Source organism: Eleginops maclovinus, chromosome 12, assembly GCF_036324505.1.
Source record: "Eleginops maclovinus isolate JMC-PN-2008 ecotype Puerto Natales chromosome 12, JC_Emac_rtc_rv5, whole genome shotgun sequence".
Lineage (NCBI taxonomy): Eukaryota > Metazoa > Chordata > Actinopteri > Perciformes > Eleginopidae > Eleginops > Eleginops maclovinus.
This window is the reverse complement of record NC_086360.1, coordinates 19,561,771-19,700,412: the sequence shown is the minus strand read 5'-3', so window position 1 is coordinate 19,700,412 and position 138,642 is coordinate 19,561,771. Positions and strand designations below refer to the sequence as shown.

Genomic DNA, 138,642 nt, shown 5'->3' with positions numbered 1-138,642 from the left:
ACGTTTTGTTAATGAATGCCCCCTTTTTGCCAGCTCTTGCTCATCATCCTGTTTTTACAACACACCTTTTTTCTCATGTTAAGTTTTCAAGTGCCAAAACCACATTATCTTCCTTTTGGTATTCACTGTATATGCAGAGGGTGGTGACAGTACAGACCAAATTTAACAATAAAACATAATGTAACATAAAGACACACAGAAACCCTTTTGTGTTTAAACAGGACATGAGGAAATGTAACATGGTTCTATCGATCATTTGGTCTGAAGGCTCTGTCCCCATAAGACTGTAGACTATTATTCCCAAGACAGCAGACAGCAACATTCACAATGGCACAGTCACAAAAAATAATGACAGACAAAACTGCACACTCTTTTTTTAAAGTGTCAATGACTGCAGGGATCAGGAAGTGAGCCCTGATGCATTTTCACAGTTTACAGAGTGCATGTTTAAACACTGCAGGGTATGTATTGAGTGTAAACACACAATTATAATGCTTCAGACAATCACATGTTCAGCACTTACATTTTGATTAGTTCAACTCAAATAATCAGCTGCTTTTTAGAGCGGTTCCTCTTCATTTACAATAGAATTTGTCAAGTATTTGTATTTGCGGGGTTATTGAGTCTGTAATGACTCTTAAAGATTATCAATCAAGATTAAGAAAGTGGTTCCTTCACAAAAAAATCTAGCTAGTGCTATATAAAGCACAACATTGTTTGTAATCATGTATGCATCCTTACTTACTAACTCCATGTATTTACCTTTTATTTTTCATCCATCATTCAGGCATCAGAATTGTTATGTCTGTTGCTTGTTGACAAAATGCTGGACAGAATATTCCGACCATGTTTGTTTTTTATGTGCAAATAAAATTTTAATGAAGCCCCAGAATCTGAGTGACTGAGATTTCTGTGTTTGCATGAGCGGCGGGGGATATTCTGAAAATCACCTCATATCTTTCTTAAAGAGGGTTTCTAAACACTCAGATTAACTCTTTGCTCCTTGTCTGATGGAAACACAAATACATATCAAACAATTGTCAAATACCAGAAAAATGTCACACTAATGCATTCTCACAGTGTTTTTCAGCCTCACTCTGCAGCTTATTGTCACTGTGCTGAACATTTTCCCACACTTCAGGTGCACATTTCTTGATGCGAGTCAGTGTACCCTTTGAAGAGCCGATTTTGTTTGACATTCATTTAGAAATTGTGTTACATTAAACCCCTGCTGTGGAGTTCACGGACCTGATTTCATGAATACATTTTTTCTTAACGCAGTAAACAGGCATTACAGAAAATTTAGTTTGAGCAGGAATATTATCACTCTCCCAGACAAACATGATATGAGTTCATTAGCTTGTTTCTTATAACCCCAAGTCATGTGTGTGTTTATCTCTCTCTCTCTCTCCCTCTCATTCTCTCTCTCTCTCTCTCTCTCTCTCTCTCTCTCTCTCTCTCTCTCTCTCTCTCTCTCTCTCTTTGCTGTATGTATTTGTACATCAACTACAACAGCTCTTGAAACAGGACACTTCTTTGTGTGTGCACAAGGGGCTGCTGTTACCACACATTACAACTCAGACTCTCAAAGTCTCTATAATGGTGTTTCCTCACTGTTGTGTCCAAAGTCATGAGTTTCAATGCAAATCAGCATTAGAAAAGTGTGAACAATGAGTATGACAATGACAACAGAAGTACAGGTGTCCTCTTTTATCATCCTACTTCGTGTTTTTCTTCTTCCTGTCTGTTGACACCTCTTCAGCAGCATCCCTACACACCAGGAGGTGTTAACTGTTTATCTACACACTCCCTCTGCTGCCTGAGAGTGTGTGGACGGATGCTGTGAGTCAACATCACACTTAATTCATCACATAATTATGATTTTAACAAGCAGCTGATGGGGACCCGAAATCCTCATTACTCAGCTTCCTGTTATTTCCCGTTAGTGCTGATGAATGAACGGTTGATTTTGATCAAGGAAATTGTATTTCATCATCATGGTCAGCAGCGTGTTATGTGGCTGATGCCATCTTTATACTATTGGATAATATACTTTTCAATTAGATTAGATTTGTGTTTAAATATTTTTCTAACAGCTATACTCTGAAAACCACATTTTTTCTTTTAAATGTATTTTTAGAAGTCAAAGAGCCCCCACATTGAGCAAGGTAAATATAGCTTAACCTATATAGCCTACAGTATTCATATTTTTGAATATTTATTTTAAATAAAATATATAGCCAATTAATGAAAGAAAAACATTACAACGAACTCATTTAGGTATACAATAAATACTATAGCTTAACATGCCTGGTGGGTATACTGTATGTTTATGATAGGCTTATATGTGTGCTTATGGACGCCTACGCATCTGAGAGGGGAGAAACAGACACAAGCAGAGGGAGAGAGGGAGGGGGGAGAGAGAGGGAGAGAGGCTGCATGAAGTGGGGTTTAGTTGGCGCTCAAATGGGTTATTGCGCACACAGCAGGCTGTGCTATAACGAGAGGCGACTCCAACTACGACCCGAGTGAGGGCGTCCTGTTTCCGCGCCTCATACACACATTAGGGGGTTTACACCGCTGCGGAAAAACTTGCATATATTTTATTTTCTCCTTTAATTGAAGACATAAGTGATACTCGGTATGTTGATCGTCTCTGAGGCTGCGTGAACGGCGGGTTTCTCATCTGAGAGCAGTTTAATGTGCTCTTTATTTCAGAGGATTACTCCTTTCCCCACTAACGATGGGTAAGTCTATTTTCACATTTACTACTGCTATGTTCAATTACACTTGCAGATTTGAACAGTTACTAAACTGGATTTTAGACATTTAAAGACAAAAGAGGAATCATACTGTTTAATCTACGATTCTTCACATTGAAATATAATTTCCCCTGCACTTGGTTCTCTGTATTTTCACATTTCCTCACCTTTGCTAACATCAGCCTCTTATTAATTCTTCATGAAGCAGGTCTGGTGTCTGAGACATCAGACCTCAAGCTGCTCCTCACTACATGATTTCGTCTTTAAAAAATATATTTCTCTTATTTTCTTATACAATGGTCTTTGAACGCATTTCTAAAACATCCTTTTGATTGCTTGGACCCCACTCTACCCCCAACAGGTTCTGTGATGTTGGACTGGAGGTTATCGTGGCTTCTTCTGCAGGCAGCTGTTTTGCTGCTGCTCAGCAAGGGGGAGAGGATGTGCCCTGCGAGTTGTCGCTGCGAAGGGAAGATTGTTTATTGCGAGTCTGGCATCTTTCAAGGCATCCCAGAAAACATCACCACGGGATGCCAGGGTCTGTCTCTGCGCTATAACAGCCTGTTGGTTCTGTTGCCGTACCAGTTTGCTCACCTCAATCAGCTTATCTGGCTTTATTTGGACCACAACTCCATCAAAGATATAGATGCTTTAGCATTTCATGGTGTGCGCAGGCTCAAAGAACTCATTCTCAGCTCCAACCAGATAAGTCATCTGCACAATAACACATTCAGCGCCATACCAAACCTTCGAAACCTGGACCTATCTTACAATCAGCTGCAGTTTCTGCAGTCAGGACATTTTAATGGTCTGCGCAAGCTACAAAATCTCCACCTTCGATCTAATGGCCTGAAACAGATCATCACTCGTACCTTTCTGGAGTGCCGCAGCCTGGAGTTTTTGGACTTGGGTTACAATCGTTTGCGGAGCCTCATCCGCACAACCTTTTTAGGGCTGTTTAAGTTGAAGGAACTTCATTTAGAGCACAATCAATTTTCCAGGATTAATTTCTTCATTTTCCCACGCCTCACTAACCTCCAGGCCCTTTATTTGCAATGGAACCGCATACGATCCATCAATCAAGGTGTGCCTTGGACCTGGCACAAACTACAGAAATTGGACCTGTCGGGGAATGAAATCCAAATGTTGGATCCGGCGGTTTTCCAGTGTATGCCGAACTTACAAATACTCAACCTTGAATCAAACAAGCTCAGCAGTGTGCCTGTGAAAGCCGTGGCAGCGTGGACCTCACTAACAACCGTCAGCCTGGCAGGTAACGCCTGGGACTGCAGTCCGAGCATCTGCCCTCTCATGGGATGGCTCATGAACATCAGAGATGCCAAGGACATCAGTATGATATGCAGCAGTCCCAAATCTGTGCAGGGCGAGAGAGTGGTGGATGTAGTGAAGAATCACTCAACCTGTGCGGACATTTCACATGTTTTCTCAACCACCGCTCTAATCCTTCTGACCTCCACCCAAGTTGTGAACATCACAACTCCTCTGTCTCCCTCTGGTGTTACCGATTTTAGTACGGAGTCACCTGTACAGACGTTATCCACTTCATCTGTTCTACATAGTGAGACTGACAGAAAGACAGCAGAGTCCACAAACATGAGCTCCACATCACCTTTCTCCCCTGAAATCCCTACATCGTCTATCCCAGAGCTACACTTTGAACATATGGCTTTCCATAAAATCATTGCAGGCAGCGTAGCCCTGTTCTTGTCAGTGGCATTGATCCTTCTGGTTATATATGTCTCGTGGAGGCGCTACCCCAACACCATGAGGCAGCTGCAGCAGCACTCAGTCAACCATAAGCGCAGAAAAAAGGCCAATAAGCAGGAACAGGACCTTAACTCTCAATTGCAAGAGTACTATCTGAGCTACCATTCAAACTCAGAGACAATGGACTCTCTGGTGAATGAGTCAAGGCCATGCACGTGCACCATATCAGGATCCATCGAATGTGAGGTCTGAGCTGCCAAGTCCACCTTACGAGACTAAAAGTGCAATTGCTGTGCAGAGGGGAAAATGCTTTTTCCACTAGATTAAGTGCATTTATCTCTAATTTGAGATGATAGATTCTGCAGCTATGAAGGAAGTACTTGGGGGCGTAGTACAATATCATTATGTGCACATAAAAGGAAGACTTACAGAGGGATATATTTGGAGCTAATTATCACTCTGACTGACACGAGAACAGTGGTGGGGTCAGACAGGTTAGCTGCCTACGATCCAACTCAACGCCTGGAGCTGTGCCACAGTAGAAAGCAGACCTGTAGAAAGACTGACCTTATTCCATGTCAAACTTTATCACAATTGGAAGATACCAACCAACAAAGCCACTTTTTACTTGCTAGTTTATTTTTATTTTTATGTAGCTTGTAAAGCATTTAGGATGTGTCCCTTTGAGTCAAAGTGTGAGTATGTTATTGGGATGATAGTCTTCTGGTTTATTAATTTGGTTGGTACAGTGTTGCACCTTATTCTCACACAATGCTATTCTCCAGCTAAACTACTGTACATTTGGCATACCAGTGCAGCAACTAAAAGCAGCAATACCCGAAGAAGTGGAGGAACAATCATGGAGACATCCCGTCCTGAGATCTTTTGCATGAATTAATTCTCCTCACCTGAGATCCTCCATTCTCTTATTTAATGATAATTTGTATTCGAGGACAAAGTTGCATTTTGGTCATTGTGGTGAATAAACACCAAACAAACTTACTATATTCAAGTCTAATCTCAGGACCTATGTTTTCGAAACTGTAAAAATGTGTCAAGTCCAATGAAGGCCCTGGTTTGTCAAAGATAACTGTTTTGATTTTCATAAAGATTTTGTGTTGATTATTCCTTTCATTATGATTATGCATTGTTTGTGTAAAACATAACGTTGTGGGTACTTGGCATTTTATGTGATAATGACTGTAATTAAAAGAAAAACTTGACAAGTGATGAAAGAAATTATGTGTTGTGAGAATATCGACAACTGGTGCATCACATGGGGGGGAAAAGAACCCCTTCTCTAAATCCATGCATTGTGCTTTTGATGTTATACAATTCATTGGGTTTGCAGCTGCATGCTAGAGGAGCTGACATATTTTCCATCACGTATCTTGCTTTCTGCCTGTCTTCTCTTCTATCCTCTCCTGGCTCGACAGTATTGACAACGGTATTGATTTTATTTGGATTACACATCTCAAACAAAAGGCCATGTCATTCTCTGGGACATAAATGCAGTAAAAAAAAAAGGCTGTTTAATACTCTCGCCTTTCTGGTAAACCTGTGTGATTTTAGTGCAAGTGGTGCCTTAGACAGGGATGCCATTCTTTGTAAAGGAGGCCAAACAATTGTACTGTCCGTGAAAACTGTCCTAAAACTGATTAGAAATCACTCTTTTATATATTCTCAGTCAGTTCTGAAATATTGCTCTTGGGTTGTGAAAGGATTGGGAGAATAGAGGGTGGCTGCTGAGGGACAGTGGGTGTTACGGGTCAAGGCAGTTCTCCTATTACAGAGATATCAACCACTTTAGTATGTCTTTTTCTTGTCCACTCTTTCCTTCTCCCCTTGCTCATTAATTATTTTTTCACCAGTTTGCTCACTGCAGGAGAGTAAATTAACCTGCACCAGGGGGACATATGTCCATGTGTAAAAGCATGAAGGCAGGATTAAGCAGTGCCGGTGCGATGATGTAAAAGTTATGTGAGTCGAATCAAAAGACACTCATCTACTACAGTCATTCCCTCGTTTTCTCAGACATGTTGTGAAGTAAATACATCTGAATCCTCCTTCTATTGATCAACCATTAGCCTGTTTACACATCTGTGCGGAGTATGTTGAAAGTTAGACTGGTCAAAGGTTCTTTAGATAAGGATTTATGATCTCCTATAATTCACTTTCTAAACATGACTCAGGCTTTCTCTCTCCTCTAGGCAGGCATGGAGGCACGCTGCCAACATAATTTATATCCATATATTTAGTTTCCAACACATGCATATATGATGAATTTCCTCTCAGGGCCAATGGGAAAATATGCCAGGGCATACAAAAAATGTAATATGAACAGAACTAATGATTTGTTGATCTAATTTTGGCAGATATTGTAATTAGTGTTTGATTTGTCATATAGTGACTGATGAAAAACAATTCCCCGTGTTTTGAAATGTTTTGGTTTTGTGTGGCTGTGAAAAGATTGCTGATTAGAGAGCTGTGGTCGGTATCTTGCAGATCATTACTGGGGGTATTTGTTCGGATGAAGGATTGTGGGAGTGCACAGTATTGATGTAGTAGCACAATGCAAGAATAGGATTACACTCCATTGACAAAATCTTAAGAAAAAAAAAAAAAAGCCTATAGGCTCCAAGCTATGAAAAATGTGCTTTTGAGTTAATCGAGGTATACTGTTCCATAAGGTACTCCAGCTCATCAAGAGGCCAAAACCAGAATCAGAGATATCTTGCCTGGAAACATCCAGAAATATGGTGTTTTCTCTGCACTTCCTGTAAACACTCACTGTGAAGGGTAACTTCTTAAGCCTTTTGATTGTAGGCATGTAATTTAGATGTACTTGTCATACATGTATTTCTTTTTATCTGGTGACCTGATTTCCATTTGTGAGGTGAGTATGTAATAGTTGGACATTTTGGAAAATAGACTTATTTGCTTTCTTGCTGGATGAGAAGATCAACATTACTCTCATCCAGTCCAGTAAATATAACACTAAAGTCGGCAACTAGTTAGCTTATCTTAGCATACAGAGATGAAACAGCTATCCTGGCTGTGCAACTCAAATCAAAACTTAATATGCTTATTTTAAATCTGCCTTGCGTAAATCTGTACAAAATCCAAATCATAAAAAGGTGAAGGTACAATGTTAATGATGACTTATATACTGGAATATTTTGTAGCCAGGATCCATTACTTCCTCAATTATCTGCTAGTTGCCTGGAAACCGCAATGCTCCTGCAGACTTTGTCTTTATGGTGATTTATTATGCACACTTAGGTGATTGATTAATAGCACACATTTTGTTTTTTAAATAAACGGCACCATTTGATATCTTGGTGAGTAAGGGATAATGTGCAGCGAGGTGGTCATTAATGAAAAAAATCATGGAACCTGACATGCGCAGGGTGGTGACCAATATCTGGAACTGCGACAACAAACGACTTAAATTAAAATGAAATGCAGCTCTGATAAGTTGACTGCAACTGTTTAAGTCTGTTCACATATTCTTACAAGTCCTTAAACAATGTCAGAGCTCATACCTTGTTCCCGTAAGTGTTTACTTCCTGTCTGCTTTCTTCTGTTGATTTCTCTGACGTCCAGTGCTTTGTCTTTTTAAACCTCTTTCCTTTTCTCCCTTGATCGTCCTAAGCAACAGTCATTATCTTGCTAAGCAGCGGTGTGTTTTTGAGTATTAATCTCCCTCTGAAATGTTCAAATTGACCAATCTCAATCCAGTATTCAACTAAGCCAAGTCATAAAATGCCATGGCATCTATTATTTAAGAAACCAAGCAATTCTAAGTCAAATCTGACATTTTCCCATCAATACAAAGATTGATTAATAGTCAGATCAGACTCAAAAGATCAAATAGGGGAGAAGACTTTTTGGGACTATTGCTTGTAATTTAGTTTTTATTGTTGTTTGTTTTGCTGGAAGTCAAGTGTTGCCTTTGTTTAGAGCAAGGCTAGCTATTTCCCCTGGTTTCAAAATGTATGCTAAGCTAACAGCTAAGGCTTTAGATTCCATTTGTGTTGATTAAAGATATCAACCATCTTAGTCTCTGCTAGAAAACAAATAAGCATATTTCCCGAAGTGTTGAACAATTCCTCCAAGCAAAGGTTTTTTGCAAACTATCAGCAAATCAATTGTGCTAATGTGCTGCTAAGTTCAATAAATGCTTATAGCTCCTTTCCATGAGCATATCTCATCATTGCACTCCCTATTGTATTTGTGAATACCAGCCTGGCATTAGCTAGAAGGGATTTCTTCAAGGATGATCGAGCCAGAGAGGTCCAAAGTTAGTGTTCAGCAGACAGAAATATGCCTCCTTCCTACTTTCTTTCTTTCTTTCTTTCTGTCTTTCTTTCTTTTTTCGTAACAACTAGTAGCATCATAATAAGAATTTAAGTATCCAACCTGTAGCACCTTTAAGCTAGATAGTCAAAATAATGAGTTCCGGGCTGTCAAATTCAACTGATTAACGTTGTCTGAAATTGGAGTCAGTGATGTATGAAACTATTCAAATACAGTTGGCACCGTTTGGGAGAAAAGTTGTCCCGTCTCCTGTGCTCCAAAACAGGATTTCTTTGTCACTCCACCTTTTGTGCATGGTATGTCACCTGTAAAATTCATTTGAATGCTAATGCTTTTGTTACGTGTCCCAGTGGACCTTCAGAGGATAAAAAAAATGTCTCCTTGCTGCTTTTTCTGTCAGTCTGAAAGCGTTGTTAGTGGTGAGAAAGCAGAAAGACTTTTAAGTGTGCTGTATAAAGCCACTCCCAGGAAAATAATTTAGTTTAGTCACTTTCCAGTTCATCGCTAACTTGAGACGTAAACGCTCCAAGGATGCTTAATGAGGAATTGCCCTGCATTTTGTAAAGAAAGAGACTTCCACCACTCATGATGCTGATACTCAAGGTTTAGCACCCAAAAAATACATGCCTATACTGTACAATGTCAGTGCCATTATAAGAACCAGAAAAGGAAAGGTTGTATGATTTATATTTTACTTTCTCATCCATATTAAGTGATCCCATTGCAGTTTTGGTTTGCTTAACATCAGGAGATAATTTGAAGCACAAAGCCAGTTAACAGCTTGACCTTTTATAGCTACAATTATACTTCCCTTTGACAAAATGTCTTCCACATGCAGGGCCTTAAATCATTGTTATGTATCTTCTGGCCACATGTTGAGAATGTAGGTATCTTGCTTTACATGCACACTGTATGATGTAACAGCAACACAGTGCTTTCTTTAGAGATGTTTTCGTTATTTCTTTGATTTATTTCCCCTGATTCTTCCTTAGTTCTGTTTCCCACGCGGGGGAAATCTACCAAAAGCCAACAACAATTAAATGTATAAGATTTATAAGCAGCCCTGCTAGTCATGCTGTAGTTTCCTTTGTAATAAAACACCACTATGGTTCCTATGATACAGAGAGTGAGGCAGCATCCGTGGAGGATACACTTTAAAAAGGAAAGTCATTCAGTTCTGTGAAAAGAAATTTCCCCTGCTTGATAACCTCCTACACACACACACACACACACACACACACACACACACACACACACACACACACACACACACACACACACACACACACACACACACACACACACACCCAATCAAATGCACACACACACACACACACACACACACACACACACACACACACACACACACACACACACACACACACACTCAAGCTCTCCTTTTAAAGACAGTCTATCGATTTGACAGCTGCCATGTGACTGAGAGGCAAATGACTTGAGAAACTGAAACAAAAAATAGCAATAATAATTGTTGTGTAATATTTAATCACCGGAAAAAAATCAATATGTCATATTAATTTAATAACTTAGGAAAACAAAATGACATTGTGATAATCAGGCAATTTTCATAATGCTGTCAATTCACCATACAGGAGAACCGTAAACAGTGCCTTTATAAACGGCTGTAATATATTGCTCTTATTAATTTTTTCCTGCATTGGGACTCTTTTTGACAGAAGCCCCTAAGGCTCAATGCTGTGGGCTTCTCTGCTACTGCATGAATGATCGCAGCATTAGAGCAGCCGAGGCATACAGTGCCACGGTGCTCCGAAACACCCTAATAAAGATAAAAATGTACCAAACCCATCTTTATTACCGCAGAGACTCCACAGTGAAAGCTGTTAAAGGGCAGGAAAAAAAGTTACAGTGGAATGAATGAGCACTGCGTTTGCTGTTGGAGGTTTGACTGCCTTTAACAACTTCAACCTTATAGCTGCTGGGATTTTTCCCAACAGGGCACTTTCGGGTTTGTGTGCAGCAGATTCTTATACAGTTGTTTGTAAAGTGGCATTGAGTAATCTGTGGCATTTAATCGACTCCTACTGGCAGCCAAAGAGCTGTGGTAACATCAGCATCAGCATGGCACAGCTGACGGTATTTCATAAATAATAAGAAAGCATTTTTAGTGGGGCTTGTTTGCTAATTAGAGCAAATATCCATCGGCAGAAGTGGATGTATATCACATCTGAAAGAAGAGTCACGACAACGCTGTTTGACATTTTTTGGCTTGAGGATGAAACATATTGGTCATAGCTCCATTCACAATGCATTGCTCATTTTAGCCTGGGGGACAGTGACACTGTGACTTGTTGACACATTTTCAGTTAAACAACGGAACAATTTTGAAGTCCTGTACGTGCGACCCATTCAAAGACCTACTATTGTTGTTAAAGAACTACCTGCTGATTTAAATTGCCGCTTGCGGTTTTCAAGCTTTTTTTCTGTGAGAGCAGAACCCAGTTTAAATATTGATCAGTTTAAAAGCTGAACATAAGAGAGTGCCTGCGAGGGTCTGATAACAGTGATCATCCTCCTTTTTGCTTCAGAACAACAAGCCAGAGTGAGAAAAGTTTCTCCTCTATAATACAATCACTACTCCAAAATTCAATGCTGCATTTACATCCAGTTCAATAGCGCACTAATCAGCTGAAGTAATGATTGCTCTGTAGCTCCCTGGTCCAATCTTTAACTCTTGACATTTATGAATAGGGGTTTGACTATAAAACACCTTCGGCATGGTGGAAACACAGAAGTTAGTTTCCGCAGATCAGCGTGATTACTGCGGCTAGAAAAGCAAACTAATTAATTATCGGCTAGCTGATGAGAATTTCATTGTTGACTTTTGTGCCCCATTTGCTCTCAAAATAATACCATTCATCACTGCTGGGTGTCTAGTGAATGTTTTAATTTGGGTTTAATTAGCATGATTTTTATATTTTTGGGAATTTTGTTGTTTTTGTTCAAAATATATTGCTGCAATATTCATGCCCTCTGATATTAATGCAACCATCATAACGTTTAGATAACTTATGTTGTCATGTGCAATGAGTGTTGTCATAGCAAATTGCCTTGCTTGGTTAAACTAGAAAGATATTTTTAAACATTTTAAACAGATTATAGTTATTTATCTGATTTATTCTAAAATGAATGCACAGCATAAACTACTAACTGACCATGTTTTTAATTTATGCGTTTGTTGTATATGGTTGTATTTTGATATTAATATTTTTTTTAATACTTTTTCTTCTGTACATGACATCTAAAATAAGCATTTGAATTTCAAAACCAGCACAAAAATGAATAAAACATGCTCATATAACACATTCATACATTATCTGCACTCATCAGCATATATTTACAGCAGTATAAAGACTTATTTTTCGGAAACATGAATAAATAATGTTATTGTCAACAATCTCTCAATACTTTCTGACCTCTGCAGCATTTCTGCGGCTCTCCAAGCATGTTGTTTTTGAAAACATTAACCTTCAAAAAAGAGTCAGGAATGTACACTTTATCGTTTTAAAGGGCTTTATAATAAAAGATGACTTGAACCTGACTAAATAGCAAATTTGATATATCACGTCTCAGTGCTCCAGTGAGTGTTTCCGACAGCATGTATGTAAGATCCACTCAAAAATAATCTATGGTGCCCATGTTTATTATGATAAAATAAAACCTAAAATATACAGCTCTTTCTTTAAACATTGCATTAAGTAGGCAAGGCCGCCAGTATTTTACTTAATAAAGCACGCTTGAAAGATCTTAATCTTGATTAAAAAACATGTCTTTCCACAATGTATTTATGCAATCTCATTTCCAAGTGAAAATCATTTAAATACTGCAAGTGGCACATTAATGAGCAAATGGGGAAGTTGTGCATGATAGCCACCATCGTTGCAGTCAATGCACGCTACTAACCAACATAAACGTTTATGCATCCTAACAATGCATCACATCAATTTTAATAAAACTTTAAGAAGCAAAGATGTGTCATAAGATGTGTACCATGATCCCAAAAACTGGTCACATCCAGTCCACAACCTTATCCTCTCAGCTCATCTGCACATTGAGTCATTAAAGCACTCATTAAACGTCTTGATGAGGATTGACCCATGCAACTGCTGGAGCATACAGCACCTTATCACACACACACACACACACACACACACACACACACACACACACACACACACACACACACACACACACACACACACACACACACACACACACACACACACACACACACACACACACACACACACACACACTGGCAATATTGAACTGTGCTACAGAAACAGTGTTTTAACTGCAACATAACAAATGAGACAACATTTGAACTCAAAACCTATTTATTTTGACTCATAACGAAATCCAGGACTTTTTTTTATGTATCCAATGTGTCTGGCTGCCATTACAAATATGAGCTGTAATGTGGAGGAGAATCTATAGCCTGACGTAAATGAGAATAAATATATGGAGCAGTTAAAATGTATCAGTAGACAGCATAAAATATGTCGACTGCTGACTCCTCGGTGTAAATGTATAAATTCACACACTGGTATGAATAAGACATGATTAATAATTGTGTTAAGGGTATGAAGACTTAACATAGATATAGTAAAGCACTGTTATGGTCATGGCATCGTTCAAACTCTAAATCTCCACCATTGTTTTTAACTGTGCAACGGAGAAAAACAGCACAGATTGACTGGTCCTCCTGCCCATCTATTCCTCACTGAACTGTGTGATATTTGGCATCTGTGTTTCTTAAGTGGCGCAAAGCGAGGGTTTTCACTGCATGAAGTTCAGCAAAATCCCAAAAATGAAAGGCAACGGCTATTTCGGTGAGACTTCTTTCTCTTTATCAAGTCAGACAAATCTTTTTTTCCTTCCAGTTCAAATGAGCATCTCAATTCAGAGCAGGCAATCCACCCACACCATCCAGCATCAATATATCTGTATGCTGTGTCTGAGTGTGTTTGTGTGGGAAGCTTTAGACCTTCAGTGTACAGTATATATATGCAAGGTCAGTCCTTGATGTATTCTGGCTCGTCCTTGTTTAGTCCATGTCTTGTAGTTTGATTCCAGTCAAAGTCAGGATCAGGGTAGGGTTAATAATAAGTTAAAGCAGTTTTCTAAAAAAAGATGTATAGTAAAAAAGGCTTAAGTGACACTTATTCATAATGATAAACCCTTTTATAATTATCAACTGCTTGTAGTCGCAAGCAGCTTCACAGAGCTTCTTATTGTCTTATTGTTTTAGTTTTATGTCCCAAGACTTTACTGTTTTGGTAGAGTCTCGCCATGCTTTCCAGCTGCGCCAGAAATCTTTATAAAACAACTCTACACTACCTGCTGTGAACAGAATGAAGCATTAGCCGCTAAAGAGCAATATACTCCCCTCAGGAGTTATAAAGACTTATCAGGGGATTAACAAAGGACTTACATGTGCAATATTTGTCCCTCCCCATCTTGTTTTTGTTGTTTTTTAACCAGAAGCAACAACAAGGGATAAAGATGAATACAACTGAACGTTTCATTAATTAAAAACAGACTTTGAGGGGTTAAAGTAAACTTAATTTCTCTTAAGTAAAACAGAAACTATCCACGCCCTCTATTGTGTCTTTTACATTCCAGTCTACACCTGACATTGGAATCTCTAGCGTTTTCTTGATTGACATCGGCTGCTTATGGTCATCTTGCAGCTTTAAGTTATTAACTATCGTTTTATGATTAACAGAAGTAGTAGCCAAGTGGGAATTCAATTTTTTTTAAATCCAAAACACCTTCTCATTTATCTGGTTATAATGTTACATCGGTTGCTTGTTATCACCTTGAGGCTATATTTTATTAAATATCTGACTAGTTTTATAATGTAGTTTAAATCACAGAGGACTGACAGTGCTGGAAAAAACAAGACTATCTTAAGAAGCTTGGCAAACCACATCCACTATTTAACAGCACAAAGTAAATCAGTTCTCCCACGCAGAAGCCACATGACCAGGTTAATACTTTGAAATAGAGTAGCTATTTTTCCTAAAATTATGAATTAATCCTCTTTGGTTGGGGTTACATCTAAGGTTAGAGCAAGGATTAGCAGTAGTTTGTAAATACACTGCACAGAGCGTCCTCCCAATTGGTGTAATAGCAGGAGTGCCTGTGTATTATGGCTAATTTTGAGAGTGGTTTTGACAGTGTTTTTATTTCTGCTCCAAATTAAATATAACTGCTTGACTACAAAAAAACGCAATTTCACTAATACTGTATGTAGCTGCAGCTGGTACAGAATACCAGCATCAAATGCATGCAAATTGTTTTCCACCAACTATTGTTAGTGTTTTGATGATAATTGCAGTCACTCTATAAATTATTAAGTTGCTTTCAAGCACGGCCGAGCAGGCATGCACACCCATTCATATGAATTTTAACCCTGCGGAAATAATTTACTCAAAATAAATATGTTTATTTTTGTTATTGACTGAGGATACAGACAATAAAGCAGAAGATTGTACCCATTTGCATCACCTTTCCACAACACAGTCTGTGAAGAAGACAGAATATTTCTTTAATTAATTAATGTTTTTAATGGTGAAGTCAGCTTTAAATTACATCATTCTATCATATTTCCCAAATGTGTGGGGAAAAATCCGCTATCGTGGAAGGAGAGCGGGGGAGAGGAGAGATCTGAAGTTATATTTCAGAGAATACAGTTTCTATCCCACTCCTGCAAGCGAGGCTTAGGGGACGGTAGTCTCCATGGACTCTCTCTGTGTGCCAGACTTCACTGGGTTTAGCACAAGAAGCACAACTTATTGGATTATGGGGTCCACCGTTTTTGCTCATGTTGCTGGAGGCTGTGTGTGTGTGTGTGTGTGTGTGTGTGTGTGTGTGTGTGTGTGTGTGTGTGTGTGTGTGTGTGTGTGTGTGTGTGTGTGTGTGTGTGTGTGTGTGTGTGTGTGTGTGTGTGTGTGTGTGTGTGTGTGTGTGTGTGTGTGTGTGTGTGTGTGTGTGTGTGTGTGTGTGTGTGTGTGTGTGTGTGTGTGTGTGTGTGTGTGCGTGTGTGTGTGTGTGTGTGTGTGTGTATGCTGGGGTTTGTGTGGGTGGGCAGCTTGTGAACCAAGGGAGGGATGGAGTAGTAAATACATTTACTTCCATATTTTATAAATGGGATTTCTTATAGAGCCCTGCCTTTTCATGTTTAGAGGTTGGAAGTTTAAGCAGGCCTGAGGACCAGCCTACTGTAAGTGAAGCAGGACCATCAGGGCTTCTTCTGGTTTCATGGGGGTTTTCCTGCACCTGTCTAATTTCAGTCGACAGGAGGTGTTTTGTTTGCTAAGACAGGTTAAGGTTTTGGCACATATTCCTTGTTCAGATGGACTCTCTGCTGATCATAATTGTCTATATGCGGACAGAAACTCACAGGGGAAGTGATTCCCTGGAACAAAAACATTCTGTATGTGTGTCCTTGGTGGCTATTGGATGTAGTAACCCCTCTCACCCTTGTCATATTTCAGCCCAGGTAGTATGGGATGTTGTTTCCTCAGGCTGAAGTTAATCTTTCTTTCTCATTTGTCCTCATCTAATTTTTTTTAATATCCTCTTTGAGTGCTGTAGCTGTGAAAAAAAGTTCAGATCTCTAGCTGCAAAAGTTTCAATTTAATTAATAGAAAATGGATGCATACTGTAGCACAGGCAACCGCTGGGGTTTTGTCCTGCTGTTTTCAACATCATTCAAGCATGTTTTGATGGTTACTGTGCCCTTTCCTTAGTGGGTTACTGACTGAGATGAAGAATCACGGAAGCTGAGAGGAATCCTTACATTTGCCTCTTTATTATTTATTCTGCAGCACAGAACATAGAAAGCACGCAGGGCAGCAGGAGCTGAAATTGTGCTCTGCTCGGCGAGAGGGAATAATCACACCGGATTCACAGCATAACAAGACAACACACATAACTGGATGTAGACTCTTACTCATTACTGCATGGTGTAACTAACACCACCCAGGCAGCAGAGTGTGTGTTTATGATGGGCAGGACATCTGTTTATAACGGCTGATAGTTGTAAAGAGACAAAAAATCAATTTCCCTGTCAGAGTGGACATTTAATTGCAGAGATTCAGAGGGTCATGAATATAAGAACGTGCTGGCTGTATTCCACTCACATAGCTCTTTGAAGCCTGAGTGACTGCCTCCCTCTGCCAGAAGCACCATCTTTGTCCCAGTGGCGTACCACCTTAAAAAAGATGAATATATGTGCTCGACCGGCTACCTGACATTGACACACAGTGACTCACGCTGCCATGCTATTTCAGTAAGGCTGCTGGCAAGCCTAACCTATTTTCTGTAGCCGCTCCCCTCCCTGCGTTGGTCATTTGTTTGCCTCCCCTGCGAGGCTGTTTACTTGTAATTTGGACATCTGTCAAGGTGGTTTGTTTTCTACCCTGCGGAGTGATTAGGCTACCTTTGCCAAATGTGGGAGGATAAATGGGGTTATAGCAAATCTTGGCGGGAACGACGACGTTTGCCTACCTTTCTTTAACCAAGCTTAGTTGGATGATTAAGACAGCTTCGGGTGACAAAAGGCTGCTGTGTCCAGAGGTCACAAATATATTAATTCAGCCTGTTCACATGCTTTCCTGCAGCTTTAATGTTGGTTTTATATCCCAGTAATGTCTGTTTGGTCCCGCCTTGTCCTGTCACGCAGTCTGTTCAGTGCTCCTGTGCCAGAACCTTCTCTTACAACAGAGGGGCAATTAACCACCTGCTGGTTAAAGCAGCTCTACCTCATGGCCTCACACACACCCTGACATTTGCAGGATCACAGCACCATAGATGTGTTGTCAATGATGCAAACTGCATGAAGCTCAGGAACACAGTTTGTACACACACACACACACACACACACACACACACACACACACACACACACACACACACACACACACACACACACACACACACACACACACACACACACACACACACACAGAGTTGAACAAAGTGTTGAAGGGGATGGTGCCGCTTTTAATTTTGCTCTCATCAAAAACGCGCTCTCTGATAATATTCCATCTCGAGCACTGGTAATTTGTTCATCTCGTTAATGAACATTATTGGCAGGATCGCATTAACCCAGCACTTCCTAATGGCAAACGTCATGCTCTGTGCTCACATCACCTACTATACACTCTTCACAAAATCAATATGGAGTAATTTCACCACTCCATTCAACTTCATTTGCAACCTTTTATTTTTGGGTCATAAGACACAGTAGGATTTTGTGCATTAAAACAGATGATATGAAACACCTTGAACACTGTTCTGTAGATGTTTAACTCCAAATCAAAACTCTCCATTTGGGTAAATCATTTATAGCTGATAAGAATCTGTGATACTAGCTATAGGTTGTAATAGCTCAGAGAATTTGTGATTTCTGTGTTAATCACAGGAATTAATGACTCAATACTAGAGCAGTTTGTGGCTCTGTCACCATCTGAGCACTGACGTACAAATCAAAACATTGTGTCATTGTGTTTCTGTTAGAGTGTTTTCAACGGGTGTGGCAGGAGGGTGTGTCGGATAAGGGTTGGAGGAAATACAATTTGTTGGCCCATTCAAACTGAAAGAGGTTTCGCTACTTTTCCACTATGTGTATTATATTACAGCAAGGGTGAAAGTAACTAAGTACATGTACTGTACTTGCACTTTACTTGAGTATTTCTATTTTAAGTTACTTTGTACTTCTAATCCATTACAATTCGAAAGAAAATATTGTACTTTTTACTCACTAAACGTATTTGACAAGATGAGTTACCAGTTACTTTGCAAGTTTATATAATTAATTTAAATATTAAATTGAATAATCAAAGCTTTTTATTATGTATAAATATACCTGGCAGTTTAAACACTTAAAAAAAGATATCTCCACCTACATCAGCTCCAGAATGTAAGTTATGTTCACCTTAAAAGATCATTAATCATAATCCAAGAATAAAATAAAACATATTCTGAAATTGCGTTATCTTCATAATGATTACTTTTAGTTTTAGTACTTTAAGTATATTTTACTGCTTATATAATTGTACTTCCACTTAAGTAATATTGTGAATGCCCGTCTTTGTTCTTCCAACATTGCATTACAATACATCATACAAAAAACCCACATTATATTGACACACAGGAGGCAGCTATATGCATTAGTGCAAGGGTGTCCAAACTTTTTTCACAGAGGGCCACATACAGAAAATTATACGGAGAGCTGGGCCACTTATAGAGGTGAATATTGCCTCATAAGTTAAGTTATAAGTTAGCAAAACAAATCAAATGTAGGTGAATAATGCACGATACTTTCAAATGCTTTAAGAAAAAACTGCCTACATTCCGTCTGTCTTTAGGGTTTCATTTATTTTTTTGGCAGCTCATTCCTTAAAACAGAAGCCTCAGATTGCTTAAAAACAAGAGTAAATATGAAGGTTCAATGTCAAGCTTGCCATAGAAATTAGTTATTGGGATTTCTTTTTTATCAACTAAGATATATATATATATATATATATATATATATAACATATATATTTGAGAAGTACAATATAAGACAAGCAGAAACTTAATTTGTGGGCCATATTGCATAATACTTTTAGAATTTTCTGAGGGCCGATTCTAAATGGCCTGCGGGCCGCATTTGGCCCCCAGGCCGTAGTTTGGACACCCCTGCATTAATGGATTGAGAAAAAGCAGCGCAACAACATATTTGTTGAACTCAACACTGGCTGGTAATCATTCCTCTCTGTCACTCAAACCTGGGATTACAAAACAAACAGTATGTCCCACCACTCTTTTTTATCAGAATTATAATTATTTTTTGTAATTATGTTAAACAAATGAACGCATTTCCAACCAACAAAAATACATTTCCTGGAATAGAACCTTGTTGAGGACGGCTTTAAATGTAACCAACTCCAGGAGTGGCCGAAACATGTACTATGGACAGAGAGGGTGTGGTCTAGTTACTGCTCCTGAGTTTCACCTGAGAGCAAAATAAGCAGACTCCACCAGTACTGAGAGACTGCCAGGCCTTCAAGGATATACTTTTACTTTGGATTATTCATTCTCCTTAAGGTATGTCAGAACTACTTTAGTTTTCTCTATTTCCTCTTCATGGTAGTGTGTACTTAAGTACTTCAGTAAGAAACACCTGATCTTACCTCTGCTTGTTTCAAATTGAGATTTATATTCATTTTAGACCTCACTAGCTCTGCTAACAACCCGAAAGTGGATAAGGTGAGAGCAGTAATTCTTTAACTCATCCCTGTTAAAGATTAAAGATAAACAACTGTGTTAGAAGAGTGGATGACAACCACTCTAGAGACCTTTGCACTTCCTTTTAATTAAATTACAGACAAAGTACAAAGGAAGTAAACAGCCACTGAAAATAATCTTTGAACATTTTATTTACTTCATGTTGCTTTCAGGGTTACTATGGAGCCTGTTTTCTCAAGTGCAAGGCTGACGGTGGCTGTGTTGTTTCTGCTAACAATCAGGCTGGAGACAGGTGAGTCTCGTTTTGTAATGAGTGTTAGATTTCAAGTGAGTAGGTGAGGGAAATACAACATTTGTCGTTAAATGCTCTTTTTTTGCCCGCTTACAGTCAGGAAATCATTCACACTGATCATAAAAAACAGGAACAACATGGTCTCAGACAGAGCTGGGGTTTTTTTCTCTCTGTGACTGACGTATAAACAGACCAGCTGAGATGCTTTGAGCTGATTATCTCACAGTATGTGTGAACTGCATTGTACACATTATTGAGGCGTATACATGTAAATGACTGCTATCTGATACACTGCACAACACTCATAGTTATTCTTTTCATATACATATGCTCCTGTTGCCAAGGTGTGTGCATTTGTAAAGTAAGACACTGAGAGACTTTATTGTCCCCAGTGGATATTACTCTTGGGATTCAATCCCGGCTCTCTAATTTGATACAAGGACAACATAAAAACAAAAGTGAAATGAAATGAAATGAAATGCATGCAGCAGAGTGAAAGTGTTCTTATCAAACATATGCAAAACCAAAAGGAGACGCACAGGATTTGATTTTTTGCAACACTTTGTGTCAAACAGAGCAGATATTGGGGGAAAAAAGGAGAACAACTATTTAAAAATCAATAAATCTGTACACAAACATTTACGTACAATTTAGGAAATACAATAAGGACATGATAGATTACTGTTTAAAGATGTGTACAGTATGTCAGAGGTTAAAGTGGAAGGTCTTTGCAGTTTTAAAAGTGGCTGTATTGTGACTGCACTTAGCTTAGATGTCTTTACACATGTAAAACAGACATACTGTAGACAACAGCATTTTTTCCCAAGGGAGCTTTTGAGAGAAACATTGAAGTGACCAATTTTCAGCATTTCTTTCATCATCAGATGCTTTTATAAATTCCTCTGACATTTTTTGTTTTGTTCAGTGCTTTCAGACAGTAAGCAGACTTTATTAGTGTCAATGGAGAGGCGGATTTGATTTATCGACGCAGTCTATTAACACATTTAGTGAAGGTTGATTGCCTAGATGGGGAAATAGTGAAAGGAAGTTTTCTCCAAAAAGTATGAACAGTGAAATGACAACATTAGAGATTAATTGTATAGATCTGTTGAAACATGTCACCACATATCACAATTAACACTAGAGTGTTTCTATAAATGTCAAGCTATCAGCAACAAATAAAAGCAATGGCCATAAACAGTGAGTCAGCAGGGCGTGTGTCAACCTTGAAGCAGCTTTTAACTGTCCCTTGTCAAGTACATTTTTCTAGTTTGCATCTTCATTCAGTTTTCATCATTGTTTACCCATATATTTCTGACAACTAATGCACATCAAGGGTCTAAAATTAATCCGTAACTCATTTTATTTACAACCTAACAATTTTACTTCTATTCCAGCTCCAAATACTCAGCAGTTTGACTTAAAAGGCCAATTAGTCTCAGATCAGCACCTACTCCACTCACAGACTGTTTATGAGAGCTTGAAAGCCATTAAACTGGGGAAATAAATATTAATGCGATTGATATGGAACTGGGGTTTTGTTTATGTCTTTGGAAAAGTGTAGCAAGGAAGAAGCATACGGTATATCTTAGATAACAATCTGATTATTTTTCTGACCCCTTAGATGTGACCGAGGCGATGCAGGTGACGACCTCGGGGCCGCAAACCATCCAAAAGGCTTTGGGAGAGACAGTCACCCTGGGATGCACCTACACACTCGGCCCCGAAGACACAGGAGAGCTGGACATCGAGTGGTCCAATGTTAGCCCAGACATGACACAGAAAGACCAACTGGTATGTGTGAGTCAGAGGACAGAGTGTTGTTGAATAAAAACCTGTCTGAGAGGTTGGCTAAATTAAAGGAGCGTTCATTAGACATACAAGAGTGTGGGTTATTATGGTTTTCTGCCCTTAGGCTCTGTTAGTGGGAGAACCTGCTTTGAAGACCTGTCATCACTCAACCCAATCTTTGTATCTCAGCTTTTATCATATACAGGGGGCAAGACGATGCGCTACGGAGACCCCAGCGTGTCCGAAAGGCTCAAATTCATAGTGGACCCCAAACAGGGAGACGCTTCCATCTCTCTCTCTAATCTGAAGCTCAAAGACACTGCTACCTACCAGTGTAAAGTCAAGAAAGCACCTGGCGTTGACATGCGAAAAGTCACACTGAATGTGATGGGTGAGGAGGACTTCTTTCTTACCGGTGTTACCTGTTCATGACCCAGCCCTCTCTTTCTTCTTTTAAATATTACTCTCACTCAAGGAATGTAGAGGGAACCGACCAGTTTCTCTTCCTGTCTGCAGTGATCACACCCTTTCTGTGTTGTTATCATCCTTCACACCTTTACCCATACCACAACAAACTAAACCATGCTGCTTATTTTTATTCACTAGTTCCCCCAACATCCCCAAAGTGTTGGGTTGAAGGCCCGGAGGAGAAAGGTGGTCCAGTCTCCCTCCGCTGCAAATCTTCTATGGGATCCATTCCTCTCTCTTACAAATGGAGGAGAGAGAGTGGAGGTGCAATTCCACCCGATGCCACCCAAAGTAAGTTTGACAGACAAAAAGGCTTTTCTATTATACTTTCATGATGTTTTACTTATATAATATGTCTGTACTAAATGCTGTCACTTGCCATTAAGACCTAGAGACTGGAGAACTTTTGATAAAGAACCATACGGAAGGAAACATTGGAAGTTACGTGTGTGAGGTGAAAAATGCAGTGGGCCAAGGGCAGTGTAAATATGCACTGCATGCATACAACCGTAAGTCATCATCAATTTAACTCTCAAGTACTTGGCACTCTTAAATTCAAGATGCTATGTTTTATACTGCATGCTTTAGAATATTTGCTGCAGTTTAAAGTGCAAGTTGTAAAAGAAAATGTACGTCTCTTGAGGAATCACAAAAAAGGGGAACTGCACTTGTTTGATCTTATAGACAGCATGTGTCTAGGTCTGAATACATTGGATTCAATAAGCCATTCAGGTTTTGCAGTTTTTCTTGCAATTTTATCCAGCCAGACTGGGCTTTTTGGGAGGGGGTCTTAAAGAGACATGTGCAAGAAGAAAGAGACTGACAGAGAAAAAATTGTTTTATGTTTTAAATAATGTAAACATGTTCTAAATGAAACCCAAAACACAAATACTTACCTGTATATTAACGTGATATGTCCCCTTTTAAAACACATTACAATATAATTTCTTGACTTCCAGCTACCAATAAGGTGGGTGTCATAGTCGGGGCAGTGATAGGTGCCCTCCTGCTGCTGCTCCTCCTCCTGCTCCTCATCTGGCTCCTGGTCTGCTGCTGCAATAAGCGTCGCTATGAGAAAGAGGTTGAAAATGAAATAAGGTATTGCAGCAGAGCTGGAAACAATTTCAAGCAAGCCTGAAATATTCTCAAAATATTCATTCAATATTTAAAACATCATCTCACGGAGAACTGTGTGACTTGTTTCCTCAGGGAGGACGCCCCGGCCCCAGAGAGCAGACCAACAAGTAGAAACTCCAGTTTACGCTCTGTGATGGCGTACCGCACCCACCCGGGGGTGCAGTACAGCTCTGTGAGGAAACAACTGCCCAGTGTCAGTGAATCGGCCCATGGTGGCGTCTACACAGGGGAGAGTAACGGCAGATCTCAAAATACTGCAGGGGGCCGTGCTTCCCTCAATTACGACCATCGATATGGATACCCTGTGTAACTACCTTCCAAACACATGATAGACTTTTTCATTTTAATATATTTTTTTAAAGAAGTCACTATATAACAAACCGTGCAATACAAAATATTGAGAATTATGGGAGTATTGGTATACTGTATGACTACTGGGGACATTCTTACCTCAGCACTCGGACAAATATAAATGTATAGCTTCATGATGCACTGTAGCACATCATTGCTACTGAAAAGGTTCTCATTGTTACACAGATTTTCTAAAATTGTATGTAAAGTGTATATATCTTAATACTTGTATTTTTATGGGCGCCTTTTTCTATGATGCATAGTAACCAAATCAATTCATTACTTTTTTTTTGTATAAATGTGTACAATAAAACATCTGTTTAAACTAAGATGTGAATTAGGAGAGTACCTTCTGATTAAATAAAACATTTAGTTTTGAACATAAAAATAAGTAATCCGAATGTTAAGTCGTGCAAATACAAATAATTAAGAGGAGTTCATATTTGGGGATGTGTTAAAAATGAAGATGGTGCAAGACTAGGTGTTATAAATTTGACCATGATGCATGAACATGGTCAGGCAAACAATCATTGTCTTTCTGTCAACCTCTGTTTTCATCGCCAGTGAAGTGAAGGATTTTTCCAGGGATTGGTTCTTCAGGGTTACCAAATCTGCTCAATTGTAAACCACAAAATCCATCCAAACATGTGATTTTATTCAAATGGCTCGCTGTCAGATTAATCACAAAATAATCTTGCTATTTCGGACATTTTGGATGTAAATGTGCAAGTTTCTGCAAACTGACATAATTAGTAATCATTACAATCACCTTTTTAATCTTGAAAAGTATCTGTATTTATGATGAAAACTAACCACTTTTAGATAATAAAATGGATATAAATTAAAGTTTGTAAAGAGAAAGAACCAAACCAAAAGTATTTGGAGAGGCAAAGAGGATCAACTCAACTTTAACATTTAAACTGTAAAAAACAAACAAATGAAACATGCTGGTTCAGGATTATCATTTAAAGGAGTCTTTCTAGTATATGGAGAGACCCTCACTAAAATATGGACCAACATCACTGTTTCATCAGACATTACATCATGGAGGAGGTAACGATGTAGAACAGATTGAAGCCACTAATAAAGCAGGAGCACATATACAGTATAGAGTGATGAATGCATCTACATGCTGGCACATTATGAACCCATCTTGTATAATGGCATAATCAGCATTCAGCCAATGATATGAATACTGATCATGGTTTTAACTGTCAACTAATTTTGTTTTCATTTCAGAATAAGACCCTCTGTTACCCAGGAGAACTTCCTTTATCGATTTACAAATCAATCCTCAAAACTGCTTTCAAATAAATAAATCGACTGGATAAGAATAAACAATGTTTAGCCTGATGTCGGCTTTTTTAGTCAGAGTTGGTTAAGCACCATCTGAAGAACAGGTCCCAGAGCTGTAATGGATATATATAAATACAAACTTTTAGCTGCACATGAAACAGAATATTGGGAAACTGGCGGTGAAGTCAACTTTTCCCTCTGATCCTCTTATATGCATTTGCCTGCTGGATTTTCTTTCATTTGCAGCACAAAGCACTGCAAAATTGTATCGTTTGAGTTGTGTGCTTCTCCCCTTTTCACTCACCAGTTATTAGTCGAGTATTTGAGGCAGTGACCTGCAGCTGCCACTCTCAGAATCCAGAGTCAGCATTGTGCCTGCAGACCCACCGCTCATCCTCACTTACTTAGTCCCATCTTCAAAAGATGTATGTTGAATTAATAAGAGCTGCAAGAAGTGGTAAAGGTTGTTGGGCTCTTGGTAATCATTTCTGCCAAGGGCTCTTAAGAAGTCCCATCCCCCTCTGCACCAATTTGTCTAAAGACTAGTAATTTGTTGAGAAGAAATTAAAAAGCATCAAATTATACTTTTAGACACGCTTTCCTCTCTTTCAGATAAGCTTTTTCTTGAAGTCAACCAGCAGCACACACAGCCCAAACATAAACACATACAAACACAGCCTATCAAAACATGTTTGCTATGTCTCTGCATTGTTTGACTTATTTACTTGTTGTCTTCTCATAAAGACAAATTGCCAAGCTGTCTACATTTGTTTATTTATGTCCATGTCAGTATATTTATGTTTGCTCAATTCAAAACCAAGTCAAAAAAGTGCTTATCCAAATGAAGGACCGCTTCTCTGTGTAAAAAACGTATTTTTGTCTGTCTGTCCTTTGATCCCTGCATGAAGGAATACATACACTAATTAATTACAAATACTTGTTTTTCAACCCCCACTTAGAAACCACATTATATTTTCTTTGATTAATAAGTTTCTGAGGCAGAAATTCTCACTTTGTCGGCATAATAATTATTTTCTTTTAAAGCGAAGATCCCACTGTGAACGTTCTTTCACATCTAAATCAAAGAGTTTCTGCATCAGATTGAGCTATTTAATGCTATTGTGCCAAAAGGACTGAATTTGTTCATGAAATTTAGCTTTGTATTGTTCTGTGTGAAATCAACTACTCATTATGAAAATCATTTTTCCAAGTTAAGCTGCTATTCATGAAGACCTTGGTAAGCCATGTAACAGTTTTTTACTTACATTCTTTTGTCCAATTTGGGGTCACACTTTCCGAAGATTACTTTAGCATGTCTGTCTGTTGTGGTCAATACCATTAACATTCATGTAAGATCCATGTGTTTTTTTTTAGCGTGAACATTTTCTTTAAATAAGCTTACCAAATACCAAATCAGAAGTAGGTTTACACATACAAGGATGTTGCTTTGGTATAAGTTGTGCATACAGAGGCACAGAAAGTAGAATGAAAGTAGTACAATTATCAAAGCTGAGATTTGCAACATATCAAAAATAAAGACTATGGACTAACGGAGCAAAAAAGGAGTGCAGTAAAATGTAACAAAATATGACACTACTAAACTATATTCAAAGTGGAGAGTTATGCGGATTTAAAAAAAAAAAAGGTGGATCTTTAGGTCTTATATATGAAGGCTTGCAAACGGGCATGATAGTATTAATACTTATTAATACTATCATGCCCGTTTGCATGATAGTATTATGCAAACGTGAATTGCATGATATAAAACCTTGTCCTCTTGAACATCAGCTCAACAGTCGTACTGAAAAGCTGATACAAATTGTTAAGCTGATTTTTGTGAACATAAACTGCCAGGGCTGGATAGGGGATGGGAAGCGTTTCAATATACACAGCCAGAGGCAACATACAGTCAGATGTAAAGAACATGTGGCTGCTTCTAACCCTATGGGTTGGAGCAGCACTGTGCATTTTTTTTGTAGTTTTTTGTACCCCCTTTGGTGCCTTATTTCGTTGTTTGTGCATTTTATTTTTGTACATTGGGAGCCAAAAGCTATGTATGTTGGATGTTTTGTTGCCCACTGCAGGGAATTTCATGTTGCTGGTACAACTTTGACTGCAGCATATCTGTTACTCTATTGTTGTCAGTTGCAAATAAGTAAAGTAAAGATGATTAATTCACGTTTATACTGTAGGCAGAAATGCACACATCAGAATCACAATCAGGAACAGGTTTATTGCAAAGTAGGGTTACATATGAGGAATTTGCCCTGGTGTGTATATATGAAGAGTGGAAAGCTGTGCAGATATTGAAAGTTGTAACCAAACGAAAACCTCCAAAAATGTATACTGGTTTACAGTAAAAAGAATGTATTTATAATGAAAAACAATTGATTTCATATCCTCTGTTGTATCCATGCAGAACGGAAACATAGTTTTGTAAGATTGATTTTTACTTGGTTTGGTTCTACTTGTAGAGTTTGTGTATGTACAGACATTTATTATTTAAAATTTGAAATGAATGGTTGATTATTAAATAATGAAATTATGGTTTTAAACTAAACATAAACAACACGGCTAATTTTGTGGTGCAGGTGTGTCGCTGTGTTTTGAAGGGGGAAAAAAAGTCATTAGAGTCCTGTTTGCTTTAATGAAATAGGTATGCATGTAAAACAGGCAAACCAAAAACAACTAAATGAAATCTAAACAAAAAAATAATTAAAGTCAATTCTTAGTTCTTCTTGTTTAAGTTAGTGTCCTCCACGGCACAAACTCCGGTGATAAGTTGATGCATTAGAAAGGATCCAGAAGGTGATTCAAAGGTGATTTGCTTTTCTTATCAGGTAAATAGGTGTGTGTGTGTGTGTGTGTGTGTGTGTGTGTGTGTGTGTGTGTGTGTGTGTGTGTGTGTGTGTGTGTGTGTGTGTGTGTGTGTATGCGGTTCTGTGTTTGTAAATATGTGGCCAAGCTCCAGGGATAACCATTTGCATGCATCTGGTGGTCTGCGGATTGGCAGAGCTCTCATGCTGCACTGATGGACATACAGTAAAGTCATGCGATAATAATAATGAGCACGTCTCCTGCTGCCCCGCGTCGATGCAAATACACTGCCACCACTACCTGTGGTCATAATTGATGCAAATATGCTTATATATAAATCACAGTCAAGGGACGCAAACAAATCCAAGGATTTCACCTTGCGTCCCTCAGACATCTTCAGGCCAGGATTAATGCTTGGATTAGCAGAACAAAGGATCCTTCTGCAACGAAAGGTAATGAGTCAACATATTGTGACAACTAGTAGGCACAGAGCGTGTAAGCAGAAACAAGAGCTGCGGTTGAATGTATTTCTTACTTATGAAGAGACTGAGTGAAATGACCCAAAAGTATTCAGTGGCAATCATGACAAGAGTGGTTTGGACTCACTGTAAACGCAGGGAAACGCTGCTTCAGTGCTCCCTTTTTTCTTCCTCTTTGGCAAACAAAGGACAATTTTTAGCAAGTAGAAAGGAGATAATGCCGGCCCACAGTTCCTTGGTGCTGCAACTTTTTAAAACAACATTAGGCAGTCAATAACATATACATTTATGCATAGACACCTAAGTTCAGTCATGTTCTTTTAGCACTGCGGTTGTCTTTTCCTAAGTCCAAAAGGGTTAGAAGAAGACATAGGATGTCATTCCTTGACTATCTGACCGCAGCCCTTAAGTAGGATTCAGTGTGATGAAAAGCCTCAGCCCTCCCGTGGAGGATTTGTTTTGAGTTAAAAATGTATGTTTCTTACCCTAATTGCTATAACCTTCCCACCTCGGCTGCACTTGACTTTGTTTTGCATATTAGATTCACATATATTCGTCACCATGGTAGAATATTTCTCGTAATTGAGCCTATTTGGATATGTTTCGTCATTCAGAAACTAAATATGTGAATCTTTTCCCTAGGCTGCACCGACAAACCATGACTGATTCCATTCTGTGAAAGCAGAAAAGAAAAGCCTCTGGTTTAGGGTATACTTTTTTGCCTTCTTGACATCTCTTCCAACAAACCAGAAAGATAATAAAAACACTTGAGAAGCCTACCCAGACACCTGAGTGTCACATAGACGAGTACATTTTCCCCATTAAGATTTCCGGTGCAGATGTATTTGCAGTAACATTGTCATTATGTATCAGGTGAATAAAGTTGCCCTCTGGGTAATAATAGGTCTTTTGGCTACCACAACCATCTTCTTTAATGTCTACATCTTCCTGATGAGTATATGGAACTACCGGCAGAAAAAGAAGTGGAGTCCCTCTGAAACCATCATTCTGGCTCTGTCCGTGGCTGACGTGGTGTACCAGCTGATCTGCTACTTCTGGATGACCATGGATGAGTTGGACAGTAAGTGCCGCATCGACGAGATGTCTTACACCGTCATGCTGCTGTTAATCTACAGCCTCAAGTTCACCATCATGTGGGACACCAGCTTCCTCACTTTTTACTACAGCACCAAGCTGGTGAACACGCCCAACCACTGCTACACACAGATCCAGGACGCCATCCTCAAACATGTGACCTTAGCTGTTTGTCTCATCCCTCTGTGTGGCTTGGGCACCTGCATGCCGATGCTCTTGGTGTTTAAACCTGACAACCACACCACTGCTGACAAAGACTGTGGGGTTTTGATGCCAACCAACCATCTTGGCAAGGTCTACGAAGCCATGTATCTAATTCTCTCTGATGTGCTGCCCGGGTTGCTGATGGTGAAATGCTGCTTTTCCATCTCCTTCCACCTGGCCAACCATCTACGCCAGATGAAAGCCAGCACCAACGGAGCCCACAGGCCAAAGCTGGGCTCTCAGATGAGGGTGATCAAGATGGCTTTATCTCTAGTGGCTGTCTTCATCCTCTTCCTCGTCATCGATCTGTATGTCAACTATGAAATATCGGAGAACCATGAGAACATCCTCGGGCTCACGTTCTTCTTCACGTCCATCTACACAACTGTCGCTGCAATGGTCCTGATCTATGGGAAGAAGACTTTCTGGAAAGCTCTGATACATGAATTCAACGTTTTCCTGGATGCATTTCCGTGTTTGTCTTGTCTGAAGGTGCCTGAGCAAAAAGCTAAACCCAGCACTCCTGAAAAAGTAAAAACCTGAGACACACATTTGCTTCTCACAGGAAGTCTTTGTGCTGAATAAATTTGTCATTGTGTGAACTCATTAAAAACTCATTAAAAAATAACTTATCTTTTGTGTGTTTAGCAGTTTCAGTAATGACCAGTGTCCTGCTTTAAAAATATGAATTACAATTAAAGATATGTCACTGTGTTAAGCCAGTTATTTATTCAAATGACGCACAGATCACAGAGGCAAAGTCACCAGCTTTCAATCCAAATCACAACAGACTGCACCTATGAATATTAATATTTCAGTAGAACAAATAATAGTGGGTAAAATAGATCCCCAAGGATGGTTCCCTGGACTTGATGTAACTCAGGGCCCATCTAAAAATGTTAAAAAATACATGCAGTGCTACAGAGTACAGAGTATATTAATAAAACAGGAAAGTACACACATTCTGAATTCTCTATATATTTTTTTCACCACAGAGGTTTCACCTCAGCTGGGTTGCGGGTAGTTTAGGCTGGACAACAGGAGCATTTATGTGGAAAAATACTTATTATTGCCACCTTCTAATGTGAATCACTGGTCCTGAACAGAAATGTTCATGCCTGTGCTCGACAGCTCCCAGGTGTGATTGTGTCTAACTGTGTGTGTGGTCCTGAAAAGTGCAATCATGCCCAGCACATCTACCCTGTGTAAATATGGGTTTTAAAAAACATCAGCAGACCTCTTTGCATTGCTCCATTAGCTCACACCCCCTGGCATCCCCCAGTGAGGTTCAAAGCAGAGATACAATAGTGCAGCTAATCCCACATGCATAGGATCAGGATCCCTCCTGCAGCTAAATGGACAAAGTAAGAAAGGGCATATCTTCCTTTGATGCGAAGAGAGTTAAGTTGTTGCAAGGACTTGGCTTCGTGTCTTCCTCTTGGCATGGTTGGCATGATCAGGGCAAAAACAGCTCAATATGATACAATACTGGCCAATATGGATGCAATACTCCTTAATGTTATAGAATTTATTCTCTATCTTTTGTATTTATTGAGAAGTCACAGTAATGAAAGTCTCATAACAATAATATGTATTACAAGTTAAAGTCCTGCATTTATCTATTTAAAGTGTAAAAGTAAAGGCACTCATTCTTTATATTTTCCCCCCGAATGGCCAACATATAATCGCACAATATATGACATGATTTAATTGTTGCACTCGGGTATAAGCATCATTACTGTTGTAGCAGAGGGTGAGCTCATTCACTTTAACTTTATAGTAAGGAAGTTCAGTGTTCTGGTTCCGATCCTACGGGTCGGCCCCCTTTAAAGGGTCACAAGATAAATCTCATGGGGTCCTGACATGATTAATAACTTCGTGTTAATTCCATCTGAACTCTTTGGGCCTCCAATTTTTTTTTTTTTGTAACAATCTATTATTGGTTTAGCCCTCCCTGTTACATTCTTTATGGATGAGACACCACAGATGAAAAATCGGCTGGAATATTGTGTTGATACCGCGCAAGGCTTCCCCACCTACTCACCAAGGCCATTCACATATGCAATAAGGATGTAGAAAAATACAGTCACATAGCGAAATGAAAGAAAATGAGCTAAGATTGTTATTTCATATATCTGAGACAATTAGAGAAGAAATATGGCTACAGCTGCATGATGCTTAGACATGGCTTTATTATTGATTATCACTGGCTTGATATTTTGCTATATTTTGTATTTTATATATATGTTTTGTTTCTTAATTTCTGGCAACAATAACATGTACTTCCAGATCTGAATATGTACAGACACTTTCAGACATTTTCATATACTTTTTTTAATACCTTAATAGAGACAAATGCAGCGGAGTAACCACTTCACAAACATGATACCAGAAAGCCTTTCCAAAGGGAGTATTCTCAGTACATCCTAGTATTCATCCAGGCCAGGGTTGTCTATCTTGCAGTATATATAAATGTTTCAACCAATTTCGTGTTGGTTGTTCCTTGCACTGCCCACTCTAGCTGCCAAAATACACTGAATACATGACAGCTCAAAATCATACCCAATCCACGTAACCACTTCATCCTTCGCTTCTCTCCAAAAGTGTTGTTCTCTTGCACGTTTCCAAAAGACAAGCATGTCTTTCATTTATGTATCGCATTAAGAGCTCTTAGATAAAGCCTTCCTCTCAAAAAGGAATAAAGAATATTGAAAATATTCATCACGTTTTGTTTTAATTTACATTTTAAATCTGAAAAGTCACTATAGCTGTAACTGATTTCCGGACTATAAGCCGCTACTTTTTGCACAAGCTTTGAACCCTGCAGCTTATAGTCCGGTGCGGCTAATGTATGAACAAAACAGGATTTTCCCCTAATTTTAGCTTGTGCGGCTAATATTCAGGTGTGCCTTGTAGTCCGGAAAATACAGTAGATGTCTGTAAAAGACACATTTTCATGTCTGGACCCAAAATATGTTTTTTCTGTCTTTTCTATTTTGCCCAAAAAAAGTTTCCAGAAGCAGTTTTATTGTGAAGGTGATGGAAACTGTGTGTGACTTCAGACTCAAAAACAACTCAAAGTTAGAAACAGATGCATCATTGGTGTATTGTCAGCTGGGTGGAAGCTGGTAAAACGTCTGCAGTGTACATGAAAGGATCGAAAAGATTTAGATGGATGTTCTCTGATTCAATACAGCATGAAGCTGTAAACATGTTTAAAGTATGCAAATTGTTTCCATGGAGATGCTCCTGTGCATTCAGCCAAACCTGGCAGCTGCAACGCTGCTCTTCTTGCATGGGTGAACATCACTTCAAATGGTTACAGCTCCCGAGACTTGCTGGAAGAGTGATACCCCGTACTTCACTATCTGACAGGAGGGAACAGGCCATCAGCATTGCAGATTAGCAAGAGCAGCACCCATCACACAACTCCCATAAACATCTCATAAACTCCTCCCTCCAGAGATCCTCCCCAGATGAAGCCTTTTTAGTTAAAGAGGCCTTATTTTCCTACACTGATTCTAATTGTATTGGAAGAAGCATTAATCACCAGTTCCATGCCAGTTTGTGAGATGTTTTGAGCTTGAATGGGTCATTTTTCACGCTATCAGCAGCGTCCAAGTGATTGTCTCTGTGGGCGCCGAGTTTCCAGGAAGGGCACGGAGAGTAATCTGTATTCACTGTGTTGACAGGGGATGAAGAAGATGTCTTTCTAAAACAATCAATGTCACACAAAAAAAATAGGATTTTGCTGGCCACTCAATAAATCTTTATTTTTGTTCAGTCAACAACAGCTTGTTCATAAAAAAGATCATAATATATCTCTTGAGGCATTGTTTGTATAAAATATTTGATGCTTGTTAGGAAATGAGTACCGCACGAAAAAAGCGAATCCCTTGTAAAACAATCTAAGATCTAATACAAAAATAACTGAATTAATGATTAAGTTTGATCATTCTTTCAAAACAGCTTGCATGCATAGATTTATCAGTCTGAAGGCACATCAATTGTAATGCTTCTTTTAAAAATGTTAAACTGAACACAGTAAAGTGATATGTTGAAATAAAACTTAATTTATGATGAACACACTGGGTGTGAAAATACAAAAGATCGGCATAAAATTCAATGAATAGCAATAACTTAAATGTCAATAATGAATTGATTTAAAATAGGAAATCTGCCAAGACCTGAAATAAAAAGTAAAGTGAACTCCAAAGGTATTTATCTGTGTACCATACAGCATTCAGGGTAATTTAAAGGACCAGTTTGAAAAGTGTGTGAAACACACTCATTTACTTTCTTGGCTACAGTTACATAAGACAGTCAATACCAGTCTCATGTTTGTATGTGGGTATGTAGCGTGGGCAGCTCATCTATTAGCTTAGCTTAGCATAAAGACTGGACACAAAGAGAAACAGCTAGCTTGACTCAGCTTGAAACTCCCTGTAAAACCATGATAGCTATCATTTTTACATTCAGTGTTTTGTAAGTATTAAGCAACAAAGCATGCTAATTAGTGAGCTTCAGTGACGGAAGGCAGATTTTATTACCTCTACACAGAGCCTAGCTTGCCTTGTTTTCCTATCTCTAGTCTGTTAATCTAAGCTAAGCTAACTGAAGGCAGGCTCCAGCTACATTTACACCAGGCAGACATGAGAGTTGTATGGATCTTTTCATCTCCAAAAAGCTTATTTCCAACGTCAAACTATGCCTTTAAGGCAAAAAGTTCCTCCAACATTAACATGACGCAGTCGAAAGCATCATTACAATATTCAGTAAATCATAAACATCAAAACAAAATCAGCCTCACATTCATTAATGCCATCCAGTGTCTCTAAAACCTTGTGGTTTGGGAAAATGGGTTTGATCATGAAAACATTACTGAGGAAAAAAAACAACATTTTAAACTAACAGTTACATTCTGTGCATTATTATTCCCTGCTCTCATCTAATGCAGCTTCTTCCTGCTCAGATATGGAATGCTGGTAAACATCTACTGTCGGGGAAAACAATTCATCCAGTGTCACTCCAGCAAATAAAAGCTACATTTTCCCTGAAGTCTCTACAACTCTATACGGACTTTTCTTCAAGAAAAAAGCATCTAATGACTGTTTCATTAAAGCACAATAAATCAAAGTCTGTAGTGACCATATGTACCCAAAATCATATATTCATTTCTGCACAGTAGTACCCTCTTATGACATAAAAATACATATATTCTTTTTTGCAGCTTAAAAACAAGACCTGAGCAAAATCTTGAGATAAAAACTGCTTGGAATTATTAGTGAGTCGCATCAGAAACATATTTTTCTGATAAAAATCTTGCATACACCACATGTAGATCCTCCTGCATCTGTAACCTACGGTGGCATTCCTCCTTCCACAAATGAAACTGTGCTTTCATCACAGCCAAATCCAAGAGAATTAGTACAATTTTAAAGGCGTAGTGTAGGAGTAACCTTAGTTGGGGGTGTGCTCATATGAGGGGCACATGGACTTCCGCGTTTTCGGAGGCGGCGGAGGAGGCTTGCTCTCAATTTTCATTGGAAGCGGAGGAGTGAACTGCGGGGGGAAAAAAAGAGGGTTCATCTTAGGGCTTTAAAATAAAAACAGAATATTTTAGCGTTTATACTACATTAAGTATGCATTAGTAAGGGGGTGCTTTTTTTCTTCAACAGGCATACCTCTGAAGGAAACCCTGGGTTGTCAATCTCATGCGGGTGTTTCTTCGGAGGCATGGGTGGGGGGGTCCCTGGGGTGTCAATATTATTGACATCATTGTCACTGAGAAGCGATGAATAACCTACCACAGGAAAGAAAAGCATTTCAGACAGAATCCATCTGTGAATATGAATGTGCGTGTGCGTGTCTGTGTGTGACCTGATTAGGGCTATAGACCAGAATGTGCTTATACAAAGTAAGCAGACATGGTATTCTTCCTTTTCTGTGTGCAAGGCATATTTCTAAAATAAAATGATGACATGCAGTGTTGTGTTTGTGAGAGCAGTAGTTTTTGGCTACATACTCGAGCTTCGTGGTGTGTGAGGCGTGTTTGGAGAGGATGGTAGCGGGCTGAGAGGGTTAGACAGGCTGAGCTGGGATGAAACACCGTGGAACAGGGAGAGGGTGAGCCGCCGGTCTCCTAATTGTAAACTCTTGGGTCTCTGCTGCTTCTCTGGAGGAGTCTGGAAAACACCATAAAACCAAAGATATGAGCAATACAGTCAAGCATAATGCAGCTACTACAATTCACCACTGAGAATTCTAAACTGATATGATTTGGTCTACAAAACAGCAGTGGTAACTAAATACATTTACCCAAGTGTGGAACAAATCAAATAAAAAAATGAAGGTACTTAACTGTATTTTCTTCCTTACATTGCAAAGCGACACATTCTATGAGGCAACAGTTAAAAGAAAATGTTTCCCTTCTTTCGGGACTTGCAGGACTTTTACTTGTAATGGAAGATTTAAACCAGGCAGTATTTAACATTTTACGTGGGCTCTGAACCCTTTTTCCACCATCGAGTGGGAGTGTGTTGTCACCCAAAGGAAAATTACACATAAATATAAATAGGATCTGAACATAAGGCCTTACCTCATCTGCATCTGATTGCCTTTCCAGAAGGACCTGGGATTTGCTCACGCTCCATTCCTTCCTGTTCTTTCGAGCAATCCTGTTGTCCTCCTCAGAGCGGGACAAAACCGAGGTCCTGCGATCGCTGGGACGGGACAACAAGGAACTGCTTGTGAATAATCGGGGGCAGAGAAAGAGATGCACAAAGATGTAGATCGTAAAGACAAACAGTAATTTGATTTGAGCAAAGACAAATATCAGTGCTTGAAGAAAGCATGGATGGCATCGCAGTAGTCCTAACGCAGAAACAGTTTCCTTCATTTCTCTTATATTTTCTGTGTTAAAAATCTAAATGCACCTAACAATCTTATCCATCAAAACCTGTTATTACCCAGGTGTGCATAACAACAAATCCCCCTGATCATAAAATTTGAGGCATGTAGACAATTTTTTATTTACAGCATAGGTAACATCCCTTATCTATATAATGTTGTGCCATGTGGAACTACTCTGGAACATGCCCAACGGGAGAGATGCCACCAGAGAAGAACTTAAGAACTAGTGAAATCCAATACTGTTACATAAAAGGTATATATAAGGTAAACGTTGTTTTCCAGAGCCTCGGTAAGTTATTCAATAGCATGCAAAGGTTTTAATAGTATGCATTTGGATTAATAAACCAATAGTATTTCTTGAGCCCCCAAATATAATAAGATTATTATAATTACTCTAAAACGTCAAAAAATCTAGATGTCATTGCATCAAATATATGCATTAGAATAACAATTTGTGAACTGTGTGTATTGTCTTAAGTTAGTTAGAGTCCTCTGGACTACTCCTACCTAAGAGAAAAGCAAAAGTAAGAAAATGTTTGAGGGACAAGGGAATCAATGGGTGTAAACAAAATAAGACCAATTAGTAGTTTCAAAGAAAGAAAAGGGGTAATTAGTTCACTTCCTGCAATCGGCGAATAGTCAGACAAACAGGGACAGGGGACAGTTAGACAGAGGAAGCAGTGAGAGGATGCAGGCGACTGACTCTTGGGAGGAAATGCAGGAGGGTCCATCTGAGGATGCGGAGCCGCTGGAGAGGCCTGAGGAGGCGTTGGAGAGGGTTGAGACGGTAGACATGCGGCGCAGGGTAGAGGACAGGATGTAGGGCATCACAACGGAGCCCACACGACTCTTCTTCCTCTCAGTGAGAGAGCAGGGCTGGGACACACAAATGGGATTAAGCATCATCGGGGGATCTTGGCAGGGGAGGAGCACAATGACAAGCAAGACTCAGGTCGCACAGGACTTGCTAAAGGAAGATTTATGGTCCTGTGCTAATATACCATACACTCTGCTTTGAATGAGAAGCGTTTGATAGGAAGGCAAGAGGGCCAATAGCTTAAGTTGGCACCCTCTTGCATTAAATTGAGTTTTCGGCTGGCAACGCACCAAGGTTATGACGCCATAATGCTTCTCCACTTTCTCCCGAAGGTCTTGGAAGCAAGTAACCAGACGGTTGTGTAAGGGCTTCAGCTGCTCCGTTGTCTTCTCCCCATGGATACGAATCCCATCTGCCAAGAGTGGGATCTAGAGAGGAAGACGGACACTTAAGTATTCCAAAACGTGTTCTGCTTTGAGGCCGGTGTCAATGACAGCGATGGTGGAAGGATTTACCTGCAGGGCGATGAGCTGTTTAAGGACCTCAATGCGCTCGTGGTCCTCTGGGTGCTCTTGGATGTAGGTGTCTGTGAAGAAGGCCTAAAGAGGATGAAAGCAGGATGAATATTGGGCTGCTCTTTTATACAACATCTTAACATCTAACTGCAAGCAACAGTGAGCCGGTTTCTAAAGCATGACAAAGAGGCCACAGCAGTTCCCTTATGAATAAACCTTTGGAGTGAGAACAGGCTTTTGGCTGGCCCGATTTTTATTTAACAAAATGTTATATATAAAAAAAGGACACATATTAGCTATCAACTAGTCGTTTATTTGCATGTATTCAGGTAGTATACTAGCTCTTTATACTCAGTATAAAACACATGTTCATCTGTCTGCCAGACCATAATCAATATTTAGAGTTTGAAATTGTAGATTTGAGAGATGCCCCTAAATTACTTTCTAATTACTGTTTTTTAATATTAAGTTCGGAAGTTGTACAGAAACTGATGCTCTAAATATGCTTTCTGTAGAATGAGCCTTATAGAATGGTTGAACAGGAGTAGCATTTTTGATGTTAATAAAACAAAAATAAGGATTATCCTTGTGTGTCTAAATAAATCTAAATGAAGTATTACTAACTCAAAATATATTGCTTATAATACATTTACAAATACTTTAATATTGATCTGTGTAGGCGTCACCTGTCTGAAGTTATATTTTTGTAAGGTTGTTTATGTTCTCCAAGAATGTCTGCCTCTTTCCATTTGTATGGCAGGATTATACATATGGTTTGTTTTATTTCGGGGTTTTTTCGCCTTCATAGCTGAAGTAAGGAGAGAGAGAGAGAGAGAGAGAACACACGCAGCAAAGGGACGCAGGTTGGATTTGAACCCTTTTATTCTGGTCAGTAACTCTAACTGTTTACTATCCCAGACCGGGGAACATACTGTATCCTGAGTTAGTTGACTTGATTTAGAGTTTTTTGCACACTATTAACATTCTATTATTTTACACAAGAGCAGACTTAATTTAGTAAATGAGAAAGACTACTCATGTTCTATCACCTTATAGGCTTTGTTAGTGAGTATATTAAAATCATAATTCATGTACAACAGCTGCCTTTCTCACTATCAATAAGCAATAAGGAGGAATATTGAGGGAACACTCTTGATTAATGGCCTAGTAGTTGAAGAATACGATCATGCAGAATAAGGTATCAATACCTACTTTAAAAGAGCCAATATCCTACTAACATGCATGCTAAAAAGCAACTAGTTAATATTTTTACCTTCATATAAAGTGTTACAGAACGTACAAATGTATCTTAATGATTACAGTTGTACGACTTATCTGTTGCAGTTTTAAATAGCTGTATCTTTTTTTTCTCCACATGTATTACTTTAGAGTGAACTGTGCACTAAAACCTGAACAGACACAACAAACAGCTTGACAGATACAGTGCAGAAGAGAGACATTTTGTGTTGTGATTCTCTGCTCCTTACAAATTGTCTGTTTTACTTTTCTGTTGCATCTGTCCATCTATGCTCTCTGCTGGAAAATGTGTATCGTTAAACAATAAAGTCAAACCTTCTCGTAGTTAGAGAAGCCGCCCATGACAGCGGGGTCGACGATGCCGCTGAGCATCATGGATAGTGGGTTGATGGACAGCGAGCGATCGCAGTCTTGCTGCTGCACAAGGTTACTCAGCTTTTCATTGGCCATCTCCATGGTCTCTACGGCAATCGCCAAAGGACTGATCTCCTCCTGCACACCGGGACAATTACATGATGGGAATTTATATGTAAAATAAACTGTGAACAAAGTAGAAGGTTTGAGCGCCACGTTGGCCTCTTACCACTTTGGCAGACTTTACTTCAAACCATTTCAGAATCCCCGGGAAGCGATAGGCTGTAATGTACGTTGTCCTCTCGATCCACATGGTCTTTAAAGCAGAATAAATATCAATAAAATGTTAAAGGGTGACATTTTAACATCTTTAATATTCTACAGAGTGCAGTATGTGAAACATGTTTTTTTAATACTTTTTATTATTTATAGTTGTGATTAGACATATGGGCTTAGTTCTTTGAAGTTAATACAACATAAAAATGCTTACTGCAAATTCATTGTCTGGGTCCTTTTCACCTTTCCTGAAGGGCCTGGAATAGTTGAACTGGTCCACTTCATTGGTTCTGTAATAGCTGCAAAAGATCAAGGAAGGACAGCGGTGAGTTAGTCTTTTGACGAGAACTATAAACCCCAAGGTGTTCACGAGAAGATAAATCAGCCTTTAAGTGTTCCCTCCTCACTTTAATATCTGCTCTGGAACCCCTTTGTCTTTAAACTGGTGTGGCACGGTGAGAACAGGCTTGACAGTAAAGCACTGGATGTCTGTGGAGTTCAGCTAAGGATAAAACAGGGAATAATGTTGAGGAGCAGTAAAAAGCTGAGCAGCATTGGATCAGATTACCTCTTCAAATCTGTAATTGTGAAATAAGTCTACAGACATGATAGCAGAAATCTGTCGTGTGTAGGTAGGTGTAGTGGCGCTTAAGGCTAAATCCTGATGTCAGCATGCTAACATACTTAGAATAACAATGCTAACATGATGATGTTTTAGCAGGTATAATGTTAACCATTCATTTTGTTGTATCAGCAATAAACAAAGATACAACTGAGGCTGATGGAACGCATTTTAAATATTGACCTGAAATCAGCGTTACATGAAAAGTTCCCCTTAGGTCCAATCTGTACAATTCATCATAACGAGGACATGAATGTGTGCACAACATTCATTTGGAAGACTTTAAAATAGAAGTCCAGATGTCAACCTCCTTGCCTTTCCTTGAGCCATGCTGCTAACCTGGCTAAATTTTTTTTTAAAACCCCCTTCATATGTGTTGTTTGTAGAACACACACCAGCTAATAGTTCCCATATCCACATATGCATTCATTATAACAAAATACAGTATTTCTTCTACTGGACAGTATTTAATTTTAAATTCTGTTATCATGTTGTACTTTACATGTAAATAGTGGACTTACTCTTGCACTTTAGTAGCACCATCATGTCACATGCACCATTTTTCTTATTGAATAAATCTATTTCTTTTTATGTCTTCAGTAAACTATATGTTACATTGTTGGAAGAGCCTTGGACTTAACATTTTCAAGACTGTTGTATTTGTTGTGCATATGACAATAAAACCTTTTAATCTATATTAGGATACGCTGTCCGGAGGAGTTGCAGATGTTGTCTCCAGGGGGCACTGTGTTGGTCATGCGTGTTGCGTTGGGGAACTGAGAGAGCAGCTTTAAACTGAAGTCTTCCAGCCACTCGTACTCCTTCCCCCGAAAGATGAACATCTTGTTCTGTAGCAGAAAAAATCAGTTAGCAACAAAACAGCAAAAAATTCAACAAAAAGCTATAATTACAAATAAGCTTATTTACATAACATGTGAGAGTATTCCTTCTGACCTTGTGCTATCAACAACTGAATAACTTTGATCAAGATTATAGCATCAGGTTTCTCTAAGTCTTTAGTTATTGAAGCAGGTTATCATTTACTTACCCTGAGGAAAGAAGGGAATCCAAGGCCATAATATCCAACAGCAAAGTACTCTGGTTGTGGCCGCATTGCATGCATTATATTTTCATAGAAGCCGGCCTGTTTTTTCTGTGACAGAGGATAAAGAAAACGATAGAGTGCATAACATCCACAGTATTTCATTTAGTCTCTTATTAACTACCAAATGTGGGTACTCTCGTGTGTTTTATTTAATTATGTTAATAGATTACGGGAGCACAATCAAGGTGAACTACTAGAGCTGAAATAATTTATAAGTTCATTTTTCATAATAAATTCAAACTCCACAGCAGCAGTTGGGTAAACAGGTTAAGACACACTTATCTTCTCCATCTCCTCAAATAATTGCACTCAGACTTGTACTGAAACACAATTCTTGTCCATTATTACTCAGACTCATTTTAATAAGAGGCATAAAGAACTAAATCATGTAAGTTTTTTTCATATCAGAATTTAAAGCTGCCATTTTAAGAGGATTTTATTTGTACGGCTGAATGAAAATAGAATGTCTCCTCTTACCAGAAGCTGGCTCAGCTCCATGAAGTCAAACATGTGGCTCTCGTGCATCTTGGCCAGCTGCTTGCCCAGCTCAATGGCCTTCTCCCACATCTGAGAAGACATGTGCATCACTCAGCGAAAAGGGAACACAAAGTAAAAACAAAACAACACAGGGGCACAAGCCAGAGTCTGCCATCTGGTACCCACGGCTGCACTCGCGGCTTCGAGGGTAAACAGTCAATATGTGGCTGCCAGTGAGAGATTTAAATACTGTACTAACACAATAAAGAGCTAAAGTAACTTCCCCACCAGTTTCACAATGCTTGCTGAGAGGGCACAATTCACACTTTTTCTTTGGCTAATGTAATTAATAATAAGGACATTAGAACTTTTGACATCAGCTCCCGTGTATATGAGCAGGTGAGCCACAAACACACACCTTGCCCTTGTCCAAATAGCAAATGATCTCCTGGATGAGCCTCTCTTTCAGCTCTTGTTGAGTCCATACATGCTTCCCGTCTCCAGGTATCAGATGAGGTGCGCAGGGTTTGTCGGACCACTGTGTAAAAAATATCATTCATTAACAATAAGGTTAAAAGGCATGGGAATATTAAGGGTAACACTTCTAAAATAAGAAGGGAACCAAGAGCTTCTTGTTGTCTCAGATACCTCCAGTAGTTCAGCATGTAGTAGGAGAGTGTAGGAGGCCTCTGTGTAGTTCTCACAGTCCAGGTGCAAATCTCGCAGCTTGTATAAGTACCTAGGTAAAAGACCACATTAGTTAGACACAGTGAGCCCTTTGGTCCAAGATCCAGATGCTGTGTGCTTCTTTCCGACTCACCGGATGTAAATGTCCTCCCTTTTTTTTTCTTTGTAGAAATTCTGCAAGACAAAAAATACCCCCAAAAACTTAATTGCACAGTCTTGAAAAACACTTTATCTGAAGCACTTTGCAGCACAGATAATTGCTTTATGAACATGCATGAACGGTGTTAACCCTTTCTGCAAACAAAGGGAAACGAGGCATACCAGCACGTTGACGGTGCAGCTCATGCGGTGCTCGGGACTCTCGTCATGTGTGATGGTGCGGTAAGCCAGGAGATTCTCCAGCAGGCTGCTGAGCAGCAGAGCCAGTTCCTCTCCGGACTGAGACAGGTATCTGTGGCGTCTGCAGTGCTCCAACAATCTGCACATAAAAACAAACAACTAGTTCTCAGAGTAAGCCAAAGCGTGCCTTTCCTCCCGATCAGCACATTAAAATATTGTTATATAATATTCTGTCCCAGAGGGGTTTCTATCTATTGATTAAGATGTTGCCCATAATTCTACCACTCTGTGCTGTCCTATTGGCTACTTGAGGGATGTTCTAAAAACACCATCAAAAATGCCTTTGGATTTTAACAATGTGCATTCTCTATCAAAAAGAATAAAACAATGGTATTGCTGTATTGTATATATATTAAAGAACGTGTATAAGAAATATTTGATCTGATTCCCGTCTTACGTTTTCTCCAGCAGGACTTTGTACTGCTCATCACCCTGGCCTCCTTCTACCTCCTGATCCAACTTTGTAATCAGTTCATTCTCAAACTGCCAAGAAAAAGAAGGAAAACCAAAAAACAACATCATCATCCACATCACAAATGTTGCACTTCAGATTCAAACGAAGAACACCAAAGGTCTGAACTTCTTATGTAGCTTCTTACTGTTTCAAATGTGCGACCGGGGCTGAAGTTGTGCTCACACTGCATCATATCAAAGAAGATGGGGATGGTGGCTTTCCTTATTTCGGGCTCAGGCACCAGCGTGACCTCCAGAATGGGCCCGACCATCGCTGGGATGAACTTCATTTTGTGGGGGCCTGAGGGACAATGAAGCTTTATCATGCAGAAATATCATAGTATATAGAGAAGGCAATAAGCTGCATCTTCATATCTCAACAAACAGAGACAAATCCAATAATGTGGAAAACAAAAAAACAACACACCGTGAAACTGGACAATATAAAAATATTGTCTTGTTATTCCCCTTGCATTACTGGAAGGCACTGAATAAACACTGCCACAAACTCTGTGATAAATGAAGCGTTATCACAAAGTGCAAAACACTCACCCAGATTGTACCACATATCTCCGATCTTGAACCCAATAGTCTTCCTCATGTCTCCATATCTGTGGCAAATTTTAATTAAGGGACTATTAAATTAAGTTTCCTCCAATGAAATAATATTTTTATTGAAATGTAAATGACTTCACTTGTTCAGTATCTTATTTCGTTTCTCCTGAGAGAAGGACTCCAGTTGCAGTGTCTTGTGAGTGAGGAACGCCACGGTCAAATGAAAGTAGTTATTCCACAGCTGCAAGGGGAGCAGGGTTTTCAAATATTAATACCATAATTACCTTCTCATAACACTGGCTTCTGATTTTCTGTTAAATAAGAAATGTAACCTCTATGCAGGCTGGGGAGGACAAAGACACACCTGGAGTTCAAAATGTGCCTGATCCAGGAAGTACATGTTGAGGACGTCGGAGTACTGATTTATGGCCCTCAGGAAGACCTGCATCTGCACCAGGTTCATGATCATCCAGTCAGCGGGGAACACGTCTCCCATCAGGTCCTTAAACATGATGAATGTCTCCATGAGGAAGTCCTGAGGGAAGCACAGGAATAAAATCTTTACTGAGAGTGCATGCACACCACGGCTCTCTGATTATGGAAAATTATAATCACAATTATGTTGAGAACGCAAGGATTTTTTGCACTATAATTAACCTTGAAAGTAACATGCAAATCTAAAAAAACGTGTCTTTTTCCAGTAGTTAAACATCTATAACTTTAAATATGATAAAATAAATGTAAGAAATAACAGTAAATAAATATATATAAATATGCATAATATAAATGTAATTATTAACAAACATTTTTTATTAACTATGCAGTAACATTAGTGCACTTACACAACCACTTGAAAACGACTTAATGTAACATAAATATTTGAATTAAAATTAAATTACACCTAAATTCATTTGTTTTAATATACTGTAGAAGTGCACCAACAAGGACTAATGTAAATGTCTTCACACACTGCATATTGATCAGTGAAACGAAAAGTGCACTACTGTAAGGGAAAGGTAGGATGTGCTAGATAAAGAAGAAAAAAGGAAAAGACAAAACAAGGGCATCAATGTGAAACAGCTCAATAAATGTTTTATCTAATTGATCTTGTTTTCATAATCCTTTTTTGATGCTAAAATGTTCATTTCTTTCCCAGCCCACAAAGAAGAAATACATAAAGTAAAGTCCAGTGTAAGCAAATCTAAAACAGCACAGGCACATGTCAGGCACACATGATGCTCCCACAGCATAATGGAGAGCCGCTACTGACATCCTCATCATGTCAGTCCAATCCATTGCATGAAATGTCTATAACCAATATTCCCTGGAGAAGCAGTAAGTGGCCTGGGTGGTTTAATGCCTGTTATTGATGAGATATTTCAGGACAAGATGTAGCCAGCAGGGGAGGAACCAGGACACTTACAACGATATCCTGTCTCGTCTTGAAGGTGCTGATGTAGTGGGCGTAATGCATGTCATCCATTTGCTTCAGGATGGCCGTCATGCAGGCGAGATAGTGTCCCTGCCGCGGAGAAGTAAACTATTAATCACTTGTATCACAATGAATTATTGTCCAGAAAAAAGAAAAGCATTACCCGTGTGTTTTGTTATACCTCTTAAAAGATTAGCTTATTTCTGTATGTTGATGTCAGTGTAATTAATATTAAAATGCATGCTGAGGATGTATTCATCAAGGACATATTTCAGCTGTAACACCAGAGCGTGTCTTACAATGAGAGGGGAGGATCTCTCCATGCTGATGACGGTGCGATTAACCCTGCGAAGAAGCCGCTCCATTATCAGCTGAACGTGCCCTCTGGTTGGACCCTGCACAGACAGAACAGCCTCATGTACAATTACCCGCTGAAACACCGCCACACAGAAACGCTGCCAAGTATTTTCCGGATCAAAGGGTGGGTTCAAGCAAATTACAAAAAAGAAAGGAAAAAATGACAGCCTATATTCTCACTTTTCCCAGGTTTTGAGATCATTTCTAAATTACATTTATTTTTTGTTCTTTCAAGTTACTGTGGATAGTTTTCTCTTTCAAATGTTTTCTTTGTGAATATATTTAGGATTAGTATTTACAAACATGAGATAAATTATTTTGCGAGTATTTTGATAACTGATAAACTGTTTTAGTGATATTGCAGGCAAAACATGGCACAAATGATAAAAGCCTCTGAATTGTAATGACTTGTCCTGAATTTTAGTTCACTAAGTACCATTGTGTTTTGCGTGCTGGTCAGTTAAAAGAAGAAACTGGAGATGTCACCTCGAGCTTTCAGGGATTGTGGTTTGTCATTATTTCGGATGTTTTAAAGAAAAGCCTCGCAGTGAGTTATCCTTTGTGGAAAAATATGTTGCTGCAATTCTTCAATGCTTCAATTCCTTCATTTCCCCTCTATCATTTTGGGGCAGAAGCCTAAATCTCAGAAACAAATTGGGGGATGTGGGGATCCATTACCATGAATGTGTATCAGTCCGATGTGGGCCTAAATCACTGTATTTGGATATTGTTGGTATAAAGGCATAATCCAATACTCTGTTTTATTCCAAACATCTCTCAGTGAGGTATACGCTTCATTGAGTGTGTGAAAATGTTGCACAAAGTTGGATTTTTAATTTAATTTTGAATGTTTGAAACACTGCTTAGCAATTAAAACGGCTTAAGGTTCTGTGAGGGAAACAACTTGAATAAAAAGAAGGAGCAATGTTGCATTACCGAGTCATGTTGTGGAATATGTGATTCTTCCTTTAAGGATATATAATATTTTCTTTCACAGTTTGAGTGTGATGTTTTCAAGAATGCTGGGTTGAGAAAAATGCATCCATAAAATGCATTATTAACAGCTTGGTTTTATAAGAATGGGCAAAAGACAGTATCGATTGTTATCAGCCAATAAACAAGGTTGTGATATGTAGCTATCTCTAAGAGAAATAGCTCAAATCTTAGGCAAAAGCTCAAAGTATTAGCATGAATAGAAATTTCATTTCAAACTGCTTATCTGGTTAATCAGTGTAACCAGTACGTCTTCTACTTAGATCAGTCCTCTACTAGGGGGACATCTAGGTGCTACCAGGCTGTATTGGATATAAAATTCCTCCAGCATGCTCAAGGTCTGCTCGAGGCCTTTTTTTCTGTGTAGACGTGCCCAGAAAAACCTTTTTAAGAGGAGCCCAAATCACCTCAAGTGGCTTCTTTCCGTGTCACACAGCAGCAGTTATGCTCTGACGTGGCAATGGAGGTCAGAGTTGTATCCCTATTCGTCATGGTGGGCTCATTTCAGCTGCTTTAACCCACCATCTAATGCAGAGTAGATGGGTTGTTTCTGTTGTTTGTGTGGTCTGACCATTTAGGCTCATGATCTGTGTGTCTCTATTCTCCTCACCACGTCCTTGCGGTCTAGGTTGTCCAACACCGTGCTGAGTAGCTGTGCGCAGGCCTCATGGTCCGGTTTACAAGAGTGGTCATCCAGCTGCCCACTCAGCTGGTCGGTAACAAGTGGCAGAAACACATCTCGACAATCTGTGAGCAGAGGATAGACTCATTGTATCACAGAGTACATTCCCTATTAATGGAGCTGACCTGACAAACTTTTATGCAAGTGTGATGCGGAGCAGTTTTCTTTCCTTAATCTTGTGTGAAATGTCATTATGCACTTTTCAAGCCTCGAGGACTCCTACCTGGCTGCCTGAAAAGGTCACTCTCCACCATTTTACACAAGCAGCCCAGCTTTTGACGCACAAGCTGAGAGTCAGGAATGCTCTCAATGAACTTCGCTAGGAGAACGCTGAGAAGAGAATGAAAGAGAAGAAGTGTGTGACAATTTGTATGCTTTTCACATTTGTCATCCAGTAATTACTGCCACAGACGAATAATGATCAGTACACATTAAAGGTTGATTTTACAGCAGCAAAATCTGAGAATGACTCCTCTTTTCGTTCAGGAGTAAATATGATAATTTGCACAGAGTAAGGCAATTATCATATCCTGCTGTGTAAATCCTCTGGGTAGTTACCTGAGTTCCACGGGATCAAACGCAGACTGGATGTCATTAATGATGCTGGGAAGGTATTTCAATATTGCTCCCTGAAAAACAACAGAATCAGGTCTCATAAGGAGCAGAGGGATGTTTTTTTTTTTAGTTAAACAAGCTTTTTACCAAGGTTTTTATACCCCTAAATGAGACTGCCAACAGGGATGCCACACTTATTTTAAAGATAATTTGTGAAAATGTTCTAACATCTTGTCCATAACACATTTTCACAGGTGGATTAATGAGACTGAAAATGGCTGCATTTTGGTAGAAATGACTCATTTTCAACTGTTTCCACATGATTTGAAGGTCTATATATATTACAGAAACTAAACACATTAATAAAATAAAAGCTATAATAAAAGCACATCACCTATTCTTCTTCAACTTACTTTTATCTTCACTCCCTCGTCTAGAGGTCTGTCCATGAGAGTGTTGAAAGACAGGAAAAGGGTGCGAATTGAGTTGAAGAAGGCGTCACCATCCTGACTGTTCCCGTAGAATCTGAAAGTCAAGGCCAGGCATCACATTAAAAGAGGTCACTTTTATAATATGAATACAAATGTTTAATATGAAAAGTGGATTCTTGGTTGGAAGTGGCGTTGATACCTGAGATGGAGGACCCGGGACTGGACAATAAACCTGAACAGGTATTTGAGAGCTTTGAGTGCTGCGTAGAGCCTCTCGCTCAGGACGGACTCCTCTGCATGGCCCACGTAGTAGTTTAGCACCCTGGTTAGCTTCCTGAGAAATTGAATGAGTCAGGCATCAAGGTTTGCAGCTAATTTGTGTGTGGGTGGAGAGCAAAGACCCACTAAAAATAAACAGCTTGAAGGGGTGTACGTGATCAAAGGTGGGAAACAGAGGAAAGACTCACATGTAGGCCAGAGTGGCACTGAAGTGCTTGTTGATGTAGGTTTCCAGGACTGGATTGAAGTGCTGGAATTTGATGTCGCCAATAAGCGTGATTATAAATACCTGGGTATAGAAAAGAGGAACACGCACAATCAGAGCCAAGACCAAGGTGAAAGAAGATGCATTTACGGAGTTAATCCCAACCTTTTTTTACTTGGGACCCTTATTATCATCCCTAATTCCCCCTCCCTACAAATAGGTAGTATGGGTTCCAACAGAATAATAGCAATCGAATGTATGTTTCTCAACATCACAGACATATTCCACACAGACGAGGAGCCTCCTATCTGTGACTAGCAGACGTATCATATTGTTAGTTGTAATTTCAGTCTTTTATTTGTCTATCTTGTTTGTAAGATTTTCCAAAATTGCATCCTCTACCATATTTACTGTCAACAATTTTGCTATATTTGCTATTTTTCTGCACTGAAAAGTCAGCTTTCCACTTAAGTTTCAGGGTTTATTTTCATGTTGACACGTGTCGGCAGCATTTGTGTGGTAAAAGTTTTGTACCCCATTGTCGCTAAGGCCTGACAAACTACTAACCAAGGCATCGAACACCAGCGTGTCATAAGTGTCCTTCTCTGAAGTCTCCATCATGATGTTGAACAGAGCATCGAGAGTGTCTTGGAGAAACTGGGCATAAAAAAAGAACGCTGTTAAGAAGGAGCCATTAAAAAAGGAACATTTACAACCTGTGTTAAATATAGCAACGTATTACATATTTTAATCAGGGGGACATACTTTTACAATCTCTCCTCCCTCGACCTCCATCAGCCTCTGCAGAATCTGGTCCAGATCCTCAGGCCTAGACCTCCAGTTCAACAGGCCAAGCAAATCCACTGGAAAAATAGACACATCCGAAAACAATCAGTAAAAGCATCACCTCCGCTGTGACAACATCTGTTCAAATACATTTCCAAAGCATGACAGTTCTATGTAAATCTAATTTGATCTATATCAATCAACACCAACATTAAATAATACAGGTCAGATTGAATAATTTTAGGGCAATCTGGGGCGACAAATCTACCTGCATGTCTAGCTGATGAGGAACCTGTTTCATTTCTTAAAAATTACTTACAACTTTTTTTAATTATCTCAGAGTCAGAGCCTGGAAAATTGTGATAAATAGAAAGTGCCCTACAGTACCGTTCTGAGTGAGTTTGGTGGAGCAGGTGAGCGTGGCTATCTGGAAGCTGTCTTTAGTCACAGGAATCACTCCTGAATGGTGGAACGTCTTCGATGTTTGTTTCTCCTTCTCCACCACCTCAGCCCAAGTCGCTGGCAAGGTGAGATAAACCTTTGCATCCTCCGCCTTTTTCACATCAACCTAAAAAATTCAGAAAACGTGAAATGAATCATGAAGCATATTGATCGACGGAGGTCTAATTTCATATTTATCGATTGAGGAGAGATTCATGCATAATCCATCTACCCACTGTCAGCTATTCAAGGCACTGATTTTTTTTGTTGGGAGTAATTACATCAGGACAATATCCTGCCTATTTTAAAGTTAAGTGCGGTTTCCTTAACTTCATTCAAAACCACAATCAAGCAAAAGTACCTTATAGACGATAAGTTCATGCCTGCCATCTTTCAGCGTGGTCCCATCTCCTCTCATGAGCCGTACGAAGGCCATACCGAAGGGCTTCTCTGATTTATCCCTCGCTGAAGTACACACAGGAGCATAACATGGGAACAGACTCAGCAAGAGTAAATGTGTTTAACATGGTTGCAGGATTACATGTGGGAGTTTGTTATAAAAATAAGATACACTAAGTCACTCACACTCCTGGGAGGATCGGTGTCGAAACATCACCCTCAGGTGACAGCGGCAGACGTCTTCAATGGGAATTGTCACCTTGCAGGAAGGAGATAAAAGTCAGGGAATTAAAGTGAATACAGGATTATACATATGGAAGAAATGCAATCTGCTGGGAGATGTGTATGAAGAGCACATCCTGTGTCAATATTCTCCCTGGGAAATGAGTTCTTTGAAGGAGTAATTAAAGAACATGAGCTATCATGTTCGATCACACATAGGAAGCAGCCTACGGGTCGTTGACAAAAGCTTACCTTCACCGTTTCATTCCAACAAGGCTGCTTCACCTGGTAGTAAATGACAGACTTGTACTCTGTGATGCCATCGTACCCGGCCCCAGGAAATATCACTTTCTACAGAGATTGAAGGAAGGAGATAAGTTTATATGATTAGATATACAGTGTTCGATTTCAAGGCACTCAAAATAAAATGGACCTCTGAGACGGATGTTAAGTCAACAGTTTTGCAGGCAGTAATCCACAATTACCAGACACATTTTGGCTTGAGTGTAGCACAGGAGGAAAAATCGGGCAATTGCGACATTTAGAACAAGTCAAAGAGGGACATGAAGGCTGTTGAGAAACTCACTTAAAACTTCTATATAAACCTCACAAAGAGCAAGAGGAAAAGACAGCAGATCAAGTATTAAGTGCTGGATATGTATATGTTGATGTGCATTTTCTCTGTAAAGTTTAGAGTTTATGTAATGGTGTTGCCTGTTCATGAATTCATGTAACTTCCCTGGAAATTATCTTAAATCTATGCTTTCTAGTTAAATCTGGTATTAATCATCTTCTCTTTTTAAAGAAAGACAATTGATTTATTTAATTAATACAATTTAAGCAGGAATTTATAATCTGGGGACCATGAATGTTGGTAGAGTTTAACGGGACCAAAGTGGTGGTCCGACAATCCAGCATTTCTATCCGTAGGATCAAAAGTGGAACATTTACAGCAGAATTATAGTTGTTAGGTTGTAAGGAGATGGTTGCCCAGTAAGTCACATGAGGCTAAACTACAGAAAGGTTAGAAATCAAAGATGATATGTTGCGTCCACTCGTGTCTTTTACCTCGATGGAATTGCCTTCATCATCGTGCACACTGAGTATGACCTCTACGTTTTTCGGGGTCTTCTTTTTACCACGGTCAAACTCTCCCTGCAGCAATGTTACGTAAATATCATTCCTCACGATTCCTGGAGAAAGGACAACAAGAGATGATCAAACGGATGTGCTGAAAAGTTATAAACCCTTCTCAAGCCTTTGTAAGCCATTAAAACAAACATGACCATGGTTTATGTAGAGCAACAAAGACTTTAATCCACCTGGGAGGATGATTTCTGGGAAGCCCATTTTCCTAACGATAGCTGTGCTGCGGTCAACAAAGTGGGGGTAGTCCTTCCTTACTTGGGCGAGATCCCCTGGGAGGAGCTTCAGGGTCACAAAGAGTCCTGCCAGCAAACATGGAAGAAAATTCAATAAGGCAGATGGCAAAAGAACCCACCCTGTAGGCCCCTCACACATCAAGTGTTCCACTCAAAACAGAAAGGTCCATTTAGAGCGACCCTCTGAAATCACAGGGGGAACACGCTGTCTGTGAGCGCTTCTTTTTACCCTGGCCTTTGTGATTGACCTCCCGCGTTGCAATGACTTTGTTGAAGACCGCAGTGAGCGGCTCGTTCTCTCCGATGACTCGAGATGGGATGAGCGGAGACATGATGAGCTGCCGCTGACGGATGTAGGTTTCCATAGCTATCCTGGGAGAAAAGTGTCAGGATGAGTATGAGAAAAATCAGCTGCCAGCATCTGACAGGTGACAAACAAATGGACAGAGGAGCTGCAGAGGCAGTTTGAGGCTTTCCTGATGCACCATTATCCCCCCCTGACCCCCACTCACCTAAAAAGACTACCATAGAGCCATGACACAGAGAGTGCTAAACTGTGCTTTATTGGGAACAACACTTTTTACTTATAGCCTATTAGCAGTTAAGTTGATCAAATAGATGTTTTTATCACATTTCTTCTTCGTTGCTCCGGCACAATTGTGAAATGATTCTCAACACAATGTGAAATTCTCAAATTCTCAATTTATGTTCTCCAACAGTATATACATATCTCATTGCTTCAATACAAAATTAAGAGCACTGTATATGTACAAATAACTCGAAGTTGTGCATCAATAAGTATTAGCAACAAGCTTTGATTATTGGTTGATTGGATATTTAATTAGTTTATTCCACTTATGGCAATTATTATAAAAAGAAAACTTGTACACTATAAAACAAAACTTGATGTAAACTTCAAGCAATTTGTAAAGCCCATGATGGAAAGGAGCAGGGAAGAGACATGCTTCACATTATGGTACAGTAGACCACTTGAACATTCACCATTTTTTGTGTAACATAAAATATTTTTAATATAGCTTACTGACAGCTCGAATTATTGTATAATGCATGGTGTGAAAATGAGTTTTCTACAACAGTTATTGAATAACACAGATCAAACGTATTAGAGTGACAAAAATATATATATACACATATATATATATATATATATATACATACAGTACATATATACATATATATATATTTTTTTTTTAACGTTAAATTAGCAAACACTTTTTGTATTTTACATTTCTGCCACTTGAGGTTTCTATGAATAAGGGTTAACACTGTTCATTTGTAAAACTGAAATTTGATAAATTATTTATTTTTGTTTGAAATATATATTGTCAGTCATAGCTCCAGACTATTGCGCTGATACACGCAGGTGAAAGTCACTTAAGCAGGCGCTAATGAACTCACCTATTTATATTTACTTCTGAATCACAAGCTGAATGTTTTGACGGCCTTTTGCAAATTACAAATGACTCGTTATTGGTTGAACTGCCCTGCATGGATTGATGTCCTGATTGCACTTGCAACAGAGTTTCAGAAAAATGTGCTTTAGCATCTGAAAAGAAAACTTTGTCCAATAATTCATTGGTTCTAGAAAAGTGTTAAAGTAGAAAATGACAAAATAGAAAAGTGGATGTCCCCTTTGATCCATTGTTGTTTTTATTAGGATCTGTAGCTAAAGAGATAGAGAGACAGATCAGAAATATATACTGCAGATACTTTCATTGATCGCAAAGAAAATGATAACTGAGAACTAGAAGGATGCAAAACCACAAACCATAACTCAGCCGGTGCAGAGACTGAATCAGAAGGACCATCGAAAATGCCATCATGTTGTTTTTCTGTAACTCACCCTGCTCTGCTGCATATGCCCCCTTTTGGTAAATGTATCTTTCTTTCTTTCTTTCCTATCTTTCTATTTATTACTGTTTATCATCCAATGTTGGGGAATGTTCTATATGGCTGAATAATAAACATTCAATTAAAAGTTTCATAAAAAATATCCGTGCTCTGTTGCTATTTCAATCTTTGTAATATATCAGTGTTTTCCATTGCTCGTGGGAAATGAATTTAGCTTGACCTTTTCCTTAATAAATTTGTAATCATCCAGTTCATTATCACCAGTTGCAAATAATAATGAATAGTGTTAATGAAATATAAATGAATTTGTCGGGGCTGGAAGGTTTAACAGATTGTTTTGTGGTATTATTTGCATCTTTATAGGGTACATACTTTTTATTGAAAAGCATTTGATTGCATGTCCAGGAAAAGTTGAGTCATTCAGGAACAACACATATATGCTAACAGAAACTATTCTGGTTTAATATATAGCCCTTCAGAATAGGAAATCCATATTTTACATCGAAATAAATTGTCCACAGGTGATGAGACCCTGATATTCAATGCAACAAAAACATGTTTTTCACTTAGTGCTTCTTTGAGAAGACTCAGTGAACTGTGACAACTAGAGGTAAAAATGGTGTTTGGATGTCAAGAATCAGTCAAGGTATTTCTGGTGCTCTTACATCTAGTAACCCTATGAACATATTACCGTCCTGATCCCACCATTGAGCAGCTTCTATGATAACGTGGCCTTGAAGCCTGTCTTTTTAGAACAGATAACACTGCAAAAAAATGTTTATATTTGTTGCTGAAATGCAACAAAGAAAAAGTTGAACCGCGTCCTTGAAAAGGATTTGATGTCGAACACAGTGAGCTAAAATAACTCAAGTCCTGTTCCCATTCTTTCCCATTATCATTGTGTGGCATTAGTAAACAAGGATGATCACGATAAGGACTCAACTTACTGCTGAAAGGGGATGAAATGCTGCTTGTCCTCATCGTCTGTTTTGCCATGGGCGACATCTGTAACGTCCATCACTGCAGAGACAAAGGAGGATCACTGTTAATGCTGTAGAGTAAATGATGACATCTGATCAAGTACTGTACTTGAAAACAACACATACTGTATGTACTCGTACTGTAAATTGTTCCGATGAATTGATTTACTAATTACTTCACATATTTAAATGATTCATATAAATATCAAGAACATATAAACTATTGTTATAGAATTAACTACATAGCATTATTTAAAATCAATTAAAGTCATCCAAATCTTTACCAGCTCCAAAATTAACATATTAATCGTCAAATGATAGATTATAATGCAATAATATAATACAAATTATTCTGAAATGGGCCCTTCTGCATGATTCTATCTATTTTTCTATACTTCTACTGCTATTAATCACAGTAGGGCAGCAGATAAGGATAAAGTAATATACAAGGTGCAATGCAGTTATTTCATAACCAAAACAGAAAACAATTTTTAGTTCTAAGAGGTACATTTATTCACTTAAACTCTTCTAAAAGCAGTATTGCAGCCAGGTTTTTGATCTCACTCACCTGTTGCCTGGCACGGCACACAGTCAGCATAAAGTAGCAAAACAGAATGAGAGCTCTTGATCTGCAGTTTGCAAATACCTCTGGATGGTTCATTCCACACGGCTCTTTCCCTTAAGTGATTTTTGTTTTTCCTGGCTAAGAAAAATGGGACTATAAATGAAACGTTCTTTCTGACTCTGGTTTCAGTCCATTTGCTGGAACAGCAGAGCAAATCATTCCTCATCAAACCCACTAATCATCCGGCCAAAACAAAAAGACGGGTGCTAAACCTATTTCCATCCACTTTTATTGCCAAGGCGGAGTGGAGGCATTTTCTAGGTCAGGAAGCAGGTGTTCCCATTTCATTCAGCATAAGAATCCTTCATTTTCACACCTCAACAGAGCTATTCATGCAAATATTGCACCAGAAAGGAGAGGAATTCTCTTTGTGGAGTCCTGAGACTTTTCTATTGCCAAAACAAATATTAGGAAGTTTGAAACGCAGCTCACCAGCAACACCAAAGGGCCTTCTCAGTCCTCCTGTGTGTTTCTTGCCCTCTTTGAGTTCCATGCTGCCCACTCTAATGATCTGACACACGAGGAAGAGGCGCTGTCGCATCAAGTCACTGCTGCTCAGGTCCTGGACACAAACGAAGAAAAATAAAGAGGATTTTTTAAATGGTGACGAGGTGCATTACATAACAAATGAAGTTGACTCTGTGTAACTCTAGCCTGTTATTTTGTTCATGCAGACCAGATGGCAAATATTACATAATAAAAGCATGCAGTAAAACCCTCAAACATATCCCAGCTTCTTTATGTGTTTGTTTTCCTGGAGGCTCTTCAAGTCGAAGGTGTCTTGCCTTGTGTGCTTTGAGGAAGTAAATACTTGATTAATGTTCTGCTCTTTGCCTTGATGAATGTGGTTTTATCACATTAAAAAACACTATTACATGCAGCTTAGCTCAACGTGTTTTTGCAGGAAACGGTGTCATTAACATAAACAGCAGTGAAATAATGGGGGCAAATGTATTCAAATTTCAGAGATGTGGCGTGAATGTGAGCCATTCCGTGTAACTTTCAGCAAATTAAGAGAGATCCAGGAGCAAATTGGCTTCTTTGTCACAGATTTCAGGCCGCGTCTGGATTGTTTAAATCCGATGCAGAGGAAATACAGGCAGTGGGCTGGGATTCACTCACCGTGAATAGCGCTGGCAGGTTGTTGAGTTTTTCAATTTCTTTAGGCATCCCCATACTGTCCCAGCGCACCAGGAAGTTCTCACTGCAGGAATTTCAATAAGAATCACAGTGAGAGATCACATTATCTAAAGGCATCAGGAGAAATAGAAAATAACTAATGTAAAAAAGAAGTTTGCATCACTTTATCTGTCTCACCAGATACAACACAAGAGATGATTGCGTATTTGGAATAGCAACAATGTGAGACTCTATTGAACCCTATAGACATTTCTCATAGCACACATTCTCAGGAAAATGGTAAAGGCAGAAACACTTTGCTTACTGGCATTACTAAAGAGGGAACACATCCATTATTAATGCATTTAGTTACACCTGCAATGTCAAAATGTCTGCTGTAATAAAGGTCTAGTGTCTTCTCATCGCACTGAGAGGAAGCAGAGGTCAGAGTCGACGGCAGAAGCGTCCCAGAGCAACAGAGGAGTTTTTCTAGCTTTCTTATTTTTCTATAATTTCCATTATTAATGCTGCCAGTATTTTTGAGAAGCTTAGAATAATATTTGTTTTCACCAGCACGCCGAAGACGCTTATATATGTTATATATGACAATAATACACAACCTCGAAGCCATTATTGTTATTCTACAAAATAACGAATAACCTTAGCATAACCAATTATACTTACTTTCTTCACTTGGTAACTTTTGCCATAATAGACGTCAAAGTAGAAGCACTTTTGTGATGATATTTTTGAATATTTGTCTTCTCTTTTGCTTATTTGTGATGTGTCTAACTTCGATTACATCAAATCTCCTACTCGCCTACAAAGCCCTCCACCACCTGGCCCCTACGTCTCTCACTGACTTCCTTCAGTAGTACACCCCCTCTCGTTCCCACTGCTTAACCTATGCTGGCCTGCTGGTCCCTGATTCACGCCTCACCAACATGAGTGCTACGTATTTAGGCTGCACTGCGCCCAAGCTCTGGAACTCCCTACCACCACTCGTCCGACAGTCAGACACACATTCAAATACCTCCTCAAAATTCTCCTATTCAGATTGGTCTACTCACTTTAGCCATCCGGTTTGTTTATCAATGCTACTCCCTTTCCCCAATACATGCCTGATTTTAAATGTCTCTTTTTATGTCTGCCCTGTCTGTATTTTATATTTTGCTGTCTGTATTTGAGTATTATTATTATCATTATTATTATTATTATTATTATTATTAAATCAATTAGTGTCATATTAAGTCAATTTTAGAATAAAATCATATTGTTTCTTTGTATCAAGCCGGAAACACACTACTTTTATTTTGTATGTCAGATAATACTTTAATGATCCAAAGTTGACAGACTAAGCCTAACACGTGAAATTAGTTGTAAACTGAGGAGCTAACCTGATGAATTCAGACTGGTCGGGGTCGTAGAGAGACATTAGCAGCTCAGCATCCTCTCCAATGTTGCACACAAAGTTCTTCAGGTTCATGAGAAGACTGTAGGTGTGCACAGTACTGAACAGGGTCTGACGCCTCATCTCCAGGTTTTGAAGCCGCGTCTGCAGAATAACAGAGCCCCAGGCAGTGCGTGGACACAGATATATAATTTTAAAATGGCCAGCTACTATGGGAAGAAAAAGTGTCTGAAAGTATGAATAAATCAAAATCATGCCTTCTCTTCTTGTATCCTGTCATCCACACTGCGGGAGGCGGTCTCGTGTGCCCGGAACAGACTGACTGTGCTGGTCCAATCAGGATCCAGAGTGTTTCCTGCTTCATCTCGCACCACCAAGTCCAACCCCAGGATACTTAAAGCACAGAGGATCAAACACTTTAGTTTAAAAGCACAATCTTAGAGCCATGGCTCAAGCTAATAAAACATTACAATGGTATTTATGCCACAAGGCATCCGTTGCAGTACAATAAGGCAGCAGGACTCATACCGGTTTCCGTAATCAATCTTAGCTGTGACTTTCTTTCTGAGCTCCACAAGGTCATCCTTAGGCAGCGTTCCCGACACTATCTGAGATCGATATTCTATGAGGCTGTACGCCATCTGCTGAACACTCCTGAATGGGTTTGTCTTGTTCGCCTGTCAAATAAAGATGTAGACACTAATAACAAAACATTTTCCAGAGGTATAAAACAACATGTGTCACAGTAGTGTGAATCCCAGTAGAGACACTTTTGTCCTTGTGTTTGTAGTAGAAAAAGAGACACTGTTTTACACTTACCACGTAGAGCTTGTGCCATATCTGGGCCCATTCTCTCAGAGTCGCTCCGAGCTCCTGCGCCAGGGGCAAATCGGCTGGAATAATTATTTCCTGCTGGCTACCAGCCACAAGGAGAGAATAATAAGATATTGGAAAAGTGGCTCATCACTCAAAGACCATGTCACATAATTTGGACAGACTCAAGTGCATTTCTTTATATGATAAATAGTGGGATGGTTTCCTCTCCATGGCCAAGAAAAAAGCATTACTGAATCTTCACTTATTGTAATTACAAGTGCACTGCTATTATATGTTATTGGCTAATGACAAGGCAGGGCGGCAAACCAAAAGCAAAGTGGATTATCATCACGCTGATATGTTTACTGATATGTGCTCTCACCCTGTTCCCTCAACCGTAGCCTCCTTTAAGTGGATGTAGGAAGCTGGGAAAATGCCCTGAGGAAGCAATGAGGTACAATCAGTAAATATACATCACAGCATTAGTTGGATGATAATAAAAAGGTAATGACTCATTTACCTTCTGCGATTTCTTGCGTAGTGTGTAACCCCTATACCAGCCTGTGGAAATATTAATTAAAAGAGAAACATGTTACAGAGAGGGATAGGCTGTGCACAAGACAGTGGTGTGAGTGATGACAGTCCACCCTGTCTGGAGGACGATGTAGTAGTCTCATTTACATTATTATGCATAGTATATCGAGCGCTGGTTTGTTCAACATTTCATTTGAGTTCCTGTGTCAGCTTGCTTCAGTAAATGGAAAGAGGGATGTGTCAGGGCCTGTTGTGCGTTGAAGCTCGCTCACCTTCCAATTTCTCAAGTATGTGCACCGTGTCCCCCACCTGCAGACACAGCTCCTGCTCACCACTGGTCTCATAGTTGTAGATTGCTGAAGGACAAAGAAGGGCTGTCTCATCATGAGAACCTCACACAACATTCAATAAATACTGTTAACAAAGAAAAAGTTTTAAGCCGACAGTTTGCTAAGTTTTGTTACTGCTCCAGGTCCAGTGGATAAAGAGGAAGCCCTAATCCCCTTTCAATCACGCAGGAAAAGGCCTTTTCTTAAAAAAGGTGCTGGATCAGAGTATTGCAGTTTCTCCCAGGAAAATAAGCAAGTCTTGTCGCAGACTTGCATGCAGAGAGGATCTTGATCTTTGATTTATTCCTCATCTTACCGCTCTTTGTAAGAGCAGGCTGAATGCTTGTGCAGCCGGCCTGCATGACTCAAACCTTTAAAGTCTTTTGACGATTCTTAATTGAAACAGATGCCCTGAGGCAGTGTTTAATGTTCCAGTGGACTGTGCCAGAGCAGGTAGCTTCAGAGAGAGAGAAAAAAAGGAGGGGAGCTAAAAAGGGCGATGGCATTACATCCTCTTTATTTCTGATATCACGGTGGCCTTTGGTCAATAGTTACACTCTGCAGGTCATGGTTCTGCAAACTGGCTCACCTGCCAGCCCTGCCCTTCTCTTGACTCAGTTTATTAACATTTCCTGGAGGCGACTCCTTGTCCTTAAACTCTCTTAACAGGACACGGATGGGAGGGATCAGACCAGAATACGCAAACAGACACACACTTAACCAACGGGAAGTTGCAAAAGAGAAACCTTGGCAAACAATACTGTAGCAACGGTCTTTGTCAAGACTTGAGGGAGCCACGATAGTGAGCGGCCAATCTCATCGTCAGATAGAGGAACTATAAGCAGAGAGCTATGTCCTGACTTGCATGGTGATAATGCTTTTTGCTCCAGGCTAGATTTCCCAGCACGCTACAACTGGCTTGGCTTATCACAACCCAGTCTGAATACCAAAACTTGACAAAATACTGAATGTGGTTGTACCCTTCTCTCTCCATGACATCCTCCTCACAGATAGATTTGTATAGCTTTTGAAAAGACACATTTGCCCAGACAGACATATCCACATGGAATCAGGTTAAGACTGCATCAGTATAAACAGCCTATTGGCTTTAAATGTAAGGTTAAACCCATGCCAGCTATTTTGATGTAAAGATATCACCAGCAAGGTTCAAGTGAACGATGCCTTTCTCTGAGATCTCTCACAAATACCGAAACATTTCCATACTACTGAGGCATTTCTTACCTTCTTTTTCCCCCCAAAACAAAAACAAATATTGCCTAACAACCCCCGTTTTTATATGTGTTATATTATGGACATCAAGTTTAAGTCTTTAGAGCAAACACAACATGCATATTATTATTTTAGGTTGAATTAACTAGAAAATTAATTACACTTTACAGTAACTTGCTGGTAGTTTAACTATATGCATATTTGTATAGTGATTAGGATAGTTAAAAAGACTCTTTTGGCCATTTTGTGTAGTTTATTAAACCATCTGTACACAAGTTTTGACCATTAAAGCAAAGGAAAGATTTTTTACATTTGCTTCTTTTACCAACCTCGCCCCTTTTGCTTTCAATGCATTCGTTGGGCAGTCGCATAAGAGAATTGAGAGACCGCTATTGTATTGAATTAAAAAGAGATTCTGCTATCACAATTAAAAAGATATGCACACGATTGTACTTGTCAGATGTTCCAAAACTGACCAGTAACAACGCAGGCACATTCTTTTAGACCAGAGCTCAAATCTGTCGAATGGTATCAACGTTAAACATTTCTATAGTGTTTATTTGTTCTGCTTTATGAATGACCTGTGTATACTATTGCCATTCTTTTTTGCATTTGACTTTTATATAATATTTTGTTAATCATTCATGTATATTGTCAATTTGAACAGTTTCAAACTAAGATCTTTGAACTACTTTTACTTAATTGCTTTAGGTAACCAAGCTAGTTTTCTCATTAGGGTAGCGTTGCTGGATCTGAACTTTTTCCAATACAATAATTTGTAGCTTGCAAATCTGTATTTTCAACGACAACGATTATTTTAATTTTAAAAGAAGTTACTCACACTCTGTTAATTGTCTTGGAAAAAAGGATTGGCATCACCGGAGAAATATTTGTGCAGCCATAACAATATCGAATAAAACAGAAATGACATCTGCTCTGGTCATGCCGGGAGTGACAATGGTCCATTCACCATCTTGACAGTGTCCGGGCCTGGCAACAGTGGGGTAAAATGCCGTTGGCAGGCACCCGGCTGAGGGTGTTGTGATGCCACACTGTCTAAACTAAAAGCAAGAGTCTGAACACTGGCAGCAAAACCCATCTGTTCAGCTCTGAGACAAACTATCTTCCTCTTGAACTTAAAACACTGAGCCTGAAGCATTTGCAGTAAATTCCAATAAAGCCTTAACCTGAGTAGGTTCAAGTTAATATGCATACTAATGTTAAATCAAAGCCAGTCTGATTCAATCTTAATGATTTATCAAGGAAGTGGATTAGCCAACAATTAAAGGGCACTATGGCTGAACAGTTTGAGCCGCTGCTGGCAGCCCATCACAGTTAACACATTGCAATAAGAATCCATTGTTCTCTTCACTGACTGGGTGTGAAGGAAAACAAAAACAAGTACTCTGAGTTATGGCCTTGATAACACACATGCAAATAATATGACTCAAGATAGATGAGCCGAGCAACCAATCCTTGAACATACAGACGGACGGCTCCAATGAGTTCATACAGATCTTTAGCATGAAAATCCCTCGATCAAATACATGAAAGAAATGAAATGATGAAGCCAAAAATGGGGCAGACATGCCATGCTACACAAACAGACTCTGATTTCACAAAAAAATAACAACTATCATATTTACTTGTACATTAGATTTGTAAGCAAACATACCAAACTATTAAAATTGTACTATTTTTTAGGGCTGCAACAAACGAGACTTTATTTGCATTATACATCAATCAGTGGATTATTTTCTAGACTAACAATTTGGTCTATGACTGTCTTAAATGCCAGTCCAACACCCAAAGATATTCAATGATATAAAACAGTAAAAAACATAAAGTCTCTATATTTGAAACGCTGCGTTTTATGAGAAAACTTATGACTTATATTTTGCGATAAGTTTTGTATAACGCATATCAATTACTAGGACTAATTGCTTAAAGTCAATGAAAGCGGTATTAGAACAAAATGTTATTTTAATAAACTTGTCAAGGTCTTTAGTTAGCTACTATTCAGGGAAGTATCATATCTCTTTAAAAACCTGAATTCAAACATACATATTTCAAATGCTTTGGAAGTAGGGAGGGGTACAGTATTAATCCAAAAACTCATTAGGTAAAAGAAGTCTATTAAAGTTTGTCTTTGAGCAAGTTCTCCTCAGGAGAAACCTTTCAAAATAAAGGCCTTGCCTTCGATCTACCGTCTAGACAGCCAGAGACAATATGTAGCTCCAGCTAATATGTCCTTGCAGGTTATCCATAAATCAGAAAGTTAATTTTTAACTTCAAAGCTAATAGCGCAAAAGAGAAATTAGAACACTTATGGGCTCATTTTTTAATTCTAGTAAAAACTGTGCTGCAAAGGAAATTACAATTGCCTTTTCTGAAGGAGAAAGAAACACCAATGCCTTTCTGCAAGGTCCTTAAGAACTACTCCAGACTTGTGTGCGAGATTTGAAAGTCATGACTGAACGTCCAACAATCTGCTCAGTCAATCAAAACATAGAACAAGGTCCACACTTATCTTTACAGCTGCAATCAGACAGAGGGTGTCTGCCCATCAACAGCTTTAGATTTCGTTGCTAATAAGACACTGACACCCACAGAGCAGATGACACCTTTAGAGCAAACCATTTTAAGCCCTCGTCAAATTAAGTAAACGTATTTGTTCTTTATTGCATAAAACTACATAGTGCGAGTTTTGGATGAGCACTTGAGAATCCTTTTCACACGTCCACAGTGAGGGCAAGAATAAGTCAGCCTTTCTGACTTCAGCGGTTTGCATGCTTATTGTTACTTAACTTTGTTTGAGTTTTATTGTGCAGAAACTACAAGGCTGTTTTTACATTCCTTTGTGCTCACCTTATATCTGAGTTCCCATAGTGTACATACGCACACAATTTAGGACTTAACTTGTTTCGAAGTTGATCATGGTAAATTATGCAACTTATTCAATGCACATATACTTGTTTTATTCTGCTAATTGACTATTTTACTGGATGTTTTGGTGGACATATTATTATTCATGACACAGCATTTCAATATATATATATAAACCTCTTAAAAAGGGGTATTTGAAGGGTACTCCACCAATAAAGCACTGTAGTGTTAAAAGATTGTATAGGTTTTGCCGAGATTCCCAATTTATTACATTTTAAAGGACAGATATTATGCTTATATTTAGCTAGACCTAGACCTGCTTTGAAATAAAAGACATGAATATACACTTTTTGTACAATATGGGATCTTTTGCAAACAAAAAGGACAACAATTGATGAAGAGGCATCAGATATTCCGCCTTTTAATTCTACATATGCTTCTTCCTTGTTGAAACTTGCTGCTTGAAGCACCATTCAACCTAATGCAACTAATACAGCATGCAGCAAACGACAACAGTGTTTAGCAACACCGGTTAACCTTACTTTGTTGTGCAAAGAGTTCCCCTTTAACTTCCTAAATAACTGTTACCTGGCAAGGGCATTAGTTGGTCAAAAATGTACAATGTTTTAAATACCCAATGTCATTAAACTGGCAAACTTCATATGGGTTTGTTTAAAAGTCTCATATTGTGCTATATTTTAACAATATATTGTAGGGTAATATCTATACAAAACATGTCTGTGAAGTATTTTGCTCAAAATACCAAACAGATCACCCATTGCAGTCATGCCTCATAACCCTCTATTTCAGCCCTGTTCCTGAAGTGCTGAATCTGTGACTGTCGCTTTAAATTTGAGCTGACCTGAAGCTGGCGATTAAACGCCATGTTATGTTCAAAACCACATCAAGCATTATTTCTGAATTATTTTCTCAGTGTTTACCACTAGAACAGTGACATTATATGTATTATATATACAATAATTCTAAGTTCAATGTAAAGCCAGCCCACATTTCGGTTATGACGTCATAACCGATGCCAATCCTGACCAGCTCGTTGTACCCCGTTTTAACATATGTGGGTAAGAGGAAAAGAGAGAGGGTTGTATTATCTGAATCTTTGTGAGTCTACTTACACACCAGGGACACATATGTATGCATAAAAGACATCAAAAAGTGCATTTTGCATCATAGGGGACCTTTAAAAATCAAGCAATAACAGGACCACTCATTAAGGAGACCTTGCCTTTAAATCTTGGAAAGCCTTTTGATGTCATTATGGGTGCAAATTGTGTTAAAATAGACATGCAGTAAATTAAAATAAAAACTTCCCTACCTGCTGATTTCAATGATTTATTTGAGACTCTTCAGGATATATAAAAAGGGAAAGCTATCCTTTTGTGATGGTGTCACAAATTCCCTTGTGATATCTTAAGCCCCACATTATCCACATTTCCCTTTTAGCTAGAATGATATAATTGATATTATCAGAAACCTCCTTTTTCTTCTGAAAATGTAGTTGTCTGAATTTTGGCACAGCCTGGGTTGCCTAATCGGATTAAAAATGTAGGACCTTGTGCAGGGTCCGATAGCATTTAAAGGATTAAGTACAGTTCTGGTGACACCTGCCCCGTTTCTGAAGCGAATGGCAGGAGAATGGCACCGTCTACACAAGCACGCAGATCAAAACCTTAGAACGCCATACAGGGATCTGAAAGGATTCACATCCGAAAAAACACCTGCTAAAAAAGAAAGTGTGTTGTAATGATTTTAGTCACAACAGCAACAGAGGACACAACACTTGCTTTAAAGATAAAGAATCCAGTTTAGAGCAAGATATTCATAACCCTGGGCTATGGTTTACACATACTCCATTTGGACTAGGTGTATTCACACAAGGTTGCTCCTCTTTTAACACATCTGCTTCCCACCAGGAAACACTGTCTGTAAAAGTGTCTGTAGCACAGATTTAGCGGTGAGTCAGTACGGTAACCAATGACCGTGCCAACCTGTGCTGACAATAAAGTCATTGCTCTTACAGCAAAATGAGGATTTATTAAAGTTCATAGAAACTTCGTCAAGTACAGGAATCCCTGGTATGCTCATTGAACTCTTGGCTCTTTTCCATTTGTACTCACCACCTATTATGGACACTTTTTACTACAACCAAATACCTTGGCTCGCCAGGACAACAAGGAGGGCAAATCACAAACTATGTCATAAGCAAGTTTAAGAAACCCCTTCGGGCTACGTTGTCAATACCAACCATGTACCACCAATAACAACAAAACCTTACAATGTTTCCTAACTTCAGACTCCCCTTTCCCCTGAAGTTTAGTTGGGAGTTTACTCGGTGAGCTCTCCACTCACAAAACACGCCAAGCTGCTTTTAAAAAACTTACCGACTCCGTACTTCTCTTTTTTAGTAGGAATCCAACGGGTCATGTCGGGGGAGGATGTGAAGTTGTCTGAATAAATAAATAACTATATACAATTGCCAAACGCGGACGGGCGGTGCACTCCTGCTCGTCCTAAACTCTACAGTTCCGCCATCATGACTTGTAAGCGGGGAGGGGAGAGGAGGGCGCACACGGTTGGGAGAGGAGGAGAGGCGTGAACCATGGAGCTCTTCAGAACTACCCCCACAACAACAACACACCGCGGTGGAATGTAATTAAGGACATTTACTCTGTGGTGCTACTCAGATCCTTTACTTAAATATACTTACTCATACTACAGCCTAAGAATCCTCCGTTAGAAGTAAAAGTTCTGCATTGAAAATGTTATTCAAGAAAAAGCAAGTATCAGTGTTAGCTGCAAAAGAACACCCACAAAATAAAATAGACAATTGTTTCAACGTGTATCATGCCAATTCATTCTCTATCAGTCCATCAGAAGTTGTTAAGAGCTGTCTAGTTTCATTTGTAACATCTTGCATCTTGTTGAGTACTAGGGGAAAGATTTGATAAACTCTTGTTTTGTTTTTTAACAAATGTGTCATTTGTAAAGCAACCAGTAACTAAAGTAAAACTGCAATATTTCAGAATGAATTAGTGGAGTCAAATTATCAAGTTATGTAAAACCCCCTCAAATTGCACTTACTGAAAGTGCAGTACTTTAGTAAATATAGCCTACTTATTTACATTCTACCACTGCATTTTCTTTATTTTCAAGTTCTTCAGTAAAATGATGAAGTGACAATTGTTGGGGCTAGGACTAGGTCTGGACATTATATCAATTGTATAGGGATATTGTGAGATTACACAGCATGTCCTGCATTTTGTATATTGTAATGTCCAAATGGTGTCTTTTCCTGGTTTTAAACTGCATACTAATTATTGAATATCATTTTTCTGAACTCACTGGACTGTTCACATTGTATATTATTAGCCTACATGTCAGCATTTTTTCAATACTTTGTAAAAGCAAAGAAAAAGTCACCACTACAAAACATTTGCAATACTGATTTTTAGGAGTACGCATTTTAAATTTCTCCATATCACTAAGCTCTAACTTCTAATTTATTTAAGTACTTGTTTTTTCTGGTACCTTATCCTTTTTCCTTACTTTTTGTTTTCAGTCAAAAATGTTGTTGTTTTTCCTTCAAATATTTGCTAACTTAGGTTTCTTTACCCATCTGTCGCTACTTTTGCATTAAAACATATCTTAGTATTTCATCCACCACTGCACATCAATCAGTTGATATTCTGAAGCCATTCCACATAAATCTTCAAATGAACTAAAACTGAATTGAGGGAAATTATAATGAGACTGACCCGTCTGTCCCTCGTTTTGCTTCAAGGACTCGTGATCCTGTCGGCTCTCCACTTTTAGAGCCACTGGCTGGCACACAATTTGACAATCTACAGAGGAGAATAATTAATTAAAACCAGAGTTATAAATCACTGATGTGTCATAAATAAGTTATCACCAGGTTATTGTTTTAATTTAAAATGAGATTGAATCGCAAACTCCATACCACTGCTGACATTACTCGCTTATAGGAGACAGGTTTGTATTCTGAGTGAGCATAAATGAATAAGACCTGGAACATAATAATGGTCATATAATCACAAAAGGCTTTATTTAAAGTTGCTGTGCATGCTATAATCGTTTAGAACTCAAATGGAAGTAAGACCAAAACAATTGTAAACTTGTCTATCAGTGAGAATACTAAATGAAATTAAATGTCATTCAACACAGCCAGTACATTATATCACTTATAACTCCCACCACCTTCCTTCGCACAGTGAAGTAATTTACAGCTGCTGGCTGAGACCTGGTAGTCCACTTAGACCTTTTGTTTGCCTCAACATGTGTGTGTGTGTGTGTGTGTGTGTGTGTGTGTGTGTGTGTGTGTGTGTGTGTGTGTGTGTGTGTGTGTGTGTGTGTGTGTGTGTGTGTGTGTGTGTGTGTGTGCGTGTGTATTTCTTCTGTCACTGGTCAGCCAAATGGTGCTGTCAATAATGATCAGCCATCCAGTGCTTTTGTTGTTCCCTGCAGCAGGGTGATGTCCATGTTTTTTTGTTTCGTTTTTTCGCTCAGCTATAGTGAGGTAGTAGCTTTAAAACCCATCTTGTGGTGAATTAGTAATATCACAGTACAACACAGTATGAAACCTGTTATTGAATCTCATTATTTATAAATCATAGCTTTAAAAAAGAAAAAAAAGAACACCATACCAATGTGAGAGACGTTTTCTGGCCAAACTGTGATAAATGCAGACATTTTAAAAAGACGTTGCCTTTAGTTAATAACATTTCTTAAATTATTGCCTTCTTTCACCACAAAAGATTTGAGTAGTGTAACACAAATGCATACATATGTTTTTAACACACCTTAGACAGCTTAGGGATTCAAACACATTCAACGAGATCATACTAAAAACTAGTTATTAAAAATGTATTTTGCAGCCATTTGTAGAATTTCCAAGGTTATGGCTGTAGATTTTACACATGAATAGTGACCTATTTCTGTTTGAGCTGTAGGTGCCTGCTGACTGGGCTACTACATTTATTGAAAGGGGGGCTTCAAATCGGCTCATGCCCTTTTCAACATTCATTCTCTTTATCCGTTTGGCAAACTCTCTCACACTTCTTATCAAATGTGAGGAGTTGCTTTTGGGCTATTAGAAGTTTAAAACAATCAAATCTGCAAAAAGAATACAATATTGCCATCACCTGACTGTAATGTGCTATTGCATACAATAGACATTCCCTCGTAAAACCCCAAGAATGTGTTTCATTTCGTTGTGGGATGTCATTTAAAAAAAAATTCTCCTAACATTTGCTTAACTTTCGTTCATTAGAACTGTAAAGATAAATCATTAAATTCAGATGGTGTTTGTTAGTGCGTGCATGCCTCACATTAATGAGTGTGACAGTTTGACAAGCAGAGTTGAAGGCTCCATTAGCAATAGGACCGGATAGGCTGATTCTTCACAGGAGATTCCCACTTCCCCTTCTCTTCTAATTCAGATCAGATTGTATTATATGTCAGACATCCTTCCATCAACACTCTCTGAATAGGTGCAGCTCTGACCTAATCATCTGATCTTGTGCAAATGTGCAAGGTAAACATAAACACATGAACATGTGTATACAAAGGCAGAGCAGCTGAACATAGAGACTGATTGCTTTCGCTTTCTTTCTGTATGAAAGTAAAGAGGTGTTGTGTTGAGAGTGGGCTGTAGTTATTGTAGATAAAAATAGAGATGATGCTACTGTCTGTTTACTTTGCCTAAGGGCTTTTCTTGTGTGTCACCCAACAGACACATAATGAATGAACATTTAGCATGACAGACAACTGAAATAATAATAAATATGCTTCCTGTTCACCATCCACCTTCCTATACTCCGGAGCATTTTTAGTTGGTATGAGTTACATGCTCCAGTGCACATGCCTGTGTTCTTTTTACTGTAATGGGATGCACAAAAATAAAGCCTGTCAAGCATGCATATGTATTAAATGTATCATTTGAGTAGATCTTGACCTGACTTGACTTCAGTGGTATTCCCCTCGGGGACATCACTAAACTCTGTGTACTGTGATTTTTAAAATGTAAGGAAATACTGTACATTGCTCCAGAGACAAGTAAGTGGTGGGGATCTGAACACTTCTCATAGCACCCCCCACTAAGGTGGTTCGATTCCTGAGACAAAAGCAGACAAAAGGCCTAATGGATTTATGGGTCTTCTGCCAGGACCGCATGATGCCAGAGGCAAATTGGGCCTCAGTGTCCACCTGGCTGTCTGGCAGAAGAATCAGGTGACAGACTGTTCCTGCGAAGCTGAGCAGATAGGTCAATGAACTAGTCTCAACATCCTGGAGCAGAATTTGATTTGCAGTTGACTATTGGTGCAGGAATGTCCACAATTGTTTTCCTTTAACAGAGGGTTATATAAAATAAATGTTTCTTTAGCTTTTGCTACATGACATCAGATACTGCATGTGCGTCACCGTTATCACTGTAATGGTGCAAGCTGTCAATATTTGTATTTGCTAATATTGACACCTACATGAATTCCTGGGCCTTTACTAAGCCTGAAATGTATTTTCAGGTGAGAAATGTCCAAGAGAAGTCATGACAGCAAGAAACTTAGTTTCAAAGCATGATCACAAAAGCAGGCTACTGCAGGTAACTTAGATAAGCACATTTATATGTATTATATGTGTATAATTAACATCTAATTTCGAGGTTGTGATGCATGAGAAAGGATGTGCCTTGAGACTCCCTCATTTATCTCCGTCTGACTCAGTGATGCATCCTTTGTACCCTTGTAGTGCACACATAAGGCCATCTGAAGCTTTGTCTAAACCAAGGGAAGAGGGGATCTATTTTTAGAGTAAGAGAGCCACATTTTTAAATGAAATAGTCTCAGTCTGCTGTCTTCTGGGCCAATGTGAAGGCTCACTCAACAGAGCCTTTTAATTAGGCGATACTCTGAGATCAGCAGAGGGAGCCACAACTCTTATCTTAGGCTTTCTTTTCTTTGTGAAGACAAAGCTGTCTGACAACTAAAAAGGTAGACTGCAGCATGACCACCCTCATTGTCTGGACCTTGGCCTGAGAAGAGGAGGAGTGTGCACACCCATCTAAAATTTGAAAAACATACTCAGGCTGACTCTCAAGGTGAAAGTATCATCCTTCTAAAGACGTTTAAGGCATTTCCACTGTCTTTTGTTTCCCCCTGTACTCATTAAAAGATGTGAATATATGTTTTTCTATTGCTGGTGCCTCCATCAATCTGGGATCACTATAGTGCAGCATTTCAGGTCAGCATCAAATTTGCTGTTAATTTAAAGTTCAAAAGCAAAAAAAAATGGTGCTGCTTTAGCTTGTAGATTAGATTTCTGACATTACAAAACAGACAATCATTGTATTCTTCTTGTATTTCCTCATGAAATATAATATCCATGTGTTGTAAGTGAAAGTTGATATCATTTTCCTTATGAAGACAATGTTTCATGTAACTTTTCAATTCCTGACAATGCACAATTGTAAGTGTCATATTTAGGGTTTAGTCATTACATTATGTGAAGTATAAAGATACTATCAAGAATATGTCATCATCTTTGGAAGTTAACAGCTATGTTAAAATCCTCCTGAATGTAGGCTACAAGTTAAGAAACTTTTATGTTTGAAAACATTCTTTTTTGAGGTAATACTGATCATTTTTACAGGGAGACGCTGAAGCCTGCTCCACCTTCAGCTCTTTGTTTTTTCTTCAAAGTATTGTACTTGTGGGAGGTCTCAGTGGGCCTCAGTGATGGGCCTCCCTCCCTCTGACAAAGTGTATGCCCACTGGAGTGAAAGGGAGTTAAAAGATTTATATACCGGTCCATTCACATCCCAAATGTGACAGATGAAACGGAGTGAAACTCAATTTCTGAAAGATTAAATGTGATAAAAACGATACAGCTTTGCTTTGATATGGTATGTTTACTGTGGATTTGTGTCCCAGCATGACCTTTCATGCGCCAACCCACCACACACACTTGCAAGCCTCTAATACCTGCATTATACGACACAAGTGATACATATGAGCACCTGGGGGAGTATCCATATATCCTTGTGGTTTACTGTATCTTCTGTGAACATTTTTATCACTACTTTAACATTCAGTCTGCAGGGTGGTTTGTGTATTAAAATCTCGCCTGCAGTACATCACTAGTGTATTTTTTAATCAATAGGAAAACATTTACAGTATCGCTATCTGTGTGAGTGGTGGATGGTGTGAGTGTGCTGAGCCAAATGCACTGCAAAGTAGAAATTCTAGTCAATTAAATTGAGTGCTCCCTGGTCTTACCGTAGTAACGGAAGAGGAGGATAATGTAATTTAGCTTAGGGTGGGGTAGACTGAAGACAAGGAAGATGGAGCTACAGTGGAGATGCATACAGTTTGGGGCATTGCTTTGACACATTAAAAAACATAGATACTCACATATAGAAAAAAATAGTTATGATTATAAGCTGATGCAATAATTCAAAGTGTGCTTGTTTATAAGATGCTCCCACTCCAGTTTGTGTGAGAAGAGATGAGTGTGTGTTTGGGTTAATTTGTGTAACAGGGATTATGTCGCTGCATATGCCTAAAGAAAGCCTTTGGTCTCACCTCCTTTTTGTTGGGTAAAGAAACAGTCTGTCCTCTGTCAAGGTTTATGGCAGCTACATGTGCTTCTCCTTTTTCAACCTCTCTCTCCCTAATGAAATAATGAAATTCCCCCCTCTTCCTCTCTCCCTCTCTTCCTCTGCTCTCTCTTACTGTCCTGCGTGAGTTGACACTTGGCCAGACTCTTTGGTGCAGCAGACTAGCTGACTCATAAAGGTTTCAGAGCGCCCTGATTTATGGACAGTGATGGGGATGAGGTTGAGGCAGCAGGAAAAACACCGCTGTCAGCTCACTCATCACACAGAGACTGTGGGCACATCAGGGCAGAGACGACCTGCTGACTTTAGATAAAGAGGAAAATGCCATTATTACTCTTTTCTTATAAACTCCACTTGTGTTTAGCCAAGTCCAGAGAAATATAATGAGGCTTTATTGGCAGGTTGTGCTCAAAATCTGAAGCTTAATATTCTGTTATGTTGCAGTGTTCTACTGAATTAGCTTTAGCCCTGCCTTCCTGTTTATTGTGGGTTGAATTACCAATATGGATATAACCGAAGACTCCTTGGCTGCCATCTATTTACTTTTTCTATTAACCTTCATTTAAATTCTGGTGAGAAAAAAGCATCATTCTGTATAAAATTAGCAGTGGGTGAGTCACAAAGCTTCGACATTAAAAATCATTTTCTGCTAATGTGTTTATTGATGCTAAATATTATTTCATCTGACACTTCATGGCAACTGCTCCTGTTTATTGGTACGAATAAAAACTCTGGGGCCAGCTCTGAGTTGACAAGGCTTCAAGGCTTTATTGAAGGCAGCACATCATGGATTTAAAGCACTAAGTGAGGACTTGAAGTAAGGCATTTCAAACCAGGTATTGCACAAGTACAGGCATATATTGGTGAAAGTAAAGCACACAGGTGTTTGCAGACAAATCTCTTCCAAGCCGAATTCCTACTCCCCACCGGGAACATCCAGTATTATTGATAAGCTTTAGTTTGTTTTCATTCTTTGCTTTTGCACACATGCTGTTGGTCAAGTTGTTAATACAGAGAATTTCACCAACACGATGTCTTCTAATTTCAAAATTTGTTAGGATTAGAGAGGTATCTATGTACACATAGAGCACCGGAGAAGACATCTTACAGCTACAATGCTAGCAGGGACTTTGTAAAGCATTTCAATTTAAACTTTTTTCTCAGCTGCTTCTCCATTTTTCTCTTCGGCCTCCACCTCGTCTTGTTTTTCGGTTTCTTCCTCCTTTTTCTTATCCTCGTCATCACCCTGTTCTTCTTTCTGCTCAGCATCCTCCTCTTCTTGAGGCTGGGTGTCTTCTCCTCCTTCCCCCTCATCTTCTTTTTCTCCATCCTCTGCCTCTTCAATTCCTGAAGAATTTTAAATGAGAATAAAAGTTAGAATTACTTTACTACTACACACATGCACTATGGAAGAAAATGTACACATTACCTTCTCCATCTGCTTCTTCATCTCCCTCTTCCTGTTTTTCCTCCTCCTTTTCTTCAGACTTGATTTCCTCAGAATCTTCTCCCTCTGAATCCTTCTGGTCCTTCTCTTCTCCCTGATCTTCCTCCTCCTTTTCTTCAGACTTGTCTTCAACCAACTCTTCTTCCTCTGAATCCTCCTGGACCTTCTCTTCTCCCTGATCTTCCTCCTTTTCTTCCTCTACTTCCTTCCTCTCTTCCTCTTCCAGTTGCTCTTCATCTTCCTCTTGAGGCAGGCTTGCCACCGCCTCCTGTGCTTGGCTTGCGGATATTGTCTCTTCTTTGGGCAGAGATGAAGAGTAGAAGCGAGAGCTCATGTACGGAGCTGCAGAGGTGAACTGGGACTGCATGGAGAACTGTGTTCTTCCATAGGATGGAGGAGCGGTGTACATGCTTTGGGAGTAAACGTTGAAGGACCCTTGGCCTGCGACATTGAAACGGTTCTCTTCTCCTTCAAGGAGCTTCCTAAAAGAATAAGAAACACATAACATCAAGTAAATGAAATGCTTGAAATGTAATTTAAATCTCATAATTACAGAACAATACATGAGCAACATTAATCCCTTACCTGTAGGCTGCAATCTCAATATCCAAGGCCATCTTCACATTCAAAAGATCCTGGTAGTCTTTCAAGTAACGAGCCATGTCATTCTTGTTTGCCCTCAATTCCTCTTCTATTTGACTAATTGAATCCTGACGAAAAAAGATAGTCACATGTTACTTATGACACATTTAGGGCAGGATATGTCTCAGTTCTTCTTTCAGCTATCATTGCAAGCTCTGTAATTGTTGAGACTTATCTCAATTGCCAAAATAAATATACATTTTTCATAGAAAAGATAATTCAAGCACTGTTCCATTATTTTACTTTATTTAAGTCACTAACCTGGAGTGCAGAGATCTCAGCACTCTGTTTCTCCTCCACGTCCAGAAGTTGGTTTTCCAGAGCTTGATTCATCTCACGGCAGGCATCAATGTCCAGCTCCCTAGCTTTAATGAGGCGACGGTATTCTGCAGCCTCATCTTTGGCATTACGTGCACTCTCTGTGTTGCGAGAAGTGCCTACTGTCATCACATTCACCTTGTTACAGAACCATTCTTCGGCTGATTGAAGGTTGCGGTGTGCCAGCTTCTCATACTGGACTCGTATGTCACGGAGAGCAGCAGAAAGGTCAGGCTTGATGACCTCCATCTCCACTGACACCTCGGCGCTCAGCTGTATTTGGGCCTGTAGCTCTGTAATCTCACTCTCGCAGAGGCGCTTCAGAAAGGTAAGCTCATCCAGCAGGGTCCCAACTCTTTTCTCAAGCTCAGCCTGGGTCAAGGCAGCTTCATCTACTCCCTTCCTGGCATCCATGAGCCTGCCCTCTGCTTCCTCTTTACCAAGCACTTCCTCCTCATAGCGTTTTTGGAGGTTAGTAAAGACATCCTCCATCTCATCCCTGTGGTCCTGGGCAGCTTGCTTCTCATGGCGGGCCTCTTCCACAGCAGCGCGGAGCTGACGAATCTCATGCTCATACAGGGTGCGAAGGTTGGATGGCTCTGTCTGCCTCTGCCTGAGAATCAGGAGTTCAGTCTCCAGCAACTTGTTCTGCTGCTCTAGTTCATGGACCCTCTCAATAAAGCTCACAAAGCGGTCATTCAGGTCCTGCAGTTCAGCCTTCTCCTGGGTCCTTAAGACTTTGAACTCAGAGCTAACCTGGGCTGCTTGTTCCAAGCGAAGCTCAGTGGCAGCGGCAGACACTGGAGCTGACAGCATAGAGGAGTAGCTGGATGTAGCTCGGGAATGGGTAGGATAACTTCTGCGAGAAGATGCATAGGAAGCCATTGGGGCAGAGTGGCTGGAGTAGGCAGACCTAGATCCTATTCCTCCTCCAGCTCCATATCCTGCACTGCGCACAACTACCCTCCTCTTGTGAGTAGAAGGAAAGTAAGGGTCAAAGCCGAAGGAAGTCATGACTTCAGAAACGGGGCGCTCTATTGCTAGGAATGAAGCTAGGTTGACTGCGAAGTGGATCTGCAATACACTGGCTTTTATAGAGCCAGTAATGACTGTGACGTAAGCTATTTTGCAGTCATGCTGACAGAAAGAATTGATTGTGGTGCCAGCTATCCAGTCTCAGCCAAGGGAAAGATGGGGTGGGGTGAGGATGAAGGAGGCGTATAAGTGGAGCCACACAGGACTGCAACAGACAGGGTCACTGAGGACACAACAGTACGCTTTAGCGCATAAAAACTGCAGAAGTTGTTTTAATTTGCCACCATATATCTTGACAAAGACATATCTTTTTGATACTGCCTGATGGAAGACAGGAGAAAAGGGACCTTTTGTAAAAGACAATGCCTTGCACTGTTTTTGCATCATCTGTATGCTGTGTTAAATAATAATATTAACAATATCATTATTTTGATGCAAGTATCACAATTAAATGTCACAGAAAGCTAATGCAAAGCAATTCCGAAAAAGATCAAACACTTTAGCCAATGCTTTAATTAGAAAAATACCACTTAAATCTTAGAGAAAACATTTTACTGAATTATAAATTAACATTTTGTCCTCTAGTGGCTGCCTTTAGTCACAATTTACAATGCTGCTATTATTTCTTCTATACTATTGGCTATAAAGTCTGCCAATTGGATCACGTTTTAACTTAAATATCCATAAACAAAAATAAATAAATGTGATAATGCGGTCCTTCCTTCCTGCAGCATAGGCCTACAGACTTTACAACCATTATGGCCCCTGGTAGACCACACATATAAAAACAAAGACTATAACACATCTGTCATGCAATATTTATACATACTGCTTATGAATTATTTTTATTACTGGCTGCTATCATATTATTTCTACACTTATTTTAATTTTATTTTTAATAATATGTTTTAAATTAAGTTTAGTGTTGTCCACTTGGATGGGTACTTTTTGAAATTGTAATTTGAGTAATTTCTATATCTAATATTTTATGCATGCCTCTTAATTAATATTTTGAATATTTACTTTTGCTGTAACAATGTAAATTTCCCCTGTGGGACTAATACAGGTATTCATTCTGATTCCGAAATAATTGTAATGGCTATAGATATTTTTTAAAGCAACACATTTGACAGGTTTGTAAAGTTGCACAAGTGAACTTAATTCAATTATCTTATTGTGCATAACAAGATAAATATATTAGGTCTTCCTATTTCATTTTTCCATTCCAGTTACTCACTTGCAAAGATTTACCATAGACTTTGTATTGAATGACATTTTCTTTGGCGTGGCTTCAACCAATATCACCACATATGATTGGTCACAAGAATGCACCTACATCGTATTGACCAATCAGCGAGGACTTTACTAATTGGCGGTAAGCAAATGTCATGCTCAGACGCAAACGACCGTAACGTTAACAACAACAAAGGATGGAGAATAAATGAAGTTTGAAACTTGCTTTGTGCCTTACGTCCACTTACGATGGCAGTGTTTTGTTAACCATACGATGCCTCGTTGGATTAAAAGTAATGTTACAAATGGTTTTAAATCGGGAATGAACGGTAAGTCACCCAGCTTTGCAAGTGATGGTCACCCGGTGAAACACCAGCTAACGTTAGCTCATATGATCTGCTAATACCAGCTACCTGAGACAATAATTTGAGCCAGGTGAATCTGCTAGCATGCTCGATAGCTATGTTAAGCATGCCCTCCAGAGTTTTGTTCGTTTTAATATCCGATGAAGCGTTATACCTGCTCCGGACAGAATGCAGCAATGCCCCACCGCAGAGCTAAGCTAACTATGCTAAGTTTCACGTTGCATTTTGGTGAGGTTAGCTAGCCGGTCCCAAGATTTGTAATTGTGTAACGTGATAACAGTTGACAATAGCAGGGTGTCGCTTCTTTAAGTCGAAAAAAGCTCTAGCATACACTCGAAACGGCACAGACTCAACGAATAATACAAAGGTTTTAGACTTGTATTGGTAAGTGAAATAGTTGGTAGATAGATAGATATATATACATAGATAGATATATACATAGATAGATATACATAGATATACATAGATATATACATAGATAGATAGATTGATTCATACTTTATTCAGCCCAAACTGGGACATTGCAGCAGTGTTGTCAAGCAGTAAACATCAGTAAACAGATGTGAAAGACAGAATACGATACAAATATATTACAATTAACATTATTGGGCAAATATAATTCAATTCATAGTAGAAAATACATATATTATTAGAGTGTCTACATGATACACAATAAAAGAAAATACAGAATTCATTTGAATTTTCTACAATATTACATTTTACTAGGCAAAATAAATATATAGAAATATACTAGGCTACAGAGACAAACATCGACATTGGATTATATATACATTAAACTGATGGTAGAATATACAACATGGTTTTTTCTGTATACGTTTTTCCATGTTATGTCACGTTTTTCTTGCTGAATTGCTGTCCTGCCTGCCTTAATTCTCCCTGTCTCTGTCGACTTACCATGCATCTGTGTAGATTCAAGCCAAAGCTACAAACCGTGAAGGTGGTTTAATCGCAACATATTAAAATGGTAAGGCTTTTAATAATTGAATGCATCTTCGGTAAATAATGTTCCTCTTACTTGTTCCTCATCCTGATGCATACAGGAGTAATGGATCTGCTAGCTAAAGGGGTTTGCTACTTTGTCTGTGCTCTTTACAGATTCGCATAGCAGCGCTGAATGCTGCTTCGACAGCTGCAGATGAGTCTCAAGACCCCTTGAGAAGTAACAAGAGTCGGACAAAAGAGGCTCAGGTATAGACTGTGTGTGGATGAATCAGCAAGATAAGGCCTACAGCGCTGATGCATACCTTTTTTTTTTCTCTCTACAGCTAAATAGGTTTTCTGATTTGTGTTCTATTTCTGTCAACAGGAAGCTGAGGCATTTGCTTTATATCACAAAGCTTTAGATCTGCAAAAACATGATAAGTTTGAGGAGTCTGCCAAGGCATATCATGAGCTTCTCAAAACTCCACTTCTCAAAGAGGTAAAATATCACTCAGTATACAGTGCTGTCAAGGCTGTTATGATCTCAGTTCATTACAGAAATAACACTTACCTACATTACAACACCTATCCACAACAATTAAATGCTGATTAGTGTCTTTAAGTAAGGTATTTTACATGCATCGCCACAGGCCTCTTGGCTTTTAGTCCCCACTTTTTTTAGAAACTGGTGCAGAAACAGTTAACTTCTGATGTCACTTGTTCTGTACTTACAAATACATTTTGAATCCATTTTAAACATGCGTTCCAAATATTACATTTTATTTTTGCTGCAATGATACACCAAATATATGATTCACAATATGCACTTCAACTTTGGCTTTGAGGTTGGACAAACTCTGCTAGTGTACAAAAGCTGTGTGTAATCATTCATATTGATTGACTGCATTAAGAGGATTCCGCATTGCACTCTGTGTGGTGCCAAATTTGATTTTATCCTCTAATTATTTTAGGCCATGCCCTCGGATGATCACAAAGTGGGTCTCAAGCATCCTGGGCTAATGCTGAAATATTCTACTTTTAAAAACTTGGCTACTATGTCTGCATTGCGAGATGACCTAGAGACAGCTATGGAGTTCTATTTGGAGGTAAAACAAGTGAAATGGTTCCAGTTAAATGCTTTTTCTTTATAATCCTTTTTGGCAGGTCCGCTTTGTGCGACTAAATGCGTAATTTAGACACACATGAATGAAAGTGCTAACTGTATGTTCTTCTTTGCTCCCCCGTTTAGGCAGTTATTTTGGATTCCACTGACGTAAACATGTGGTACAAAATCGGTCAGGTGGCTGTGCGACTTGTGCGCATTCCACTTGCCCGACATGCCTTTGAGGAGGGATTGCACTGTAACCCAGACCACTGGCCCTGCCTGGACAACCTCATAACTATTCTCTACACACTCAGTGACTACACATGTATGTAATGCTTCACTATAATCCCCTCACTATAATCTGCTGTGCATATGACAAATAAAACCTTGAAACCTTGAAACCTTGAAACCTTTGTATCCTCACTCATTACCAATGTAAGAACTCAAGTATAGAGAGTAACTATTATCTGCACACATATTCCCAGGTTGTTTGTACTTCATCGCAAAGGCCCTAGAGAGGGATCATTGTTACACTAAAGGCCTGGTGTTGAAGGAGAAAATCTTTGAGGAACAGCCCTGCCTGAAGAGGGACACAATGCAGATGTTCATGAAATGGTAACGCTGCTCACTTTTTATTCTTCCCATCCTTTTGAATGTTCCCTACATGAATCTCACCTCTATGCTGTGGGTCATTTTGCAGTGATATGTCTATACACTATGTGGAAGTGGAAATGGAGGAATGCAAATCCATTGTGGAAGAGGCGCTGGAGTTACGGAAGCGCCGACATGCTCTCTCTCACTGTGAACCAAAACCAGACCTTGTCCTGATTCAGCCCATCCGATGCCTCTCGTAAGTGCTGTGCGGTTGTGTCTGCGAATGTTTTGTTCTGTATGGTTGGTGTTGCATAAAGTGTTACTAGAAAATGCAGAAACAAAATATATTTTCCTTAAAATCTTGATTTTAGATCACTGACATTGAAGTAAATTATTTCTGAGCTAAATGTATGGTTGCCCAAAGCTCTATCTTGCAGTGAATAAGTGACATCACTTTATATAAATAAACTGTTGTTGCTTCTCAGATGGAAGCATGTGGGTGAAAGCCTTCTTGCGATGTACAGACATCAGACCACATGTGAGTCCCCACGCCCGAGTCTTGGCCGCAGAATTGACTTATCGGAGTACCGTGACCCAAACTTCCTCCAGAACCTCCCCCAGCCCAGCAGCCCTGTCAGTATGGTCCAGCCAACCGTGCTGAGCAGCAGCCCCAGCTCTTCCCTGCCACCAATGACCCTCCCTGAGCCGGCAGTGCTGCCCCAACCCAGCGCTCAGCCTCAGATAACCCCTGCCCACACCACCGTGGAGGTCACCACTTCTCTGCCCGTTGTTGGTTAGTCACTTATAAAGAGAAATGATGATGTTAGCTGACTATGCATAATAATGTATAATAATTCTTATCCTACTGTATGTTCACAGCTACAGCCATGGAAGTTTCAATGGCAGATAAAGTAAAGAAAGCTCCGAAGAGGAAACGCGTGGCAGTAGAAGATAGTGGGGAGACAGCCAAGCGACGCTCGGCACGTGTTCGAAACACAAAGTGCAAGAAGGAAGAGAAGATTGATTTTCAGGAACTGCTTTTTAAATACCTACCTTCAAGGTATCTCACACTCAACCTAATGTACAGTACATAAATATAAATCATTTTTATAATTATGTTGATGAAAAACATCCTTGGTTTGTGCTAGGTTAAAGAAGTTTGATCCTGATAATGATGATGAGAGTCTGAGTAATCCTGAGACACAGTGTGATGGGAAGGAGGACATGCAGCCTTTACATGGGAGTTGCCTGCCTGCTGAATCCGTTGAATACATGGAAAATGGTTTGTGGTGCATTGTGGATATGCATTTAAAATGTGGAGTCATTTAGCTAATTCTGTCCTTTTAACAAACTGTGCATTTCCTTCTGCAGAACAACAGGATGTCCACAACTTCCTGCTCAATAACATGACCAACGGTGGTATACTAGATGTGATGATGCGCTATCTGAAGGCAGTGGGTCAGAAGTTTACGATGGAGTGGCCCCAGGGCCTGACTGCTGTGGTACTGGAGGTCTATACGACCTGGAGGAAGCACAGCGGGGGTCTCCCTAATCCTCTCCTTCGGGACTGCAGCAACAAACACATCCGGGTAAAAGATGGCCGCTGTGCCAGATAGTTCTGATGTTTCCAATCTCAATATGAATCACATTTTAAAACAGTCTGCATTTTTCAGGCTCTAATATAGCTTTGAATCTTTTGAATTGAAACCTGGGAACTATAGCTTTTTGTCAAAATTGGCCTCATATGCTGCCCCCACAGCAAACTCTAATAAGTGTGTGTATATCTGCTACTTTCACAGGAAATGTTGGAGATGAGCTTAGCGTCTATGGAGTTGCAGTTGGAGCAATGGGTACACACCAAAGCAAAGACTGGTAAGTAACAGTGAGCTAAGGCCCCATTTTGAGGCCACAATATTCTTGATTTTAATGAATTAGACTGATTGGCCTCAAGGGGGCACTGCAATTACAGTTCTAAACACAAGGACATTCATGATTTGCTCATTCCTGGAAAGTCTTTTGTGGGTTACAACATGTTTATATTTGGCTTTTTATACATTTATTCCTTGTCTAGTGTCTACAAGAAGAAGCAGCATTTGTCCCGGCAGTGATGCAGCTGACTCAGAGTTCCCCGGGCAGCACTTCCAAAACGATTTGTTACTTCTAGCCTTAGGTTCATCCCAGAGAGAGTTGTTCGAGGAAGACTGGCTGGATGTCATGGTGCGTGTCTACTGGCTCAAGGCACGATTCTTGGCCCTGCAGGTAAAGTCTATATTTTTGTGTTTTGCTTCACTTTTGATTATATTGGTTTTTTCACCCCCAAACTCTGCCAGATGACACTTGTAAGTCTGTGCCTCTTGTCTTTTGTCAGGGAGACATGGAGTTAGCCCTGGAGAGCTATGATATGTGTGTAGGTCTGTTGCAGAGCAAACCAAAGACTCCTGAAGGGAAACCTTATACCATCAGCCTGCCTAACCTACGTGTAGATGCAGCGATCTCTGTGGAGGAGGTCAGTGCAAAGGCTGAAAAACCATATCAATGTGACCATTCATTTCCAACATAGTATTATTGCAAAGTTTTAATGTGTAACTTTCGTATAAAAAAAATTATTGCCAGTGCTTCAGTCAATTTGCATTTATTTATACAAACGTGTTATATGCTAAGTAATACAAACAATTAAATAAAAAACACAGCTCTTGTTTTTTTTCCTTTACATTTTTTGCAAGACTAAATTATTGAGTAGATAAAAGTCATTGGCTTGTCTCTGTTTTGACTGTTTCTTTTTAAATTTTTGCTTTCGTTTATCCCCAATGGACAGATTGACAAGAGGCTGAAGTCTCTGGAGCGTTGTCAGTCTTTGGAGGAGATCCAGCGTCTCTTTGAGTCTGGAGACTTTGATTCTGTCGTGCGCCTGCTGCAGCCCACTCTTAACTACGGCGGCAGGAGTAAACCTCTGGAGTTTGTGAGCTCAGCACCAGAGCGGCCTGCCCAGCTGATGCTGCTGCAGGTTAGATCCGCTACATCAGTATCCATTGAACCTGGTATATCTTTTGAAATGTGTGACACTTCTTCCATGATATTGAACTCTCTGTCCTAGAACTCGCTGTTGAAGCTTGAGGACTACCAGCAGTGTTTGGAGTACAGCGAGCTGGCTTTGAATGAAGCCCTGCAGCAGCTCAACTCTGCTCCGAACAACTCGTCCCCCAGTAAGGAGGAGTGGGTCAGTACTATCGGGAAGCTGCTGGACGGCACCGAGGTCTGCTTTGTCAAAGACACAGAGATTCTAAGCCGTATCCCTCACTTCTCTAGCATGGCTCGACTGGCAAACAATCTAATTCAGGTAAGAAGAAAGCCAAAGACAAGTCAGTTTTGACACTGTGATAAGAAACTGATCAGCCTCTTTGGAATTTTAACCTGTTATATTGTGGTTTGTGTGTTTTCAGCTGATCGACATGAGCATGAACATTTCCGACGATCCCAAGGACCCTTATTTCTTCTCGGTCCTGCCTTGGATTATCCTGTATCGCATTATCAAACATGAGGAGGCTGCTTTCGACTGCATGCTAAAACAGCATATATCTGTAGGGGATGATGAAGGTTTGTTGACTTCTTGTTTTGAATGCCTTCAGTTTTCCCCTGGTAGTTTTTACACTGAGTGACCTGTTCAGTCTCATTTTCAGATGACTTAGACACTCCCATGCTGCCCTCCTCCCTGATGCTGCTGAACACGGCCCATGAGTATCTCGGCCGTCGCTCCATGTGCTGTAACTCAGACGGCGCACTGCTTAAGTTCTATGTACGTTTATTTGTTTACTTCTCTCTACACATGTGAATGCACAGCTTGAGAATATGGCGTCTAATTTGAACATTGGCCCTGCGGTACATTCCTGCGAGTACATTTTCACCAATTGTAAATGAAGACCTGAAGAATATCTTTGTGATAGTGTAGCTTAATTAATTTGTATGAACTAGTTTGAAAGAACTTTTTTCTTGTTGTTTTGTAAAGGTTCAAGTTTTGAAAAAAGAGGTTGCAGCCTCTTCCAGCAACGACTCTCACCCCTACAAAGAAGAGCTGGAGATGGCCCTGGAGCAGTCCCTTTTCTGCCTGTATGCTTACCCCAGTAAGAAGAGCAAGGCCCGCTACCTCGAGGATCATTCATCTCCACAGGTCATTCACATGCTCCAAACCTCTCTCTGATCATGCCTTTGATTTCATATATATATCATTATTTTTTTAAAGGCTTGAAGTGCTTGCTGCTTGGAGATTGTTTTGCATTACAGAATGCAAAAATCAGATACATCTAAGGTTGTCGTATTTTTAACCAACATATTATGCAATCTAAAACGGCTGCTATTTAAACAAAAGACATGGTGTTGAAGAGGCGGTGAAATAGTGAAGAGGCGGTGAAAGTGGCACAAGGCTTTGACTAATTGGTATGATTTCTCACATGTATTGACAAACCTACATAAAAAGAGATTTTAGAGACTGACAATGACGCAATCATTCTCCTTCGTTGACCCCTCACTCACAGAGGACGTCCACGTTTTCCATTAATGTTTGTAGGCTGGGGGTCATTGAAATAAATTGAGCGGGTCAAATGACATTAATGGCTTAAAAGCACGAGAGAGAAATGTAGAATTACCCGTAGATCAACCGCAAACAAGATATCTGCAGCACTTCAATCACATTTGTTTAGCGTTGTGTGTCCTTAAATACAAAAATGCATACCTTATTTAGCATTGTTCACCTTTGGAACTATCGTCACCCAAGCATTATGTTTGAATAGTTTCATTTGTTACTCAAAAACTTGATCAAATCTCCAATAATGTGAGAATTTCTCCACTATAGTACCTCTAAGCTTTGTGGATACAGCCCCTGGTCTCTTGTATTTTTGTAATGCACGCGTCCAGCCACAAGGGGGGTGTCATTGCCACAGTTTTTTTCTAATAGTGCATTTAGATGACCAGCATTCAGACTGTAGTTATGCAATACCACAGGGCAGGCGGAGCATCCCCAGGAGACCACCATACCACTAAATTACTTTTGTCTGTTTCTCTCTGACACAATGCATGTTGACACTAATGCTTTTCTGTGGAATGAATCTGTGTTTTGCAGGTTGAGTTGCTGTGGTGTGATGCGCTCTTCATGTTCCAGTATTTCAAACCCAAGTCACTGCCTGAGTTTGACAGCTATAAGACAAGCACAGTGTCTGCTGAATTGGCCAATCTGCTGAGGAGGTTCGCTGGTATCGCCCCCACCAGCGACACCCCCGTCCTCACAATGGATGAAGTGGCAGCCTACATCGAGGGCATGGCAGAAAAGGTCAGTTTGTGAGGCCATACTGACTGTGCAGACACCAGTGACTCAGACAGGCTAAACCGTGTTGAGTCAGTCAGTCCTTCAGCTTCATTTGCATGGTTGTCCCTAAGCATCATGCTTATTAAAGGAATGTTGAATTTGTATCTTTTTAAGGCCCCATGTCTTCCTGAGGGTAGTGCTCCTGCTCCTCCAATCATTGATGAGATGTACTACCTGCTGGCTGATTACCATTTCAAGAACAAGGAGCAGTCCAAAGCCATCAAGTTCTACATGCATGACATCTGCGTGTGTCCCAACAGGTAGCTCTTTTCTTTACTTTAGTGTCAAAAAGCACCTATGTGTTAGGAATACAGTAGAAAACAGTTATACTGATCACTGATCACTATAATTTACACATTCATCAACTTCTGCCATGGATACATAATCTTGAAGCAGAATAAATCCTTTAAAACATGCTGTTTTTATTAATTTCTGAAAAGTCATTAAGTGACCTTTTTACAGTGTTAGTTCCTGAGGACAAAATACACTTTACTACGGTAATAAAGAAATAAAGGTAACGCTCTTAATTTAAGATAGCACTTAGCGAAAGAGCAGGCTGAAAAATTTGCATCGAGCCAGTAAATACCAAAGCAGTCTGTTCCATTCACTTGTTATCGTGTAATAAATACACAAACAGATGGTAATCTGCATCATATTTTAGGAAAACAAAACAAAACAAATTGGATGTGTAATCATACGTTCAGTGATCAATTTGATCCAGATGTGAACACTACAAGCGGTTTCCACTGTATAAGCAAATGTGTGTCTTGTATTTCACAACATCAACTACAGATCCTTTACTAGAAGCATACATTTCTCCTCAGGTTTGACTCCTGGGCCGGAATGGCTTTAGCTAGGGCCAGCCGCATTCAGGAAAAGCTCAACTCCAATGAGCTGAAAAGTGATGTTCCTATATGGAAACACTCTCAGGCAGTGCTTCACTGCTTTAAGAGGGCCCTGGAAATAGACAGCTCCAACCTGTCTCTGTGGATCGAGTACGGCACCATCTCTTATGCGCTACATACATTTGCTTCTCGTCAGCTCAAGCAGTGGCGCAACGAGCTCCCCCCAGAGGTGGTTAAGCAGGTGAGACATCATTTTAACAGAGGTGTCTTGTTCCTCATTGTCAGTTTTTGTTGAATTTGAATGTCATATTTCGATGTGTGAGCTTAACAGATGTCACAATCTGTCACTTTTGCTTGTTCCACATGTGGAAAATGTGTGTGTGTGTATGTTTGTGTATTTAGATGGAAGAAAGGAGAGACTCCATGTTGCAAGAAGCCTCCCAGTGTTTCCAGGGTGCTTCCCGTTGTGAGGGTGACAGTGATGAGGAAGAATGGCTCATTCACTACATGCTCGGAAAGATAGCAGAGAAACGCAAACAGTCTCCAGTGGAATATCTGCAGCTTTACAAAAAGGTATACAACTTCAGGTTATAACCTTAAGTTCTGTTTTCTTCCCTCCTGACTGCCAGTGGCATTAAACAATGAGGACGTGACGTGTTGTTCCCTGCACAGGTCAAAATCTCATATAAACAAGTCATGTGCGTGACATAGGCTCTGGCATGGCCTATTTGATGTTATCGCTGTTAGCCTGGCCTCTACTGCTGGTTAATCTCTCCATAAGACCTGTGCTATGGTTGCAGGTCCAGTGTAGGCAGGCAGATTCTGTAGGGTTGGTCCTTCTGCCCAAGATTGTATGGGTGCAGTTCAACTTGTTTTAGTCTAAACCTTTGGTTTGCAGATTATGATATGCAAACCAATTATGATACATTCTTTAGAGTGTTGTTCATTTCTTCTGGGGTCCAATAAAACACGTCAGCTGGAACCTGTGTTAAAAGATAACTCCAGATCTTTCAGAATACTGCTATCACACAGCTGAAATACAAAAACATAAGGTTCAAGATGAACAGCTGATTTTCTTACGGAGTATAATTTATAGAATTCCGTCTGCTAAGTAGAAACAATTTTATTCAAGAGACACTTTTCAGGCTGGTTAACACCAGAGAAAGTATACCCATAGAAAAAGTAATTGCAAAAATCTTTTGGTATGAAGTTGACTGCAGACATTCATTAAGCTCTCTCCGGAGTTGTTTCATAATCCGCCTACAGAAACAAAGGCCGCTGCCCTTCCACCCTCGCAAGATGTTTTTTTCCTAGAGAGAACAATGCATGGAGTTAGTCATCGCTTTGTTGTTGTGATTAGATCAGAGGAGGCACATGAACCTGTATGAAACACTGTCATGGAGGTCGGGGGGGGGCAGTGTGAACACAGTGAACCATGTTTCCAGCACACATGGCCGATTTCTACTCCTTACTGCACTCATTCCCTCCATTTTACTTATTAATTTGCCAGATGATTGTGTTGATGTCTCCCTCTCCTTTTTATATCTATAGGCAGCAAACTATCTGCATGAGGAAGCTGCAAGGTACCCCCGGAAAATCCATTACCATAATCCTCCTGACCTAGCCATGGAGGCCCTGGAGGTAAACTACCTGTGAAGTCACATGGTTGTGTTATGTAAGATAGCTGTTTAAAGCATTCACATTTAGGTCTTTTTCACATTTCAAATGTTCTGTCTTCCAGTTGCATTTCCGGCTCAGTACCACCACCCTTAAACTATTAGAGAGTGATGTGTCTGATCTGGACCACGAGCTCCTGTTCAATTTGTTAGTTGAGGCCGCTACCGGGCCATTTGCCAGGGGGGAAGAGAAGAGTATGCCGAGCATGCCTAGGTCCCTTGAAAAGTAAGATAGAAATATAACCAAACAGCAATTACACAAACACATTTATTTGACTGTACTTCACAACGTTGTTGATTGAAACTGGATTTTTTTGCAGGGAGAAACCCCCCTCCATGACGGATGAAGACTTTAATTGCTCGTCAGTTTGCATAGGGAACGTCCTCAGCTCCTCCCATCCCTCCGCTGCCACCCCAGGTCTGACATCCCCTCCTTACGTGGCCACGCCGTTTGACCATGATTACGCCAAACGCAAAACACTCCGACGGCAGCAGTGGCAGCAGCAGCGGCATGAGGAGCAGCAGGCCGATGGTACAGTCCCAGTCATAGGCACTGTCTCTGGGGTTGGGCTCTCTGCCCTTTCTGCACTGGGACAGGAAGCCCATTGGGGAGTGCTTAATGGTTTTGGTTTCAGTTACGATGATCCCCATGCACTGGGTGATTGGGATGTGGTGAAATGGGCAATATGGCTACTGATTATTTCACTATTTTCTTTGACTGACAAAACGTGTGTGTGTGTGTGTGTGTGTGTGTGTGTGTGTGTGTGTGTGTGTGTGTGTGTGTGTGTGTGTGTGTGTGTGTGTGTGTGTGTGTGTGTGTGTGTGTGTGTGTGTGTGTGTGTGTGTGTGTGTGTGTGTGTGTGTGTGTGTGTGTGTGTGTGTGTGTGTGTGTGTGTGTGTGTGTGTGTGTTGAACAAACATCCATTTCTTGTTGCTGCTTTATTGCTATCCTATTTTCTTTCCTTACCAATGATCTTGCCTCTCCTAATATTCTACAATTGTTCCTCATTATAACTTCCTTAAGCCTATAGCATCACGAGACATCCCTGAATTCTCTATGATCCTGATTTGTTGCTTCACTGTGTGTTGGTTAAACGGAGATCTAATCCTCTGCTTTGCTCATTATCACCAGGTCTTTGTTACACTGATTACATAATTATTAGCAAGCACATGCATTATTATTCTAATCACTTTTCAATCAGACCATTTGTTGAGATGGTGATCTGTTTTGCAAAGTAACCTCGAGTACAACAGAAAAATCAACAACAGATGAAACATACAACAGACAAGAAAGCCAGCCATGTCCCATCACACCTTCTGAAACAGCTACAGACAAAAAAAATCAAAATGTATCAGTCCGTAATGAGTTGTACATCAGTGCTTTCAGTAATTCGGTAATGTCTAGTTCAGTGATACTTGTACTTGCAGTGTTTCAAATCCTAATGTCTGGTTTTTGTTCAAATTTCAGAGAAGAAACGTAATATCATGTTTTTAGTATTTCTTTAAATTAGCAAACAGCCATGTAACTGCCCTTTTAGTAAAAGCAGCTTCGACTTAAATTTCAGGAATTTTTAAGTCGGCATTTGTAGTATTTGCTTCCCTGGACAGGTTAGTGTGATCAGAAACCAAAATAATGTTTGGAAGAAACAGTTCTGACAATTCTTTCCATGTGACAGAAACCGACATCCCCTCCCCATGTGTCATCTTTAGCTTGAATGTGCAAATAACGCAGCCATATTGCCCATGTTGCCAGTTTTGTCACCCTTTTCAGATTCCTTCCTACCTACCTACCTACCTACCTACCTACCTGCCTGCTACCTCTTTGCCTGCTTGCTTTTACCACCTGCTTTGCCATTTATATGCATGTAGTTCTAACAGGGTGAATGTCTTCACGACCGGATAACGTCAGTCTTTTATCACACTTCACTTAATTGTCTGGTGTGTCATGTGGTCACATATGATTTGAGTTTTGTGTGGGATTAATTTGACCCAAAAAGGTCTTTGGATATTTCAAAATCTCTCCTTAATATTGTGTTTGCTATTTTCCACTAATTTGCTATAATTTCCAATTATGACCAATTAGTGTGAAAATGTCAAGTCAAGAAGAATGTGGCTGGCCTGTAATTGGAAAACAACGTTGAAACTGCAGTCAGTAAATCCTCCACCGTGCACATGTTTACTTGCCAACTTTTTCTGGCTTGAGTCCTGCTTCAAGGTGACAACGAGAGTGCAGGACCTGATTCAGACATGCATCTACTCATTATCTGGAGCTCCTGGTCATCATCTACACTGTTGACGTTTTCTTTCTGGAATGTTTGTGCCGTACCATTGACGGTAAAGCAGGAGATCAGTTATTGGGCAAAATCGCATTACGGGGGGGGGGGGTCTTCACTGCTTTGCTAAAGGTGCAGCAGGTCTATCCACTGATCATTTCACAGGCCTTACTTTTACATTGAGGGATGACAATATTGAACTTTACACATTCCTAAAAATGCACTCATACCGTAGATGTTTGTCTGAATCACGTTCTTCATTTTCAAGGGGATTACATCTGTATTCAGTTTTCATAAAGACAAATTATAGATTTTTAAGGAAAATTGCAGACTTTTAAAAATATAAATTCTAAGATAACAACTTTTCTTGATTATATTTTAAAACCAGCTCCCCATATCTTCAACAGCCTCACCAGAGTTTGACCATGATTACTGCCTGCCCAGGTCTTCAATGTGGCTGGCTTCCCTGAATGGTACTGCTCTTCAAAACCAACAAAACTCTTTTAAGAGGAGATGTTTTAACCATAAATGAAGTGCATTCAAGCGGGAAGTGTTCAGTTTTCACAAACTTTACAGTACAATAGTAACTTCTTCTGTTAGCTCATGACTGTGAAACTTTTGAAAAGTCCCTTGTGTGCAATACTCGCTGAAATAGCAAAAGCTTACTGCCCTTCTGATTGTGTTAGTTACAGTTCCCTGCCAAGGAATTTGTTTTTGCTGAGGTTGCACAACATGGCGATTAAGAGGAGTGCTGGCATTTTGGTTTTGGACCACCATCAAAAACAAACCATCTCTCCTTTTTATAACAATGTGTCATTAGGGATGCATTAATAAGGATTTGTGGCTAATGACCTATTCGTGTTTCAAAATTATATTTATTTCTCCCCCCCCCACACACACCCACATACACACACACATTATAGCAGGACAATTTGGGCAATTATCAACAGCTTGAAAGAGACCTATACAACATGGTGTTAAATTATACCATTAAACATTTTGTATAATTGGTTGAAACATAGTGATCTTTAGAGACGAATAAAAGATTCTCCCCACTGGAAAAAAATAAAAGAATCCCCACTTTTTAGAAAGAAAAAACACATTTATTATTATATATCCTAAAAGGATGTACTAATATCTCTTGGTCTGGGTCCATGCGACTGGCGGCATGACCCATGATGTGTTTTTGTTCTGGCAGAGCGCAGTCAGGACAGTGAAGTGGTGATGCTCTCTGACTCCAACTCCACCCAGGATGCCTTCACTGACCCTGCCAGCTCCAAGACAGCAGCCACAAACCTGCTTCCGGTAAAGCCAGCTCATCGTCATCAGAGAGTACGACCCCAGTGAAGGACGGGCAGTTTGCATCAGAGGACACAGGTACACTTGACCTGGAAATTACTTCCTTTTTTTATGGCCGCATTAACCTTAACCTTTACATCTTGTAGCTGAATGTAATGGATTTATACATCAATATGTCAGAGTCAGATGTGGTGTTTTGATGTTTACATTCTCCACATTAAAGGTTCAGTTGATATCGTTTTATATTAATTATGTTTTGTCATAACTCTCACCGACAGTAGTGTATGAGACAGATCATCTGTGTACAGCTCACTTTCTCTCCTGTTATTGCTCCTCATGGCATTTTCAAGATCCCATCGCTCCCCATTGAAATAGCCAATCAGATCAGAGGAGACTCTAACCCACTCAATCAATGCGCTACAGAGGCCGTGTTTCGCTTTATTGCCTCTTCCTTTTCCTGTTTGTTTTTGTGCATTTTAAATGGTCTGCAAAGGCTATAACAAACACCATACATACATACATACATACATACATACATACATACATACATACATAACACTTGGACTTCTATTGGCTAGCACTCCAACATAGTGTACGTGATACGTCTAAGGGGTGGGACATCTCAGAGCAGTTTGCAAATCACAACAGAGCTGGCCAGCTAACCAATCAGAGCAGGCTGAGCTCTGGTTTCAGACAGGATGAAAAGAGGTGCTGCAGTCAGAAAAATAAACACCTTTTTGAATATTAAAGCTTAGAAACATGTCGCAGTGGAGGCACAAAATAAAAATATGAACCTGAAAATTATATAAATAGGGCCTCTTCAACTAATTCTCAACTCAAGTGTTCTTAGAAACATTCAGAAACAACACAAAAGCCATCGAGGCCCCCACTGACAAAAGCTAACTTAACTCTCTTTTTACAGTTAGTTATTTAGACACTACTCTGCTCTGATTGGTCGTATTCCTTCAGGCATGGGGAAATCTTGCAAATGCCATAGCAAGCAGTACGCGGGGGCTCAGGATATAGTGACAGTTTGGGCAAATATGATAAAGAGTTATTTTATAAAGGTTAACAAATGAGCTTTTAGAGCAAGCAGAAAACTGATCCCACATGTACAACTCTGGATTCAAGTCCTAAAGTCTTTGCTTTAAATCTTACTTAAGCATCACATGGAGAACATTCTGGCATCCAGACGGAGGAGAAAGTTATCCAGGAAGTAGTAGAAGCGGTGGTGGTGACACTCCCCGAGTCTTCTGCCGCCAAGGTCTCTGCAGATCCCGGTTCCCATCCTCTTCTTGTCCCAGCCACCCCTCCAAAGCCACCCCACTCTCAACAATCTGCTCCTCAAACCCCAGCCAGTGAGGGGAAGAGGAAGCCAGAGCCTCCCCTTGAGGTGATCGAAGTTCCCAAGGCCCTGCCCACAGATCGTGGCGACCAAAGACGAATGCTGGTAGAAATGTGTGTCCGATCTCTGTTCCTCTGCCTCGGACGCTTCCCTCAGCACTACAAGAGTCTCTACCGCCTGGCATTCTTCTACCACAACAGCAAGACACATCAGGTCAGTCCACCCCTGTTAACGGATGGCACAAGTCCGTGTTCATTGCATTTAAAGGCCAAGTCATCCATTAAACCCAAGTCATACACCCTATAATCATCCCATCTCATTAATGCTGACATTTACAGAAGATAGGTTTGCTAAGAATTGCTTCAATTTCCTCTAAATGACATGGACCTTTTGGATTCATTATTTCAGTGTCAAGTATATCAGAGTTTCTCCCCCTTGGATTCTCTTCTGGGTCTGTTCACTCTGCAGTAACGCACGAGTTGCTGAAACAGCCTGTGTTGGCTGTAAGGCTCAGTGGGCAGAGGTGTGCGTGGGTGGCGGCGCAGTGCTCTCTCAGCCAGTTTGGCACAGAGAGGTGGCATTGAGCTTTCCTCTGGTGGCATCCTTCTGTCAGCACTCCATTAGTCCAACCTTTTTAATACAGCCTTTCTCCTCACTCAATAAGGGTGGATTGGGAATGGAAAGCTGTTTTTTTTAATGTTATGTAATATCACCATCTGACTATAAACAAACTTACATTGCTATTTGCTTATTATATTAATAACAGATCGAAGGTAAAGATTATTGCCTTGAGAACTAATTAGATGCAGATAACCTTCTGGTAGAGGCTTACACAGGTGGTAAGGTTTCCCTCTGTTTTTACCACCAGTGGAGTTATCAGCTGCCCGGCAGTGACTCGATGACACAGTCAGTTGATTTGATGCTGATGACACGCATGTTGCGTAGCTTCCCCCCACAACCCAACACATCCAGTGTTAAAAGCCTCTCTGCCCCCTTTTTTGTTCTCAGGAAAACCCGGTCCCGCTCATATTGACTGGCCAGCTCTATCCTCTCTCCAAACAGGGAGTGAAAAGGAGGCTGTCATTTTATACTATAGCCTACTGTCTTTGAAAGATAACATGAAGTGGCATTAGCTTGCTATCTTTTCCAACAGGGCACTGGTGTAGACACTGATTTGTGAGTCATCACGCTGTGAAAAGGGGGTCTGAATTTCCCTGATTGCAAATTAACCTAATTTTCCTTTTTTTTCTTCTTGGGAAATGTTAAATTCAGCTTGCAAATATAGTCTGTCAATCTATTCCTATAAAAAAGGGGTATCCCCTCGGTTTTGTCATGAGGAATTATGTTGTGCGTGTAAATAAATGTACATTCAAACGTAGGTTTTTTTTCCCATTTATTTATTTATTTCTCTCCACAGAACCTACAGTGGGCCCGAGATGTGTTGCTAGGAAGCAGTGTCCCATGGCAACAGCTGAAGCACATGCCAGCACAAGGACTTTTCTGTGAAAGAAACAAGACAAACCTTTTCAATGTAAGTCAGTTCACCACGATCACCAAGCCGTTTCTTTCTCCCTTCTCTGTCAAACTGTCAACACATTGCTCAAAACATTTTGGAGAAACCTGTCATCACTGGAGTTATTGGCATTCCTCTATATAGGATGAATGATTAAGAGCACATTAAAATAAAATGACATATGGCAAAAAATAAATGTATACCAACTGACTTTCAAAGTGAAAGTCCTACTTGGAATTTCTTTAATTAATACTATATATTGTAGTGCTCAAAAATTAAATATTGGCACAATGCCCTTTTTAAGGCTAATTAAGTCTTGTTCCAGAAGCATTGTTGTCACCTGGGCTAAGCAATCGTTGCTGGGTAAATGTTTTGAAACCACTGGATCTTTGTAATCGTTTATCTGTGGTTTTATTACAGTGCGGTAATAAAACAGTGGGAAACAGCTTTTGGGTTGGCTATCTAACAACCAAAGGTCGACAAACTAAATCGCTGGTTATGAACTTTGACTTGTTTGAACAATCATTTTCCATGTTATGCCATTTAGTATAAACAGAGTTAAAGGTATTCTGTGATGTAAACAAAGCATTCTTGTTGTTACTCAAACAGCATCTCCAGCTGGCTGGCTTTTAAACAAAACATCCTGTTGGAAATATCCAAAATACCTTTCTCACAAACACACAGAGAGCAGTTCATACAATAACGTGCCTCACTATATAATACTTGTGTACGTGTCGTCTTTTTACTCTGAAGTTTAGCGTCATCATAGTAAACAACTGCACAGTAGCAGCTAATGCAGCCTCCCACAGGGACAACCTGTGAAGCACTGAAGTGTGTCCTCACGTGTGAGACTAATGAGCTGTCTGCATGTCGGCTGTGAGCGAATGATTGCCGTTCTGCAGTTGTGGTTTACCCTTTTCACACACATTATTCACATCATTCAACTGGATGCACCGAAATCAGCTCTAAATATGGATCAATAGATTCATGATGCTCTGAGGAGAGTGTTCAATGATCTGCTTCTCAGAATGACAAGGCCTCTGCTGTTATCCAGTGGAGGAGATTACTGTCTGAATCGGTCATCTGTCACGCATGTCCTATGATTTTACTCTTTTTACTTGAAGTAGATATTATGTCAATGTGCGCCAAAAATGGCCTCCTTTTTTGATTTGTTCCTGTGGGAGCCTGAATGCTCACACTCTTACCAAGCAGATAATACAAACACTTTGTCACATCGTTTTAACGTCACGTATAAATCAGGGTATATTTTGGTGGTGCATATTATTTTGGACATAGTGAATTGAATAGGTTATAGAGTCAAATGTGGCCTTTGGGAACAGACCGTAGAAGCGATGTGGGCCAAGTCTGAGTTGGAGGTTAGTTCTGCATCGCTCTGGCTCCCACTGGGTTCTCACAGAGCTCCTTCTGGAGGCAAACCTGCCACCCTGGCATACCAACTGTTGGAGCTTTATTGTTCCCTTCAAACAAAGCCCTCTCTCTCTGTAACACCGGAAAACACAAACATTTTTAAATGGCTGATTTTAATGAGTTCTCAGCAGTTATAACATTAACGAAAGTCTGTATTTCCACCATTTATTTGGTCAGCTCCATGAACGCAACAGCAGATGAGGTAACTTCACTCATAAATGGATCGAAAGGCATTGTTCAGCACACAGTTGTTCCAGGTAGAGGTGGGTTTTGAACAAACAGCATTCAAGCCAGCCTTTTGGAAGCTGTGTGCTTTTGACAGGTCAATCACAGCCGACAGCTGCGTTTTAACCAGACTAATCACTCTGCGTTAGGGTTTTATAGACCTATTGTTTGTGCTTGATTCGTCTCTACAGTGACAGAATAACCAGCAAATTGAAATATTGTTGATCAAATATTAAACATATGGCACCTGCTTCAATGAGCCTGTTGGTGAATACCGAGTTTCCTAATGTAGGTCATCATGGCCTACATTTCCTGTTCATTTGGCTGGGCTACATTAATTGGAGTCTGCATAAAGTAACCTATATATCGCTGTTCAAGAATGATCTAGATAAGCTTGTGTTGCATAATTTATCGCTGTGGTTGTCAGCATGAGGCCAAATACACTCTGCTTTTTTAATGCAGATTTTCCTACCTGAACCTACTTATTTATTTTTGTAATAGTTTATATTTTAATGTTATTGTATAGTGTCTTATATGGGTGTGTTTTTACATTGTGAGCACTTAACCTAAGACCTTTTTTCTGAATCTCAGATCACCTTTGAACTGATAATAGTTATGTAGTTGTGAATATAATAAGTAACTGAGTCACTTTCTATAACTATATGTTATTCATACACTGACATTTGTATTGTGAGACGAGGGCATTTGGACTTGCTTCTTGCTTTGGCCCTTACTGGCTGACATTTAAAATGATTGTGTGTATTTATATGTACAGGTTAGGAGGACTCCTAGTACTTTACTCAATGCTTCAGCTGTGTGTACTGGAGCTTTCGATAATACAGGGAATAAATCAAACTATTTTAGGAATGGTTGACCCCTACTGCTCTTCAACAGGTTAAAACGTCATAGAACTAAGTAGAACACATTTGAACAAAATGACACATTTTATCAGAGCAATCTAATTGGTGTTTTTTTACACTTACTTCACCAAAAAATCTAATCAATGTGTATCCGCGATCCTGTAGTAAAAACATCCAGTCATTGATTCCAGTAGCACTAAATGTAGCCAACACTTCCAAACCCTGCACAACCAACTGTGCTATCACTTGGTGCAACTCAATAAGCACACAGTGTACCTGGCACGCACCACACACAGTCTGTGTAGCAGGTACAAACACACTCTGCTCCATGTATTTTGGCTGTTGGCAGACATTTCTTCAATTTCTTCAATTCTTCTCTGTTATGGGCAACGCAGCGTAGCAAAATTAGTATCATGTTATTTTACAGTACCGTTATTTTTGAACAAGTGTTAGTAAAGAAATCAAAAAAGAAAAACAACATCAAATTGAATGTCTGAATCTTGAAATAAAAAAACAACTATGTACCAAAAATATCATATCAAATCTGAACCTGATGCTTATGGTTATAATGCTGCTGTAATAATAGAGGCTGCTTAGGACTATTGTAGAGCGATCGTGAGGAGTCCCTGTGTGTTGCCTCCCCCCCCCCAACCAGACACACCACACACTCATACTCTGCTTACATATTCTTCCACTCACTCACGCATTCCCCTCTCTGCAAAGCTCCAGAGAAAATGGATGTCCTCAATGCTAAAGAAAAACATAAATCCAGCCTGGTCTTTTAACTACTCTGCGAACACGTTTTTACTGGCTGCTGTATTTTCATGACAAGCGTACATGTTTGATTTGACTGTATGAATTTAACGGATCATGCACGTAGTAGGCCTCGGTGTCTTGTATTATTAGGCTAGGAAAGTCTTCTGGGAACAGTGACACTTGTATTGCTCGCCTTGATTTGATCTATGACTCAAACATGTGTGTGTTCAGCTGTAGGTGGAGCTCCACTCAGGGAGAACCTTGTTATTTTTTCTTAGGGGAGGAGTATTGGCCCAATGAAAACATCTTGTTCAAGTCTGTTTTGAATTGCACGTTGGAGGGTTAGATATGGCTGCCGGTGTGTTTTCCATTGCCTTCTTTTGCTCTGTGTTCACTTGAGCTTGACATTTTTCAGCAGTGCTTTCCTGCGCTCACACAACAGGAAGCAGGACAAAACAAGGTGTGTTTGCTTATCATGTTTATGGTGGCCAGCTGGAGGAACTCGGCCAGAGTTAGGGGAGAGGAGAGGAAGAAGGTGAGGGCTGTTGTCAGTATTCTGCTGAGGTGTGTGTGTGTGTGTGTGTGTGTGTGTGTGTGTGTGTGTGTGTGTGTGTGTGTGTGTGTGTGTGTGTGTGTGTGTGTGTGTGTGTGTGTGTGTGTGTGTGTGTGTGTGTGTGTGTGTGTGTGTGTGTGTGTGTGTGTGTGTGTGTGTGTGTGTGTGTGTGTGTGTGTGTGTGTGTGTGTGTGTGTGTGTGTGTACACCACAATCTATTCAAACAGCATTGTTCCTCACCCTATGTTTCTGTGGTTAACGGTGGGCTTCCCTTTTTTCTCTCAAGTTTTTATTTAATTTCACTTCTGGTTTGCCATCTTCTTGATTACTCACACCACATTGATGTGGTCGCACTGAGTTCATTTTTGTATTCTCTTGTTCTTTTCCTGTTGCTCCGTCTTCAGGGTGATCACGCACTCCCCCTCCCCCTGGCTCTTACTTGCTCTACTCATCTCCTCTCTCGGTTGCACTGGTTCAGCTTCCTCATTACTCTCTCTCTCTCACTCCTCTGTTTGTGTGTGTATTGTGTGGGTGTGCACTAAGGGCGGGAGTTTCTCTGCTTGCTTCTGATTGGCTGGCAAAGGCCTACAAGGATTGGCTGTACACTGTGTATAGTGAGGGAGGAGGGGGGAGAGAACTCTGGCAGGCTGGGGTCAGGCAGAGCGGAGATAGAGTGCGTGGGTGTTTTTGTTTTGAGATGGCAGGGTTTGAAAGCAGGAGAGGAACGAGTCGGCTTGTCGGGCAGTGGCATACTGAGCTTAGAGGCCCTGACTCCGTCGCTGATTCTCCTCCTGCGAAGGCAGCTGCCACTCTCCTCTTCTTCTGTTCCTCCTCTGCCTCGTGCAGCTGTGCTTCCTTTTTCTCTTCTCCTGCAGCTCTTGCTGCCCTAGCACCCAAATGCAGCCCACCCCTTGCTCTCCGAGTGTGAGCCTCTTTCAGGGTGGAGGCGCTGCCAGGGCTGCAGGTGCTGCTACAGCCAGCAAGGACTCCCTAAAAGTACTAACACAGGCGCAGAGGAGTAGCTTTCTTAGGTGATGGTGAGTGTCTTTCTCCCTTTCCCTCTAACTTAAAAAAGCGCACAAGTTTGTGGGTAATTATTGTGTGATCAGAGCTCCTGTGTCCAGGAGTGTGTTATACTTGTTTTTGGATTGTCTAAATGTGTGATCCTGTTGAGTATGTACTGTTGGGGGTCTTAACTGTCAGTTTGCTGCATGTAAACTACAGTAGAATGAAGTAAGGTGCACATTTACACCACCCACCTGCAAAGTGCTGAAAGCATTGCAGGTAACCAGCCATCTTGGATTTTTTTGGTGTAAATCGTGCTGTTTAAAGTTGTTTGCTGATGAAATGCTGATATTGTTGTTTCCAGCAAGCTGATGTAGTGTTTGCTGAGACATTAACACTCAGTGCAACTTCCCAGCAGTTCATAAGTTGAACCATGGCTCATAGTTTAAACATTAGTGATGGCAGGATAAGATCTTAAGAGTAGATGAAGTAAAAATAGAGAACCGGTTTGAGGGTTTATTTGGCAAATGTTTTCAGAATAGACACATCGTTTTATTTTGCCTCAGTTTCTCGAACAAGAAGTTGGTCTCTTCTCTTTTTTGTCACGCTGCAACGGAGCTCCTTTTATGTTTATAATACCAGAAAAAGTGACTCAGGAAATTAGCATAACTTTACCAACAACCCTTCTTTTGAACCAAAAAACTGTCTGATTATTCTCTCTACCAAAGGACCCTTTTGTCATGTATTTATCTCCCACACACCCCTGCTATGCATCTTAATCTCCTATCAGTCAGATGTTTTTGCGTAATGTATTGGCGACATCTGCCAATTCTGTCGCTCTAATGTCAAGCATTGGTCATTTTTTCTCTCTCTAAAAAAAGGGGGAAATAAGATGCTTAAAATCATTGCAGTAAAAAGTCTTACAAATCTGCTTTAGCTGTTGTGTTCGGCATAATCTGTGTAAAGCCGTGGCTCTGCTTTCCCTAAACAGATTTGCTATGGTTGGATGGTTTTCTGATGAAGAACAACTCCCCTCCATTAGAGATGTTTTTAAGTGTGCGGAGCCCACCCCCTCATCATACTTGTCCCATTCCTGTTGGAAGCATTTGCTAATCTCTGCATTGAAAGGTTAAAACCTTCCCAAGCCCTGCATGATTTCATCATATGATTTATAAATCTTCTGTTTTCACGCAGGCATTGAAGCGTTCGCTTGTTCTTTAGAGGGTTTTTGTTGACCACTGGAAATGAATTGATAGAATTGGCTTCTGTATCATCAGAGAAGAAGGCAAGAATTATTTCTAAATGAATCGTAGTGACAACATTAAGTTGCCCGTGTGAACTAAAAGTGAAAAAGCATCCTTGATTTAGTTTATTCTAAGCGAGTCTTGAATATAAACACAGAGGCTTGGTTTCCCTGGGATGAGTTTATATTATGTCCTCAGGAATGTGATTTGTTTTGGTTGGTTTATCTTGCCTCTCTTTCCTGCTTCTTTCGTCTCCGGTGGCTTTGAAAATGTCATCTGACAATCTGGAGGTGCCTGTGAGGAGGAGCTCCCCGGTGCCTTCAGCAGCTGATGGAGCCATCTCGTTTGTTTTGCTACATCCTAATATGGTCCTCTTTGTTTTGTCTCACACACGTTTCCTAAAGCCAGAAACTGAACCCTGCGCCATGTGCTATATTGTACGCTGCCTAGGCCACCATCTGCACTCATATCAGTAGCTTCAGAGTAGGAAGCGCGCCTCGCTTCACCTGCTGAGAGGACATGTGCTCACAGGAAAGGTGGCCTCCTCCATCGAAAAAACACCTCTTGTGGCTTTCTGCAAAGCAGGGCTGTGTTTCTTGGCAGCCTGTCTTCTGGACTGTTGCTCTGCTTGGACAGAGCTGAGCACTAATGAGGCTGCCTATCATGTGTGCCCAGAGAGAAAGCCCCCATATCCCACCTCCCCCACTTCCACATGGCCAGCAAGTCCGCTAGATCTCTCCTGCAGCCTTCCCATCCCCTCATTAGGGCTTTCTTGTTTCAATGCCTTGTTTAACTCCTTTAAATTCCTCTGCTTTCTTTTCTTTTCAGTTTTTTCCATCCCTCCCTGTTGATTGTTTGTGTGTGTCATAGATTCCCTAGGCATCTGAAAAACTGGCAAAACACAGCGCTTATAAAATCAAAACTTTCAACATTTCATAAATTAGCCTTTTGGCTTGTTGTCCAGTCAAATGTAAACGGGTTTAATGAAAGCAGCTCCTCCTATTTGGCCCCCACTTAATCATACTTGGTGAGCTTTTGGACAATAAGTGTGTTTGTGCCAGGGATCACTAGTATTTAGTGGGAAACATGATATTTTAGGTTGCTACAAGTCGAACTAATCTCCAGTTTCTGCCTCCTTCTTTCTCTGTTCGTGTCTTCTTTAGGGCATCTGGCGTATTCCAGTAGATGAGATTGATCGCCCCGGAAGTTTTGCATCTCATATGAACCGATCCATTGTCCTCTTGCTGAAGGTGCTGTTTCAGCTTAAGGATCACGACACTCTGGTGAAAGTCTCTTTCATGTTGCAGAGAACCCCTGACCAGGGAAAGTAAGGACCCACTTCATATGATCCTGCTGCTTCTGTCATGTACTATGTATTTGTACCATAACAACCTCTTGCTTCTTTCTCTTCCATGAAGGAAGTATTTACGAGATGTTGATCGCCAGGTTTTGGCCAAGAGAGCATTTTTCCTAACTGTAAAAGTGTTGGAGGACAATCTGAACAGTCTCTCAGGGGTAAGGAACCACAAATCACTGCGCACACACAAAGAGCCGAGAGCAGCTCAGCGTTTTAGATGTCCGGCATGCACCCTCTTCATGTTTTGACAGGTTCTGTTCTGTTTCAGGTGTCTGAGCAGCTTCACAAAGCGCCTGCGCCCTCCATGGGGGAGATGACCACAACGGACGCATCCAACAGGCCCAGTTCTGAGGACAGCAAGCATGCACTGCCTAAGAAGCCTGGGCTCACTGAGGGAACCTGTGCCACTGAGACAGGGCCCAGGGAAGCCTCCCAGGCACAACTCCCCACTCCACCGCCATCATTAGATAAAGGGAGTAAAGTTCAGGAGATCTACCCCGGGAAGGTGGAGACTGCTGGGAGTGAGGGACACAAAGCAGGGCCAGAGGAACCCATGGAGCTGGACACTAGCCTCTGGAGGAAACCCTCTGTTACCACAGACTCTCAGGGCAATCAAACAGAGGCAGAGACCTCTCTGAGTGCCGTGGAGCCCTCGCACAAAGTGACTGACAGCAGCCGGACACCAGAGCTGTCTCTAGAGGAACTAAGTATCAGTTCCAGGCAGCAGCAGCTCCAAGCTTCATTACCCAAGGTCACCGTGGCAGCGGTTGGGACGGATCAGGGGCTACTACGAAGGCCAAACAGGAAAAGGAAGCTTCTTGACGATGTGGAGTCTGGAAAAACTTTACTGCTTGATGCTTACAGAGTGTGGCAGCAAGGCCAGAAAGTCATGACTTACGACCTGCAACGCATCGAGAAGATCATGTCAGAGACTTATATGCTCATAAAACAGGTAAACCTCACATTATTGTTGCCAGGATACGTGCTTCTGTGTTTTTTCTGTTAAGTTGCAAAGTCATGCATGCTTGATATAAGCCCTCTTAAAATAAAGGGGGCTTGGGAAACCCCTCTTTTAACTGAAATAGTAACACAGCACCGGCTGTAAAAGAGGGACTTTCCCTTTTTCGTTTTCAAACAAGCCGACAAATCCAGCTCTTAACGGCGGTTTTGTTTTTACTCACAGAAACCTAAATATAACCTCTGAGTCTGTTTGTTCTTACTACTGAAACAGGTTGATGTTTTCTAGAAGTAGCCCCACTGGGTATTTTTCAGATGAATTGGGATTTTTGTTCTGTAATGATGTCACGGGTAGGTGGGGAGCTGCTCAGTCATTATGTGTGTAATGAAACTGGTGCCCAAATGTAAAGTTGTACCAGACGCTTCTGAGGTTTTTAAGTAACTTCTGACTGGCTGTTTTTTAGAGTGAAAGCAGGGAAAGAGCTGTTATCTGTATGAAGTCCTATTACTCATTATCTGGAATTCATAAATCATTATGTCAACCTTTTTCTTGCGTAGGAAGTATCAGAGAAGCGAGAAGTTTCTTCACATCTCTAGAGCAAATGTTCCTCAGTTGATAAAAGTTAGCCCAACTTCAGGGCCTTCTATGGCATTGATGAAGTGGTTGCAGAACAGCCCACATCAGCGTATACGGCTATATTGAGCTGCAGGTCAATGCTGGCCCTACAGAAGGTGCCATGTCATTATCTGTGTAACGCCAGAGAGGGAGGGTTTTAGGCCAGGGAAAACTGAAGAGGAGAGGAAGAAATCAGAGGGAACTTGCCGACTTCAGCAACATTTGTTTTTCCGTTTTCTTTTATGTGCTAAGACTTTCTTTTTTTTTACTGATTTCTCTAAGAGACTGCAAAGAAAATATTCACTAAGACACACCCTTAAGAGAGAGTGTAGCCAGAACGCGCGATGACATGTTTCCTGTCTTCAGACTAGATGTGCAATTAATATGCCTGGACATTTTCCAGAAGCACCTTCTGTTTGTGCACCTACCTGCACAAACTGCAGAGGCTTTGTGCTTCCGTGGTCGGTTGCATTGCAAAGCTGCATGTGGGTAAAGATCGGCTTCTTGCTTAATTTTCAGCCTTGTTTATGTTTTGGTTATCAGAACATTTCCTTTTTAAGCTGACTCCTAAGACAGTACAGGCAGCTTTATGCACTGTTGAATTATGAAAGTTCCTCCTTAATTCACCAAAGTTAGCATGTTGCTTATTAAAACATAACTATTCAGAAATAATGTCTTAATGTAAATAATGAACTGGGGTTGACGGTCATGTCTTTTTTATCTATTTTATCTTATTAGTATTAAATATTCCAAATCATATCTTAGTTTTTTCAATTAAAAATGTATTAATTCTCACTCTTGAGTTTTGCCTCAGAGAGATCTGTTCATATATAATTCATAGCCTGATTTATGTAACAGTTTTTTCCTTAAAAAAACATGTCCAAAAAGATTTACTTCAGAATAAGTCAAGAGAATGAGACAAGAATGTGAGCCTGGCTCTGGCCAATGCTCAAATTTCTGTTCTGGTTTTGTCAAACAATACCCTATAAGTATATTTTAGCAAAACTTGTAACGCAAAGAATTATTGTCTCAATGTAAATGATCAGCTAAGAATCCTTTACAGCCACAACATTGTGTGTTTGAGCATTTCCTGTCATGAGAAGGCAGGCTGTTCTGTCACAGTAGGTGGATGGTTGTATTGATGTGTTCTAGATGTATGGCTGAAATGCGCCTGTTTGGAACAGTAATCATTATGTGTTATTGATAACTCATTGCTGGCAGCTGTATGTGGTTTGATGGAGGTTTGCATAGAGCTAGACATGAATAGAAAGCGGTGGGCTGTCCTCTGCGATACACTGAAGCTTGACTCAGTCCATTTAACAATTGGCACCATTTGAAAAGTTGAATGAGGCTCCCTCCCTTTTGGGGTCCCTGAACCGCTGCACACAACAGGCTGCTGCAGGGAACACAACAGCTGTCTGAACAAGATTACTGCTAAATGTACGATGTCGGGCTGCAGCTAAGCTCACTAACTCCCACACATCCACTCAGGGTCCTGGGCTCTCATGTTACTGCTGTTATGATCAGGGACAGAAGAATTTCTAATAATTGATTTGCGATGCAAGTAAATAACATGGTGTGAACACAGGGCAGTCACCTCAGAAATAAATGATATAATACAGTCCCACTGCTCCGGTGCTGGATGAGGAAGTTTAAAGAATATAACAACAGGTATATGGAAATGTTTGTTGCGCTTCCCTAATGTCCTTGTTCTGCTGCTCTCCTGTCTCAGGTTGATGAGGATGTAGCTCTGGACCAAGCTGTGAAGTTCTGCCAGATACAGATGGCCTCTTCTGCCCAACGACAGGTAAAACACTGTAACTCAGCATGCCCATCTGCCATCTGTCTGCTACATCACCTCTGTAATGTGTCTCCCTTGTTTATCGTAGCTTTTATTTATTTATTTATTATGATTTGTATACAGGCAGGTATCTTGCGCAAACCAATTCGACACACTAGAGACCTGATAACTTAAGCTAAATAGGCCTTCAACAAATACACAAAGTTTAGAACTCTAAAGATAATGCAGAGAAAACAATTCAACAACGTTAAACAAGAAGCACCAGAATATTCATCACAGCTTCACTGATCCCTCTACTAATGCTGTTTCAGTTTTAATTTAAAATGATTCCAACCAGGATCCAGTGTAAGCTCTGAACATAGTTCCAAATGGTGATCCCCAAACAGCAGTTTGTCGAAGTGAGTATTTACAAAAAAAGCACTTTACATTTCCTGTCGGATGCTCCACGTGTGATCCAGTTTTGCAACCACACGGTCACAGCGCTCCTTGGTAACATGGTAATGAAGTCATTTATAGGTTAATTAAAAATAAGTAGATGTAAGAAACTGATAAATAAAACGTATTTACTTTCTTAAAAGCATGGCTGCAGGATTAAATAATGGGCACTCTGTAATAAGTTTAAATGTAGGCAAGTTTGCTCATGCTACCTTGCTCACCATCTGAGCAAAAAGCCTGCCCTGCAACAGACTGCATGGCACATGTACTAATACACACACCTTCGCTTCCTGGGCTCTCACCTTTTTTCTTCGTGTTATCCAAGCATGATTTTCTCGTAGTGTTAATCCCGTCATGTGACCCCAGTCCTGCCTCGTCTTGTTTTTCTGAAAGAACGGGGGAACATTTTTTTTTACTCAGTAGCTCCTATTGAGGGCTGAAGCAAAGACTAAATGAAAACTATCTGCACCTTGTGTGTAAGACATGAGTTAAACTGCTGTTTACATTTCCATAGAGAGTTAAGAGTCTGCCAATCCATCCGTCCTTGTTTTTCCAAAGTTGATGCCAAACGCTCCTTGTCTCCCCTCATGTAATGGGAGCAGTCTTACATAGTAAAGCTTAAATGATTCAAGACTTTACTCAAAAAAGGTGTAACATGCAGGAGCAGTATGTTATGGATGAACAGTATGTTAGCCACTTTTTACATAGCAATGACCTTAATGCACATGAAATGTTTAGATAAAACTAGAGCAGGTAATATTAAAAGGCTGTAAACATCATGGCCCTATTCTGACAGTTATTAAAGTCTGGTTTCCAGCATGGCAGACTTTATCCGCCAGCCTTAAATGAAATATCTGAGTTGTTCCACACATATCCAAGTAGGTTGAAAGCTGATTGTATCTTAGCTTACGATGGAAGGTGTAACATGCAGCAGCAGTAGTAAAATGTGCCCAACTGATGGTATAGTAACTTCAGGTATTTTCTGCTGCAGCTGCAAGAGCTAAATTTAGCCCAAAGCGTGGTGTGAATGCTCCCTGTGTTCCCTTCAGCCTCGCAACATAGTTGCTAAACTTGTCATTGGTTTCAACGGAGCAACGGTATGCATGTTGCTTATTTGAATTGATTATTTGCATAAGCATCAAAACGAAATGATCCAACACATTAAATATGTATGTCTCATTCTGTTGTACTAATGGGTTCAGCTAGAGCTAAACCAACTATTAGCTCAGCTTTGACTTCATTTTCTTCATCAAATCCTTACTCGCTCTGCCTCGCTGGTGACTCCCCCTTTTCTCACATCCCTCCCTCCCGCCCGCCCACACAGTCAGTCTCTGCCCACATCCTGTTGTCACGGTGATATCCACCAAACCGCAGGCTGTGTGAGCAGTAGCTGTGGGGGAAAATAAATGTCTGTTTTCCTAGTTCACTGATCATATCATTTTGTTTTCTGCATGAATGTGTTTTTGTTGGTTTTGTCTGTCCCTTTGTTGTCTAAATTTCACGCATCAACACACGACACAGAGATTACTGTGCAGGGGAGGCACAGAGCGACAAGCCGCACGTCTTTAATGTGTGAAAACCTGTTGCATTCACAGAACCAGCTGTGGTCTGAGCACTTCGGAAAGCAGTTTACATTTTATTCACGTGTTTAAATCTCTAAGCACCTCACAGAACAATTTACTTTAAGTCTTTAAGATTTCATTGGAGTGCGATTGTGCTTTTCTTTGGATGTAATGTCTTTTATAAACTTGCTTGCTGAGTCAAATCAAAAACAAAGTAGCAAAGAAAAAGAGTCTGAAATAGAAAGGTCTCACACCTGAAATGTTTTACAGCAACAGCTTTTAAATTCATCCAAATCAATTGCTTTTTAATTTGAATACTTGTCTTTTACTTCACTATCACCATTTGTTTGATCGATGACTTTAGCTAAAGTCTCATGGGGTGAAATGTTAACCAGACACTGTCAGGTAACTGTGAGGCTGTTGTTATTTTCAGATGTACGTAATAATCGTTAGATATTATGATAATTGCTCTGCATGTGGGAGTTTATTTTCCTTTCCCCCTGATGGGGATGGGATGGGGTGCTTCTGCGTACTAGCTTTTTTCTCTGCAGTGTGATCCAACTGCTTTCCGTGTAATCTTTGTGCCACCAGCTCATGTCTTGTTTTTTCTTTTTGCTTTCACTTGGATGTAGTGGGAAATGTGAGTAGGCACCTTGGAGTTCTCAGCTCGTGGGCATGAACAATCCTTGCCTACTTCTTACAGATTCACACATCCCTTCAAGCCCCCACAAGTGACGAGCGAGCTGTTCTCCCTTAGTGCTGATCTGGAGAGAATTGCTCCAGTCTTGTGCTCTGTGTCTCATTTCTTCCCTTTGATGCCATATCAGGAGAAAAGAGTGACATAAGCACAGGTCGTGTAGCTTTGTCACGCTACATGACTGTCACTCGATTGATGTCTGATATGTTTGCTTTTTACCCTCCCCTCTTTGTGGAGATAGTGCCGCTCTTCGAGAGACTTGATGGAGGTATTTCATTAAACCACTCCAGTCTCAGCTCCTGTATGTTTCAGCAGGATGGAGGAATGCTGAGGTTTTAATAATCAAAGAATAGGAGCATACACTGCAGTTTCAGTCACATTTGAGCTGGTAATTTCATTAAAATGTTCGGTGGGCTGTTGGAAAGATGGCCAAACCTGTGCACGACATCCCCAGCTACTCTCATCAGAGTTAAAGCTCGATAATTGCATAGAAGCATCTTCCCCTTCACGCTTTGGGACCTCCGTGTGTCTGCCAGCAGCCCACTCTCACCCTAGAGAAACCCACAGACTAGCTTCTCAGGTACAGTGTTTTTTTTCTTCTAAATGCACACGGTACAGCTGACTTGTTGGTGTCTTTTTGTTGCCAATGTTTAATTCATGAGATATGAATCATCAGAGCTGGCAGTGGAGCTGCTGCATGCTTGAAGCTGCAGTTGTGGAGCTGAAGGATCTGTCTGTAAGGTTTTTGGACGGCTACTCTGGTTTGTTTGAATTGCCTGTGCTCTGCTGTGTGAATCCCGTGGGGAGCCTCATCATACACAGCTGTGAGTCAGAGCACAATTTGACTTTAACTCCCAGCAGAGACCCTGAGAAAAAATGGTACGAGAGCTGTGTTATTGCCAAATTATCTTGTGCTAACATACTCAATCTGTCAAAGGCTGCTTGTTATGACAGTCGTGGCTCTGATTGCTGCCTCTAGGCTTTTGTGGATCTTGACGAAACTGTAATACATTTACCAATCAAATTAATTTCAGACGTAGAAGCATATTTACATGCCTGTATAATTAATGCAGTGCATTCTGGGTACTCCCCCACTGGGTAAACAAAGATTTCTTCAGCTTGTTTAATTTCTATCCAAGTGCACACATGGAAAAAGGTAATCTAAGCTAGTTTTCATCTAACTTTTCATCCATTTTAAATGTAAAGGTAGAGAGAGTGTATTCGTTTCTCCTCTGTGTTGCCATGACAGCGGCTGTGTGAGCAGGGCTGCTGTTGTCACAGGTTGTTTGTGCTGCTCTTGTGTTTGTAAGTGGTCCTCCAAAAGGACACACAGGAAAGTGGCTCAGAGGGATGTAGTGTGGCGTAGAGTAGAGCTGGGCACACGAGTAAGCCTCTCGACCCCCGGAGGGGACGACACCGCTACTCTGTCAAGGATTTCATTACTACTAATGTGTAAGAGCCTTAGACTCTTACTGCTGTTGTTTCAAAAGTGCACTGGTATCGACTGTGGCTCACTCTCTGAGTCTCTGACCAGATTCTGTCTCCAGGGAAGAGCAGCACAGTTCTCAGAGGAGAGTTAATGCTGCTGATGGATCCCCCAAGGTCAGTCTCACCTCCTTACAACCTCTTCTTCCTCCCACAGTCTGCCGGCGATGCCCCCACCACACCCAAGTACAACAAGGATCACCGAGACCTGTTCTTCCCCACCTCCCTGCCGACCCCCGTCCTGCTCAGCCACCCCGGCTGCCACCCGCTGTCCACCCCGGAGGGCCCGGCCAAAGTGTTGTACGAGCCGCTCAGCAAGCTGTCCAGACCTCAAGCCCCGGGCTTCCACGGCCAGCTGCCGCTCAGGAGAGCCGTGAGCCACCCGGCTGCAGCCATGGCCTTCCTACCACACACAGGTACCGTGGCCCCCCCATTACCACACCATTAAGTGTTTTTACCACAAAAGAGAAAACAACTTATTACACTTTCTAAAGGGATGTATTGAAAATTCATAACGTTGACATTGTAATTCTAAATCAAAATTCAATTACTACTCAACATTGAGTTGTTGTTTTGATTTTAAAGCCAGCTTCTTTCACAGGTAAAGATTGTGCCACACTGATATTATTAGTAGTACTGAAGTGTGGCGACTGCATAGGATTGTTTGTGGCTCGGTGGATCAAAACATTTCCTAAACTCCAGTGTGTTGTAAAGTCCAAAATTCCAAAACGTATTGAAGAAAGACTTGTGCTCGTTTCCAAAATGTCCTTTTTTTTCTCCATTTCCCTGAATATAACTTCAGACCTACACTTAAATCTAAACTTTGGGGCTTTAAAAGGTTAAAACAGCCGCACTGTCTGATGCCTTTGGACACACTTATTTATTTGTGTTGTTTATCATACGGGTGTAGTCTATTACAACTGTTAAGTGGAAGCTTTGCATTTGTCAGTTCAGTTTAAGACCCTACAGTGCTGCAGTCCATGTGACCAGCAGGGGGCGCCTGTGAACCTCCTCAGATCTGTTACATAACAGCAGACTCTGTGCTGCTCATGTTTTGCCTTTTTGGTTTTGTCAGTTTGCCAAAAGGAGTTTTAGGAATCCCGTGTCCTCCTGATTGTGACTCTATATCTGAGCTGCTTTGCATAATAATCTCTGATCCAAATAATGAATCCTGGCTCGCTGTTCATCACATATCTAATATACAGGGACGCAAGTCCTGCACCCAAGGTTTTCAGCCTGAATGCCCTGATACAAAACATAGTCTCCCCCTGTGATCTTACATCATTTATGGTCTGTTCTAGCTATGACATGTCATTCGTAAAAATGATTTGTTTTTGTACGAGGCCCGTAGAGCCATTAGAGGGCAGTATTTGGATCATTTTGAGACCCTGAAGGCAACGTCTTGTTGTTGAGGCAGCTTTCATTTTCTTTCCCTTCCGATAAGTGTTCAGTAATTTGAGCTTTTGTATTTGACTCCGATCCAGATGGTGCTCCTGTTTTTGGCCCATTTTCCATTAATCATCATGTTGGTTTTTTTTACTGCAACTTTTGAAACTTTACTAAATTAGCTCAATTACCTCTTCATCTGAAGAAGTGGAACTATTGAACTAGTTTTAGAGATAAGTGACCTTCAGAAAGGTTTTATTAAATGGACTTCATTCGAAATCTCCTTTAAATCAAGCAGAAACCTCTTTCCGAATGACAAGCAGCTATTTTTACACACAACTCAAGAATTATACAATCCTGTAAGTCAGATATTTACTGTATCTCATCAGTAATGCTTGGGTTTACTTGAAAAAACATGTAGTATCATAGGTTAGTACACAATCAGATTAGTTTTGTTTGAGATCATTTATGATATGACAATTCATTTACTGTAAGGCTGTTCTACACAAACAGATTTCATAATGGTTTTTGAATGCTAGACTATAATTGATACCTCTTTTAGTGTCACATTTGGGGTTTTGCTCAATTTCATTGTGAGATAGCTTTCTTTGGGAGTGAAACATCCCATCCAGAGCTAAGGTCACAGCTTTATGAGTGAGCTGTCAGTCGGAGCTCTCTTCTGGTGGTTGTCCTTAATTAGAAACCCACAATGCAGCGTCACAGGAAACTTTATGGAGCATCTCCTTCTCATCAGCTCTTACAAACACAGTGGGGATTTCAGCTGGACTCTCATGTGACAAGCTTATCTTTCATCAGTCATCCAGTAGCTGCATATAAGCAGTGTGGATCCATAAGGACTTCCTTAAGATTCATATACAGATAGCACTCTATCTCACACACACACACACACACACACACACACACACACACACACACACCTGTTAACATTAAGCAACATTGCCGCATTGTATTATATAATGGTTTCCTAGGCAACATTAGCGGAGAAGCCTGAAAGAGTATGATATGATTTTTGTTTTCATTTGTGTCAGTATGAGCTGCAGGGAGAACATCGAGTCATCTAATTGTCTGCCAATAAATGCCAAAATGTAGAGAATAATTTATTAGATTTCTACATCGAATATGGTAATCTCCACTGACTTTGTGCTAGAAACGGAATCAGGGAAGGAAATTAGCTTCCAAATACAGGGGAAATATTGCCTGTGGCAGGTGAAAACTCAGATAACCTGCCCCCATGGTAGATGAGAGAGGTTTTCCTTATTACTTCTAAAACATATAATTCCTTAATGACAAAAGGCAGGGATGATGGTTACATGTAATCGTTATTTGCCATTTCTAATGTGTTGGAAATAGATTTCAGGATTGGCAAACCAAACAATGGAGTTGCCAGTCAAAATATTCACTGACCTTTTAAGTGATGAGGAAACAAATGTCATTTCAGACCCTGCTGTCAATCTGGTGTGTATTACTTATGTTACAGTAAACTAAAGTCTGCTGTGAATATTTAGTTGGAAAGCGATTAAATTAGATCCTTAATCAGAAGTTGTTTTTAATTAAGATACTGTCAAATGGCCAAATGTATGTGGTGTGGCTTTAATGTGTGTGTTTGTGCCAACAGAGGAGCGGGAGGAGCCCTCAGAGGGACTTTCGTACCGGCAGCAGGAGTCGCACCTTTGTCAGCAGATGAAACTCGCCACTGTATCCCAGGAACAAGAGTCCGCAGCAAGATGGTTCCAGGAGGAAACCGCCACATGTAGCACCGCACAACCCTGCCCAGGTCAGACCCTGTGGTGTGACAGAAAAAAGGAATGAAACTGGCTTCATATGTCTTAAAGATATTCTTATATTTAGAAGTGTCCTCTTGTGTCTCGCTCTCAGACCAGCTGCAGTTTGCCGGCGATGAGCAGTCAAAACTTCCAGACCGAATCCGCTCCCGTGTTCCAGCCAACATGCCAAAGCTTTTCATCCCTTCCACTGTCACCAAGTTCCCACCAGAGATCACAGTCACACCTCCCACACCCACCCTGCTCTCCCCCAAAGGCAGCATCTCAGAGGAAACCAAACAAAGACTTAAGGTTTGCACTTTGCCTTCACATTTGTGTTTCTGTGTCCATCATCGTACATGTAGCAGTTTTTCCTCAACTTCTTATTAGACACTTTTATACGAACTGGGATTCACTTAATGTTTTTAATCACTGTTTTTAGCACAAAAATACAAATGATGATGATTATATTGTTGCCTGTATGTTGTTGTGCAGTGGTGTGCTTGATTGAGTATTTTTTATGCAATTATTTACTTATACTGCATGTTTTTTGTAAGGGTTGGAGCATTTTGGCAAGCGGCTTTCATTTAATGCCTGTATGTCAACTGTTTAACTTTGGACAGATGTGTTAAAGCATACGAGAAATACTGTAATCTGTACTGTAGCCTAACAGCCAACAGTGACCCCTGCTGTCTGCTCCTTTACAGAACGTCATCCTGTCATCTCAGTCTGCAGCCACAGTCAAGAAGGACACCCTGAGCCAGCCGGCGCTGGAGGTGCAGGAGACATCCAGCCAGGAGTCGTCTCTGGAGAGCGAGTCGGACGAAGAGGACGATTACATGGACATCTGAGCCTCTGAGGGCCTTGTGTGCACGCTCAAACTGACATTTTGTCGCTAACCTGGCGTCACTCTGCCAAACCCTGTGCCCCCTGTCTTAAAAGAAAATGGTACATGTCACCGCAGCTGTTGCTTCGCCACATGCATCTTGAAAAAAGCACTCCCAAACTGCAGTATTTTCTTCGACCTGTCGTGTCATATACATCTCTGTCGCGGTGTAAACAGCAGACGGCGAAGGCTTTAGCATGTCTGTAATGTGCCATTTATGCATATCACACATTCACTTATCGAGCTCCCCTTCACCCCACCGTACTCTGGATATGGCGAAAAAGACTTTTAGCCTTTAAAGTCAAGCAGCCCCGTGTTTATGCATCTTTCTTTTTTTATGCTGGGTGCTAACCGTATCTCCAAGCAGCAGCTAAATCCTCGTCTGAGAAACCACCAATCTGAGCTGCCTCCGTCTGGACGCTTTGCAGCTCTTTAATCACTTACTTTGACATGAGAATTTCATCGTTCAGACACTTTGCGTTGGTACATAATATATTCCAATGAACACAAAGGGTGAAATAAGGACAATCGGCTGCATTCGAGGGCCTCACAACCTGTAGCAGATTGGAAATGTTTACACTTTGGGATGTCTTTCAGTTAGCACTAAACATTGTGCTACTGTTTTGTATTGTTGTAATATTTAGTCCTATATATTTTTCTTGAGTGTGCATTTGTAGCTAAAAGGAGGACGTCTTGTCACCAGCACTGATCTGAATGATATGGAAAGGGGTTTCACTTATTGAGAGTGTACATATCACAATCCAAATATCCTTTTCCAATTCACTTGGCTTTAATGGGTGGAGTATTAAGCTGGAGAAGAGTGTGTATGTGTGAGAGTGTAGACATTAAGGCGAGTGTCGTTCCAATTCCAGTGACTCAGAAGCGCCTCTGAACTGTCCTGATCTCAGTGGAATTGAAACGCCTGCCGAGGAAGACTTCCTGATACAGATGCCTTTCCATTAAAACCATTTTGGTAAATTTGTCACAATTCTAGCTTAACTCAGAGGAAGACAACAGAATGTTTTTTACAGATTGTTTTCTATAAAAAAAGGAAGATGTTTACTGATTATGTTTCTTGAAAGCTGTCTTAAGATAATTTTTTTAAAGGACACAAAGGAATTATTGTAAACTGTCACCCTTGGAAAAAAAAGTATTTTGTATTTTATTTTGTTGTTTTTTTGATGTAATATAGTTTTCTATTGTTCTTCTGGGAATGTACCACGCCTGAAGAGTGAGCGGGGCGAGTCTCAGGAGGGGAACTGTTCTGTGTCTGAACTAAATGCATTATAGATGTCAAACCAAAAATATATTTAAGAAATGCAAAAATTGGTCCTGTGTGCTACTTCAAATACTTTCCACATGGGTCCTTACATCAGGTAAGATGTATCTCAGTAAACTCCGAAAAATAATTCACTATCTGTAAAAGAATAAGTACAACCATTTGGGAAATATCAACGGGAGGAATTTAAAGAAATATTAAAGTGGAAGATACATTTAAAAAATAATGTATGTATTCCTTTTGATGTTTTTATTTGTATATTTAAGACTCATGGTTTTTTGTATGAAATATATTTGTTATAATAAGACTTAAGCTGTCAATCATCTGGCTTTCTTCCTGCCCAGTCTAGGGATTCATGCATTTTTTGTTTTAAATATTTGAGTTTATCCATCTCTTCCTCTTCGTACAGTATTTCCAAATGTATTGTCTTATTAATGTTCTTATATGCAGATGGAGTAGTAGTGCAGCATCATCTATTATTTTCTTTAGCATTCATAATATTCAGTTTCATGTTTAGAGCATAAGGTGCCCCAATAAAATACATCTTTACAGCCATTAAAATGAACATCTGACAAATACAACCGCAGGGTGCAAGGAGTATATAATGGGCCGGATGAAATCCCATTTAGGTCAAAACAAGTGTTCATTGTGTCCAGTGAAGACGTATGAACTATTTTTATAATCCAAGACATTACATAACAAGGATAAAACTCACATAATGTTTGGATTTAACGTTCTTTTTGGTTTCTTGTATTTAAAATGTTTTATCAGGAATCATCAGGCGGATGTTGGACGAGCTGGGACGTCAGCCTGCTTCCAGGACGAGGGATGTTTCATCGAGAGGAATGTGATGGACACTCTCTAAAACACCAGGCAGGGCGACACACAGGCACACTGCACGTTAACAGAGACAGCTCTTTCCATCAGTCAATTTTATCCACAAGGTGTGTGTGACCTGAAAACACCCTATTTATTTTAGCATTTTTAGTAACACAGTATTAGTGACACACTCAGTGCTTCATCCAGACTCCCTATAATGAAACGCACAACAATGATCTATTTCTGTCATGTTTAAACAACCTTTTAATGCCAGATATAATTTCCCACAGGCTAATACAAAAACATTATAAACCCATCTGTCCAACAGTCATCAAAATCTAAATTGTGCCTCAAAAGGGCATCAATATAAGTACAACATACAACACCCTCTGTCCTTAGCAGAGGTGGAAGAAGTACTCCGATCTTGTACTTAAGTTAAAGTAGAAGTACAAGAGTGTAGGAATACTCTGTTACAAGTAAAAGTCCTGCAGTCAAGTCAAAAGGTATGAGCATCAAAATATACTTAAAGTACCAAAAGTAAAATGACTCGTTATGCAGATTTGTCCGTTTCAGAATAATATATATGATATGTTTTGATTGTAGTTATTGATGCATTAATGTTATCAAAGCTGGTAAAGGTGCAGAGTAGCTTGTGAATTTACTCCAGGTGCAACTTAAGTCTGATTTAAGTGTTGATTATATTTCACATCATTAATCCAAAACTGTAACGTAACTAAAGCTATTAAATAAATGTAGTGGAGTAAAAGTACAAAGTAGCATAACATCGAAATACTCAAGTACAGAATGAGTATCTCAAAATTGTACATACTGGTCCTTTGACATCTCAGATGAGGAAAAGCTCTTAGGAAAAAAATGATCAAGGAATTTGTGAAACTATTATGCTTTTTAATTTGGTTAAGCTATATTTTAGTATTTTATTGTAGCGTGAGAGAAGATACCGCCACAGATTTGCATATTGTCATACTGATGACATATATCATAAATCTCATTGTGTAAATATTTTTGTGATTGTCAACCCTATAATATCAGCAAAACATCCATAGTTAGAATAATGTAAAATGTATTTTGATATTTGACTCTCTAACATATCGCCCAGCCCTAGTTTTAATGGATTTCATAAGAAATGAACATCATGAAAGAGCCCCCTCGTCCAGTGGAGCTGTGTGCTCTCTGCAGCCGGTGGCGGACCACCCCGCTGACCACACTGATTCAGTGCTCAAAGGGCTTGTACACACTGGTGTGAAGTCTCCGACACGAGGGAAGTCATTAGTCTTCATTAGCAACTTCCAGGAGTTTCTTATGAAGTGCTGTGAAGTTGTCATTTGCCCCCTTTGCCAGGCAAGCTAGATTTAAAGTTTGTTTTCTTATGTGGTGGACCAAATGTGAGCTCACCCGGCCCCCTATCTGAGACCCCGGCCCCTCTGGAGTCAGGTCAGGGAAGCCAGAGCGGAGTAGAGAGTTTGTTTCGTATGATCTCTGCAAACTCTAAAGGTCTCTCAGCAGAGACCTTTAGATTAAGTTCTTTGCTGATATAATGTTATGAATTGTCTCTAATTATACAGTATCTCAAATATAGCTTTTGGCAAGCAGATTGTCACTCCACTCCAATAATTTACTATGATTAAAATAGTTAGGATGCCATGACGGACATTCATCTGAAAATTCGACATAACTACAAGTCAAATTCATCATTACCTTTTTTTGTGTGTTTTGTCTCTTTTTGGCATATAGATAACACTTTCAATATGTGTGATGTGAGGTGGAGTGAAAGTGTATATCCAAACTTCCAAAAGTGCCTAAAAAGGAGACTTTATCTGGTTTCCTTTTGTGGCAACCACAAAGTGATAGACAGCTGAATGTACAATCTGCAAACACATTATTATCATTAACCTTAACATGCTGTTGATATTCCCTTTCTAAATATCCCAGTTATTGTCATTACCGGTATATCGTTCCCAGGTAAAAGCATTTCCCCTGCTAGTGATATAGTTGTGTTTTCTGTGACATCATGTAGTCTCCGGCCATGGGGCTGCTATCTCTACAAACCCTCTCAAAGTGGCCAATTAAGCATCAAAAGGGCATGCTGCATGGCTAATGTGAGCGAAAGGTGTGAGATTTCTCGTCAGTCCACCGCGGGGGCTCTTTATTGGGCTGCTGCAGAGCCGTCTGATCCCCGGGCCCTGGCTGTATATTGGCAGCTGTTAACTGTCGAGCACAAGGGGATCTGTGCAGTTAAAGCAAATGGCCAAGAGACTGACACCTGGGAGGAGGACACCACTGCAAAGGTGATCGTGGAGCAGGAAGACGCAGGAAGGAGAGCCACAGTGGAGTCAGGCTTCAGATGTTAGTGGGGTTCCGTTTAAACAGGAGGAATCAGCTGATTATCATAACTGAAGATATTTAGGAGGAATCCCAAATGATTCCCCCTGATATCCCTCATCCTTTACCCTCAAATGATTTTCAGTAGCAACACACGCTGTAAATGGGAACTATTTTATTGAATTAAGAACCATGGTGCATTGTGTCAAAGGCCCTTCATATACTGAGTAACACTTACTAAAAACAATCATTAATAAATAAACAGATATTAGTTCAACTTGTTTTACTTTAAATTATAATTCATAATGCTAACAAGTTACAGTACTGCTATATTTCATGTTGCAGCATTACTGATCAGAGACAACATTTTTACAATAGTCAGTTATTTGTTAACAGTTTATTGTTGAACACATTTTAACATTTTATTTACAAGACTATATTCAGTATTATTTCCAAAATGATTTGTAAAAAACGTCTTCATGTTCATAGATGCTTTGCAATGTCCATCCAAATCCAGTTTGCAAACCTATTAGTCTTACCAATACCTGGTCATTCAATCTATATCATGTTAAACATGTCTTAGCAGCTATTCCTTTGAGGTGTACAATCATTTGGTGAGTATATACGTCATACAACATATGAAATGTAATAATGTGTGCCACAATTTAAAAAAAAACAACTTAATTATAGCATTTCTGATATGTAGTAAGCAATTTGAATCCCCTTTTTGTTAACAGGAAAATGACTTTACTTTGAGTCTGTTTACCTGTCAATGTAACATTTATCAATGGTATTATCAGAATCAGTTTTATTGTTATTAGGTTTACACATGCAAGGAGTTGCTGCAGTGTATAAAGGTGCCTCCATAAACACTGAAAGGGGGATTAAGATGCAAAACAGGAGCAAATATAGAACTGTAATAAAACTATTTTAAGAACAATTATAAAAAGCAAAAGAAAGGTTGACAAAAAATATAAATAAACCAAAAATGAAGCGAGAGTATGAAGTTCAACACAGTAACGTTTGGGCTTATTTTAAGAATTCACCATATTTTTGGAGCTCAGCCCTCGTAAATCTTGTCCAGATGACCTCCCTGAAGTGTCATGCAGTGCACATTGCCCCGGGATGCCTGCTACAGGAGGCCTCAGCCCTGACTCTACTCCTCAGGCCGTGCAGCGAGGCAATAGAGTCACACCTGTCGCCTCCAGATCCGCAGCTTAATGGGATCGGCACCACCGCTGCTGAAACGTACACGTCCGCTCAGACTCAGGCCACTGCTCGAGCTGCAGAGAGTTTATCATCAAAAATCTATGAATTTCCTACAGCATCTTCTCAAAGTTGTGTGACCTCTCTGCCCCGTGAAAAAAGTCAAAAGGGTCCTCATGGGGGCCCCCGAGGAGCCTGCTAATGCTAAGTGACGAGAGCCACACTGAACCTGTGATTAATAACTCCTCGACAACAGTTGGCTTCACATGAGGAGGATAAAAACACATCGCACTTCCTCAAGGCCAATGTTGTGCCCTGCAGAGAAGGGGGAAGAGGCGGGGGGTTGGATCAGGACTTTTAACACAAGTAGATGATCGTAAACACCCATCTTTAAGTGCATCATTACAACCAAAAGTTATTATCCTTTTTATTTAGCATCGACCCCGCAAATGAGCCTTTAGGCAGCAAGTCAATATTTTCACAGAGAAGACTTTCCAGCCTCTGACATCTCTTCGTTCTCATTTAACTGCTGATTCTGCAAAGTGCGAAACTGTGGGACCAATGCTTTTAAAACTATAAATCATATGTTGCATATTCTCCGAACTGTTATCCATTCAATTAGACAAACTCCTTTGTGAATGAGTCTCAGAGAGCTTACAGGTGGCATTGTATGCAGCACGCAGACCTGAGAATACAATGAGAAATGTGAGTGGAAGTGGTGTGTCTATGCTAGAAAAAGAAGTTGAATGAGATGTGGAAGTCCCCTCAATTCAAATTTTGATGTCAGTGGAAACAAGAGGGGGACTGTGGTCTAATTTTGTTCCTCTATGCTAACACCTGCAGCGTTTAGCATTTGTTTTGCCTGTGGTAACATGGCACGACGCAGAGACAGGCCTATGAATGAATGACACCCGTGGATTTTGCCTGGCTGTGGATGGTGTGTGAGGACGGCCAGGTTGTTGTGGCAGGTCTTTATTCTCAGACCCCTCCTGTCCCATTCAGGGCTGACTTGGGCTTGTGGTGCTAACTGGCTGTTAATTGCCTGCCTATACACAAGGCTTTCTCCCCATGCAGAAACCAGCTCCTTCAAGGGAAACTACCCTAATGAGATTATCTATCAGAGCATAGGTCTGTCTAGACACCCCAATACACAACACCCCCACACCCACTGTTGCTTGCAGAAGCTTCTGAACATGCCCTCAGGTAAAAGTTACCTGCAGAAAGGGTGCGTGTTATCACTACACCATTATGGGTTTACACCCACTGCGTAATTTCTATTATGGAGAAAGCTGAGAATGTGGAAAAGTGTAAAGGTGATTGAATATTTAAAGACAGACATGGTATTATCTTTTATTTTTATTTTTTTCAGAACAATGTATTGGCTACAGGCAATAACTTGTGTTAAAATAAGGTTTATACTTGAACATACTGCTATTTCAAAGACGTTTTTCCTAGTGATTATCTCATTTAAATGTTCAGCCAATTCTATTTCCCTCAGTTCTCTTAAATGTGTTATATTGTGTATTTACCCGTTGCACAAACACACTAAATGCCATTTTGGTGTGTGGTTGTGTGTGTGTGAATGATATTTACACAGATTCTGGTGCCGCTGAGCCCCGATCTGCAGCAGGGAAGTGCGTCCATATTTGTTTTAAAGTCTCTTAGCAGTTAATAAAGATGCATTTCCTCCGTTCCCTCTTCCTGTGGGGACGGTATCAAGGCTCTGTTAAGTCTCTTTGATTTCCAGTACCCTCCAATCACAGCGGGGCTCTGACTCATCATTGTGCCACTTCAAAGCCTGGGAATGACTCTCTTGACCCCACCCACCCCGGGGCTACCCTTAAAAGTCATGGTCATCCTCTTCCAGAAGGAGTAATCTCTAAATATCTGCTGAAACAAGACTGACCAACCTTCTGACTCCCTGAGCTGCTGGATTTCTCTTTTTAACACATGAGGCAGGAGATTATATCTGAACACACCTTTGGATATCTCGGATACTTGGATTTCTTTTTGGCCCTCAGTGAAGGAACCTTTTTCAAGCTTCTCCTGTGCTTAACCTGAAAAATGCAGTCCATCAGAGGTGAGGATTTACTATGCTTTTCATTTAATTAGCCCAATTCCCCAGTCTGTGTAGTGGTTTAGTCTTTAGCTGAGCATACCTATGGTGATCTTCTATCACTTTTACTGAAGCCTGTTGTTCTCATGATTCTTATTTAGACATGAAGCCCAACTATGGCCCTCCTCCCCCCTCCATGGCTGCTGGTCCCGATGCCTATATGCAGAGCAACATCAGGATGACTCTGGAGGACCCTGAACTGTGGAAAAACTTCCATGATTTAGGAACAGAGATGATTATCACTAAACCTGGCAGGTAAAAAGACAGAGAAACTCACCTTCATTCAAACATTCTTTGTAAAAAACAGTTCTCCGTTGCTGCATTTTCATCTTTTTTCTCACGTGTCTTCTTCTGTGTTTTCCAGGAGGATGTTTCCACACTGTAAAATTAATCTAGCCGGCCTTGTTCCATGTGCCAAGTACATCCTACTGGTTGATATGGTTCCTGTGGATGGTTTCAGATATAAGGTAAGACAGCCATTATTTTTCCTTCTCTTGTGATTGTAGATATCAGTGATTTAAGTTGACTTTCCAAGAATAGGAAGTAGCCTTGACTCACAACAGCCTTTGGTATTGGGTGAGGATTTCCCTCAGTGGTTACCAGTATCCCCAGACAAGACATCCCCTGTTTATCACCCCCCACTGTCCTGACATTGTACATCAAAGGGGGCTATCTCTTCCTGTTTTTCTATCCCCTGCTGGGAGCCCACTGTACTACCCCCAAACTCTGTGGGTGGTACTGGCAGGCAGTCACTCTCCCCTCTGTGGTCCTCTCACCCTGTGGGAAGGGAAGAAAATTTTCCCTGTGACAGACTGACTGACTGACTGACTCACTATCTGTCTCCTTCCTACAGTGGAATAAAGAGAAATGGGAGGTGGCAGGGAAAGCGGAACCCCAGCCGCCCTGCAGGACGTACCTCCACCCTGACTCTCCAGCCCCGGGGAGCCACTGGATGAAGCAATCTGTCTCCTTCCTCAAACTCAAGCTCACCAACAATACACTCGACCAGCACGGCCATGTAAGTAAGAGCACACAAAGTTAGGTGCTTATCATCAATGTGTTTCCAAATCTATGTACACTTACTTTGAGTAAAAGATATTGGATATTAAATGACTTCAAAACATTTTAAAGTGCTCTGAATTAATCACAATCTTCCTATTTGCAGATCATTTTACACTCCATGCATCGCTACCACCCGCGCTTCCACATCGTCCAGGCAGACGACCTGTTCAGCGTGCGCTGGAGTGTCTTCCAGACCTTCACCTTCCCTGAGACTTCCTTCACAGCGGTTACAGCGTACCAGAACACCTCGGTCAGTTTCTCTCCCTGCAAACACACAACACAAACTGCTGGCAGGACGCCCCACACATTACCCAGATTTTAACTGTTCTGATTTTCCCTCCTACAGATCACAAAGCTGAAGATCGATCACAACCCATTTGCGAAAGGTTTCCGGGATGAAGGCACTAATAAAAAAAGGTGGGTGTTGCATTAGTCACAGGCTGATTGATGACAATGGCTCAGGAGGCACAGCATACAGAGGAAAAATGGAGCTCATCTTCAGAATTCCATTGCATGAAACTGTATTTACATAACATATGTTCCTCTGCAGGCGTTCAAACAAAAGCCCAGCCTGTGTGGAGAAACGAGCCAAGATGTCCGACATGTTGAACAGAGACTCTGACGAGGACAGTCCACCAGGTAGAGATTTAAGACTTTCTTCTTTGTGTCATTTGAACTCTTATGTCCTGTACTTTTAAACTAATCTGATGATTTGAATCCTCAGATTTCAGCCGGTCATCGTATGAGGCTTATGACGGAGAAGAAGGACACGTGCCCAAACGGAAAGAGGCTGAAGGCATCAAACGGGAGCGTTACTCCCCGTGGGCCACAGAGCGGGAGCACAGTGTGAGGACTGAATCTCCCGCCGGGGCCGACCACAGAGACGTGTACAACACAGAGCAGCTGGTTCCTGCTCCTGCGTCCTACCAGCCCCAAAGGTGATTACTACCTGCTTTATTTGTCAAGCACTACACCTTTCACAGTTCAGTGCAGTACAGTCAATGATTATAGATGACCGAGAAGCAGAAGCAAGAGTGAAAAAGTAAAAACTGCAGAAAAAAAGTCAATATCAACGATTTCAGACCAATGTACACAAGACAATAACATTTTGAAAGGCATAATAAACAACAACAGCAGTAGTAGGTATAATTGGACAAAAATTAAATAATGAAATAACTTCAATGACTTTAATTTAAAAGTAGGATAAAACTAAATAAATCAAAAGAAGTAATCCTCAATTTTAAGTTTAGGTTTTAAAGATTTCCACACTTTATAAGGTTTCAGATCCACAGACTATTCCCCATTCAACTAACAACGAATAAAAACAGAACTCAACATAATACTTTAACTTGAGAAACATTTTTAATGCTTAACCTTCTGAATACTTTCTCCAAAACTGGCCGGTGAGTGTTTTTTCTATATAAATTGTATTGAAATCAGAAAGTACCCCTATGTAAGGTCTTAAACACATTGAAATAGAAGGTGTGGACACATAGGAGCATTACGTTGTCCCGAATAGAAAATAATGATCCCCTTAATTTTCTTTTTCAGGGTCCATGAGTTTGGAAAGCCCCCCTCTCCATCCTCCAGCGTGGGCAGCAGCAACAGCGGATCAGGAAGCAGCAGCTTTGAGTCCAGAGTCCCCGATGTCGCCACCGTGCCTGAACAAGACGCCTCAAAACTCCGAACGCTTGAAGTGGGCCCTCAGCCCTGCGGCCCCCAGCACCTCCCGGCCCCCCAGGACTACAACGGGGTCCTCAACATGTCCATGAGCCACCAGGCGGGGAAACCAGGGGTGATCGGCCACCATCTCTACAGCCCGTACGGCGCCGAGCAGCCCCTGGGCCAGTGGAGCAACCCTGGTCCCACACAGTACCCCCCTCCTCACCATCTCACCGCCGACTACACAACACCCGCTGTGCACCACGGATATCACCATAGCAACGTGGCTGAGTGGAGCCAGTACCCTCTGTTCTCTTACTCGTGCTGGTGAAGGATCCCCAGTGATAAGTGACTGATACCGGTGCTGATCCGGGGGGGGTGCAAGAGGCCAAGACGCTGTTAAAAAAAGAACTGATATGAGAGAAGAGGAAGACGCTGGAGGAGAGCGGCCTGACATCTGTACAGACCGACTGACTGAAACCAAAGTGTGCTACGCCATGCTGTTTGATTGTTTAATTGTTGAATTGTCTATTTATTTTCTATTTCATCTCATTTCCAAGTTTAAATATTATTTTTGTAAAAGAAGGAATAAAACGAGTGTGCAATTTATGTCTGTCTTCATACTGTGATGTGATCTGAAAATAAAAACCTTGAAGTTACAGGATTAAATGTCTTTTTTGTGTTATCATTTTGAACCTATCTATCTACCTATCTGATGTTATTGCTTAAACAATGGTAGAATATTATATTTTAGAAGGCTAATAGCTTAATTACACAATATTTGTTTTGCTTATTCTACTGAAATAACGTTTTAAACAAAGTTGGAGGGTTTAATACTTTCCGTACACATAACTCCTAATTTGAAATAAATGTGTAGCATTATGTAATACGCAGTAATTATCTCTGACCTTTTCAATTCAACTGGGGTCTCTATCTTCACCTTGTTCAAAGAACCATGAAGTAGCACATTTTCCTGTCTGTAGTTTTGTTTTCCTTCCAATGTGTGTAATCTGCATTCAGCTGTTTTATTGAATAAGTGTAAACATCGTCATGTTTGCGGCTGCACATCTGCATGCTTTGTACCCGGTCACCTCTGATAAGCAACACGTCCTTTCGGTAGGGTTTGTTTGTATTTCCTCTTTGTTGATCTAACGAGGGCCCCTCTGTAGTTTGGAGGGGCCCAGCAGGCTTTAAAGAGACTGTATTACTGTGACTGTGGCTCACCTGCTGAGGTTTACCCACCGGCATCATAAAACCCTGCATGCCTCTCGCTCTACATCTCAATGAGCCCTTGAAAAGCTTGAAAATGGGGGGCTGTTGGCTCCTTTTAACAAGCTCAAAAACACTGGCTGGGCCCATCGACTCCACCCTGGGTGGATATGAGCTGCTAATGACTGTTGTAAAGTCCAGGGGGGAGCAGGAAGGAGGGGGAGGTCATCCTTCAGGAACGATGCTGACATGGTGTGGATTATACTCAGAGATTCATTAAGTTGAAGGCTGCTTGGACCAGTAATGCTCGTCCAGCCTCAGCGACCCCAGCTGTATGCACACAGCTCATTTATTCATTTTAATGAGGATAGCCATATATATATATATATATATATATATATACTGTAAATGTGATCTATATTTACGTGTCTGTAGACTACGGCTGCTGTGAGGAGGTCACTGGATGTTCAGATTCAGAGTTATTATTAGATCATATCTACCTGAGGCCAGCTTTTTGGTAAAACTCAATTAAGATACTCATTCTGTTAGGAATTGGAGATATTAAATCATCAAAGACTGAACATCATAGAATTCTGCCTCAGGATATTGTTAGGGATCATGAAATACTGACTGTTCTTTGTTGCCATATCATTGCAATTATAATTTGTATTTACAGATGATTTATCATCCAAATTATGTGTTATTTCACAACAAATTAACAGTCATGCTGCAGGAAAATAAGATGATTTTGTTGATGATTTACAACTTTTCAACGATGTATCTGACGTAAAGTTCATAGTGGGATAGATGGTAATGTGCCTTAGAAAAAAAGGATAAGTTGAGTAAAGTCCATTTGAGTGTTTTTGTCTGACTGTACTCGGTGAGCATCGACATTTGTGTTGTTCTTTAAACATGTGAAAGTATATTTTAGAATAATTATGATTTTTTTTCTTGAATGGTAATGCTGTTCAATGTATGCTTTATTCACACATTTTTAAAGAATATTCATTATTACATACATTATATCTATTGTGTGTGAAGGCAGTTCATGGTAGAATTGTGATTAAAGGATATTAAAAAGACTTTGAGACCTTTATGAACAATAGGGTTTGAGGGGGGATTTGATAGAGCCAGTAACTACATTTCATCATTCCTGAAATTGAACTTTAATGAGTCATTTAAACATGAATGAATAAAAAAGACACTCACATTGGCACATTTTTTTTATTACAAGGCAATATTACTTAGGTATACTTTCCTTGTTTCGATAATACTCCTAAATCTCCTCCTAACACCCCCCCCCCCCCCAAAAAAAAACAAAAAAAAACAAACAATGTCTGCTTCTTTTCTTATGTAGCAATATGGGACTATAATAGCATGTCTGTGAACAAACCTGTGATGTACAATAGATGATTTGGAATGATTTAAGGACAAAGGGCAGTGGTTTGAAATAGAGGTTTTCTAGGAGAACATTTTCTCAAAGGTCAACATGTAGGATGTCCGGTCTAATGCTATCTCCAGATAATGTTATGCTGATCCTATTTGCTCTTTTCTTCTACATCACAGATATATGGTGTTTGTTGTATGTTATGTGTTCTATTTGTGCACAACATGTTGCACTCACTGTCAGTAGATGCGTAAAATGTGTAAAGGAAAAGTTATTCTGCACGTCACAGGGTCAGGGGTGCAGCATCCTGCCTGCTCTAATAGATGTCCAAGAGGAATATCGTGTATAGTGTCAGCCAGGGAAAAAGCAGCCTTTCAGTCCTGATCTCCATCCACAGGTGACTTGCTTTGTCCTCTGTTGACTTATTGGACCTCCTGCTCTCCCACACAGCAGGAGAAACAAGACTGAAAGTGAGCACTTAGTGAGATTCCCTCGACACACACAATGTGTAATCTGCATAGCTCCACATCAATGGTTATTGTGGACCTTTTAATTGCTCTGTTAATGTTCCAGCAAAGAGCAGCACATCGACCTGCACTCAGAGGCCAGTAACGGCTGACGGGGTTAAGTGCATGACATATGTCCCGAGTATCCCCCGGGTGGTACTGCAGCGTCAGAATGAAAAGACGCATAAAGGCTGCAGATTGTTGATCCTGGATGTCCACTGCTCCTGTCAGCACATCCCACCAGACAACTTAGAGGGGGCTGGCACAGTAGTGTGAAAAAGAGAGAGGGGGGTGGTGGGGGGGGGCACTCACTTAGGGCTGGCAGGGGGTAACAGATGCAGATGAAACAGCCTCAGAGAGGAAAGCAATAGTCAGCCTTCATAAAGCTGATGTGAGCAGAGGGCCAAATGGAGAGGAACTGGGAGAGACTGGGAGGAATAAAGGACATGACCACCGACAGGAAGACAGCCATCAGTGGAGACCTTCTATTAAAACAACACTGACATTCATTAAAGTGAAGACACAAGTTCTAAACCCCGGGTAGGGACTCATCAAGGCTTCTAGTAACACCCAGACTCCCACTCCAAGGTGCGAGAAAAAGTTGGGAGTTTTACATTTTTATTTAAACCAAGGAATCCTTGCAAGATAGAGAATATACTCAGCCTCTCTCGCATACCCTGTAGAATAATTGGATGTAGCCTAGGAAATAAAAAGCATGAGAAATGTGAGGAAGATATAAGGCATCTGCAGATTACAAGGGTTATTGAATTATTGGGTAAGAATACTAATATTAAGGAGTTACAAAACAAATGTGTCAAACTATGAAGCATTATAAAAATATGTATAATAAAAGGATTGAAATGTTATAAATAACTTTATTTTCTTTTTATACTAATGTTTTTACATCATTATTTATACATCAGTGGCCTGAACCCACTTTGAGAACCTAGTCTTAAAGTTTTTTTATTGACCCGGTAGGCGGTTTAATTAAATGTCTGTTTTCTCTTTAAATCTCTGTACAAGGAACAATATTCCAGGAAACAGTTAAGTAAATTAATATCCAATTAAATGAAACAATGTCATTTACTTTTGGAACGTGATGCCTAAAAAGTGTTGTCGGAAATACAATTCTGATGGAGAAATGAGTAACTCTTTCATTTTCATTGTTGAACTAAAAACAGTTAAATACCTTGAAATGATCCATTAAATTAATAAACATTGAGATTGCATATGTTGTGTGTTTGAGTGTACAAAGCATTTCTCTTTCAGAAGGAACAGACTCATACCTGGAGATTTTTAATGACATAGAAGTTAAGGATTCACACAGAAGCTTCTTAATGTTTGTTATAAACAGTGTACCGAACAACTGCGGCAACAAGCAAACGCATGGAGCAAAGTTCGACTGAGTAGATGGAAATATTCTCAAACCTCTCCCTATTGTGCTCTTTGGACTCAGTGCCAGAATAACTGATACAGTATGGAAGATCATCGAAAGGACTTTTTTTCATCACACAAAAATCAAGACTTCCTAAATCGTTCACAGACGTGGGAGCATATTGTGAGCTGCACTCTACAACCTGGGACTCCAGCGGCTCATCAGACATGTCATTATTTTAAACTAATAACGATGACGGAGGCACAGTTACTAAGGCTCAACTCCATCCACACACATTATACTGGAACAAAAACACACTTCACAACACAAGGTCAGGATGTAACCAGTAAACAAGGCACAATGTTAGAATGTAACAACCTAAGGATTACTCAGTAGTTTGGATGAGCAGATAAATTCTTTGCAGTTGTTGCCAATAATCAGAAGCTGCGAGTAGATTTACATTTCACATATTTGAGAAGTGTTTTTTAACTCTCTGTGGTTAACAATTCAGCTAAAAGGTGTTCCTTACCTGTAAATCTCTGAAGTCTGAAGCTAATTTAGACCATTTATATTACCATAATATTGCACAGCCAGTGGCCTTCACTTAGCCTGGCAATACCAGCCTACGTATTTCCGCCCAATTTAATTTGGCTCCTGTAAGTGAGACTGGGCAAGAACTCATTACGTACGATTACTGGAACTTAGAATCCTATCGGTCCAATCAGCGAACAGGGGGAGGGGTTGAGAGCGATTACGTCGAAGTTGGTGCCGAGTTTGAATTGCAGTCTAGTCTGTAGTTCAAGTATGGCGACGGAGGAAGAGACGCTACTAGCTATCCGCTCGGTTGTTTCAACTCTTGAAGAAATTACCGAACTTAGGTTACATTGACAACATCGACACATGTCGTTGACAGCCATTTTGACAGCCACGCTCGCAGATAGCGATTTGTTTACTACTGTGAAAGTGGAAGTAGGAAGCGTCAGGTCAGAGCCTGCCCTTCGGCGCATAACATACGTCATTACCAAACGTCCGTGATTGGTTAAGGCAGAGAACTTTTAATATTGACGAGAACGTTCACTCTCAAAACCGTTCCGGTATGGTACTGCACCTGGGGGGCGCTGGTGGGCCAGTGCAGAATGAATGTGGTCCTATGGAGCCCCACCCATAGATTCCTACATTTCTTTGGATATAATTTTTTTTTAAATCACTGCTATAGTTTTTTAAACATGGAATGGATAATCCTCACAAACGACACATAGCTAGTATTTTATATTCGCTTGATTTTGACTAAAATTAGGTTTTTGTAAATCGGATGACGTCATGCGTGATAAATTGCTTTACGGCACCTTGTGTCTCTCCTTCCCTTTCCTTTCCCTCGCAGCAACAGCTGCATACGATCGCAGCTGATTTGGCTCCGTGGGACCAAAGCCCGTCTACGGAATATACGTCAATATTAAAAGTTCTCTGGCGTTGTTGATGTTCTGTGGACAGGTACCACAAAGCGTATTCTTCGGTCGTAACCAGTCGTGAGTTCTTCATTGACCAATCGGCTTTCATTAGCCAGATGCTAGCAGAACCTGGGTCGCAACTGCCCAACCTGTAAGAAAACAAAAGGCTATGACCCCCAGATTATTCCACTTTTGACGAAAAATCCCTGTCGACCTCTCGGAAACCACAGTAGTATTTTGGATTTTGTAGACGATATGCTAGGAGAATGATGTAGCTAGCCGCCTAGCTCCATAGGGGTCCATGTATTCTGCACTCGCCCGCGATCGCCCCCTAGGTGAACTGCAGCCAAATTCGGTACAATGGGGGTGAATAGAGAGTGAAGGGGCTTTCCGTAGACGGGCTTTGGTTAAGGGAACTCCAATGATTTTACCCATTACAGTAATCCAAATCCAATGACACTGTTCCAGACTGTATGCCGGAGAGAAGCGAAGTCAAACAGGCTGGTATTACCAGGCTAGCCTTCCCTGCCTTCTGTATGTTTAAGATATTTTCTATATGACAAATAAAAAAGAGGTAGCTACAAATGAGAAGCTAGTGACAGTGCATTTTTAGCCTGAATTCATGGGCGGAGCATGATTATCTTAAAAGATATTTACAAAATAACAAACAGTGTGTAAAGGTCCCGAGTGACTCTTTGGTTAAGAGGCACTCAAAGTGATCGACGTGCAGGAAGGACCCGATGCAAGGAGAGAAAATTCCCCCAGGTACTTCAACATGCTGTGTAAGAAAAAGTGCATGACAGTTTCCAGTGCTTTGACAAACAGCTGCTTCAGTCCTCACTAGAGTCCTCCGAGTTGTCCATTTCCACGTCTTCCCATGATGCCTTGGTGCGCTGCTCCCAGCTCCTGGCCTGTGCAATCACAGCGGGGGGCATGAGCACCACGCAGGCTGCCAGGCCGGAGACACGCTCCTTAAAGTCCGCCTCGCTCTCCCACTCATCTGCGTCGGTGTTGTACACGTGGATGTATTTCATCCTGTTGCCTTTGTCGTGAGAGCGTCCCCCCAGGACGTAGATGCGACTTTCCATCACGGCGATGCCGGGTTCTCCGTGTCCCGCGGGGAGGGGGGTCATTAAAGACCAGGAGTTAGCCTCAGGGTCAAAGCATGCAACCTGAAAATTATAAAACAAATTCATTTCCATTTTAATACATTTCTGTCCAGTTTAATCTCTGTCAAAAATAACAGCTCTGATTCTGTTTTTATTTTTGATAAGATTTCACTGAGCCTACACCAGGGAGGCTCACTACATCGATATCATTAATAATATTAAATTGTTTGAAAGATTAAAGAAAAACGTGTCTCTCAAAACACAGAACAGGCTGCTGTGTGCTAATACAGTAAATACTACCAGTGCACTAAGACTGTATTTTTACATTCAGATATTTTTTTTAACCTTATTCTCTTTCTAACCTCTAAAAATGTTTTTACTTGATAAATAAAACAAACAATTAAATTAGTGACTGAAGTGTGCACTGTAAGGCTTAACAACCGTTTGTCTGATTTCCTTATTCTTATTTATTTTCTGTTTCCCTTTTACAAAAAACCCCAGTATCGGCCATAGTAAAACCCATGACGGCTGAACTAGCTTTGGGGTGCTTGGAGACACAATCCAAATCAAATGGAAAACACAAGAAATATGTCATAAGCAAGAACATCCCTGAGTGTTAAAATGTAAACAGAAAACACAAATCCCTCAGGAGTCATTTTAAACTGTGAGACGACTGCAGAGCAAACCGCCTTCACGGCGCAACATTTAACAACACTGATGACTTGTGACACTACCTTCAGGACATCCCGCCGATAGCCGCGCTCATCGTTGCTCCCACCAATAACATAGATGCGTCCATTAACAGCCGTCATGCCGTGCCACGCGCGCTCCACCGGCCCCTCCGCACACGCTGACCAATGATTGGCCCCAGGGTCGAAACAGTAGGTCTCTCTGAGGTACGCCATCCCTCTGCGCCCGCATGTGATATACATTTTCCCATCAAGCACTGCTCCAGCGTGGGCGTAAACCTGGAGGGAAGGTCAGACTGGTATTAAAGTGAGTTAAAATAGAAGGGAAACACCTGATTTATAACAGAGGAACACCATTAGCAATACACAGGTGAGTAGGTAGCACCATCATGTGGATGGTAGCAGCACTACATGCATTTTGTTCTATCTGCTCTTTCTTCTTACCTCTCTCTTTAGGGGTGACACAAATTCCCACATGTCAGTGTGTGGGTTGTAGCGCTCCACTGAGTCCAATTCGTTGCTATAGTCCCGTCCTCCAATGGCATAAATATGGCCGCCCATCACGCAGATGGAGTGGTCAGCATGCTGCTGCTGCAGAGGATGGATGGCGCACCATCGGTTGTGACGAGGGTCGTACCTGGGAACAACACCAAAACAGTGAAGGGAGAAATCTGACAAATCAAGAAGTGATTATGCACAACAGATTTGTTGATTATTTTTTTAATGCCATGTTTAACACCACCAAAAACAAACCCTGTACGTTTAGGGAACTGAAGACAAAAAAGTAAAAGCATAGTTGTTGATTGATTAATTTTGATAGTGAATTAAAATGCCTCACAAACACGGGTTCCAGAGTCTAATATGTGAGGATTTTCTGCTTTCCTGCTTTATTTTAACAGTGTAAACTGAAACAGCTGCTCGGACAAAGCACACAATCTGAGAACATGTCGACATTTCAACCTATTGTCTCACAACAAATCAGGTGGGCTTACATAAGAGCCAATATTAGCTTATTGCAAATACAGCCGTATCTGCAAATATGTCAGACTGTGGGACGATATGTAAAGAGTGACTCTGGTTTAGAAATACCAAATACATGTTTGCTGTAGTTAAGCTACAGTCAGGGATGTCAATAAGTGGTTTGTCCACTAGCGAGGATTGGGTTCTTTTTCAGCTGTATAAGGTTCTGCTCACTTTATATTATACATTTATTATACTCTACAACTAATAGATTATTTGATCTTATTTAATAGTTTAAACTGTAATAGACATAAACAATACAGGATGGAAGGGAATATCCATTTATTTAACAATCAAGATTCTTGTCTAGGTACTTTTTTCTACAAAAGTACCTAGATATTTCTAGTGACTTTTTTTTATTTCTTGGAAATAAAAAAGGCAGCTAAGCCTAAAAGTTATGTTTACTTAACAGGCAGCATCTTTATTTGTTTGTCAAATTTGAACTTGATATACCTAAGGTTATTGAGAACCTTTTTTGTAGTGTTTCTTTGTGCAGTTAGCATCACTGCACAAAGAAAGCGTTGTGAGTAAAACGTATCTGATGGAGATGATAGATGAGTACAAAATGTGGACACACCTTGAGACTGACCTGCAAGTACACCTGGTCAGTTTCCACCTGCATGGGACTGTAGTGGAAGTTACCCTTTGTCTTAGGTTTGAGTCTGTGTGTTTCCAATTTTGCAATCAGTTAACGAACCTTTTTCAAATATAAAAACATCACAACGTATACACTCTGTACTCTGCTTTCAATCTGCCTTTACTAGCACACAGCAGCCAGGAGTAAATCCTGAAATTAGCAAACTTATGTACTGCAAGGGAAATTGATTTTGAACCGCGACCCCCAAGATACAACGCAATTTAAATCCATCAACAGAATAAGGGATCTGTGATCTCACCTCCAGCAGCGAGTCTCTGCACGAAACCCACTGGTGTTCTTGTCTCCTCCGATCAGATAGACAAAGTTGTTGAGCACCGCGATGCCCTGGTTAGACATCCGAGGGCCGTGGTCTGCAGTGAGTGTCCTCCACTCCCCCCAGCTCGGGTGGAAAAGCTGGAACAAATGCTCGTTGTCTGTGAGGGAGCTGGAGGTGAACATCCCCCCGAATCCCAGTATGCAGTTGAAGGTGGAGCGTGGCTGGGTGAGAGGACTCTGCAGGACGGGCTGCCAGATCTCCTGTTCATGGTACCGGAGGGCGGCGGACACAGAATCCTTCAACGGACACTGGTTCAGTCTGCCGTACAGCCTCTTCAACACTTGTTTCTCAATCAGGCAGAAACGCACGGCATCGAGCATCTTCAGATTGTCCTTCGGGTAAGAAACATTATAAAAAGTAAAGATTTTAATCCAAGCAAATTAAGCTTTGTGAGTAAAACGTATCTGATGGAGATGATAGATGAGTACAAAATGTGGACACACCTTAGGACTGACCTGCAAGTACACCTGGTCAGTTTCCACCTGCATGGGACTGTAGTGGAAGTGAAGCGCCGCCTCGTACGCCTCGTTCTCGCTGTTCACCTGCAGCTCGTCACTGCTCAGCGCGCTGAACACCACATCCTGGGGGAGCTGCCGGTACACATCGGTGCGAGAAAGAGTCTCGATGTTCCTGAGCATGTAGGAGTGGACCCTGGCAATAAGCTGCTGCAGTCCGTAGAGATCAGCGAGATTATAGACCTCTAAAATGTTGCTCTCGTCCAGCCAGGAGAAGAGGAAATCACAGCAAAAACCAGTGACAACCTCGAGCTTTATAACACAAAAGGAAACAGATAAGGGTAAGAAAAAGCAACAATGTGATTAAGAAAAAGATGTTAAAGAGTTTACCTGTACTAGAGTGGCAGCTATCAGGACTTCCTGCACACACTCCAGGTCTAACTCAATCTCAGAAGTGTAGATGTAGTCCAGTATTTTTGTCATGGCCATGTAAGTGACTCCATGAATGGCGATTTCTGTTTGCTGTGTCTCCCGAAGGCCTCCAGCAAACATTCCCCTAACGGAGTAAAGTGACACATTGTTTAATGGCTTATGTTTTGGTAACATGGTTGTCCAGTAGATACCACATAACCACAATGGCCAACGTTTCACTTCAGCTAAGCACTTCTGCTGCACGATATGAACTGTCCAATAAAGAAAATGAAAGGTTTGTTTAGCACAACAATGTAGTGAAAGAGATTCATATACCCTACACAAACTTTCATATGCTTTAAACCAGATCTTTGTTGGATGTAATGAACCTCAGTCCAGCAGTGGCTCAGTCAGTAGGGGCATGGACTGGGAATCGTAGGGTTGCCGGTTCAAGTCCCCAAACAGACTTGAAATATGGAAGGTGGACTGCTACTTGGAAAGGTCCCAGTTCACCTCCTAGGCCCTGCTGTGGTGCCCTTGAGCAACGCACCGGACACCTCCAATCCCCCCCTGCCCATTGCTCCCCGGGCGCTGTACAATAGCTGCCCACTGCTCCTAGTACTAGGATGGGTTAAATGCAGAGGACCAATTTCACTGTGTGTGCTCTGCTGTGTGCATGTATGTGACAAATAAAGAGGGTTTCATCCTCCGATTCTATCTATCTATCAGTTGTTATTCCTTTAACCTGTGAGTAAAAGGCAGAGCCAATGCAGTAAAATAAACTTTGTAAAGGGATGTTAGCGATCTATTTTTACCTGCTTTTAGCAGTTTAATAGGATTACAGGGCTACCGACCAACAGTAGGGCTCCGGTTTAGTGTCCCAGTGCAAACCCCAGAGTAAAGACTTCCTCCACCCATGCGAGCTCAGTAAGCTCTAAACAAATTAGAATAATACTTGAGTTCAAATCCAACACACCTATAGACCACCGTTAGAGTTTTTTTCAAAACGTGTCACACTAGAGAGCAAAACCTTAGTTCAAGCCTGAAAAAACCCCCAACACATTTCCTGTCTGCACCTAATCTTCAATTCAACAGGACACTCTTATTTGCAAAACAATGCACATAGTTGTCTGTATGATTGTGATGTTTGTTTTTCTTGTATTGTGTCTAAATATTTGTCCTTGTTAATGTTGCAACTGGAGCTGCTGTGATGCAAGTCCAATTTCAGACTTAATCTGACCATTGTACCGTATATAAGATACAGGAATTAGACATAAAGTGTCTTGTTTTCCATTTCACAACACTGGCATTCAAATGCAATACCCATGACAGACTAAACACCTATTTGCTTCATTGGCGCCTCAGCATTTGCATGTAAGCATTAAAAAAATACCACAGGCGAGTAACTGTTTACAACCTCAATGAAAGCAAACAAAGAGGTGAAAGGCCGGTTTTTAAATATGCAGTAGCAGTTGAAAAACATCAACTTTAATTCATGTTTTTTTTTTGTGTCCATACATTTTCGTAATGTACTATATTCTTTTGCAACCTTTTGAAATGTAGGGATGTATTTGCAACCTGTTTTGAAAAATGAGCCCTGTTTTTAAGACATGCTTAGGCAATCATTTTAATAACTGCACTGTAGATGAAGATGGAAGCACACAGTAAGAAAGAAAGCCCAATCAAACACAAACTACTAAGAAACACCTAGTGTGCAAACTGCTGCTGATCATATGACAAAGTAGCTCATCTGCAGGGATTCTCTTGTGGCAACTTCAAGTTTTGATAACAATGTGTAAGAATAATTTTGAGATACTTGTACTTGTCTTGAATATTTCCATTTCAGGCTACTTTGTACTTTTACTCCACTCCAATTCAGATGTAAATTGTAAACATTTTTTTTGTACCTTTAGTTACTTTGCAGATTTGGATAAATGATCGGAAATAAAATCAGTTAAATAAGATTTTAGTCAAATTCACAAGTTACCCTGCAGTAAACAAAGTCATTAAAACTAGCTGCAACTTTACCAGCTTTTATAAACACATACATGCATCAATGATTATAATGAAAACATGTTATTCTGAAGTTGACCAATTTGCATAATAAGTACTTTACTAAAGTTTATTTTGATGCCAATACTTTTGAACTTTCACTTTAGTACCTTAATCCAAGATCTGAGAAATTCTCCCACCTCTGCTTTAAGTTAGTGTTGAATGACATGTGCATTGTTGTAGACAAATAAAGGAACTTAAGGAGATGGAAGAGAGCAATGAAACCGCTACAAGGTGACTGTTTCTGTGGGGTTTACCTAAAATAATCGCACGAGGCTGCCAGCAGTATGCGGTGGGCTTGAATGGGTCGCCCCTCCACCAGCAGCACCACATCAAACAGGATGCCGCCCTGCCGGAGAGCCAGCAGGCCGTCCAGCAGGCTGCAGAAATGGGCTGAACTTCTGAAGGTCTGTCGGCCCCGGCGGCCTGAAGAGGCAGCGCGTCCTCCAATTGGGCTCAGCTGTCCTTGCTCAGCCATGACAGGGTACGGATGTTTCGGCTTCATTTCTTTTATTTATCTAGTTTTAACATAATTCTAACTTTTTCTTCCCATGTTTGTTACGAATAACGATGCTTTCGGTTTTGAGGATACTGAAACTGGACAGCTCGCAGCTACAGAAGGGTGGTTACGGTTAGCTATTTTATGATACTGCTGTCTACCAAGTTTTACACGCGTTTTACTTGTCTACCGAGCAATTATAAATAACCAAAAGGGTAAAGTTACATAAATACACCAGTCTGTCGACCTGCCACTATGCTGTCAGCGAATGTCAAGTCCGTTTAAACGTTAAATAACAATAGCAAGTAAGCTAACTTCACTAGCCTGTTAGGTGATGTAACGCAATATAAAAACAGCGTTTTTTTAAAGGATACCAACGACTGCACGATATCCCCGTGTTCGTCAATCAAAACACGTTGTACATTGACACAGTTTGATCACAAAGCAACCAAATCCGTTCGGGGAATTGCTAGCTTAGCCACAGTCGCCTGATTTTTTGACAGATCAAAACAAGTCTGTTTACTTTTTGATGTCAGGCAGTAAGCTCACACACTATTGGACGCTACCGTCGTGTTGTCCCGCCCAGTTTCTAAGAAAGAGCCAATCAGATACTTTCTTCACTCTCCAAAGAAATATTGACAGTGATTGTTTGTCTTTTAACATTGTAAGGTTTTTATAGTGTGCAGTATAAGTTATTATATATTTAACCCCTAAATTGTATAATAATACCCCTAAAAATTATTTAGATTGACAAATGTTTAGATACGGTGACTCTTCCTGTAAACACAAGAGGATGCTGTTTCTTGTCTAGAAAGTCTAAAAGACCATTTCTTACTGTTCTCTGCTGTCACACATCATGCCATACAAATACACCAGCAACATATTTTGATAGCGGTTGTGTATTTACTCTGTATTGTTTCTTGTGAGGCTCTGGATATTTAAT

General features: G+C 40.4%; 8 protein-coding genes across 13 annotated transcripts; 5 read left to right on the top strand and 3 right to left on the bottom strand.

The window, feature by feature from the left end:
* Positions 1 to 2,498: 2,498 nt before the first annotated feature.
* On the top strand, positions 2,499 to 5,659 carry lrrtm4l2 (leucine rich repeat transmembrane neuronal 4 like 2). The gene is made up of 2 exons (XM_063897775.1): positions 2,499 to 2,747; positions 3,124 to 5,659. Exons 1-2 carry the CDS (start codon positions 2,744 to 2,746, stop codon positions 4,740 to 4,742), a joined length of 1,623 nt encoding a protein of 540 aa, XP_063753845.1. The 5' UTR covers positions 2,499 to 2,743; the 3' UTR covers positions 4,743 to 5,659.
* Positions 5,660 to 19,796: 14,137 nt separating this feature from the next.
* vsig8b (V-set and immunoglobulin domain containing 8b) lies at positions 19,797 to 24,455 on the top strand. 2 transcript variants are annotated; one of them, XM_063898358.1, is made up of 9 exons: positions 19,882 to 19,946; positions 20,071 to 20,108; positions 20,300 to 20,379; positions 22,004 to 22,173; positions 22,360 to 22,561; positions 22,777 to 22,929; positions 23,025 to 23,147; positions 23,598 to 23,736; positions 23,848 to 24,455. In XM_063898358.1, exons 3-9 carry the CDS (start codon positions 20,307 to 20,309, stop codon positions 24,083 to 24,085), a joined length of 1,098 nt encoding a protein of 365 aa, XP_063754428.1. In that variant the 5' UTR covers positions 19,882 to 19,946; positions 20,071 to 20,108; positions 20,300 to 20,306; the 3' UTR covers positions 24,086 to 24,455. The 2 variants fall into 2 exon arrangements, with proteins under 2 accessions (XP_063754427.1, XP_063754428.1); XM_063898357.1 differs by lacking the exon at positions 20,071 to 20,108 and having other exon boundaries at positions 19,797 to 19,946.
* Positions 24,456 to 29,582: 5,127 nt separating this feature from the next.
* Positions 29,583 to 30,560, top strand: LOC134873685 (uncharacterized). The gene has a single exon (XM_063897486.1). It carries the CDS (start codon positions 29,583 to 29,585, stop codon positions 30,558 to 30,560), a length of 978 nt encoding a protein of 325 aa, XP_063753556.1.
* A 3,203-nt stretch (positions 30,561 to 33,763) lies between these two features.
* Positions 33,764 to 66,987, bottom strand: dock5 (dedicator of cytokinesis 5). 4 transcript variants are annotated; one of them, XM_063897177.1, is made up of 51 exons: positions 66,812 to 66,987; positions 60,240 to 60,323; positions 59,954 to 59,994; positions 59,816 to 59,871; positions 59,437 to 59,533; positions 59,146 to 59,294; positions 58,875 to 59,010; positions 58,604 to 58,761; positions 57,210 to 57,291; positions 56,520 to 56,649; positions 55,430 to 55,502; positions 52,840 to 52,982; positions 52,551 to 52,676; positions 52,297 to 52,421; positions 51,481 to 51,579; positions 51,193 to 51,265; positions 50,969 to 51,072; positions 50,554 to 50,734; positions 50,146 to 50,243; positions 49,948 to 50,037; positions 49,364 to 49,464; positions 49,096 to 49,230; positions 48,879 to 48,990; positions 48,469 to 48,539; positions 48,134 to 48,240; positions 47,839 to 47,975; positions 46,178 to 46,273; positions 45,870 to 45,968; positions 44,811 to 44,981; positions 44,587 to 44,687; positions 44,444 to 44,502; positions 44,038 to 44,192; positions 43,836 to 43,921; positions 43,361 to 43,517; positions 43,173 to 43,213; positions 43,001 to 43,091; positions 42,771 to 42,890; positions 42,353 to 42,442; positions 41,819 to 41,923; positions 41,477 to 41,618; positions 40,556 to 40,637; positions 40,363 to 40,447; positions 40,102 to 40,188; positions 39,834 to 40,010; positions 38,262 to 38,345; positions 38,037 to 38,174; positions 37,633 to 37,805; positions 36,616 to 36,760; positions 36,043 to 36,202; positions 35,702 to 35,820; positions 33,764 to 35,579 (listed from the first exon to the last, which is right to left on the bottom strand). In XM_063897177.1, the coding sequence occupies exons 1-51, from the start codon at positions 66,852 to 66,854 to the stop codon at positions 35,478 to 35,480; spliced, it is 5,616 nt and encodes a 1,871-aa protein (XP_063753247.1). In that variant the 5' UTR covers positions 66,855 to 66,987; the 3' UTR covers positions 33,764 to 35,477. The 4 variants fall into 4 exon arrangements, 3 of the variants coding, with proteins under 3 accessions (XP_063753247.1, XP_063753248.1, XP_063753249.1); XM_063897178.1 differs by having other exon boundaries at positions 36,616 to 36,739; XM_063897179.1 differs by lacking the exons at positions 59,954 to 59,994; positions 60,240 to 60,323; positions 66,812 to 66,987 and having other exon boundaries at positions 59,437 to 59,529; positions 59,816 to 59,845.
* Positions 66,988 to 73,803: 6,816 nt separating this feature from the next.
* Positions 73,804 to 76,531, bottom strand: neflb (neurofilament light chain b). The gene is made up of 4 exons (XM_063896380.1): positions 75,410 to 76,531; positions 75,092 to 75,216; positions 74,489 to 74,988; positions 73,804 to 74,406 (listed from the first exon to the last, which is right to left on the bottom strand). The coding sequence occupies exons 1-4, from the start codon at positions 76,478 to 76,480 to the stop codon at positions 74,207 to 74,209; spliced, it is 1,896 nt and encodes a 631-aa protein (XP_063752450.1). The 5' UTR covers positions 76,481 to 76,531; the 3' UTR covers positions 73,804 to 74,206.
* A 1,345-nt stretch (positions 76,532 to 77,876) lies between these two features.
* Positions 77,877 to 115,672, top strand: cabin1 (calcineurin binding protein 1). The gene is given in 40 exon segments (XM_063897648.1): positions 77,877 to 78,063; positions 79,030 to 79,084; positions 79,216 to 79,308; positions 79,427 to 79,540; positions 80,013 to 80,147; positions 80,291 to 80,471; positions 80,632 to 80,761; positions 80,847 to 80,996; positions 81,226 to 81,533; positions 81,620 to 81,800; positions 81,889 to 82,022; positions 82,112 to 82,329; positions 82,540 to 82,612; positions 82,812 to 82,999; positions 83,109 to 83,246; positions 83,556 to 83,744; positions 83,835 to 84,077; positions 84,181 to 84,334; positions 84,418 to 84,533; positions 84,744 to 84,905; positions 85,854 to 86,060; positions 86,211 to 86,356; positions 86,921 to 87,182; positions 87,344 to 87,514; positions 88,493 to 88,582; positions 88,683 to 88,843; positions 88,938 to 89,149; positions 91,298 to 91,363; positions 92,089 to 92,163; positions 92,166 to 92,267; positions 93,353 to 93,747; positions 94,952 to 95,065; positions 102,282 to 102,445; positions 102,537 to 102,633; positions 102,744 to 103,427; positions 105,781 to 105,855; positions 110,186 to 110,444; positions 113,051 to 113,209; positions 113,311 to 113,507; positions 113,903 to 115,672. Coding segments are annotated over 39 exon segments (6,690 nt in total). The 5' UTR covers positions 77,877 to 78,063; positions 79,030 to 79,081; the 3' UTR covers positions 114,047 to 115,672.
* Positions 115,673 to 120,604: 4,932 nt separating this feature from the next.
* Positions 120,605 to 125,173, top strand: tbx16 (T-box transcription factor 16). Its single transcript, XM_063897935.1, has 9 exons — positions 120,605 to 121,805; positions 121,943 to 122,096; positions 122,206 to 122,308; positions 122,695 to 122,859; positions 123,007 to 123,153; positions 123,250 to 123,320; positions 123,454 to 123,542; positions 123,628 to 123,841; positions 124,455 to 125,173. The coding sequence occupies exons 1-9, from the start codon at positions 121,790 to 121,792 to the stop codon at positions 124,894 to 124,896; spliced, it is 1,401 nt and encodes a 466-aa protein (XP_063754005.1). The 5' UTR covers positions 120,605 to 121,789; the 3' UTR covers positions 124,897 to 125,173.
* A 3,769-nt stretch (positions 125,174 to 128,942) lies between these two features.
* On the bottom strand, positions 128,943 to 138,231 carry klhl22 (kelch-like family member 22). Of its 2 annotated transcripts, none has more exons than XM_063898025.1 (7): positions 137,458 to 138,231; positions 135,128 to 135,293; positions 134,726 to 135,049; positions 134,205 to 134,614; positions 132,733 to 132,925; positions 132,334 to 132,567; positions 128,943 to 131,662 (listed from the first exon to the last, which is right to left on the bottom strand). In XM_063898025.1, the coding sequence occupies exons 1-7, from the start codon at positions 137,703 to 137,705 to the stop codon at positions 131,321 to 131,323; spliced, it is 1,917 nt and encodes a 638-aa protein (XP_063754095.1). In that variant the 5' UTR covers positions 137,706 to 138,231; the 3' UTR covers positions 128,943 to 131,320. The 2 variants fall into 2 exon arrangements, with proteins under 2 accessions (XP_063754095.1, XP_063754096.1); XM_063898026.1 differs by having other exon boundaries at positions 134,738 to 135,049.
* Between the last annotated feature and the right edge of the window lie 411 nt (positions 138,232 to 138,642).

Bases quoted from the DNA above. Each gene is read 5' to 3' on its own strand.
- vsig8b (XM_063898357.1), top strand. From the start codon at position 20,307: ATGGAGCCTGTTTTCTCAAGTGCAAGGCTGACGGTGGCTGTGTTGTTT. The intron at 20,380-22,003 runs GTGAGTCTCGTT...CTGACCCCTTAG, and splicing joins AACAATCAGGCTGGAGACAG to ATGTGACCGAGGCGATGCAG. The intron at 23,148-23,597 runs GTAAGTCATCAT...CTTGACTTCCAG, and splicing joins TGCACTGCATGCATACAACC to CTACCAATAAGGTGGGTGTC.
- LOC134873685 (XM_063897486.1), top strand. From the start codon at position 29,583: ATGTATCAGGTGAATAAAGTTGCCCTCTGGGTAATAATAGGTCTTTTG.
- dock5 (XM_063897177.1), bottom strand. From the start codon at position 66,854: ATGACCCGTTGGATTCCTACTAAAAAAGAGAAGTACGGAGTCG. The intron at 57,292-58,603 runs GTTAGCTCCTCA...AAATTCCTGCAG, and splicing joins GACCAGTCTGAATTCATCAG to TGAGAACTTCCTGGTGCGCT. The intron at 48,241-48,468 runs GTAACTACCCAG...TTCTCTTCTCAG, and splicing joins TTTGATCCCGTGGAACTCAG to CGTTCTCCTAGCGAAGTTCA.
- neflb (XM_063896380.1), bottom strand. From the start codon at position 76,480: ATGACTTCCTTCGGCTTTGACCCTTACTTTCCTTCTACTCACAAGAGG. The intron at 75,217-75,409 runs GTTAGTGACTTA...TTTTTTCGTCAG, and splicing joins CTGAGATCTCTGCACTCCAG to GATTCAATTAGTCAAATAGA. The intron at 74,989-75,091 runs GTAAGGGATTAA...TTATTCTTTTAG, and splicing joins ATTGAGATTGCAGCCTACAG to GAAGCTCCTTGAAGGAGAAG.
- tbx16 (XM_063897935.1), top strand. The intron at 123,154-123,249 runs GTCAGTTTCTCT...TCCCTCCTACAG, and splicing joins CAGCGTACCAGAACACCTCG to ATCACAAAGCTGAAGATCGA. The intron at 123,321-123,453 runs GTGGGTGTTGCA...GTTCCTCTGCAG, and splicing joins GAAGGCACTAATAAAAAAAG to GCGTTCAAACAAAAGCCCAG.
- klhl22 (XM_063898025.1), bottom strand. From the start codon at position 137,705: ATGAAGCCGAAACATCCGTACCCTGTCATGGCTGAGCAAGGACAGCTG. The intron at 135,050-135,127 runs GTAAACTCTTTA...TGTGTTATAAAG, and splicing joins TAGCTGCCACTCTAGTACAG to CTCGAGGTTGTCACTGGTTT. The intron at 131,663-132,333 runs GTAGTGTCACAA...TATAATTTTCAG, and splicing joins ATCGGCGGGATGTCCTGAAG to GTTGCATGCTTTGACCCTGA.